A 130,065-nucleotide genomic window follows, 5' to 3' on the forward strand; every position below is an offset into this window, starting at 1 on the left:
GCAACAAGACTTTACGAAATATTCTCCTCACGTCATTTCTGTACTTGGCCCCTCCCGCCACACAGTAGAGGTAGAAGTTAATTGCGGTGTTCAAATGCCAGAGATTGGCCATGATCCAAGCTAGGGCGGTATAACGAAGATTCCAATATGGCGAACTCAAATCATAAAGTTCGCGAAGTTCAGGAATGCCATCAATTACAACAAAAGTTAACCTGTATGGCATTGACGAAATCACGTATGCAACGCAGACGATTATCAACATCCGGGTTATATATCTGGTATCTTTCTCGCGTGATTTAAGTCCGCCATTTTGATCCGCCATCTTGACCATGGAGCTATTTAGTGTGCTGATGATCCAGATATTGCAGACGACAATGATACTCAGTGGAAGCAGCGTCCCGATGAAAAGATGAAACGCAACGACCAGCGTTTCTAGATAAGTGTTGCCACGAATGAGCACACGAAGCAACAGACCTAAATTAAATCAGCAAATCATTGTTATATTATAGATTTAGTTTATTTGCATTCCTAGTGTTATCAACAATGGTATTGTGCAGACAACTATAGAATATTGCATGGAAAAACGACACACGATAAGCCAGACTCAACACACGAACTTTTCTCACCATCCTTTTTGTAAACAACGAAAATATGGAGGTTAACGGTCATGATGGCGGTGTATGTGATGACTACCGCCCTCTTGGCTCGACCTGTGGTGCACAACCTGGCAGCTCGAAGTGGAAAACGAACCGCGATCACACGATCTATGGACATCAAGGCCAGACACAGACCTGATATTGTGCCAAACGTGTAGGCGTTGTACCAAAATAATCTGGAGGAAGAAAGCAAATGTAGTTACTATGGTGTAGTTGGTCGGGCAAGTGGAAAAAGGTGCACGCAGATCCGATCGGTCGGCCCAAAGTCTTACGAGAGTGTTCACAGTGTAGCAAAAACTTCCATATAATTCCTAATCTAGTGTCCCTTGGAGCGCAAAAATCTCTGTCGGATCTCTTCATTGTGTGTCTCTTTCCGTGATTTCTGATGGGCTCAGGCGGATCAGATCTGCATTCTGACGGGCAACTACCATACCGACAATCTGCCCGAGCCACAATTTAAAAACATGGCAAACTATTAAAATCTTCTTGTACTACAAGAAATCATTGTATCCTGTAATATGAATGCTTGTATTCGGATCTAGGGAAGATTAGGAATGCATTCATTCCTTATTCATCCTATTTGAGAGGATAATTTGCTAAATTAGAGTCTTATCGATCTTTGAATGCGAGCATGCTTCTTGCCTAAATCTACCTTATTGCTGAATCAAATGTTATGTGTGAAATGTGAATCGTTTGGTTAATGTTCGTAGATATGAAAGGAGGTTTAATTTTTCGTGGTCAGGCGATTTCTTGAAGAAGAAAGGAATTTTCTGGTGCTCAATTGAAATATCATCGCTGGGCGTGCATATAAAATCAGGCATTGGCAACTTGACAGAATGGGATCCAGAATTGCCCGTCAGTTTGGAGGTCTGATCTTCCTGCAATGGTGTTGTTAGTGTTGTTGTTGCTGCTGTTTCCTTTGTTGTCGTCGTCATCGGTAGTGAAGCAGGGGAAGACAGAAAAGCAGTTTAGATGTATCGATAGAAATAAAGGTTACTAACAAACTAAACATTTCAAGAACAAACCAAGTAGTTCATTATCATAGAAGGAATCTTGGTCCACACATGGACCTTTGCCATAACAGTTTCGTCTACGGTTCGACTTACTGAAGTGGTATTTCTCCAATGTAACCCATGACGATCCAGAACATGGTCAACTGGCAAACAGCAAAATTGACAAGGACTAGAAAGTCTGCAGCAGCAATGGCGGCCATGTAAAGACACGCGGCACTCGTCCTGTTCGACTTCTGTAGAGATATCACCAAAGCAAGGATATTACCAGGGATGCCGAATGCGGCTAAGAACATTCCCATGTATTTCGTGCAAACCTCGATTACTAACAAATACACTGTGTCAGGTGCCGATGCTGCCGTAATGGCGCTCTCGTTGAGGGAGGTCGATGATGATTTAATCATGGCTACGGTCATTTGTATTTTGTATAATATTCATAAGAACTTCCCATTACATAAACTACTTCAGCACGGTCAAAGCTTAAAGTAAAAGCTGCAAACCATGCTAAAGGTGCGCAAACAGAATAAGTTTCACTTGTTTAATTGATGAATTACGTCACTTGGCCCCACACTGGTCTTCTCAGTCGCTGACAAAAAACGCGTCTGCGAAATGGCTAACACGCATAGATCTTTTGTGGAACTCTGTGAAACTCGCTGGAACCATCTCTCCATGTACCTGTTCCGCGCTCATTTACTTAAGATATTCTGGCACATTCTCGAGTGGCCAAAGACCAGACTATGGTCCTCTCCACACCATCGTCTATTTGACATGGACCCGTCGATTCTATTCTGTCCTGGCATATGCAAAGGTTTCGAGCGACAGATACCACCGGAACCTCACTACAAAACAGCTTCGAGCTCCGTTCAACAGTGTAAGTATATACTGCCAGCGTGATGATGGCAGCTTTCCGATGCAGAACACAGTTCGTGACATGAAGTAAGAATCCCACCAGAACGTGAGTCCTTGACTGTATTTGCCAATGGTCTCGACGATGGTTTGAAGGACCTAGCGATAGTAACAATTGACGCGCTAGTTTATATTTGATTCAAACCTTTTTCATGTATGATATGTGAGATACTGTAGCAGCGATAATAGCTAGTTTACACCAAAGTACAATTATATTTTCTTTTCGCAGGTCCTCGATCATTGGCTTGTTATTAACCAAGTGTATCATCACCATGATCATCATATGATACACATTTCTCTGACAGTCTATATAACATGTTCAGTGAATATGTTCTTTGTCGATATCTAAGCTATGTGACTTTGTCTAAGTATGACCTGCAGGCCTACCGAGGACTATCAAAATGAATTGTCCAAGTTAAAGGATATTTTCATAGGAGCAATACAATGCCCTTTTTCCTCAAGCACTGGTCACACTTTTGTTGTAGCGCGGTCAATGGAGAGGTTCACCTTGAACCAGCGAAACCAAAGCTGCACATGCAGCTTTCTCAACTTTTGATTGGACTGCGTCGTTGAATATCCACAACAAATTACGCCTAAAGAGTATTTGCCTTTTCTGGGAGAGAATTGAGAGAAAATTCGACTTTTCTTCAGCTTGTCAGTAATGAAAACGAAAGTCTCTTTTGGAGATACTTGTAGAGTCTCCCAGAGTTACCACATTTCTGGTGAAATTCCAGTTTATTGTCTTTGCCTATACATCAAGACTTTACGAAATATGCTCTTGACGTCGTTTCTGTACCTGGCCCCTCCCGCGAGACAGTAAAGGTAGAAGTTAATGGCAAAGTTCAAGTGCCAGAGAGTGGACATTATCCAACCTAGGGCGTAATAACGGAGATTCCAATATGTCGAATTCAAATCATAAAGTTCACGAAGTTCAGGAATGCCGTCAATTACAACGAAAGTTAACCTGTATGGCATTGACGTAATCACGTATGCAACGCAAACGATTATCAACATCCGGGTTATATATCTGGTATCTTTCTCACGAGATTTAAGTCCGTCATTTTGATCCGCCATCTTGACCATAGAACTATTTAGAGTGCTGATGATCCAGATATTGCAGACGACAATGATACTCAGTGGAAGCAGCGTCCCGATGAAAAGATGAAACGCAACGACCAGCGTTTCTAGATAAGAGTTGCCGCGAATGAGCACACGAAGCAGTAGAGGACCTAAATTGAATCAGTAAATCATTGTTTTTGTTATAGATTTAGTTTATTTACACTCATATTGTTATCAACAAAAGTATGGTGTAGACGACTATAGAATAGTGCAAGGAAAAACGACACACAATAAACAAGACTCAGCAAACCATCAGTTCTTACCATCCTTTTTGTAAACAACGAAAATATGGAGGTTTACGGTCATGATGGCGGTGTATGTGATGACCACAGCCCTCTTGGCTCGACCTGTGGTGCACAGCCTGGCAGCTCGAAGTGGAAAACGAACCGCGATCACACGATCTATGGACATCAAGGCGAGACACAGACCTGAGATTGGGCCGAACGTGTAGGCGCTGTACCAACAAAACCTGGAAAGAGAAAGCACTACTTTACGTGAAGGGGATAATGTCAGGATCGTGTACCAAAACACGTACACAGGATTTTACTTTGTGACAGATAATATGTTATCAATATGGTTAGGGAGTTGAATTAGTGAAGAAAACGCTCGCTTAGAGATCGAGCACGAGTTCTCAATTGTCCCCTGGCCTCACATGTTAGAGCAAAGGGTATCTCATCGGCATTCCACATCGGCATTCTTAATTTCGACAACTGATTTCTCATTGGCCTAGAGCCATCTTTCTCGTTGTTGTTGATGGTGTTGTTGTTGTCGGTAGTTTTTCAGGGCCGGAAGAGCAGTTCAGCTATAGCCAAGTTAGGTATAGGTACACTAACGTTTCTGCCAAACTATGTAGACCTTTCTGATGTTCAGTTTCCTTTACGGTTCGACTTACTGAAGTGGTATTTCTCCAATGTAACCTTTGACGATCCAGAGCATGGTCGACTGGCAAGCAGTATTATTAACAATGACCAGAAAGTCTGCACCAGCAATGGCGGCCATGTAAAGACACGCGGCACTCGTCCTATTCGACCTTTGCAAAGATATCACCAGAGCAAGGATATTACCAGGGATGCCGAATACGGCTAAGAACATTCCCATGTATTTCGTGCAAACCTCGATTACGAACATAAATATTGTGTCAGTTTCCCCTGCTGCCGTTACGACAGTGTCGCGGAGAGAGGTCGATGCAGATTGTTTCATTGTTCCTTGACTGCAGGCTGTATCGTGTTCATTAAATTTTCATTTTTCCAAAGCTGGCTAACATTCACACGGGAAGCTGAACCCACGCTGAATTGTGCAAACTCAGTGAATTGACAAGTCCCATCACTCGGCCAGCCCACAGATCGGTTTCAGCCGACACAATAAAACGTGTCTGCAAACTGGCCAAATTTTTGAGGACTCGTTGAAGTCTTCGTCCAGGCTTTTGCAAAGGTCAATGAGAGTCACCAACAATTCACGATAACACCGGCTTCGAACTCCGTCTGACATTGAACGTTGGACAAATATGAGCGCAGTGTTGTGATGGACATTGCTGTTGCAATATTCATCGACTACCGAAGCTGCAGAACACAGATCATCACTCCAAGCTAGAATTTCAACAGATAGTGCGAGTTCTTGAATGTATCCGCCATGGTCTCGACAGATCAATGAGTTTGAAGAAACAGGCGATCACTTAAGATAATTTGACTCGCCTGCTGACATTGGACCCCACGTTGTTTCGTGCGTGAAATATGAGAAGCTACAGCAGCTATGGTATCAAATCACTATGATACTTTTTTTGATTATCGATCTCAATGAAAAGGCGCTTTTCTTTAAGCATTTTATAAACACAGTGTTACAGAAATGGTATTAAGTACATTTCTCATACAGCAAATGTGTTTTGGCTTAAACTGAGCTGTATGATTTGAACTAGCTGGAAAGAGAAAGCACTACTTTACGTAAAGGGGATAATGTCAGGATCGTGTACCAAAAACACGTACACAGGACATTACTTTGTGACAGATAGTATGTTATCAATATGGTTGCCAGGGGACGAGGTGGTTATAACCCCTAATAATATAAGAGGGTCCTCAGACAAGTTTATCTGCATCAACTGATTCTACTGACAATGCTTGAGAGGAACTGCGACGTGTCTTGAGCAGTTTTATCATGCGTTTTTATGATGACAAAGCCGCCCACTTTATACTGCGAAGCAACTGAGTAACATTTTTGTTTCGTCGTTAGCGTGCAAGTAGATGGCGTATGATGTGTTTGGCAATGTGATCATGGCACTGGAGACATTTGAGAAGAGAAATGAACGATCGCATGGAACATCGAACTTCCACATTCCATCCCAGAGTTGGAAAAGCGAGGGTGACGTAAGTTCCGATTCTATTGGGGCCTTCCAGTCAGTGGGGATCTTCGAAAGAGTATGCCTGTAAAATATCCATATGAAACGACATGAGAGCGCTGTTTCATTAGACCTTATTCCTGATCTAAGTATTTCATTCATCAGCTATAGGTTTCAATTGGTGGTATGACTGTGCTACAGATAGACAACCGAAGTGCAAAGGCATTCGGAGAAATCTTCACGATCATCAATTGAGATCGCGTGGAATGCAACTTTGGCTTTCCAAAAGCTTCAATAAAGTCCCAAACCATTTTCTACTCATTTTGCTTTCGTCTAGGCAAATGGGAAAGACGGAAGACAACTTCGGCAAGGTTATCCAGGGTCAGGCGAAAGCATACGAGGTCGACAGGATGTTTGAGCATGACCCGCACAAGACAGCTGAGGTGCCTGAAGTAAGGAGGGGCCCATCCACCAGTTATGGTAAATAAAGAGAGATCGATGAGGTCGACCAAATGGTTTTCATCAGTTCTGGTCAATGAAGAATTCTATCTAAAAACATTTCAATTTCCTGTACATGTCCGGATTCCTTTCAATATGCTGTAAACCAGCGTCTCTCACCTTGCATCGACTGATAACGAACTGAAATAGTGGGATAACAACGGGGGACAACAGGTTGTGCAATCTCGATAACAGGCCTACACACGGCCACTGGTTTTGAATGCCGACCTGGAGGATTTTGCAGGTTACTTTAAAAAAGGACGAAAATTACTTTAAAAGGAAACAAAATTATTTTTGTGCTTCACAATTACTTCTTTTTTTAGGTGCAGAGCGGCTGGCAAGCATATGTCCAGGCTTTGCCCACTACATGCAAGAGGTCCAAGGTTACCATGGTTCCCTTCTGTAAGCCATCGCCATCTTGAATAAATTAGCTGTGGAAATCACGCGGATTCGCTACGAACGCATGTGATTCCGGATTCGTTTATGATATAAGGCGGGTGTCGCAACCCCTATGAGTAGATATGAACAACGAAGTACGAAGTGCATGTGTTAAGACATTTTATCCACGACGAGTTTTGTTGATTTTCCTGATCCCTCGCCCATCTGAGTAAGAAAACCGATTTACACATGCGTCCTTAGTCGTTCGTAGAACTTCGTGAGGCTTGCGTTTGAAAATGAAATTGACTTTTACGGCTTGTTGTATCGTATATTAGCCGTTGTAAACAAAAACTGTGTGAACATAGTGTCACGTTGACCAACTCATAACAATCCTGTTGATCGAGACTTTAGAACGAATTTTGATCACTTTCTCCTAAAACGTGCAAACAGGGAAATTTCCCAAAGAATCATCGACTTTTACGGCTTGTTGTATTGTATATTATAGGCGTTGTAAAAAAAATTCGTAAACATGGTGTCACGTGGACCAACTCATAACAATACTTTCATGTTATTTCCGCATCATTTTGCATGTTCCATGGTACAAACAATGTGAACGACAAGTGAGCGAAACATAGGTTCATTTGCGTGTGGCGCATCACAAGGGTACACTGATCATGAACAGAGACACATGCACAAGCGAACAGTCGGGCTCTATCGACCGCCGCAATTCAAAGCAGTTGGGACAGCGGTACGGGCGAGTGTCGCTGTTGGGCTCGAAATATGGGTGAGAGTTGCATTGATGCTGATCTTTACTTGGTGTCATCTCCTTCATCAATGAGTTAAATGACAACACTCTTAGAAATAAAGGTTGGTTTTACGGTCAACACAATATGCACCCCGCGGAGAGGTGGATTATTTTTTTCTACCTCAGAGGATTTCACGATCACAAAAACCATTTTGGGTTTCATTCCATCAAAAAAAACCTCTCCGGGGTACATTTTTGTGTTGGCCGGACAACCTTGGCTTTTCAGAAGCTCCAAAACCTTTACTTCTAAGAGTGTGTGACACACCCATGTGGCCAGGTGACTGTCTTATGAGGTAAGGATTGTACTTTTTGAGTAAAGATGCTTGTCGGTTATGGACACATGAAGTTGTATTGTCTATCATCCGCTGTCATCCCATCGTCTTGGAACCGGACTTAAAATGTGGTTTGGGTAGGTTGAACTCTTCCTAAGAGATCGGACTGACGATCTGTGTTTACTTTTTTAGGTTTTAGCTGCAAAGAAACCGCAACAATTTTACCATATCTTGTGCCTGAACCTCGGTATTGATTTCATGATCAATGTCCATCTTGGGATTCACCACCAAATGTGTGCTTTGACTTTACACTACATACATGTACATGCACAGAACATCTTGGAGATTGGCCATCAAGTACGTGCTTCCTATAATAGAACATTCAGAAATAAACGCACCAGGTCATACTCCGGGCAGGAATATTTTACAGTATATTATGACATGGAGTGACGGAGAAGCAATATTGTACTTATCTTTAACAAATCCAAGCAGAACGCCTCCGTCTTGGTCACCGGTCAAAGTAGGACTGGAGGGACTTAGCAATCGATGACCGGCGCTGGGAATTCGACATGCGACAAATCACGCTCTTCTGGTTTCGACGGATGGAACGATTCTGCGGTGCGGATTTTCCATTTCGAGGATTCTCCATGGTGAGCGGATGATGTGACGGATGACGGACAACAGGTGACGACGACAACGGACACCAGATAAGACGTGATGACATGAGCTCACCCATGTGCGCTAAAAAGTACATTCAACGATCTAAAATAAAGACGGACATGCAATTTCAAGAGAACTGATGTAATGCCCCAAAAACAGAAAACATTCAACAAAAGAGCGATCTGCGGATGAGACAAGACAAGACAACTTGTACAAGACGTGATGACATGAGCTCACCCAGAAAAAAGGACATTGCGGATCTGAAATAAAGACGACGCGGAACATGCAAATTCAAATGAATTGATGAAATATAAAAAAAAAGCTAAAACAAAAAAAGATTATTACTTACCAGTTCTTCGGTTGCTTTGACTTGATTCCATAAACGTAACTCCACAAAATTTGTTTTTGAAAGTTCTCCTTTGAATGATGTTCACTTCGTAGCACAGTATCCATTCTACATACGTTCCAGTGCGGTCCACTCCAATGAAAACACCAGTGCCCTATTCCACAACATTTAGAAATGAGGTTCATCCCGACTTTGAAAGATGTTCGGTCAATGTCACATAGAGTTAGGAATAAGGTTCATCCCGACTTTGAATGTCACACTGAGAAATGTATCGTTCAATGTATTGAGTCCACAAATTACTGTCAATTACAATTTTTATTTAATATCGGTGTCCAACAGAAATCACCAACAAGTGTTCTGCAAAGCGACAGCGATTTAAACAACGCCAGCGGTTCTGATGCGCCTCGCAAACCGCGAGCGATTTAAACTTTGCTGGCGGCGAAGATCGCTCCTTTGAGGTAGTCATTGCCGGTCGCAGATCGGAGCCAATATCAAATCTAACGATTACCTGTTTTACCAGCTGACGAGAAATAATTTTGTCGCACACTGCAGCGTTTTAAATCGATTATAAAAGCAGGTAGCTGCGATTTAAATCGCTCTTTTGCGTGGTGGTAAAAATCCGTGAGCCAAATCACACATCCTGCACGAGAAAAAAGATGTTTAGGTCAGAATCACCACCATGGTACCCGTGGTACCATATTTCGAACCAAAATGTTGCTTTTGGAGCATGCTGCATTTTGCCCCAATCTCCGGGGATACTCGTATATATGCAATACCTTTCGAAAGTAATATTTACGGATGCATTTGATTTAGCCCCAAAACATGTAATTATATGTAAACATTCTATGCCCATTACTAGAGATGCTCGAAGTATGGGCGTGTAAAGACATTGGAACAGGGTCAGGGAGAAATTATTTGCCGAAATCTAGCCAAGTGTCTGACATAAAAAAAACAAACTGGTACCATAAAGGGATCCTGAGATCAAGATATTTTACTCCAACGTCATATACAACTATACAAATTTACAAATGGTTACACAAAAGTTTCTACCAAAGAATCACCGATGGGCCGCGTGCATGCGTGTGCATGGGTCGGAGAATTATTAACCCCTGGTTTCCTCGGGATGACCCATGGTGGGATATATGATGAACATCACAAACCTACACTCCGGACGCGTTGGACCGGCTTCGTCCTGTCGCCCGGATATCCAATTAGGGTGACGCAATGGACTGCCCCGGGAGTCTACACAAACCACCCTTTACACTCGGGTCCCATCATGATGGGAAATCATACATTCTGTGATGGCCCATGGTATATCCACGGGAATTCCACCATAGATGACCACTGGAGACAGCAGATGTCGTCGACGGATGACTGGAGGTGACCACTGGAGATATTTGCATTGATATCGTCATTCCGGTGCGAGGTGACGGACACATTCGCATTCCCTGAATGATGGTATTAATGCAAACGTCACTCCTGTCTCCAGTGGTCATCTCCTCCCCTAAATGCAAATGTCTCCGTCACCTGGCCCCTGAATGAATATATCAACGCGAATGTCTTAAATGGTCTTCCCCAGTCACCCGTCTCGACGTCTGTCATCTCCCGTCTCTGTCATCTCCTGTCTCCGTCATCTCCTGTCTCTTTTGGTCATCTCCTCCCCTGAATGCGAATGTCTCCGTCACCTCGCCCCGGAATGAATACATGTACATCAATGCGAATGTATCCAGGGATCACCTCCAGTCATTGGTCGATGTCACCTCCTGTCTCCTTCATCTCCTGTCTCCAGTGGTCATCTCCTCCTCCTGAATGCGAATGCCTCCGTTCTATATCTTGTCAATGTCATGAGTGAATTTGAATAAAATTGATTTATTAGCATTTTCGTGAGACATGCTGCGGGGGCCGCGTTTACTGCCTGTGAGAGAATATCTTTCCGACCCCGTAAAATCGAGAAAGGGTCGAGTTTCATATAGACATGGGGAACAGTAAAACATTGTTACATGTACATCCCGTCATTATTTATGAAGTCGGACACACTTTCCTGTCTTCTTCTGCTGACGAACATCGGAGAAAAGTTTAAGAAGTTTTGATCGACAAACTATTGCTACACAAATAGGCTACTGTCAAAGTCTTGTTTATCACCTCCATTAATTGCAAATTGTCTACTTGTTGATATATATATTTCCAAATTACATGTTGACCGTGCGCCAACTACGTGAAAACATCTTCTTCACCTCTTCTCGATAAAAGGGTAGCGTAAGGCCATAGACGATAAAATTAAGGCAGTAATTAGACACACTGATTAGCGTGAAGAATTTAGCAATGAGCCAAAGGAAGACGAAACGTTCTTCATCGAGACTGTTTCTGCGGTATGTGACATAGGTAAAAAGCGCCGCAAACGGAAGGAGAAGGACGACGTACAGAGTGGAGACAGACATTAAAGAAACTAATAATTTACCATCCTGGGTTAATTTGGGTTGATTTCGTCCAAGCTGTTTGCGTTTAGAAAGAGATAGGGCAATGAGGATTGAAATATTTGCAACAAATATCAGCAGAAAAGGCAGATATGCGTATAAAACTATGTCTATTTGGTACAGAATCGCGGAAACAATTGGACTAGTTGTGTAGAAGCAGAGAACTGGCGCACCAGGTATTGTCTCCGTCATAGAGAGTCGCGGGATACCCGAAACAATACCACCGAGAATTATAGTTGAAAGAAGGATTTTTCTGAATCTTGGTGTAATGTTGCCTCGTTGCAATGGAAACCAAACAACATAGGCCCTTTCCATGGAAAACGATACAAAAATCCAAGCTGATATTACTTCCATGATGTGCCAAATACCGGCAACGAATTTACATGTAGCATCACTATATAACATTAGATTGAATGCGAAAACGCCATTTGTGATATGTTTCAAACCAAAGGCAACCCAGTCACTTATTCCAATAATAACAATCACTCCAGTATCGGACACGGCGAGACAACTTAGGTACTGGACGCAGGTGTCCGCCCGCTTCCTCACTCGGAAGAATATCACAAAGGACAACGTGTTACCGAAGATTCCGAGTAAAAGAACGACGATCATGACATAGGCCTGGGTAAAGTCGAAAAGCTGTTGAATGATGTACATCCTGGGGGCTGTATCTATTCCTCGGTCTTGGAAATCCGGGTTAGGACGAGTCGCAGACATGGCAAAGGGAAAGAAGGCAACTTTGAGCCCCTTCCCCGCGATTAACGCACAGGATCAAAATCACTTTGGAGTCTTGACAAGCCTTACATGTCCGACCAGCATCGGGTGTAGATACGGCTTCGTATTTATAGGCTTTACCGTATCTTGAATGAACTGATCTGCACCAGAGTCTTTCAAATAAATAGTTACATTTTGTAATTGCCCGAGAGAGCTGTAGGATCAAAGGAAACTTGCCGTGACCTGACTCTTTATTTGAAAGACTCTTTCTGCACTATTTAAGGCGTGTTGTTTTACTCAGTCCCCAATTCAGATTTCTGCTCGGACGGAAGTCAGTCTGCTACCAAGAATGGATTAGTAACAACTAAACTTTATATCTGTTTTTGCTGCCAACGACTTTTTCTCTATGGCGGGCCATGGTCAACATGACGTCTTCATCCCAACCTCTCTTTCGTGAGACAGTTTGAGATGGAGTGAAATCACAGCTGCAAACACTGACTGCCAATGTATTCATGCTTCGCCTATCCAAATGTGACGTATATCTCATAATATAGACCCAATAACTCCCCTGATGTGTCACATTTTTCAGTCTATTTTGCTTTCTGACATTATTGTCGTACATGTAGACTAGAATTGTCACTTTAAATATAGACGTATACTGGAGTTGTTTTGACAGGCACTTTCTATTCTTTAATCCACCGAGTGATTACAGAAATAAACTCTCGTTTCATGTTGAAGATGTTCATATTTAGAAAGTGATTCAACATTTTGTTGTAAATGTGAAATTCTACCAGAAAAGTAAATTACCTCTCTAGTATTCGCGCGCTTCGTAATAAAACATCGTCTTCAACTCCTGGTGATTAAAAGTGTAGTCTTGGGCCACATATACATTGCAGATGTTGAAAATAAAGCAGCAATTGGTCGCACTATCTAAAGTTAAAAGACAGACATCTTATGATGGGGAAGGTAACCACATAATCGGCCAGTGCATCTCAGTGCCCATCCCAGGCAAAAGCACCAAATCCAAAACTAAAAAAAAACAGATCAATTTATTTGAATGGAACTCGACTGAAATATTTTACGTGTTATGGTTGCATCCGTGTCGTGAAAACATCTTCCGTATTTCTTCACGATAAAATGGCAGCGTGCATCCGTAGATTATGAAATTAGAGCAGTAATTAATTACACTAATCAGTGTTAGCAATTTGACGAGATACCACAGGAAAAGTGCTCGGTCCTCACTTAGGGTATCGGTCGTCTCGGATAAATAAGCAAAGATGGTAGCTGCGGGTAAAACAAGAGCGATATAAAGAGTAGAAACGGACATCAGTGAAAGCAACAATTTACCTTCCTGGATGGTTTTACCTTTATTGTTTCCTAATTTTGTCTTTTTGGAAAAATTTATTGCGACTAAGATAAAAATATTTGCGAGAAATATGAGAAGGAAAGGCACATAAGCGTAAGAAGTGACGTCGAATTGCCAGAGAATTGCTGCTAAAACTGTGTCTGTTTTGTAGAAGCAAAGCACCGGGGTGCCAGGTATGTTCTCCATCAGCCAAATCCGGTGAACACTCAGGCAAACGGCACCCAGCAGGACTGTAAATAGCACGAGCTTTCTCGACTTTGATGTAATATCAGCACGTTGTAAAGGAAACCATACAACATAGGCCCGTTCTGCAGAAAAGGCAACAATTATCCAAGCTGATATCACCTCAAAGAAATGCCAAAAAAAGGCAACAAATTTGCAAGTTGCGTTGCTATATAGCATAAAGTTGAATTCGAAAGCGCCATTTGTAAGTTGTTTCAAACCAAAGGCAACCCAGTCAGTTATTCCAATCACAAGAATGACTCCAGTGTCGGACACGGCGAGACAACTAAGATACTGGACGCAGGCGTCCGCTCGTTTCCTCACTCGGAAGAATATCACAAAGGACAATGAATTACCAATAATTCCGAGTAAAAGAACAACCACCATTACATACGTTTGCGTAAGGTCGAGGAGCTGCTTGATGAACACGGTTGGGGTGTCATCTGCTTGCGGGTCCCGGGAAACATGATACTCCCCAGTCACATACATCGTCAGAAAGAGCCGTAACCAAATGCTTACGTATACCGAGCGACCGTGTACCCCCGCAAGGTCTTCCAACCGGCTACCGCGACGCAACTTTTCTTTGAAGCTCTTTTTCTCTGCTCCTTCTGCTGCCTTAAAACTTACAATCGGAAACTAAATTTATACACTAGGCCAATGAAGCCTTCGTTTTAGAGGCTTCATTTTAAATTTCGAACACGGTATAGAAAAGAAATGCAACATTCCATTCATGGTCCATAACGAACCCGAGGGGCAATTCTGATCTACAGGGCTTTGGTTTATAAAGTTGTTGCAGTCTACGAATAATTCCGTTCTTGATTCCTGAAGATAGTCGCCGTGTGTCGTCTCACGATATGTCTACGCAGCTCAGGCATGGACGGGTCCGCTGAGCTCCCTTGTCCCGACACCATTACTTCGGAAGCTAAATTCTTGTTAATCTGTGAAATTTTATTGAACAACACACTACAGGCCCTTCTGAAAACGACGGTTATACACGTGGCCAGCAAAAGTTCTTAAGTCTGCCAGTGGCAGGTGCACGGAGGGCAACTATTTGGGTGGGTATGAAATCTTTCGAGACTTCTCCTTCAGATCAAGGTTACACAGAAGGCAGAATCTCGATTTATATAAAACATTGACATTTTAACACTCCCTCATCATTTTGTCCGCGTCATATAAGCACCGAAGAAATTTGGTTAAGATTGCTCCGGTCATTATGGAGAAATATAGGACCATGTTTGTCTCAGTTGCACGTGCAGAATGCACGCACGAAGTCACAGCACTTCATGCAACCTCTGTCCGTCATGATCACGGCCTGTCATGTCCTCAGTTTACAGAAATTCGATTTCGCACATACACTGAAGACTGAGGTTGTTTTGAACAACCAGTTCGTTTGATCCGAAGCGTTAACAGAAATAGCATCATTTCATTTCTATCTGCAAGCATTTAAATCAAGAATGAGTGTTTCGAAAATTGTTGCATTATTGATATAACCGTAAACCCACCAAGAAAGCTACAGTTTATATGAATATTGCCCCTCACGGAGGTCAACATGCCGAATGTTACATTTGGCGGCATTGTATAACCGACGTTAGGACAATCTCGTCCAAAACGTCTCTTACTGTATGTAGGCCTACAGTTGAAACGGTTCACTGGTCGCTGGTCATTCAGTGGTGATACACAGCTTTTGTCGGGAAAAAACCTGCGTTTGGTGTTCTAACCATTCGAAATGTTCTAAAATGAGCACCCATCTTGTATCTATACATCTACATCTACATCTATTTAGCCCAATGACCTTAGCCTTTGACCTTTGCCAAAGGTGCATTTAACCGTATAGAGAGTATAGAGAATGTTCGTGTCAAGAACATCTCATCGTCAATGGCCTGTGGCCTTTGCCAAATTTGATCCAATGGCACTTTACCAAGATACACGTCCTTCTAACTCTGTCTGTTTCGTGAAAACATCCTCTTTACCTCTTCCCGATAAAATGGCAGCGTACATCCGTAGATTATAAAATTAAAGCAGTAATTATTCACACTAATGAGCGTAAGGAACTTGACCATAAACCACAGGAAAAGTGCTCGGTCTTCACCTAGGGTGCCCGCTGCCTGGGATAGATACGTGAAAATGGCGGCTGCGGGTAAAACAAGGGCGATATAAAGGGTAGAAACAGACATTAATGAAACCAACAATTTCCCCTCCTGGATGGTTTTACCTTTATTGCTTCCTAACTTATTGTTTTTGGAAAAATTTACCGCTACGAGGATGAAAACATTCGCTTGCACAATAAGAAAGAAAGGCACATACGCGTATGCGGATATGTCGACTTGCCATAGGACTGCAGATAACACAGGGTCTGTTTTATAAAAGCAAAGCGACGGGGTCCCTTGGGTATTTTCCATGAGCCAAAACCGTTGTATACACAGCAAAACAGCACCAAGAACGATTGTAAATAACACGATCTTTCTCAACTTTGGCGTGATGTTCGCGCGCTTTAACGGAAACCACACGACGTATGCTCTTTCTGCAGAAAAGGCGACAATAATCCATGCTGATATCACCTCGAAGAAATGCCAAACACCAGATACTGATTTACATGACGCATCGCTGTATGATATCAAGTTGAATCCATACTCTCCGTTTGTGATGTGTTTCAGTCCAAAGGCGAACCAATCTGTAACCCCAATGATAAGAATGACGCCAGTGTCGGACACGGCGAGACAACTGAGATACTGGACGCAGGCGTCCGCCCGCTTCCTCACTCGGAGAAATATCACAAAGGACAACGTGTTGCCAAAGATTCCGAGTAAGAGAACGACGATCATGACGTAGGCTTGGGTGAAGTCAAGAAGCTGCTGGATGAAGTACACCGGGGTACTACTACCTATTCTCGGGTTTGGAGAAAAAAGCTCCTGCCCAGTCACATCCATGGTGAAACAGTAAATCTACCAGCAGAGCGTCAGTGGGAAGCACACTAAACGAATTTCAAAATGCTTCATGATCAGGATGTGAGAGATATGAGTGTTCTATGTCATCAATTTGAAGATCACCGGTGACAACAGAATGACTCATAACACTTTTAATACCGGTGTTACAGTTTAAAATGTCCCAGGATAGAAGGTTCTGGCATGTCGATCCAAAGTCATTGTGCGTATATCCATCCTTGAGAGGAGAAATTAGGACTGGTGTTCACCGCCGAGTTGGCATGGGTTCTGGTAACAAATGATGCGCTTTCAGTCTCTTGATATCAACGTTCATGGTCTTGGTAGAACTGCATTTGGATACATGTATATCATAACACGACAGAATACATTTGGCCGGACGGACACTTTTTTCAGGAGAACAGTTTCGCATACGACATTGGTTCCCGTGGAGATCTTGAGATCTCAATTTTGGAACAAAACATTCGCTAGATACAACTGGCCTTTCCACTTTTGTCGTGTCATGGTAGTCTATGTATGTAAAGGCTTTGAAGGACGTGAAGTTGATTTCACACAGGTTTATATTCTATTGTTTATCCGAGCGCCAATCGCACTTTACCGCGGATTACGTTAACGGAGGTCCGACGGAGTGAAGGAAGGGCATTAGATGGTGGGCCGGTGGTTGAAAGTCCAGTCGTGTCCGTAGCCGCTCGATGGCCATCGAACAGAAGAACAACTGATATTTAGCGGACGAAACGCACAATGACCGCACAAGTACTGAACAATTAGTGGCCACTAATTAGCGACATAAGCTGAGAGTAACGGATAATATCCGGTCAAAACGAAAGCGGAAGGCTTAAGAAGCTGATCAAACGTTCTTCGAACGTATTTGTAAAAAGCGCGGGACGGACAAAACGTACAATGAAAAGTCCTTGGAAATGAACGTGGGCGCACTGCTATTTTAACATGCAGGCTCTAGTCGGTCTGACATCTGATGTGCAACATGACCAAGGGTAAATCGATGGGGGGGGGGAATCCGCGGGCAAAGGCAAGGCCAAGGCAAAAAGTAAGCATTATGCCTGGTCCCCCTCTCCACCCTCGGATATCGAGGCCGAACCAGATACCGCCTGGAGGCAGTCGCTGAGGAAGCCATGAGCAATCCCTCTTTGAGACTGAAGGGGTCACTGGAAGTTTCAGCCCAATCTTTCAAAATCAGCGTCAGCGAAACAGCCGAAGAGGTCTACACATCTACGAAGTGAGCAGGAAGAATGGCCAAGTTCTGGAATGCTTGAGGAGCACTCCTGTGATCGGAAAACAAAAGACAAAGACTTCAAAAATAGACAAGATACGATGTGACATGCGAGAAGCCGCATCCTGAAGTCGTTCGTTTTGTCCTGTGAACTTTCCACCGGGTGGGGCTGACCTCGCCCAACACTGCCTGACAAGGAACTCATTCGCCGAACGACAAACGTATAGGAAACGCATGTAAACGGACGAAAACGGATTGAACATTTAGCTCTCCGTTGGACGTCCGTTAACGCAATCCGGTAAGGTGTAACTGGCGCTTGAGACCGGTTGATAAGTCACTCCGAAATTGAAACAAACGTAAAGCCGGGACATGACCTCATGACCATGAGACAGCTTGGGGTCGTCAACAACTGCCTTACAAAATTAAACAAGTTGAAAGGTAGAACGATCATGTGCATATTATCTAGCTTCAATTGAATATATATTTAAAACCGGTCTTAGATCGATGAAACTAGAATAGTATTATATAGATAGACTAAGAGCAGTTTAGACAAACACATCACTTTGATCCGCCGAGTGCTTATGAAAATAACTCTTTCCATGTTGAAAATGTTGAAGGCGCTTTTATAGAGAGAGTGATTCCTCGATGATATTGTATATGTTCTTGTAAACGTTACATGGCAAACACCGCATAAACCGTGAGCTTCAGTTACATGAACACTGTTATTTTGCTTCGTATGGAACAATCATCCATTGAACACTTTTACATACAAGTACAAAAAAAGATCTTAAAAAATCTTGCGATTTTCATTTTTTGAATGTCTTGCAATTTTTCATAACAAAACAAATAATATTTTCCCGACTTTTATTTTCGCCGCAAATCGAGATCATTCGCTAATCCGCGAAAATAAAAAGGCTCGCGAAAATTGGGCAGTTTGCAGCATGAGAGTAGAAGGCTAGTGCATAAGCCAGTGCATACTCCTCTGGCGTAAGCCCAAACCCATAAACCCAAAAAACCCAGATGATTCTGTGGTGGAACTCAACTACATGTAATGTACATGAAGAAATGTTTTATATGTCCTTCATCCCCGAGAAGTAAAATCCCCGTGTTGGAGAGATTCGTTGGACAGCTGGGCCGGCCTTTCGATTTCGGAGCCATGCCGTGCAAGTACCAAGATGCAAGTCCCTCTACCGCTGTCTGCTTCGTGAAAACATTTTCTTAACCTCCTCACGATAAAATGGCAGCGTGCATCCGTAGATTACAAAATTAAAACAGTAATTATTGACGCTAATTATCGTAAGGAACTTGACTACGAAATAAAGGTAAAGTGCTTGTTGGGCAGGCAAAGTGTCCGTTGCCTCGGCCAAATAAGCGAATATGGCACATACGGGTAAAACCAGGGCGATATAAAGAGTAGAAACAGACATCAGTGAAACTAGTAATTTCCCCTCCTGGATGGATTTGATTTTATTGTTTCCAATTTTTTTGGTTTTGGCAAGATTTATTGCGGCGAGGATGAAAATATTAGCAAGGACTATGAGAAGGAAAGGCAAATAAGCGTATGCAGAGATGTCTATTTGCCATAGGATTGCAGCTATGATAGGGTCTGTTTTATAAAAGCAAAGCGACGGGGTACCTGGTATGTTTTCCATGAGCCAAAACCGTTGTACACACAGCAAAACAGCGCCAAGAACGATTGTAAATAGAACGACTTTTCTCAAATTTGGTGTGATGTTTGCGCGCTGTAACGGAAACCATACAACATATGCGCGTTCTGCAGAAAAAGCAACAATTATCCAAGCTGATATCACTTCGAAAAGATGCCAAAAACCAGCAATTATTTTACATGTTGCGTGACTATATGATATTAAGTTGAATCCATATTGACCATTTGTGATATGAGGCAGCCCAAATGATATCCAGTCTGTCACGCCAACTATCAGAATGACTCCAGTGTCGGACACGGCGAGACAACTGAGGTACTGGACGCAGGCGTCCGCCCGCTTCCTCACTCGGAAAAATATCACAAATGATAATAGGTTACCGGAGATTCCGAGTAGAAGAACGACCACCATGACGTACGCTTGAGTGAAGTCGATAAGCTGCTGGATGAAAAAAACCGGAGGGCCGTCTGCCAGCATGTGACCCGTCGGTGTCCATAGCTCTTCCGCAATAGAACGAAGATCGAGACCGTCTGGCATTACATGTATTGTGGTTCTCACACCGAACACGTTTCCAGATTATCAAATCCAACCTCCTTTTGATAGCGAGGTAAATTCGTCGTTGTCGTCGAAATGTATATCATCACGCGCCACATTATAAGGTAAGGTTCGGCAGGTTGTGTAACATGAGCACTCTTGAACTACATTGTATTGATAAGGATAAAAACATCACTTTTGTACGTTCATGAAAAATCCTATTCAGACTTTCCCGTGCTTTCTGGCGTGTCTGGATGGATAGTATTATGGTCGTCACGTACGTCTTCATCCGTTGGTTGACAGGTAGTAAGCTACACTGTCTGTCGAAACATCCATCGAAGTAAAGACTGGAGTTGTTATGGCAAACGTATTGCTTTGATCCGCGGCGTGATGAGACAGCGACTGAGACGGAAATAGCATTTTCTATCAGTTCAATGTATTTTTGATATCAGACTGAACGTTTTTCTGAAGGTATATGTAATATACACTCATGCATTCGGCTTTACACGTGTTTATGTACAGTAGATCGAACATAAACCGACAAATCTTCACGCAAGCCAGAGAAGTTAAAATGTGACTTATTCACACTTGTACTTGTGGTATTTCCTGCTGTGAAATGGTAAGGGGCCGTTGCGACTGCCAATGACTAATATTGTATGTTCCAGTCCTTGGCGTTGTGACGGCTCCTGATAGCTGAGTTTGCAGCATGTTTTTTGTTGTTTTTTTTTACGTTTATGCACAGTTTTTGACTCTGTAGCATGTTGGAAGTCAATAATATAATTTAAATAATTTGAATTCCATTTTTTTAGCATTTTAGGCGGGTAAACAGTAGAGAGTATACGCCACACCTCCGCTGGCATCTTTCCCCTCCGTACAGTAGCAAACCTCGTCCACAATATTTGCCTCCGTGTTCGGCTTAATGATCACTTTTGGGTCGAGTTTACTCTGACATCCTGAAAGGCAAAGACGGAAAGCGGTTAACTCAGCAAACAGGCCAATGGCTAGATTTTTTTTGGGGGGGGGGGGCAAATCGTTCTCGATGGGATCAAACTATTATAGTACTCATTCACTACTCGACTTTCTATAGGAGGCATGAAATAATTATCCATAAGTCTTTATCAATTATTGATATTAATGATGTAGTCTTATCCCGGCGGGGCTCTGGTTGTGACTTATTGCTTCTTTCTAGTTGGGGTATTTTGAAATAAAATGTATTATCGAACATCATGGAATACAAGTAACTCTCCTTGAACTCGGCATGGTAAGCCACATTGTGTAACCAGTGGTTTTCAATACTCCGCCTGTCGATATTTTATTTTGTTTATGACGAAGGAGTAAAAAAGCATGATCTCTGGATGGGTAAGCCATTGATTTTCTGTATGGTTTCCAACTGCTGGAGTGAAGTCTGTCATGTGTTTTTAACCTCTTCACGCACTGTGTGAAATCCGCCCGTTTCGGTCTCCTTGCGATCGAGGGGGAGCATGCATCTCTGACGCTCCATAGTATAGGGTATATGATGATGTAACCTACCTAAGTACTGGCATTTCTTTGCGGGGGGCCACATGACTCCACCAGTTGGAATTGCCGGCAGATCGTCGTTCCAGTACTCGCGCGGGGCGAGACAGGTACACTTCAGGACACCGCCCTCGTCCAGCCAGACATCACCAGGTGCGTGCTTCTCTCGATCTTCACCAATGCAACCTACGCGAATAATGAGAAACCGCGGCTGTTATAAACCGCGGATTCCGCGGATCCGCGCGTACTTGGTTCCACTGGCCACCGTCAGATGTAGTGGTAGTCAGATGTAGTGATAACTGTGTTTCGATCTATCGCTAGGCCGAGAGCTACAATAATCAATGCCAGCCAACTGTAATTATATCATGTGCTAATATGCTTTTTACTACATTGTTCTACAGAGATGGCTAGTGTAAATGTATGGTATACATGAAGTTTAAAGTAAAAACTTTTCCTCGTATTTTATGAATATTAGCCATTGGCGCCCTTCTGGAACATTCTTAGACTCTCGATGGTAGGTCTAGCTACTCGGACCGAAGATCGCCCAGCGTAGTGTGTGATTCAGTTTACGTTTAATCCGACATGAAATGATAACCAGGCTTATTTAAATGTCCTTGTCAATTAACCATTCGCATGGTGGTATTTTATTTAATGAATATACAAAAATGCGGTGGGGACTATAGGCAGCAGCAGTGGGGCTAATTTAGCCATCTTTAGCCATCTTCAGGCGACGATTCATCCTTGGTAAAAAAATATCAAAAACCCGTAGTACAATGTATATGTGATTAATAGAATAACAGTCCTGTCTGTATTTCAGTCCACAGTGTCTGTTTATAGTACTTACCTTCCCTCAAAATAATGTAATGAAATACAGTTATTACGGAACGATTTAGTTCTCTTAATTCATGCTGCGTGCAGTGACCGTGCAGAGAGCGTGTGAACGACTATCACTACATCTGACGGTAGCCAGTGGAACCAGGTACGCGCGGATTCCGCGGATTTCCGCGGAATCCGCGTTTTATAACAGCCGGAGAAACCGTGGTGCCCTATTACCAAACAGAGGGCTAGATCGACATTCTTTATGCTCAATGGCATACATGTATCAGCAGCACACGATGAGAAAATGGAATCACCGAGAACATCATACTATATAGTGGAGATTCAGTTTCCCCACTAACCCAGAATCGTATCTTTAATCTTGTGTTTCAAGGCAGGCCTTCCACTTTACCGAGTAGCCTACCCTGGATACAGTACCTGGGGAAATATTGTAGGCATTACAACATGAAAGTTATTTCTCTTATTGGTGAATTACATGTAAATAATTAGCCTGGCATGGGTAAATGGTAAAACCTGGACGTAGATTTTGGACGCTGGACGCTAAGTTTTGCATAATTGGATTGCATCACCTGCATCCAATAAAATGTGAACCGCAGTGGGCCTCGAATTGACGGCAGAATACAGGCCGGCATTTATTACCAGCTGGGCCGCGGGAATGTTCAACCTGGTGTTACATGTATGACCGATGTAGCCGGGTGATGATGCTGACCTTAGGGCATTTATCAAAGAGAAGAGCTGAAGAATCCAGCCGTGAAAAAATCTCCATTTCCCATCGCAGTTGACCTGAACGGGTCACATTGATGAACGCGTTGGTCACGATCACCCCACGTGTACGGTATAAAAAAATCCAACAGAACCGAACCAATAACCACAACAAAGCACTACACCACCACCATCAAAAATGGGTTTAACATTATCAAGCTCATCGACAAATAGATGTGTGAAAATCTATTATCAGTAAGTCGCGTTCGGATTACGGTAACATCATCAACCGTCCCGAAAGTTTGACGTCCCAGCCATTCCAGTTCAGTCCGTTCCGTGAATTCTATGAGGCCCCGTCGGGCAACCTGTGGCCCATTACACAATAATTGAGGAAGTTTACTTTTATTTCAACGGCATCTCTAGATCTTTCATCAAGGGAATGGTCGTCTCATGATTGAGGTCAACGCTATAAACCTTGGTTGATTCTGTGTGAGTGGAAGTTTGTTCTCATGATGAGGTTACCAAAGCAAAATAAACTATTCATCTGGAACTGGAGGCGAGGTTCAAGGAATCAAGGCAGTGCAATTCAATGATACAAAACACAGCGTCCAAAGTCTGCTTCCAGGGCCCGGTTATTCAAAATAAATGGTGTCGCTAACGCTGGCGTTATCTTAACTTGGCGTTATGTCCTTCAGGTAAGCTCTCAGTCTTAACGCCAGCGTTTGTGACAAAACTTGTTTTGAACAACCAGGCCCAAGTTTTACTAACTACGAATAAAATTATTATCAATTTAGGCCTCCGGCAGTGGCCGCTTTCGCACCACCACGTGGGACCTAATGATATTGGGCTAATTATTGTGTGAGTGGTAGTTTGGTCACGTGATGGAGTTACCAAATCAAATGAACTCTTCATCTTGAACTGAAGGCAAGGTTCATGGCGTCCAGGCAGTACAATGATACAAAAGCCAGCTTCCAGCGTCCAAAATCTGCGTCCAAGTTTACCAACTACCAATACAATTGTTATCAATTAGGCCCCGACAGTGCCAGGCCGCGCCCTTTTAGCGCCACCACGTGTGCCTAATGGTACTAATGGTATTAGGATAATTATGTGTGAATGGAAGTTTGGTCACGTGATGATGTTACTAAATCAAATACTGTAGTTTCATGAAAATAACGCCACTTCATTAACAGCCGGTGTCGCCGCCCCTGACTCATAGGGTGGCGAACAGAGCTATTGAGAAGGCCGATCATTGGCTGGGATTCCAGAGAGGGTTGTCCAGGCCTCATATCGAATATACATCAGTTTCGAGTCCAATCCTTATTGTTTGGGTTGTTGAAACCGATTCGTAGGTCTCCTATTAATTGGATAATGGGATCGGGCCTTCGGCCATTGTACTAGTGTGCCAGAACATTTTCAGCTAATCGTGATTGGTAGTGTACAGGGTGTTCATGAAAAAAGTCCAACTGACATATTGGCTTCTGCTGGTTTTAGGGACTGACCTGCCCTTTCAAAGTGAGGCATTGCTCAGGGAGGTAATGGAGCATGTCTTCGGGTCTTATCATCCCTTACCAGCTTCGGGCTTTGAAAGATACTTTGCAGTGCGAAATTGGTAAGAATGAGAAGTTGTCCGTCACATATCTGGAGACAAAACCGAACATCCCTCTGATGTACAGTCTTGTCCGAAGTGTTCAGTGAAGGAATAAAAAAGAACGATGCAAATCCCGATTCAATTTTTTTTCAAACCTAAAGATACACAATATTAGATTGTCCAGCGTTCAGAATCGTACACACAATCATTCACAACACCCACAGTCAATTCAAGTCGATCACAATGTCCTCCTCGAACAACATTCACGAACTCTGGTCCATCCACGGCAGTCTCCTCTTCTTCCTCCAAGATAGCATGTGGTCCAGCTTCGATTGGCCTTGGTCGAAACGATGTTTCAAATCAGTTGACGATAACGTCCTCATCAACACCATCCCAGGAATCTCTGATGATGTTGGTCACGTCTCTCAGGCCGATGTGAGGGCAGTCTCCTCGTTCGTCCGTGTGGTCCTTCCACGATTTCCATTGTCGCCGTACGTGACATTTGAAGGACTTCATGACTGCAACGTCTAACGGTTGTACGAGGCATGTGCAACCAGCAGGTACGTAATCCAGGCTGCCTCTCATGTCGCGGACTCTCGTCCGGAAGTTCTCTGTCCGGTGGACCCGATAATGATCGACGATTAACAGGAACTGGTCGGCCTCGTTGTCGATGACGTGGGGTGATAGGACTTCATCTTACCAGTGGTGCGCCGTTTCCTCTCTCATCCAACCAGTTTCCGACTAAGTAATCTTTACATCTACTGGTGGGTTGTCTTGGAGGGCTGCAAACACCCGGACGGCTGGGGAAGGTGATGTGCGCCGGCAACTTTGCTCCAGAGGCTGCGATGCAGAGGGTGACGGTGTCTCCCAGCTTGGTATTGGACCTAGATGATCGGACGTCTATGGCCTTCTCCCCCGTGGTGTTGGCCGTGTACATGGTTCTCATATCAAACAGGGCAAAGGTTTGGTCCATGTTAAAGAAGAACTGCATCTGTATATCAAGACGATCGATGCTCCCAGTAACCGCATCTCGGAAGGTCTGGATCCTTGCAGCAGCATCAGCGGGGACGGTCGTTGTATTCTTGGTCACCTTCCGTAGGGACACGTGGCGTCTCTTCATCAAGCACTCCACCCAGCCTATGGATGGGTTGAAATCCCATAGCTGAGGGCGACAATGCTGAATCCCTTCTCTGATATTTTGGGCTAACGCATTCCACCAGCTTTGCCACACTACCAACGCCTTATCTTGAATGTCGAGAACGGAGACTGCGAGGCGACGCTCTCTCATCTGCTGCAGCCATTGGTAAAGCTGGTCCTCAACCTGTGGCCATAACGGATCACGGGGCTCCATCACCGTCTTCTTCCGGCCATGCCATTGTTCTTGCTTCTGCTCGAGGATGAGCTCCTCGTTTTTCTTCGGAATTTCGTGACTATTATCATTGCCTGAATCTCACTTTGCTTTACTAATGCAAGCATTCGTAGATTTTCCTTCAGAGTTTCAATAAGGACTTTTTTGTTTTGGGGGGTTTGGATCAATCTAAAAGGTGCTTCAGTTTTATGAGACAACCTGTATAAACGGCCGGCGAGTGGCCTTACCATTTACGTCATTCCACATGCGCACTCATCGACCAGTAGGCCCACAACACTTCGAATCAATAGGGATGCGGTAATAAGTGGTTTAGCGTAACCGTGACAGCTCGGCTGAGCCATCACAAGGGCCAGCGAAGTCACTCATTGGTTAACTCTGGTGAATAGACTCGAGAGAAGAGGCCGGGCCTTGAATATCCCGAAGTGGTGTTATTTTCATGAAACTACAGTAGCTGACTGGAGGTGAGGTTCATGGAATCCAGGCAGTGCAATCCAATGATACAAAACCCAGCGTCCAGCGTCCAAAATCTGCGTCCAGGTTTTACCAACTATATACCAATAGTGTCCATCTGGGAACATCGACAAGATTACTCTGTCGTGCACGCACAAAATCAGTCCTGTAGGTGTCAATGACAGCGCAAATTTGCAACGATGTCGACATAATCAATTATAAACAGGTTCACCTACCATCGGGGCAAATAGGAGACTTGTAGCACCCAAGGAGATGTTCCTCGACGGCGCATCCGAGGGACTCGTATAGCTTGACCACCCGCTCGTTTAAGGTGTAGCAGCTGGGAAAATTAAGGCTGAAAGGGTGGATGTCGTCCTGGGTGCCGACAAATGGTACCCAGGTTCGAGATCGACTGGACAATAAGCACCCTGGGTGCCATTACACTAGACAAAAAGCACCCAGCTTCTTTTTGCCTGGCTTACGGATCTTAGGGACGAGGACGTTTCTTGCAATGTCGTTTTATCTCGCGCCGTGGTACTTGCGGCATTAGCAGTGCTCGAAATAAAAAGAACAGATAAACAGAAAAAACGCGTTTAGGCCTATAGGTCTTTGAAAGCACATTTCGGATATATCCCTCTTATATACCTTTTCTGAATAAATCATCCGAAATGTGCTTTCAAAGACATTTAGGCATAAACGCGTTTTTTTCTGTTTATCTGTTCTTTTTATTTCGCGCACTGCTAATGTCACAAGTATCACGGCGCGAGATAAAACGACATTGCAAGAAACGTCCTCGTCCCTAAGATCCGTAAGCCAGGCAAAAAGGAGCTGGGTGCTATTTGTCTAGTGTAATGGCACCCAGGGTGCTTATTGTCCAGTCGATCTCGAACCTGGGTACCATTTGTCGGCACCCAGGACGACATCCACCCTTTCAGCAAAATTAAGGAAAAAAGGAATCATAATAATATGTACCGGTACAAAATATTCAAATACATGTCATTGCGGAAATGTCAATAAGACACATATGTCTTAGAGATGCTTTGTACAGCACTATACCCTCCTCCCCCACGCGTCCATGCCCAAGTTAATAATTCAGTGGGTCTGACTTTCTGAGCACTTGTAAAACTTTTGGCGTCATGTTTTTGAAACGTCCAGTAGCCGAAAATACTCAAACCTTACTCAGTCCGTCTGATCCGTGTCCTGCCATCTAGTCCCAAAATTAGGGTTCCAAGAAAGAAAAATTGCAGTATCATTTTAACAATAACTTGTCACTGCTGTCCACTATACATGTACTATTAAAGTGAATTTTTGGTTTTAATAAACTGTCAACTTGATATCCTAATTCTTGTTATCAACATCGTGGAGATGTAGCCTACTTGAGATTTGCCCCTAGGCTATACACAAGAACAGTACATGATGTTCCCAATCTGTATAAAATGCCAATAAATCGATTAGATCAAACCAAAGAGTGAAGGGTCCACTTGACTTGGTACTTGACTCCATTGGCATTTACGATGTGAATGAATTTTAAAGTGATGTTTTCACGCCGCCCAAAAGCCAAAAGCATGTGGGCTGTGGAAGTCAGCGCAGCCCCCAATACGCGGCAACCTACACCTATTACACGTAACCACTATACATCCGTGACGTAACTTTCAATCATTCCCTATATTAAACTTTACATTCTCCCGTCAGCTCGGGAAGCTACATGTTGGAGAGGATGGGCGGATGGACCTTTGAGGACAAAAGACACAACCAGAAAGCTTGAATATATAACGTTGAAGTGAACTTATCCCTCTATTCTGGTTGTGACTTTGTCCTCAATAGGCTTAATTGGGACGAATGGGAATTGTTTTCAAGCAGTAGCAGTGATCATGTCACATGTAACTGTTAGGATTACATTTAATGACTTTCTATCAAAACAATCAATGGCCATCGTGCTCAGCTAAAAGATCTATTTATTGTTGAAGTACGTGTACATTGTAGAAAGTAGTTCGACAGAAATTTTCAGAGCCAAAAAATTGCCCTTTGATGGAATATTTTAATCGGAGGGGAGAATAACCGAGAGGATAACGACCTAGTATTTCGTTGTTCCAAGCGTTGATAAGAATTATATTCGATTAAGACAAATTAGTTTTGCGTTTAGGCTTCGAAAAGGATTTAAGTTCCATTTTTGATAAAAGCTAACATCACCTGTTGGTACAAGTACAACAAGAAGTTGTAATACATGTATATTCATCATTGGTAGAGATGGATAAGGCCGGGATAAGTCTATCTTGCCAATACAAGGCCTTTGTTTACTTGGGCCTCTATCCTTGCCATTGACCTGGTCACATTATAGAGCTTTGCTATCGAGCTCGTTCATTGGTCTGCTTTGAGATGGATTATCAGGTGTGGTGTGTCACTCGTTTGAATTGGCTCAAAAAAGGTGTGGGCGGCCAAGGCAAGAAAGCAGTGAAAAAGATATCACAATTTGGTATTCTCAAAAGGCCTCTCGTCATCTCAGTCGCTTTTGTTGCGGTGAAAGTCCACATGTGCGCAAAACCAAATACAGGAATATTTCAATCGCGCAAATGAAAGTATGATTTGAGCAGCGGTCAAAAAGATTCAATTTATTGTTATACTCATTCTGGCATTTTCTCGCCTGTTAGACATACAGAAGGCCTTGTTCGAGACGCTATTGTCTGACTCCCAACTTCCGCCGACCTGAGGTCTTCAAAGGGTTTCTTATTTGCCTGCGCAAATATATCATCGGAGGTTAGACGCACCCGAGATAAGACACGCTAATTACCCTAATTACCATCAGGTAATCACACGTAATCGGGACGGTCGACTTTGCTGCGGGGTGTATGGTGTACAATTCACAACAAAATAGAAATGATTCTTGATTTTTCGAGTCTTTTTTGGCAAAACAAGCTATATGTTTTGAGAATAAACGTATTGATATTAGACGGAGTGAGAATTTCCTTTGAAATTGATACACGTTTTGTTTTAAGCAAAGCTTTTATTCATGATTGTGTGAATGTCACACATCCCTTTAAACAATTGGTATCTCCTGCACCTGCTCTAGACCTTTGAAACCTTGGGCATTTGCCAGCCCTGATCATTGCCAAATTGAACCATAGTCCATCCCGGGATGAGAAGGACCTTGTAAAAATTCCGATTTAATTTTGATTCGTAAGAAAGTGTCTTTGGTAAGTAATATTTGCATTTGCCGTTTTGAATAATTTTTGATAATTTGGTTTCGCTGTGTATTTCGGCATGTTTATTGTATCTAAATTCATGTTTATTTATTTGTTGGATATTAGTTTTGTATTTTTATGTTTATGTTTATTCAAGGAAAATAGTGTTTTTGAATTCTTTCCAGCTAGAAATTGGTTTAACCCGACTAACCAACACCAAGTGCTTTCGCTGGCCAAGCAACAATTCAAAAATTCAGTGACGCATCATAATCAAACAAATTATTTTGCCTAACTCCTCAGTGTTGTTAAAGTTTAAAAAGTTAAAGTTTAGGGTTGTATCATCCAGTTTAACCCCGGTCTGTCCTGAAGCCTTTCAGTAGACCATGAGCTGCTCAGCCAGCGCTACAATCTGAACATTTCTGACCGGTACCCATTTATACACCTGGGTGCGGAGAGCCAAGTAAGACAAAGAGACCTGCCTACAGTCTCACGCCGACAGTGGGATCGAACCCGGGACCTCTTGACCGCTAGTCGAGAGTCCCAGCCCAGCGGGTCCTCCGCTGATAAGATGCAAAAAACCTTGGTGCGCATGCCCAAAACGTGTTTGTCCCTCAACTTCGCTGAGTCACAGTAAATCTCTAAGGCCACAGTGACAGTGCGCTCGTTGATTTAAACGATTTTAACCACCAATTTTTAGCACACGTGCAGGGGGAATGTGAAAATACTTTTTAGGAATATTGAAGAAATGAATAAAATATTACATGTATTGCGGCTTTTCAAAGGGTGGCAATTAGTCGCAATTGTGGCTGTTATAGGACCAACGAGGGGTTGCCTTGACTGATCTAAACATGTGATGAGAGTGATCCAAGATGATTTTTGAAAAGCCACCACGTTTATAAACTTTCACAAATTTCAGATTTAGTGAGAAATCTCACCCCGTCACTGGCCCCAGCCTAATTTCAGATGTTTTCAGAATAAGATTTGCAAATATTTAACAATCTTTTTTGAACCAATTCCAGGCCTATGGTTTAAACACACCAACATGTATATCCTTTTCACCATCACACTTGTATCCATTCTGTACTCAGTTTGTGATCCTTTTTCTTCCAGATAAACCAACCAGGCATGAAGACGACAAGCAGACCCCCAACTCCACCAACGAAACGTACTTTGCGGACGTTCCAGAGAAATGGCAAGATTATAACATCATCCTACACTCGCTATCCGAAGCCACCGTACTCCTATGCTGCCCTGACCATCGCGGCGATCATCCGGTCTCCGAAGCAACAGCTAACCCTAGCGGCCATCAAGGACTCAATCAAGGACATGTTCCCGTTCTTTCGAGGACCGTACGAGGGCTGGAAAGACTCGATACGTCACGGCCTCTCGCAGAATCCGTGCTTCTATATCGTCCCCAAAGATCCGACCAGACCAGGAGCGAACAAGAGAAACACGTGGCGGGTCGACGCGACGAAACTCAGCTCTGACGTATTCCAAATACAGAGGTCTAAGGCTATCCATTCGCATACATTCGCTGATGATTTACTTTCTGAGCTAAAAATGGCAAAGACTGTTGCAGCCAACGAACTCCTCCAGATCGTGAATATGCAACAGGTCGCAGACCACCGCAGAGACAATCAAGACTATTCTGCTCCAATTGTGACAAATGTGAACAATCAGGGTACGGCCTCGCGCCGCGACACTCTATGGGCTACCAACTTCCGCGAAGGCGAAACATCTCGAGGCATCTATGGTGACGATACGCTCGGAAATGCGAACACGAATTATAATGCGACATATGCTTCGCCTACAATCCATCTCAACTCATTCCCTTGTGTTAGCAACGAGGACACGTACAGTAAATATATTCATGAACCTGCCTTGCCACGACCGCTACATCACAAGACGACCGTGAAGACAGAAAATCCTACAATCGCCTCAAATCATAACGAAAACGCTGCGATGTCGTTCCGTGGATATGTCAATCAGGAAGAGAAGCCCGACTTGAAGTTTTCAATCGAGCGTATTTTAGAGGACAATTTCAGTCGCAGTCAGCAGGGTAGGAAGGAGACGAATGTCCCCACAAGTTACAACGCACCCGCGGACATTTTCGGTTGCTACAATCAACATGTTGCACAGCATCCCACATCTCGGGAGAGTCACATCTACAATTTCAGTCACAACCTGGAGAAGAAAGTTGTCCCTGCAAATTATAACGCACGGAATACGTTCCGTTGTTATGATCAAAACGTCGCCCAGCGCCTGGACCATCTTGGCAGTTACGGTACTGTGGGATATTCGACTCGACATCATCAAGACAATTTCGGAAGCTTACTCCTCCGTGACTTGGGCTCGCGCGAAAATGACGAAAGCCGCGACATGCAAGACTACAGACTGTATGGTTGTACCTATGACGATTTTGTCCCCACTGCGGATCAGAGTGAATTTGAAAACGACGACTATGCTGCGATGGATCCGGATGTTTGGGAATGTGAACCGTCGACCCGGAATCATGGTAGTGCTGCTGGTCCTGAAAGACGACACGATGTCACAACTCAGGCGATTGAAGACAATCCGTTGTTATTCTTGGCGTCTCATGCTGATTTTTATGCGCCTTTGTGAACAGTAGTGAAACATCATTATGTCATGTTTTAAAGGTCCGATTATCCAATAACTACTGTAAACTCGACTCTGTACCGTCACGTCAATCAAGTGGTCTGAAATATGTCAAGCGACAAAGACAGTTTACACGCACCCAATGCACCGCGGTAACACACATTCTCTGCGGTAACAAAGTCAAATGGGAATCATATTAACAATTATGTTGCATATAAAGTTACATGTACTGTGACAGCTTTCTCTAATCCCTCTCTCGGAAATACATGGTACAAGGAACGAAATTTGTTTGCATAATTATACAAGTTACGAACGGCACAATCATGTAAAGCTCACAATCGGGCAACCACTGAATAAAAATCGTTTTTGACTAAACTTCAGTTTTTTGTTCCTTTTTCTTTAGGTGATGGTTACCTTGCTGATATTTATGACATGATTTGATTAAGTTTAACGTGACAAAATTATTTAATAGAGTTGCCTCCAAACTCTTTGATTGTGACATTTCCTGGAGTGTCGTCCTCGTCTGGTTAACATTCATGGGCTCGGTCTGTGGACTGGGCTGAGCGTCCTTGACATACTGTGATTAAGACTTAGAAAGGTGGATAATGATACACAGACCTTACACAATGAAATGCGTGTGGTGTTATTGAGAGTGTGGTCTTTCTAAACTGGCGTACTTCTGAGACTGTCTGTTATGTGGTGCTTGTCACCTGTTCTTTTGTTATTCTCGATATGCTTTCATGGCCAGGCTGACATCGTCTCATCCAAAAACAAGCGCCCTCTGTCAATGCGTTTTGGGTCACATGCATGGCTCTGGTGCACATCCTTGGGAGACATCCAAGCCTGGCGATCGCAAGGAGGAGACTAATTCTGCCTGAGGGATTGCCTTCACGACCTCCTGGCTTCCGATGAATGCCTGGCGCATTATCAAAATGAAACCATAAATATTTGACCAGTCAGCAAGCCTCTGTGTCCTTAATTGGGCGTGCCGCCCAAATTGCTCATTGTATTAAACACAAGAGTCAACTTTGACTCAACTTGTTGTGCTACTCCAGATGTTGTCGCTTGACCCATCTTGAAATGTATATCTGCTGTTCCCTGACTGATTGATCGAGATGTTTGTGACTTATTTTAGCAAACTGTAAAATCGACTCTACTGCACCTTGACTTGTTGTTGGTGCCGATTAGCGGCAAAGTTACGAAATAGTAGAAATATTCACTTTAGTTTGTTACCACCCCAGTTGGTAGCCGCGCTGGTCAGTTTCGATATAGCAACTCAACCTAATTGCCATATTGCGTGGGTTTTTCCCCCGGCAACTAGGTCATCGCCTACGTCATCCGAGAGTTTGGTATGCGAGGAATGTTGTATGACGTCAATTCAATTATTGTTTATGCATTCTTGGCGTTGGTCTGGGGGTATATAACGTGGGTCCTCTGAGCATTTGGCAGGAACCAACCAAGGGAGCTTTCCTGATTGTTGAAGGAAGCAACAAAGTTAAATAGCAAGCCAGCTAGCTAGCAAGCGTCGTACTAACAGTAACCGGTGAAACTTCTGCCCGAAGTTCAGAGCCCGAGTATATTCTAACTGACCAAGCCAAGTCCAAGTCCTCAAACCTATTGTCCCCATTGAAACCCTGGTTCTGGAGATTTCTGGCGAGATAGATCCTCTGTAGACTAAGATTGGTGTATGTCCGTGCTGTTTGCAGTTTGAATATACAAGTTTAAAGACGTCAAAGGTTATCTTACTTTCTTGCAAAGATTATTCTCAGTAGCAGCATCAGGGAGCTGACCCAGGCGTCAATTTTAAGATTGGCACCGCAACACTTGTTTTGACTTTCTCTTCGTCTCTCGGCTCGATGGTACATGGTTGCTGTTGTGACTTGACTGGTTGTGACATCCAGAGTGTTGTCTCTCGGCTCGATGGTACACGGTGGCCGTTGTTACTTGACTGGTTGTGACACTCAGGGTGTTGTCGGTCGGCTAGATGTAACACGGAGGCCGTTGTTACTTGACTGGTTGTGACACTCAGGGTGTTGTCGGTCGGCTAGATGTAACACGGTGGCCGTTGTAACTTGACTGGTTGTGACACTCAGGGTGTTGTCGGTCGGCTGGATGTAACACGGTGGCCGTTGTAACTTGACTGGTTGTGACACTCAGGGTGTTGTGGGTCGGCTAGATGTAACACGGAGGCCGTTGTTACTTGACTGGTTGTGACACTCAGGGTGTTGTCGGTCGGCTAGATGTAACACGGAGGCCGTTGTTACTTGACTGGTTGTGACACTCGGGGTGTTGTCTGTCGGCTTGATGTAACACGGAGGTCAGTGAAACTTGACTGGTTGTGACACTGTGTCTTTCGTCTCCATGTGACAGAAGGTCGTTTTTGTCGTCTTTCGGCTCGGTGTAACTGAGAGGCCGTTGTAACTACTGATATTATAGGTGTCGTTTCTCGCCTCGGTGTATCATCTAGTCTGCTGTGACTTGACCGGTTGAGACACTCAGGGTCTTGTCTCTTGGCTCATTTTCGCTGACTGCACATGGTTGTGACAGTTTCTCACATGCGCTTAGTGTAACATGCAGCAGCCTCTTGTGACTTCACTGGGTGTGACGGTTATCTCTGCATGCAATGCCCGTCCAAACCAGTCTTATTTGATTTTAAAGGTAATGACCATCGTCTCTGCACTCATGTTAACATTTAGTCTCCTGTAACTTGGATGGTTGTGACTGTTGTCTCTGCATTCATGTCATCTAGCCTCCTGCGACTTCAGTAGTTGTGACAGTTGTCCCTGCACTTCAGTCTTCTGAAACTTAACTAGTTGTGACTATTGTCTCTGCACTCAATGTGCCATCCAGTCTCCTGTGACTTAAACTGGCTGTGACTCTTTGTTTCTGCATGCATTGAAGTAACTTCCAGTCTCTTGTAACTTGACTGGTGTCAACATTCCTTCCGATCTCCAGACATACAGTGGAACCTCCTTTAACGGATACCTCTCTATTAAGAACAACCTCTCTTTTATGACGGACACTAGTTTTGGTCCCAAATTGGTTGTTTCCATTCAATTTGACCTCTCTTATCAGGACACCTCTCTATTAAGGGCAGCACTTGTCAGTCCCGAGGGTATCCCTAATAGAGAGGTTCTGCTGTAGTTGTGATCATTGGTAATATGTAAAGAGCAATCTCTAGTGAACTCACACAACTGTTTGACATGGGGGAGCCCCCCAAACCCCCGTCCTTCCGACATATATAGGGATGAGTCCCCCAAACCCCCTCCCCCGTTCTCTGAAAGTGACAGGTTTTAGTCAGTACATTGGGGGGAAGGCCCCCCCAACCCCCCCCCCCCCAATGGACTCTAAAAATAGAATTCCTTGGAGACGCTGAACAATAAGGCCCCGTAAAGAAATAGTCCCCGCCCCGGTAGCTGTCTCATATCTGCTGGAAGAAGCAGCTATTTGTGGTGAAATAATAATTGAATGCATGTCATGACACCCAGGAGCTTTTTCTCATTTCTGAAACAGTTGCATGGTTGGAATGAATTTCCAAATCAGTCCGTCAAATCTCTATGCAATGAAAATTGAAATGTCACAACTGTCTCCACCGACGTTGTCCTGTATGTCCTAGCAGACGATTTTTAAATAAATGATGTGATTGATATACTTGTAGATTGGACTGAATTATTTCTTCAATGATATGAAAATTGAAAACCCTCTGACATGCCCGAGTACAAAAATGCAGAGGCAAGACACACCATCCATGTCATGACACCCAGGAGCTTTTTCTCATTTCTGAAACAGTTGCATGGTTGGAATGAATTTCCAAATCAGTCTGTCAAATCTCTATCCAAATGGAACATTATGACCACTCTATATTTGTGCAGTAGTGTTAAAACTGACTTTTTTGAAGTAAAGTACGTAAATCGAGAAGAAGAGGACGTTTACTTCGTCTGCAATGAAATGTCACAACTGTCTCCGCCGACGTTTGTGGTTGTCCTGTATGTTCTAGCAGACGATTTTTAGATACATGATGTCCCACACCCGCACTTCAGGACAGTGGCGCCGGTGTGAATAAATCTACTTGCGTGAATGGTCAATGGCTCATGACGTCATGAAATAATTGCGTCACAAGGAAGGAAACAATGGGAATCATGGTAACTGTGGTTGCGGTGCGTCGTGAAAGCAGGATCGGCAAGCGCGGCCCGTATGGAATGCAACAAACTGTACCGGAACCAGAATTGTCATGGGTCTGCACAAATTTTTTCAGATTCGATGGACATGATGGATATATGAATTTTGTTTACACTTTATACACATACGTAACCATTACACTCACTACGTTGTGTGAGTTATCATTCATGATGAAGAAATGGAAAAAAATACAAATAGTAAAATTAGTTAATTATTCATTCAGTTCACAATTGCAGACGGATTGACACATACAATAATATCATACAGAAATCGAATTGGTTAGATAGTCCAGTGCCATGCAGGTGCAGTAAACTGTACTGCATTTTCATTGAGGCAGGAATCCAGCAAAGTATAATCTATCTACTAAAGTTCATAAAAAAATGGACGGTACGCACATGATTTATAGTGATCCTTTCACTATTAAAAGACACAACCTGAAAAACTATTCAAAATCAACACCGACATAGAACAGCCCATAAAGCAGGCTTCAATAGCATTCGGTCATTCCTCAGACTGACAACTGCACAAACAGGCCCAAATTTTGACAAATGATCCTATACTAATGGCTATAAAAGGTCAATGGTCTTACAATAAACAAGTGTCTCATAAGGGCCAGAATCAAATGAAGGATTCATTGCATATTGACACCTTTAAATACAAAGTGAAAAAATACCCCCATATTAGATACTCGGACCACCTGTTGGTACAGTCGTTGAACCATCCCAAAGTTACGACATAGTCCCTTTAACATCTCTCTCATCAGAATGTACAAAGATGACAACAAAATCAGTTTCTGTTTGGGATATCAATTAAGACCAGCAAATACTGTTACATTAGTTATGTACATACCCCTTAGTAGGGAAAATGTGTCTCATTTTCACCGTGGTAAATCCATAATTCACTGTGGTAAACTGACAACATTTCACCATGGTGAGCATGGTAAAATCTACATTCACAATGGCGAGCATGGTAAACGCTGATTTAACCATGGTGAATGCTTTATCAGGAGCAATGAATTCACCATGGTGAAATGAATTCACCGTGAGGAATTCAGATTTTACCACGGTGAATCCGAGATCTTTTTCGTAAGGGAAAGAGAAAGAGTTTAAATGTACATGAATCCTTCAAAGCATTCACAAGCTCTGATGTTTTGACAAAGTCGGGCAAAATGAAATAAATACACAGTGACATACTGCCAGTACTACATGTACCATTAGATACTGTACCGGGCCTAACATTACTTTAATCTCCTAAATACAATAGGAGAACTACCCCAAACTTTGCAGTGCCCCTGACATTATCCTTTATAAAAAAAATCCGATTGGTGTGGTGTAGGCCGAGTGCTGTCTTCTGGAGAATTGGCCCTGAGTTTTATATTTTGACTGGCTCCCACCGACAAACTGTTTGCTACATGTAAGTGTTCTACAGGACATAATGTCAGTACTACAGCCTCCCCCCCCCCCCGCATCCTTGCTGCTGTTATCCAACAAGTCTATCAACACCAACTTTGTTTAAACACAATTACAAAGAGAATCTCAACTCGGTGCACAAGTTTATAAAAGCATACGGAATTGCTTAGAAACAATTCTGACACAGATAGAAAAACAAATCTAAACCCCTTAGTCCTGCAAAAGTCTTTTTGACGGGTTAAAAATAGGTGGGGGCATTTGTGCAAAATGGTGCATACTTTGACAAGATCAAAAAACAATCACACGAATCCTCCCTCAAGCACACAAGCTTTGATCGAGAATTGTCTTGGTCTGAATTTCCCAAGCCCACTAGAGGCACCCCAATGATGCCCAGAATCGCCTCTTTCCAGGTGAGCGCTTCTTGCCAAGAAGTAGCGGAACTGCTTCAAGTTACGAGATCAGCCTCTGTTGATTGCAACGCCTGGCATCACTGATGTTGGAGCATGAAAGGCTGACCCCATTAGTTGGCCATTTGGCCTTCCCTCAACAGAAATCCACCACTAGAGGCGCTGATCAGGAAAGAGACGTATTGAAATATAAAAATTGTTGAACCACACACCACAGTCAACTGCTGTATTCCATTTCATGGAATCCGATTGGCTCGAACAATGCAACTTAGACCAAAGGGAAAATTATTTCCCACATGTATCTTAAAACTTAGTTCAATACCATCCTGGCACCAGTTTTTTTCAATATATAATTTCAGTATTTCTGTATAGGATGTAGGAGTATCAAAAAGCCTGATATCAGGATGGTTCAATACAGTTTTAACGATTAAAGGGAACTGGAACCGCCGAGCGATTTATTCAACTTTTCGACTTTCACTGCCCGAGAAAGTCAAACTTCCAACTTCCTATTCGAGTTCAGATTTGTAGCTCCGCCCCCAGTGCCCGAGCATGCGCAGTTCAATTTGTTATTATTGAGAATCGTTTGAGAATCGCGTGAGTCATGCGATCTTTCATTCATGAGTTTTCGTAGTAAATTCCATAGTAGTGACGTCACTCAATGATTGACAGCTAGGCGCCATGTTTCATTCTTGCCTCGTTCTGATCACCCGATATGCGGGAAATGAAAACGAGGTCATACGAACTGGCTTGGCGGTTTCAGTTCCCTTTAAAACTATCTTAGCCAGAGAAAGTATCTTCTATTTACAAACAATGTTGTAAAACACTTGTTGAAATTAGAAGATTTATATACTGATTTATGTCTTTAATTGTAAAATAAGCGATGTAGGTCACTGTGACCTGTGATTATAATCGCTGGTATCTGTAACAAATCGGTCCTCATCAACGGGTAAAACCGATAATCATTGGGTTTGATTTTGAATACAGGTCGATGCAATCACCAATCAAAATGAGCGATAATCATTGCATGCAATGAAAATTGCAGGTAGCAGAGCTTTAAATCATTTTTTGCTTCAGACAGAAACAGCCCATGTCAATTTTACCCCATTTTCATCCAAAATTCACTCTATTTTTGGTGTTGTCAGTATTTTAAATGTTCTCACACGCTGGAATGCATAATCACTTCAGTCGACAGACGTCCTCCAAGACATCCCGACCGAGCTACCCCAAGCTCAGGTTCCTAGGCTAGTCTGCTCCTCAAGGAATAATAACTGATCAACGTAGAAACAGTCATAGGGATTTTTCACCAAGGACTTTAACGTCTTATGGATCGTTCCTTCGTCGGCGGGTTTTTTCTTATCCCCTCGTGCCTTCTTCAAGTAGTTGTACGCCTTCTGGAAGTCTGCTTTTCCCATCTTCTTCTCACACTCACTGTGAAATAGGTTAAGGAAAACAAAATCGCCATACAATCATAAATGAATATACATAAAGGCCTCACCCAGAATTACGTAGCATGCACTTTTTTTTCAAAAAGTGTCAAGCAATGTGCCAAATCAAATTTGAAGAAAAGACAAGATACATATTAAAGCATGATGCAAACACGCTTCTGTCGTACTGACGTTTAGAAAACGCCATCAACTTGCTGACATCACCACACAGTGCATTATACAGAAGGTGATCAGAGATAAGAGACTGCTTCAAAACACATCAGACAGCACACATCAACATGAGACTACGTCCTTCCCCAGAAAAGGGAAGCTTTGGAACCAGCTGCTACATGTACACCATTTTACACCAAATGACAACCTTAGCAAGAGGCAGGTACATGTATGCACAGACATGACGTAAATAAAAAAGGATACGCTCTAAGGTTTTTGATTTTGATGTCTCTTGCTGCTGGTCCAAAAGCCCCAGACACCGTATCATCAGCAAAAGTCTGGGTGCGACCTGCAAAAAAAGAAAATTACAATAACATCAATGTCAACAATGTGTCACGGTGGAAGAAGAATAGGGCATGCACTAGGGTTACATTTTTCATATCGTGATGATAAAGATGTGATCTTATCATGGATAAGGAGGCTTCAAATAGAGATCACTGGCCTGAAGACTTGGTCTTTGGCCAGGAAAGTGGAGTCAATCACAAGCTTCCCTACATGGGATCTTATGCTTGCACGACAGGCATGACAGGGGATGTCACAATCAGAGCAAAATGACCTGCCCAAGGTCACAAGTGTCTCACTTTATGCACCCCAAGCATCTGACTAGATGTACTCAACAATGATTTTCAAATAAAAACAATTAACCTGCTAAACCACTGGACTAAAGCGACTCAATTTCTTATCCAAATGGAAAGAATGTTATCTCCTTTCAACCACATGGAAATGAAAACTTGGATGAGCACATCTACACTCTCCTTTTGAGAAGTCCATTCTCAACAAAGTTCAACTGAAACCGGATTAAAAGTGAAAAGGCAGGATTTATGTCTTGTCTCAGCAATTACCTGCATCATCGGAAGCAAGTGCGTTCTCCATATAATTGATAAGCTGTAGTTCGTCGTCATCACCCAATGTTCCCTCACCAAATCCGTCATCATCTCCATCGGGGTTCTCTTCAAAGTCGTCATACTGCTCATAAAATGTCTCAGCAAGTTTGGGGTCATCTGGAATTCCTGAAAAAAAAGTGCATAAACTGATAAGTTCTTCTTAAAATTCATCTATAACTAGAAAGTAGAATCATCAATTCTTGTTTCGCCACCAGATAAAGGTAGAATGGGGTAATTGTAGCCTCGGTTTATTTGTAGCCCCTGCATTGTTTGATGCATGGGGATATCAATCAATATCAAAGGCAGGGGCTACAATTAAACCGGTGCTACAATTACCCCATTCTACCTTATAGCTGATGGCGAAACAAGAATTCATCAAAGGCAACAAAGGCAATGCTTCTGATGCCCCCACCCCACCGTAGCCTTGATGCCCTGCTTCAAACTAGATTGACAGCAGCTTTTCATTTTCATATTAAAGGGACAACTTGGGCATGGGATTTACCTGGCCAGGAGGATAATGTGCCAACTTGACACCATGCGCCGCCACTTGTAGTATTACACTGATGCCGTTTTTTCTAATAACGATTTCCGACAGTGTTGGAAGGCAGTTTTGGGCATGGCTTGCGAATTTCAGGCAGGCCTAAGGTAACACCCCTTTCAAGTGCATCGTTTATTGCAGTTCAAAGAGTTTTCATTAATCCTGTTTGGAGAAGCTGTTTTTGTACAAAAAACCAGCATATATTATAAGTGTATGTACCCATTTTTTCAAAACAAGCAAAAATCACTTTTCAAAACAAAAATTGGGATGCTCTTATGAGCCCTGCAAAACCAACATATGCTGCTACTGTGATTTAAGGGAGTTGTGAACACCAGGGAAACACCGAGAATAAGGTTGCCTTTAAATTACTGCTGAACTGAATGTATAACATGCTTTCGTATCCAAATCCAACAAACACAGAATCCGAATTAGCACCACAAACTGCAGTGGCATGCATCGTCAAGAACGCTTACCATCTCTGAAATCAAGTGAGGAATGCGCCACATCATAAATCATCTTATCCTTCAGTGGCGTGATCGGCCGATCGTCTCCGCCGCCGACATTTAGCGTGTGATGCAATGGTGGGCGCGCCACCAGGGTACGCTCCACTAGAGTATGTTCATTTTCATCCGGGTATTCCGGCTCGCCATAACCGGGCTTGCTGTACACGATGTCGTCATCGTCTTGATGTACGATGGTGTGCTCGTGGTAATCATCCGAGTATGGGTCGCTATTTCTTTCATAGCCAAGCGAATGACTCAAATGATGGTCGTCGTAGTCCTCATGTGCTGCATACTCGGGCACTCTACGGGAATCTGTCGGAGGAACAATAAAGGGGGACTATAGGCAGGAGGAGAGGGGCTAATTTGGCCATCTTCAGATGACTAGTATACACAGTAAGGGCCCTTGGTCATGTCAGACTCAGCACTAAATATATCCCTCGTACAAGCGTGAATCATTTCGACCTACTGTGAGATGTGAGAGACCCCTATTGGCGGCTTTGTGTAACTTTATCTTGCCTGTCTAGCTTCTGCCTATATTGTCCCTTTAATTTCAATAATATCGTACTATTGACTGGCATATCAAGACAACAAGTTGCAGAAATGTTTTAATGTCAAAAGTGGTACTACCAACATAAATTATTTCAAGGTTCCCATATTTTTTCCTTTCAGTTGTAAACCACACAGTGCCAACATGTTAAAGTTAAAGTTGGGAGTTTTAGTCTACTGTCAACAAAAGTAGAGCTTTTCATCCAACTTTAGACTTGAACATTAAACTCGTTAGGGAACTGCGTTACCGCACTTAAGTAATGCCAATCAAAAATTCTAGGGAGTCACTTATCGTGGCACACAACCCAGGGCTCGAGCTAAACCCTCATACTCGGGAGTCAAACTAAAGTCTTGACAAAATCTGAGGAGTCCTGTATCAGTTTTCTAAGTAAACAGTTTCAAACATGAGGGTACTGGGCCAAGTTTCATGCTTCAAAAGACACTTTTCAGGGGTTATCACAAGCCCTGAAACCAATTTGACGAGGTTTATCCAAAGACATAACTGTTTTCATGCGGCCCATTTGTTATATTCAACTTTAAACTTACATTCTGTGGTTTTTGGACGGATATCCTGCTGCATCATCGTTGACTTGGGCCCCAAACTTTGACTGGCAGCACCTTGCCCCCGGCCTCTTCCTTGTGCCTGCGCCCATGGAACCTGGCAGAGCAAAGTCAAAGAAATGACAAAGATTAGAGTTTTGACTAATCCATGTAGATTGTGCAGAGAGGCATGTGCCTTCTCAGTGCAAACAGCTTGTGATGTATCAACTCTGTCAGCCCACAAGCCGTATATACACGGTCCGCCACGTTTGATTTCACAGCCACAGACCGTATGTATACACACGGTTTTTCAAATTCAAATTTCCCGCACTGTCACATGATGCCTTCGCCTTAAATACACTTGCGGTGACTCAAGCAACATATGACAATGCGTTGGCGATCTTTTCAATTGATTATAGGTAGATTGGTAATTATCAGATGGCACTGCAATCTGTGCTATTGTCTGTCGATTTTGAAAGTCTCGGTTTTCAAATCAAACTGCATGAAACGAGTGACAGGCTGAAAGAGCTGAAATGACATCACACAAAGTCAGGCAGGATGAGCATTAGAGCAAGCTAACAGAGTCAGCAAGGGACGGCAAAAGAATAGAATGGATCTTGCAAGACGTGATTGGTTTTGCAGTCATTGTTTCAATTCCTTTGTCTTTCCGTTGAAGAGATTCATCCGTCATGTAGTAATCAAGTCAGAATAGAGATTCTTCAACACTAGCCTCGTTCCCAGAACGAGACTAGGTCACTCCGTGATCAAGATGGACAGTTGACATCGAAAATTTGGAGGTTAGTTCTCCAACACTCAAAATCTTCGTCATTGATTGAAGAATCTCTATTCTGATCTTTGTCTTTCCGGTATAAAACGGACCTTCACATGTGCCCTGATAAGGTACATGGAAAGGTACATTGAAATACGTGCCCGAACATGCCCAAGCACATAACTACACCAATGTAACTGATCTCAAAATCATGACGGTGATCTCCTGTACATGAAAAGCTCTATTGAGTGTTTTTTTTAACTCTTACCTTCTGCCTTGCCTGTGTGATTTCTAATCTGGTCTGTTTACGGGTCTGATTGGCAAGAAAATTGGCCGAGGCAACTTCACTGAAAAGCAGGAGGAATTTCATTATTGAAAGCAGTTGTTTCACCATGGGTGGCCAGGTTTTAGACACGAACGCATATACTATCAAAATCTAGAGACTGACATAGACGACATGGAATGAAATCCTTCGCAGTTTGATAATCTTCGAAAGAACAATAACTAATGTATCCAGTGTCACCTCGGAAAGTATAAAAACACATATATCTGAAGAGTCAACAAAAATCACACGTTTTTTATTGGCAAACACCTTTCCTGAGGCGCAATGCCCTTATCAAAGGCCTACACCGTTCGTTAAAAATTTTGAATTAGTATTTGAATTAAAGAAAAAAAAATTTTAAATTGCGAAAATACATACTAAATACAAATTTCAACATTGCAGTTGTGTAGACTGATATACAAATACTATGAATTTGTATTTACGATAACTGCACTACAGCATTGTGTATTAGTGGATTTCTGTTCAACTGGACCCCAAGTAATTACGAACAGCGTACTCCTTTAAGGGCATCGTATTGTTTGAAAAAGAATTACTTGTATCGCCAAGAAATACAATAGTTTTTAAATTCTATACCGGATCTTCTTGGCTTTGGCGTCAGCTTCCTGCATCTTGCGTAAACGCATACGTTCACGAGGCGACATATTCTTATACTTAATCTCCTCTTCCTCCTGTTGTAAGGTTTTAAGGCAGGACTTCTCTCGCCTGAAAGAACGGAGCGTTAAATTAACCAAGTCCACAAACACAGCCACGATTCCGCAACTCAGCGAAAAATATGTCAGTGTCCAAAAAGGACCAAATATTTTTATTGGTTTGTAAACATAACAGTACAACCTCTCTATTAAGGACCCCCTTGAGACTGACAAGTGCTGTCCTTAATAGAGAGGTGTCCTGATTAGAGAGGCCAACTTGAATGGAAGCAACCAATATGGCACCAAAACTACTGTCCTTAGTAGAGAAGGTGTCCCTAATAGAGAGTCTGTTAAGGGAGGTTCTACTGTACATGTATGCACTATTTCATATCCATTGCTCTTTTTCAAATTGTTTGCTTCCGACAGAAATGAACGAGGGGGTGGCATGGCCTAATCGGTAATGGTTAAGGTTATAAGCATAAGGTAGAAACGGCCCTGATCCATATTGATTTGGGATCAAATTCTCCCATCTCTTCACTTCATGCATTTCACTTTCACTAGTGTTCTCTGGGAAATCAGTGGCTGAGTGGTTAGAGTGCCGGGCTTATAACCAGGAGGTCGTAGGTCCGACACTCCGATGGTTTAGCACCGTTTCATCTTTGTGTCCTTGGGCAAGACACTTAAATCCTACCTGCTCCTCTCCACCCAGGAATAAATGGCTACCAGGCTTGCCTGAAACGTCAACCTGCGATAGACCAGCATCCTATCCAGGGGGAGTAATACTCCTAATCACTTAATGCTACGGAATTCGGGATAAGCCCCGGCTAGATGAGCCATTCGCAGTGCGATAGCCCTGCTATTTTAACTTTTAAGTATTCTCCACATTTGAAGAAATCCTTTCAACAGAGTCCCACAGAAGTGGCCAGTATCTTCTCATAGATTCCTTCCCCCAGTAGCGGACAGAGCCATCAAACATGGAGACAAAATTAGCGCGCCCAGACTCAATAGGACCTTTGCCAGTGAGCCAGTACCACCTGGGGTCAGCAAAAGAAACCACCCTTGCAATAGATCTTCACGGTAAAAGACGCCAGACAATGGCTCGAGATTTGTCTGGCGCCATTGACTGTAAAAACCTATTGTAAAGATAGTTCCTTTTGCCGACCCTAGGTGGCAAAGGGCCAATGAAGAACAAGGAAGAAGAGACAGCTGAACTTACAGGAGTGTGGCAATTTCCTGGGCCTCTTTCTTACACACAATGGTCTCCTCTTTGATATTTCTCTTGCCGAGATACGAGTCCTTCATTTTCTGAAAATAGTAAGGATAGTTATCAAGTAAGTTACAGATCAAATACAGCTATTTATGAATTCACCTCAGATTAAAAAGTCAAAGGGAAAGTCAGCTGGGCTATTGCCTGAGCCGAGAATGGCTCATCCGGCCGGAACTTATACCGGTTTCTGAAGTGACTCGAAATATTACTCCCCCTTGATAGGATGCTGATCTATCGCAGGTTAACTTCCCAGGCAAGCCTGGTACCCATTTACTCCAGGGTAGAGAGAAGCTAGTAAGTTTAAAAGCCTTGCCCAAGGACACAAAGATGAAACAGTGCTGATCCTTTGGCGGCCAGTCCGAGTGTCGAACCTATGACCGACTGGATATAAGCACGGGGCTCTAACTGCTCTGCCACCGACCCAACTCTATTGCAGATGGCCACTTCAAAATTCAATAGTCTAACTCAGCAATATACCAACCCCCAAATGTCTAGACATAAAAGGTATCTGTAGCATATCGTGAGCAGATGGTCGTTTTTCTGGATCTTTGGTGAGCAGTCTGAAAATAAGAGAATTGTGGAGAAATGTCAACATTTGACTTCAGAAGACCACTCTGACACCAGGGAGAAAAACATGTCGAAAGTAGTAGAAAAGCCTGCACAGGCTGTGGACCAAATACAAATAACAGCTTAGTTAAAATCTGAATTTTTTGTGACAAAATTGTTTTTGGGGAGGGGGCAAATTAAAAATGATTTTATCATGATAATACAGTTAGTGAGGACAAAGTCACAACAGACGACTGGGGTGAGACCACTTTACATTGTTTTCTTTGCTTACTTTTTCAATACTTCTCCCAACTGTTTTGAATATCGGTCAGGCAATTCTGGACAATCTCCTTCTACGATCTTGTACATGACGCCCATCAGACTCTGACCTTCAAAAGCATGCTGGAGGGTACACAGTTCATAGAGAATACAACCAACCGACCTGAAACAGGTGGAAACATTATCAACAACAACAACTGATTGACTTGCGATCATTGGCAATCAATCGCAAGAATCGTTTCTACTGCCTTTCTATCTTCTATTTACCTTCCGGCAGGACACCATGCCATCAATTCTGGTCTAGCCCAACTCATTGCCTCATTAATGACACTTCCCGGGCAAGTCAAGTTTTTTGCAATCTTTTCATTCTTCATTTTGAACCACCCAGCCCCAGCCCAACAAATCATGTTTTGTATAAAATAAGAAAACCAAACGAATGTGTTTTTTGAGTGGAAATATCACATGAGTGGTTTCCGGGGGCCAAGACAACCACGAGTGTGTCGTCACAGAGACTGTCCACCACGTCACAGCGTTCATCCGTGTAATCCATCCATGTAAGCCGGGAAAATATCACACGGCTGGGTGGCAGGCAGGCTTGACAACACACAGAAACAATCGAATGATGTTGTTTTGCCAAGTCTGAAGTCGGATTTAATGGTGTTCAACCGAAAGATCATCAAAAGATCTAGGGTTTGATATGATTTTCTGCCACAATTTATATCAAATTTGATTTCGAGACGGGTTTTTGCAAAACCTCGATGACGTCGTGGCACGTGATAAAATTTTTGATCGAATAGAGTTATTGCACTTCACTGCAATCACTTACCATATGTCAGACTTAGAGTTGTAGCCTTCATGTTTCAGCACTTCCGGACTCATGTAGTATGGCGTCCCCGTAAATGTTGAAGCCATGTCCACTGTCCCCATTAGAATCCTCGAGATTCCAAAGTCACCTATTTTTATCATATTATTCTTCAAAAATATATTTCTGGAAATAGAGAATAAGAGTCAAGACAGACTTTCATTTGGACGACGAAAAATCAACCTGATACCGACAACTGTAGGTGATTGCCAGAAGCAACACACAGCTCTAGAGTTCATCCGCAAATGTTTTCTCAACACAGTTTTGGGCTCAGAGGCCAAACCTACAGATTGGATTTCTTTCAAATTTGGTTTTTATCAATATCAGCTTTTTTAAACCAGGAGCAAGGAGCACGTAAAACCCGTTCCCAATTCCTGGATATTTCTCATTGCTTTTTTGCATGAGCAGACAGACACAAAAAAATAATAACCTGAACACTTCATCCACATTGGACAAGAAAAAAACTGTCGCAGCCACTAAAGTGCATACACTTAACCATCAGAACTCTAACATGGAAATGGCAGTGGTTCAGAGAACAACTAACAGCTACCATGCTTCCTTAAAGGGACACTATAGGCAGCTGCTAGGTAGGCAAGATAAAGTTACGCAACATCAGCAATAGGGGTCTCTCCCATCTCACATTACGTCAAAACTATTCACACTTGTACAACGAATATATTAAGAGCTGAATCTAACATGACCCAGTGCCCTTACTGTGTATATTAGTCACCCGCAGATGGCCAATTTAACCCCACTGCTCCTGCCTATACTCCCCCTTTAAGAATGAGCATCTCACAGGTTTATTAGAAATCTAAATTCTGCATCTTACCTAGCTTTTAAATCTCTGTGTAGAACCCGCCTTGAATGCATATGATTGACGGCAAGAAGAAACTGTAGAATCCATTCAATCACTTGAATCTCTTCAAAATGTTTGCCTTCCTTCTTATATTTTGTAATCTTCTGATCCAAGTCTCCTCCCTAGAGCAACAAAGAATAAGAAATCAAGATCAAATTGCAGAAAAAACATGCTTTACAGTGTTTCAGTAGCTTTTGATTTGAATGCGTTGGACCTTCTTACACTTTATCACGTTGTTCACATGGACACTAGTTCTGTAGTTTTATTTTTACCTTTTAGAAAGTCATGTTTTGACACTGCAATGGACAACACACTTTGAAGGGTTTTTGAGTTTTCTGGGTATAAATTGTATGGTGTTTGAAAGTCACTGTTTGTTTAAATGACTCAGGAGGTCTTAATTAGTATTTCTGAAGATTATTTCAAAAATCATTTTTTTCTCGTGACGCCTCTTAGGTGGCGATGTTTTTAGCTTGTCAGCTCGATCTCTGGCCTAAACTCACCTCACAATATTCACACACTATACAGCAGTACTCCCCATCCAGAAAACTGTCGTGGAATTTGACGATGCCAGGATGGTCCAATTTGGACAACAACCTGGCCTCGGACATAGCATCTACAGTCTCATCTGGCTGGAGGTCACCAACTGGAATCTCCTTTAGAACTTTCCTGAAGACAAGCACACAATAATCAGGTGATTGATATGCAAATATACATGTAAGCTCAAGTTAAAGGGACAATATAGGCAGCAGCAAGGCAGGCAAGATAAAGTTACAAAAAGCCAACAATAGGGGTCTCTCCCATCTCACAGTATTCAAAATGATCCACGCTTGTGCGAGGAATATATTTAGGGGTGTCTACAAAACCAAGACCCAAGACCCAAGACCCAAGACCTACAAAACCAAGATCCAAGACCCAAGATGTTGATGGGTCTTGGTTTTGTAGGTCTTGGGTCTTGGGTCTTGGTTTTGTAGACACCCACACAGGTGTCTACAAAACCAAGACCTACAAAACCAAGACCCAAGACCCAAGACCTACAAAACCAAGACCCCCCACCTACAAAACCAAGATCTACAAAACCAAGATCCATCAACAAACCTACTCCAAACTAGTACCTAGTACCATAGTACCTGCCCAAGAAGTAATTACATTGTTCTTTTTTTTTTTTCATTCACCCTAACCCTTTAGAAAGCTAGGCTATATTATCACGAATACCCTCGAGAGGACTATTTAAGGTATTTTAGCTTTTGTATTATATCCTTACCCCGAGATCCTTATTTTCTTGGAAAAGCTTAACCAGTGTTAAATGTTCTGAACAGAATCTGAGTACAAAGCATCAAAGAGCTTGTTTATATAGGAGCTTCTGTTTTATTGATAAATTGCAACTTCCTGCTGAAAAAAGGAGAGATGTATATGGGGTCTTGGTTTTGTAGGTCTTGGTTTTGTAGATGGGGGTCTTGGTTTTGTAGGTCTTGGGTCTTGGTTTTGTAGGTCTCGGTTTTGTAGACACCTGTGTGGGTGTCTACAAAACCAAGACCCAAGACCCAAGACCTACAAAACCAAGACCCATCAACATCTTGGGTCTTGGGTCTTGGTTTTGTAGGTCTTGGGTCTTGGGTCTTGGGTCTTGGTTTTGTAGATATACCCATATATTTAGTACTGAATCGGACATGACCCAGGGCCCTTTCTGCGTATATTAGTCACCTGAAGATGGCCAAATTAGCCCCTCTCTGCTCCTGCCTATAGTCCCACTTTAGGAAAGAATTGGTAATGATGTTGGACAACTTAGACATGGACATTGGCTGGCATTCCAGCTCATTTCAGCTTATAGTATGAATGATATTGATCACTTTGTTATTTGGTTCAGAATTGGATTCGTCTTGTTTGTAAATAAAAGAGGATTCGGGCAGTTTCTACCCTGTGTATTGTAGTGTATGCTGAATGTGTTCTTCAGTTCTAATAAGGATTTTAGACAGTTCAGACATATCTACGTTCGCTCAAGATTTCCACTAAATACGGGAAATATCAGTATACCATCCTGACTCTCATTTGGCACAACACCAGTGACACCTACATCGGTATGGGCGACAAAAAGTTGACCCTGGGATGGCGTGGGTTAATACCAAGGTAATCAAGAAAAATATTGATTTGAATTATAGACTACTAGTATTCAATCTTTCAAAAAATATTGATTTCAGTTCTATGGTTCCCCGGGTATTTTCAGGAGGGCCGCACCAGTAAGGGCTTCATTTCTGGAGACAAGCCGCTTGGAAAGTGAGAATATGAGAACTGTTTTACAAAAATAGGATTTTCTCTAGATTTTCGTGGTGAACCCTATACGCCATTGCAGTGAGGGATGTCCCAGACCTTGGATATTAACCCCTTGTGGCGGTTTGTTAAAAAACACGGTTTCCTATTTTTGGCAGATTTTTAAGTTTAATAGAAAATGCATTGCAAATAATCACCGGTGTTGTCCCATTTAGCGATCTCAAAACATTGCGGGTCAAGATGTCAGTATACCATCTCAAAGGAAACAAGGATTGACCTTATGATAAGATTGTTGACATTTGACAATGAAATGAGAGGCAGCCAAAAAAGGACTTTCCCATAATTGTCTCAAGTCAAAGGTTGACACTCACAACCATTATATTTGGTAGTGTTCCAGGTCTTACATACATGTAGGTTCAATCCAAAGTATGGTAAAGACTCAAGTGATGAACTCTCATTAATGCCATTGATGGTGCCCATATGGATAGTTTTTTGGAATGAGTTTACAATCCCCGATCATGGCCCTAAAAAAGGTCATCAATTGATGAAATAAGTGCCATTTTATAGATGAATACGATCAAACTACGTCCTTTCTGATCGGGGATGGTAACCACATTTTTCATCATGGATAGGCAACACTTTGAACAGTGTCAGAAGTTTGTGTAGCAAAATGTTGGTTATTGTTTGAAATAACTCTGCTTACAATTCTCCACCCTTCTTCAGATCCTTGACCAAGAAAGCTGTTCCAAAGTTGCCACTACCAAGCTTCTTCTCTTTCTGGTAGCGGTTGGCCAGCACTTCCTTCTTATCACCCTCCTTGGTTTTTCTTCCAGGAGGCATCTTGATGTTTGCGTGAAGACGTAACCATAAAACTTGTCCAAGATGTTCTTCCTTTTTTTCGTGGTTCTTTCTGCAAAAAAAATGATGCTACATGTACAGTAATATCAATAAAAGGAAGAAATTCTTTTGATTTACAATCGTTTAGCTGTGATCACTAATGGTTTTTGATTGGATTTAAGCTAACTAACTTACTTATGGCCAGAGTCCTCTATTAAAACATGTGTACATTACGTGTACATTGTTGTGCATAGGTTTTGGTAAAAAAAATACTCATTGGACCAATCAATCTGCACAAAATTTTATATGTGTCAAGAAGAACCCTTTGCCAATAGCATAATAAAGTTTTAAAAAATTCGAATACCGATTGCCTGAGAAAAAAAGATTTCCGTACACCATATCCATCAAAACGTCACTGGCGCATTGATATGGCCCTGTCAAAGTACAAGTTCTAAACTGACCAGTGAGACCACATTTTCTCAAATATATTATCAAAAAGCATATTTCTGTGATGGCCTGACTCTGTAGATTAAGAATCAACCACAGATTGAGAATTAATTCCACTTTGGTCCATCCCAGCCATGTATTTACCACAACTTGACATTTTGATAAGCTCTATGTGACTGTGCCACACTTCCGGTCGTGGATGAATACAGGTCTCTGCCCTAGTAGAGAGCCAGTGTTGGCCCCAGGTCAAATGTTCTGCTGTTTTCAGATTCCCCTAGATGTCCACATTACTGTGCAAAAGGAATTTTTGAATTATATTGAATTGTAAAATTTTTATTCGAGTTCATCTTCTTGCTATGTCCGGCCTCAAATTCTATGTTGAAGTTATGTGGGCGTGGCAAATTCTTAAATACCCAACGTGCAATATTTCTGTTAAAAATTATCAAATCCTACTTAGCACTGTTAGTTTGAAATAAAGGATATATACATTATTAGAAATAAGAGTTTTTGAGTTCATATGGTCATTGCTGGATGTCCCAGGGCCAGGTTTCTAAGTTTTGGCAGTTACCATGACAACGGATTATAGAAATTGTAGAATCTCTACAACACTGAGTCTGAATTTTCAAAAAGTCACAATTCCAGATTACTTCAGATTCACACTTGCCTACCTATCAAGTTTAAACTTCATATGGCCAGCAAAGAGCATGTGTGGCCAATTCAAAGTGAACCCCTTTGACCCTGAGAAACCTCCTTTTCTCACATTCTCAACTTGAAAGATCGGAGGACAAATGTGTAGGCCTACCACATGTTCGTTTTTCATTAGGATATGACTTTTGTTATGGCTAAGGTATTTGTTTATCTAAGCAGCTCATCAGTACAGAGAAGCACAATGATGAACCATCCCAATATCCTCAAGCTTCAACTAGGTATGCCCTGGGCCTGGGGGTCACTTTACATGTGGACTTAGTAAACTTCAACTCAAGATGCCTATAACTAAGCAAAAAGCCAAGCCGTGGATTTCAAGTTGGTCACTCTTACCACTCGCCCTACAGCAGGACAATGCCTCCAGAGAAAACCGATGGTAGCTGGTCTCGTTTCACTTCAGTAATGAGGATTACAACAATGTTGTGCGTGAGCGATCGGATGGCATCATCTTTGCACCGACGGTCGAGAACACAGTCAGCCCACTGAGAATACTTCGCCGGAGGGGACAGGATGCTGCAAAGGACAATACGGATGTTATACTAACTGAGGATACTAACATTGTTGACTATACCCAGTCCATAATATACAGTTTACACTACTCGACTTCAGATCAGGTTCGCTGGTCTGGTTTATTTTGAGTTTTAAGGTCTGAATCCATGATTGCGTCTGAAAAGGGTTAATATGTACAATAATGCCATAAGTATTGGTTCAACTACAAGAAAAAGGGATGAAAAGGATGTGCAGAATAGAGAAAATAAGATAAAATGTGTGTGCAAGTGTCAAATTTTTCATACTTGGTCAACCATTTTGACTACTAGGCCAGAGTCCTCTATTAAAACATGTGTACATTACGTGTACATTGTTGTGCATAGGTTTTGGTAAAAAAAATACTCATTGCATGGACCAATCAATCTGCACAAAATTTTATATGTGTCAAGAAGAACCCTTTGCCAATAGCATAATAAAGTTTAAAAAAATTCCAATACCGATTGCCTGAGAAAAAAAGATTTCCGTACACCATATCCATCAAAACGTCACTGGCGCATTGATATGGCCCTGTCAAAGTACAAGTTCTAAACTGACCAGTGAGACCACATTTTCTTAAAAATATTATCAAAAAGCATATTTCTGTGAAGGCCTGACTCTGTAGATTAAGAATCAACCACAGATTGAGAATTAATTCCACTTTGGTCCATCCCAGCCATGTATTTACCACAACTTGACATTTTGATAAGCTCTATGTGACTGTGCCACACTTCCGGTCGTGGATGAATAGGTCTCTGCCCTTATAGTTAATGTTTATCTTGGCATAACCAGTAGTTTTCAATATACTCCACCTATTGAATTGACACATTTCAAACCCCTCTCTATACTCTAGTCTAGGGGCCTAGCCCTAGGCCTAAAGTATAGTCAAGTAGTGTAAAGTGCACTGTAGGAAAATGGCCACGGAATCAAGTGTCAGTAAGACTATAGTAGAAGGGATCAAATCAGGAACGAGTTTACAATCCCCGATCACACCCCAAAAAAAGGTCATCGGTTAATAAACGAAGCACCACTGTTCAATGGATTTATACTATAGTTGAATGCGATCAAACTACGTCATTTCCGATCGGCATCGGGGATTGTAAATTTTAACCTCAAATCATTGACTTCGTAAAAATGGATCAGGTTGATATGAAGAGATAGGCATAGCATAGCAAGCAAGACAAAGCAAGAAATCCAAGAGGTGAAGAGGGAGCAAGTCAGTGCATGGCACTTGGCAGTGCCCTGCATGCACCGCAGGCGCAGTGGCCAAAAAAACGATTTTGACCCACACTGAAGTAGTGCTCTTTCTAAATTCTCAGTTTTCGACCAATTAAATATGGTCTATTTTTTGTGTGTCATAATTAAATTCTATTTTTGACAGAAGAAAACAATATTTACGAGTCTACAGGTGGCAAATGTGAAATAAATCAACACAAAATTCCAGGAAGTAACTTTTTGGCAAAAGCGTCCTGGGAAACCAAGCGCATGCGTAATTGAATCAATCAAACTTCCTCTGTTGGTGTAACAGGATATTTAGTCCTTATCACCTTTGTCAATAAAGTGATGTATATACTTCATCAATTACACAGGAGCTATCAATGACGGACCCGTACTTTATGTTTGCAGAGCCCTTTATTTGAGTCATAAAAATGGGAAAACTATCTCGCAGGCCGGCGCTCAACCTCGCCGTTCCTGCTGAAACCCGGGTATCACGGAATTCGTCAAATCGAAATAAACGACTGAGAAAAAAGTGTGAGCAAATTTCAATTTTCTCTTCTAAATATCGCTCTTAAACTGTTTTGATATCTCAATAATCGTCAGCCATAAACATCCGGTGGCTTCTGGTCTGATTTTTCTCATTAGCTGATATTGTAAGACTTTACTGGCCGTATATACACCGATTGTTGTATTCATTTATTTCTACAGGTCTATACACTATACAGGGTGGGCCAAAAATAAGTTGCATTTAATTGTGGCTCTTAGATTTTTATCATTCCTTCTCCCAAATCGTAACCCTATTTGATTTTTGCCGGAGTGATGGAGTCTACAGCAGGCTATTGTTGTAACACTAATCGTAAATAGCTATTTTTGTGTTATTTCAGAATCTGACTCTATCAAAATGATGTTGGCAACTAGTAACATGACGTCATTATTGACTAACGACTGTGCAGGAAATACACATTTGAAATACAGATGTGCGAATGAAGAGTGCTTTTTTATGTCTTCTCTTTGCCCTAGTAAGTTCAAGATTTAGGGAATTTAATCCGAGGTGGCTACTACTTATACTTTATAGTATCCCTTGAGGGTGGAGACGGAGTCAAAATGAAGTCGAGTTCCTGAACTATCGGTGGGGGTTCGATGGAATTTCATCAACAGCCTTGAGGGTTTTGGTATCTTTTTACATACATGTAGACCTCTTTACATACATGTAGACCTCTTTACATACATGTAGACCTCTTTACATACATGTAGACCTCTTTACATACATGTGGACCAGATGCTGAGGGTTCAGTTTTCAATGCATCCATGAAGAACATATCTAATGAAAGACATGGAGTCTTATTAAATCTTGATAACATTAATTAACCTTGAACTTGGAGCATGTGAAGGTTCTTAGTGGATCCTTTGCTCTCAGATTCAGATTGATGTGGCAAATGGATTTTTCTTTTGCGGAGAGATACCACGGTGTTTTAGATCAAAGTATCATACATATGTCATATAGACCGAGGGTTTTGTAATCCTGGGGTCAGTCACAGTAGCCCTTAATCTTTTGCTGGTGTTCTAGGTTTCTCCCTATCTGACATGCTAATAGAGATAATATTAAGGGCTAGGTCATTGGAAAGCTGAGATGTGAGAGACCCCTATTGGCAGTTTTGTGTAACTTTATCTTGCCTGCCCAGCTGCTGCCTATATTGGTCCTTTAACAATTTTAAAAATTTTCCGATAACCTGTTTTTAAAAGACTGCAGCTTGAAACAAAGTAGAGCTATATTCCTCGAAACTGCCATAGAAGTGATATACTACCTGCACGCCATCTATCAGAAGGCGGAAAACTCAGGAGCACACAACCTTTCAATGTAACTCAATAAATAACGCACAAGCGCTCGTCGCTATTCAGCGACGGTGGCAGTAAAAGGGTTAATAGTATACTGGCAGCACACAAATTTTATGTCGCCTTAAACAAGTGCAATTTAGTGCCATGTACTTGATGGTTGAGATGGATGCCCAATGCCATGCTGCTTGGGTTTGACTAGTATTAATCTGGCTCCAGCCTAACTCAAGGTTTCTTTAAAGACCTTTGTCTGATCACCTCAGGACTCGGGTCATCCTAAACAGCGTCCACCAGGTTAATAGAGCAAGTTCAAAGTCATCAAAATAAAATCAAAGAAGCAGGACATTTTCCACATTTCCTGAACGTTTCATGACATTTTTGTGCTAGATTAGCGAGTTGTTGTCTAAAATGTACCAGCATCCACCACCCAGTCGGCGGCCATGTTGGATTTGACTTGGAGGAAATGATAAGGCTTCTTGATACTGCGGGAGTCTTGCGATGTTAGACAACAATTCCCTTATCTTACAACCAAATGACGAAATGTCATGAAATTTTCAGGAAATGTGTTTTATGGAGTACTTTTATGGAGTAATTTTATTTTGATAACTTTATACCCGACTTTAAACTTGGTGGACGCTGTTTGGAATGACGGCGTGAAGATGTAAGATAATGTTATCTGCGAGCTTTATTTTGTTTTCTCTTCATGTACTATAGCCTCAAGCAAATGTCCGTGGTCATTGCCGGACAGAAGATACATGTACTTCTGTCCTCTTACTGGATGGTGTGAAAGAATGGATACCTATTGCCGTAAGTCCTAAAATCTAACAAACAACTGCATCACTGCGTCACCCAAACAATGTTGGCTGATGTCATCATGTTATGCCACTTATGTCTTAACTGACCAAGCAATTGCCATATGTGACCCGCCATGACAAAACAAGTCGCATGTCGCTCCGAGCTTGCAGGTTGAGACGGACTGGTCGTTCATTTCACTGTTGTCTGCCTTGTGACATCTGAGTACATCAATTTCTTCTATTATGTCCTGGTGTCATTTTAGGCTCATCTTCTGTGTGATATGCGAGTCATTTTGTCGTGGTGGGTCGCATATTTCCTTGCTATACTGTAGCAACTTCCAGGACATATTTAATGTTAGGGCGAGTGTGGCAAAATAGCAAGAGTACTGTATGTGCTACTACAATATGTACAAGAACGCATTGGGGTATGGCTGGCGCCGGTGGACAGAATTCAGAATTATGCCACGGCATAAATCGAAATTGTGGTGCACCATAAATCGACCAATCAAAACATTGCATCTCGTGAATTATACCGCGGCATAAATAGGAATTGTGGACGGGAGGGCGAGTTATGCCGCACCATAAATAAACAATTGCCACTTTCTGATTGGTCTAATTATGCCACACCACAATTCCTATTTATGCCGTGGCATAATTCACGCGATCTGATGTTTTGATTGGTTGATTTATGGTGCACCACAATTCCTATCGATGCCGTGGCATAATTCTGAATTTTGTCCACTCGCGCCAGCCATATTGGGGAATGGACAATCTATCCTAAACCATGAATTGTTTCAAAAATTGGGAATTAAGACATAATTTTCTTTGGGCATTACTGAGAATTATACCCGATCTTCCCATACCTTACGTCAAAGATTTATAAAGACTTTATGTGTTCTTGCTTGCGTCTATAACTTTAAAAAGGAATAGAAATGGTGTTTTCATATCGACTGTGTCTCACTACTCTTGACACATCATTGTGAGTTTCTCTTCTTTGCAGTTCGGCCTTGTGGGTTCAAATATGGCATCTACCATTATGACGCACAGTGCACTGGTTATCCAGGATTATGTGGATTAATATCATTCAATTGTCGTGAGTTTTTTACTCTTTGTTTTCATAGTACATGTACTCATTTTGCAGTTCAGCTTTGTGAGGTCAAAAGTGGCTTGAGTTGCAAATGTGATTTATCTCATTGATAGAATTGAGTATCAACGCACCAGGCCTAATATTGAGTAATCTTTCACAATTATGATTGTGAATTTATGTCATTATCATATCAGCGTGCAGATTATGGCATAATATTGGAAGTAATGCAAGTGCCTGGGGTAAAAATATTGTGAAGCAAAGCAAAATGCTGCATGTCGATTTTTCCTCCATGTCATACAGATAGCGAAGTGATCTGTTCTGTGTTCATTGCATCATCCAAATAGAGGTTTCTATAATTTCTCTTCAGTGTTGTATTTTCTCATCATTCCAGCACCTGTGTGTTCAAAATTAAAACCATACAAATGCCTGAAGGAGAGGAAATGTGTTAAAGGACCAAATTGGTGTGGTGAGCATGTACAATTCAATATTCATCATATCATATCAAAGATATCAATACCGACGGCGTAACCCTATTGGGATTTTTGTTTTGCTGGAGGTGTGGAGTCCATTATAGTACAGGCTACTGCCCACCTAGATGTCACATCTTTTACAAGGCATAGATACTCGGGTACTAGGGACCACGGTTTTTAATCTCATCCAACAGACTTGAATATTTCACACGCTTTGGGTGTTGTGAAGTGCCAGGAATCTTCCTTGCAGGACCATTGGTGGCCGTTGTTCTGGGGGGGGGGGGGGCAAAGCACCTCTTATGGCCTTAAGAATATTTTAAAAGTGTGGGTGAGAAACACATAATTCTGTGACTTTCTAGTTTCTGGGGGCATTTTTCTTCAACCTCACTCCCTCGCTCTCCTCCACCAAATGTGGGACCATCCCTATGTTCACCAGGGTATGTGTTCCTCCTTAGAGCTTTTCAGAAAGATATGTCATGTAGATGCTATGGAAAATGATGGGGATGATGTTAATAGCTATTGCATGTCTTGGTTACAGACATTATCTTTATCAATTTTGGGTTCTTATAGCTACATATATAGGGCCGGTCGAGCAGAGACAGATAAAATTTGAAACACCTATTAAATCCACTTTATATTTGGGAAGACAGATACCAGTGAACATAGGTACACTCCATAAACTACTGTATGGCGAGGATATTTTCAGTTACTTTTTGCTTCAGGTGATTGCAGTGGATTTCGATGCAAATCAGACAGAACGTGTATCAGTTCTTATAAAAAATGTGATGGTCTTTCGGACTGCAGCGATGGCTCAGATGAGATTTCTTGTTACACGGCACCTGCTGACCCAGGAGATGGTACTAGTAATGAAATTGCACTGGGTAAGTGGGCAAACATTGGTGAGGTTTCGCATACAATTGTCAGTTTTGTCTTCTTAAAAAACGCTTTATCATACTTTTGATGACTTGACGGCCGCTGCCATCACCACATTCTCGAGGTCAGATGGTTCCACATGTGAGGAACACTGATAGTAGAAGAAGAACAAGTCAACTGATAGGTCATCTTAAAAGTGAGATGTCTTTGATGGTACGGACGTGTTGTCTGTATAGACTCTGACTCCCAAAAAGCCGGGCGAACTGGTGCCCGGCATGCCGATCTACCGTCGTTGTGCATATATCCATCCTTCACCGCCGATAAGCCCCCCTCCCCCCGATCGGCCTTCAGAACGGCTGTTACTACATTATTGGTAGTCTCCATGCATTCCCTTCCTTTCCCACATGTCCATGTCGCGACAACACTAACATTACACTCGTGGCTGTCGCACGAGACTTCGATGAAAACCATTGTTGTTGAACACCAGGGGTTCCATGAGTAACGGTTCCAGAGATGCTTACATCACACAAATGCACTTTGCGTGTTTTGTATAGTAGAAAGGTAACCTGATCATCAAGCAAGGTTGGCAATATCAATTCTGGCCGTCATTCAATTACTTTTTGTCGAGCAATTTCATTGGCCACCCGTTAATGAGTGTACGTCTGACAGATTTCCCGCTCTGCTGGGTCGGCGGTGAAAGGAGGAGACTTGAGGATTGACATTCACTGCCGGTAAGTCGGCATGGTGCCCGGATCAAGTTGGTGGCAAAAGGAGATGAGGCAGTAAAGAACTTCTAGGTTGCCATGATCGATGAGCAGGCTGATTACTACATCTGTACATAAAACATCAGGGGAAGCTTCGTAAAGGTCAAAATTGCTGCGCGTCGTGTAGTTCTGCATTTGTGTAGATCAGCATTAGTGTAATACTACAAGTGGCGGTGCATGGTGGCAAGCAGTGTCATTATCCTCCTGGCCAGGTAAATACTATGCCCAAGTTGTCCCTTTAAAATACAGCTCGTAACCCAGTGAAATCTGCACCACCTTCTAGGATGCCGACAGCCTACTGCTGTGCGACATGATACACGTACGTGCTGTAAAAGTCCAAATTTGCCATGTGTATAGTACCCCCAGGTATATGGCACGGCGTAACCCGCCGGCCATGAGGGAATTCCTTTATGGCCCAGTGGTTGGCGCGTTGGCCCCAGAGTGGAAGTTAAGAAACGTTGTGCACAGTCAACCTTTGGATCGGTGACCGGCATGTACAATACACCATGTTAGTTGTGACCTTTCTATTTGCCTTTTCAGAGAGTTGGCAAATTTTGGCAATCTGTGGAGTTGTTCTGCTTGTGCTTCTCTTGTGCACTTACTGGTGCTGTAAAAATAAAAGAGACAGTAATGGTGAGTTGTTTGTGCTTGACTGGATGTCAGTTTCAAAACAAATCGTTACTATTGAAACGAGCACGTTGAAGGGATAATTCACCTCGTCCTTTAAAGGTGTACACCGTTCATAATTAATTGTGGTCCAGTTGGATAGAAATCCATTAATACACAATGCCGCAGTGCATTTGTTGTGAATACAAATTTGTTTAAACTTGGTATTCATAGTATTTGTATATAAGTCTACACAATGGCAATGGTGAAATTTATATTTAGTGTGTATTCATGCAATTAACATTTTTCAAATTCAATTACAAATTCAAACTTTTTAACGGACGACGTAGGCCTTTAAAGGAGTAGGTCATTTGTGTTCACTGTTTTTACTGGTGGCACAGGAAAATAGAAATTCCCAATGCTGTAATGCAGTCATTATGGTTGAATATTCCCTGGAAGTTGGTATTTATACTACAGGGTGGCCGATAATTATTTTCCCTCACACAATGGATACACAATAGAATTCTATTGTGCAGGGGGAAATAATTCTGGGCCACCCTGTAGTATTCGTGTACCCGTCTACACAACAGCATTGTTGAAATCCATATGCTGTGTATATTTACACAATTAGAAATTTTCCAAATTCAAGTTCAACAGCATTGTTGAAATCCATATGCTGTGTATATTTACACAATTAGAAATTTTCCAAATTCAAGTTCAATTTTTAAAGTTTTTGACGAACAGAGTTGGCCCTTATAGCCCTTCATCATGTAATCTTCAGGTGAACAATCCAGGACTGTCGGTGTCACCAGCCGAGAACGCCAGACGACCACTTCCTCTGGACCAAGACTGACTGGTGCGACCATGCCATCTGCTACAACTTCATCGCCTCCGTACAGGCCGCATCAAAGCCATACCCCCGTAACCCGAGGACAATCCGAGGTAAATAAGATATTCACCGTGGGGTTCACCAATGGGGTTCTAATTACTGACCAAACTGGCCCTTCCTCGATGTTTCCGACCAGTCAGTTTTTTTCTGAAAACAACTTCAAAAGGTCAAAGCCCTGATTAGCAATTTATATATTACTATACTCAAAACTTTATAAAGGCGAGCATATTTTGCTATAATCTTTATGAGGTTTTCCATGATATCTTTAAATGTTTTCTTATTTACATGTTCCCAATATTGTTCTCCAGGCTGGCTATCACCCGTTGTCAACAAACAATACTCAACACAGTTATCCACGCGTGGCCAGAAGCTATCCAGTGGATCAACCAGTAGACAGTGCTCCCAGCAGGTATCCGCGGGCAGCAAGCAACCATCCATTACATCCACCATCTACCAGTGTGCATATACCTAATGAGAATTCGACAGCTGCACCACCACCTTCATATTCAGAGGTGATAGAAAATGACGATCAGTACAAATTGAAAGATCCAGCGGTAAGTTTGTTTGTGTAGTTTGAATTCTTCCCTTTCTTGTTCAGCGCCTCCAGGAGTGGAGCTCTGTTGTGAGGCAACCAAATGACCGACTTTTAGGGTCGGCCTGAGATGTTTCCAACATCGCGTCGGATATGACGTCAAAATCAATAGAGCCTGACCCCATAGCTTGCTGAAGATTGGCCACTCCATCGTAAGAGATGCTCTTTAGGAAAGATACCTGTATGGACAAGATTATTGCCATATACAGTAAGTGCACATCTTGACCCGCAATGTTTTGAGATCGCTATGTGGTGCTCAATAGTGGTGACACAAACGCATTAGAGTCAGGATGGCATGTGCAATGAAAGACTGTGTCATTTCATAAGCTAAGTCACCTCAAAAATAGGTTTACATATCAATCCATCGAGACAGAAATTATTTTGTGTGCAGAGGAATTTTGTGGCGCGATGGAGTCTTGCAATAAGGAAAACTGGCGTGCTGTAATAACTGGTTTACATGTACACCAACTCCACAAAATGAAAGGTTTTCCAATAATAGGTTCTTAAAAATTGCCCCAAAATATTTTTGAGTTACCATGGTTACAGTGGTAACTAGTTCTCTGGTGAGGAGATTTATTCGCATGCTGTCGCAGATGTTGCATCTTAGTTAAAATAACCTTTATGTCAATAACTGCGATCTATCCATTCATATACCTTTACGCCATTGTGACACTCATGCGTTTGCGTCACTACCATCGAGCTCCACAAACGTGAGTGATTTAGCGATCTAGTCAAAACATTGCGGGTCAAGATGCCTGTATGTGTACACTGGTCAATAGTAAGGAGAATAGCAGTGCAAAAGCAGCATGTTCGAGGTGACCATGCAATCGTTCTTTAACCTGAATTTGATTTGATGTCATTGACTGCAAAGATACAGCACTTTACCATGTGAAGTTACATTTGAAACTCTATCAATGATAAACATTTCTTGTTGACACTTTTGATCAATTCTCTTCCAGTTGCCCACCTATGAAGAATACACGGAATCACCTTCGGCTAAAGAGACGTTCATGTGACGAACTCTTGCTGCTTTCTTCTGTTTGTAAAAACATGCACTTCATAAATGTGAGCAGGTTTTAGGCATATAGGGTAGAACGGGGTAATTGTAGCCCCCGTTTATTTGTAGCCCCTGCATTGTTTGATGCATGGGGATATCAATCAATATCATAGGCAGAGGCTACAATGACCACATTCTACCTTACTTGAAAGCCCAGGTACACACACACTGGCAATCTTGAGTTTACCATGCTGTCATGCACTGGCCCCTGCATTCATCGGGAATGCATAGTTCATCACGATCCGATCATCATACTCGGTAGCGTGAGAGCTGATATCAACTCAAAGAGCGAAGTTGGAAATTTGAATGTTTATTTCTCTAGAAATGCCACAGTGGAAATGTTTTGTTTGTGTTCTACACATATGCATACATGTACATGTACTTAGAGCAAAGCAGCTGCCTCCATTATTAAGTTGCCAGGTTACAAGATAACTTGATTTGTGGGAAAAAAACTCATAAAGGGGGACTATAGGCAGGAGCAGCGGGGTTAAAGTGACCATTTTCGGTGACTTATATGCACGGTAATGGCACTGGGTCGTGTTTGATTTTGCACTAAATATATTTTTCGTATATGTGTGAATTGTTTTGTGTATCATGGGATTGGAGAGACCCCTATTGGCAATTTTGTGTAACTTTAACTTTCCTACCTAGCTGCTGCCTATAGTGTCCCTTTAAGCACGCATGTATAGTATTCTAGTTCCTAAACTGTGCCAACCATTTCAGAGGTTTTACTCAGGTTCTCAAGTATGGGCCTAAACGATAGATTCGTGCACTTGATTGGGAACAACGTTTACGAACCGTTGCGTCATGTCACGGTAGTGTAAAACCGTCAGAGCTGCAATGCATCGTGACTTGACGACGGCCAACACTATGTAAACGTTGTTCCCAATCAAGTGCATGAGTCGATAGTGATAGAGGCAAAATTTCGAACATGGTGTGATGATTATTGATTTATTAGTATTACAGCAGTTTAAGCTCTAAATCGTAGACGTGCATACATCAAATTTATGTATGCAATTGTACAATATATTCTCTACAGCATATTAATGAATCTCGCAGTGTTAAAGCTAGTGTTGTTTTGAACAAGCCAGCCATGATGTTTATATCTATAATATAAAATGTTATTTACCAAAAGTCATTTCACATGGAAAGCATACTGTAGACTCCTCTTGTTTTGCCTATACTGGTCATTTCTAGTTACTCGAGCTCATGTATGGTCATCCTTTTGAGGCCAACTGCTTTTATTTGTTTATATATCGAGGCAAGGCATGATCTATATTATTTTATACATGTACAAATCAGGTAACATGGAGGTTGAGATCAGGAACCTACATATCGATATGTGATCCGTCACAGCAAAACCAGGTGCTTGTTGCTCTGAGCTTGGCTGAGGTTGAGACGGACTGTTTGTTCATTTCTCTATTGTCTGCCTTTTGTGAAATATGAGCACATCAATTTCTTCCATTATCTTCTGGTGTCATTTAGGCTCATCTTCTGTGCGACATGCACCTGGTTTTGCTGTGACGGGTCACATATACGTATACAGATAGTAATGTACACAAATGTCTCCTCTTTCGACAGAGGTTTATCCGTATATATTATAAGGATCCTTAAAGGGACAACTTGGGCATGGTAGTTTATACCTGGCCAGAGGATAATGACACTGCTTGCCACCATGCGCCGCCACCAGCAATATCACACAGTTGTGAGTTCAAATAGTGATTTTGGACGGTGTTGCGAGGCAGTTTTGGACATGTCCAGTGAATTTCAGGCCGGCCTATGGTTACACCCCGTTCTAGTGCATTGTTTATTGCAGTTCAATAACTTTTTTCCTGTTTGGAGAAGTAACGCCCCTGCTGGAAGTCTTTTTTGTATGAAAAAACAACATCTCGTACCATGTTGTCCCTTTAATAAGTGGCTGTTCTCAATCCCCCTCATGTCCTACATGTATAAAACCCATGACCAAATTAAGAGAAAAAAAGATTTGTTTTTCTTGTGAAGTTTTGACCAACTTGCATAGAGTTCCAGTTTTCAGCCACAATCTGATCATTTGTTACATTGGCATGGACAAATGCCTGGAATAATTGGGACCTGCACACAGTGACAAAAGTAGGCCGTTGTTGCATATGGATCGGGGAAGGAAGAAAGAGGGGCAGGGCGGGGAGTGTTAAAAAAGGTGATACGAATAATTTGATTATTGAGTAACTAATCTTCCAAAATAAAAACTTGGAACAAATAAAGTCAAGTGGTGCGTGCAAGAATCTTGCAAGTGCGACATCTGGCAAAATTTTGTTATTGGTATCATCTTGATTGTTGGACTGCCCCCTATTGACTGAAATCAAAACATTGATGCAGGTTGTCGTGAAATATTGACAGCCCTTTCAAAATGACATATAGTCAAAAACAGCAGGGTCACTTGGAGCATGCACTTGATGGCTCATGCAGGCATGACTCTATAAGTTTCTCAAAATCACCACAATGGCACTTGCTGGGTTCTTTGCATGCACCCCTACGAATGATGTGTTCTGAAGTTCATATCTCAATCAGTTCGCGAGTGATTGACAAGTAATTTTCTTCCTTCTCAATCAGCACATGTCAATAACTCAATATTTTTCACCCAATTTTAGTGCCGACTTTGCCAGAGGAGTCTGTTAATATGGTCAATACTATAAATGTCTTCGAATAAAATATATATTTGTTTATGTAAATTAGCATTTTATTCATGACTTCCTGTGTCAGTCAAAGTCTTTTCATTCATTCATGTCTTGATATAGTCCCTTCATCCTAACTTATCAGGCCATTTTATTCAACATGTACCGACTCCCTTTTGGAAACAGGTCATTGGTCAAAGTGAAAGGTAACCGGAAAAACGCCGACCGACCGACCGACCGACTGACCGACTGATCTGCGAACCAACCGTCATATGCAGTATCCCTTTCGCTTTCTATAGCACATGTATCTGTGTAGTGCCCAGCGCAATGGACGTGATGGAGTCCGACGTGTCTGACAGCAGCATCTCCAGTCAATTATACCGGGAAAATGAGCCCACGCGGTAAGGATAACTGATAACGATACTCTAAAGATATGCTTTGTCTACATGGTTGGTGGATATAAAAACATGATTTGGGCCTAATCTATGCACTGTAGTTTTTCTACTCGAGTGTCTCGACCGATGCAATGCATGAACTGCAACGCGCAATATGCATTTGTTGTCATTTGAACAGCGCACGTGCGCTTGTTTACAATTTCATTTCACATGACCTGCTGCTGTCCGACACGTCGGACTCCATCATGTCCATTGCGCTGGGCACTACACAGATACATGTGCTATAGAGAAGCGAAAGGGATACTGCATATGATGGTAGGTTGGCAGGTCAGTCGGTCGGTCGGTCGGTCGGTCGGTCGGCGTTTTTCCGGTTACCAAAGTGAAAGGTGGAATCGTGTTGTAAGACCCTGTTGGCAAGAGTCGGTGTAAAGACATAAACCACACAAAATCCATATGATGAGCTGGTTCTGATCCAAAGCAGTTTCCTTGGAAGTAGATGCGGAGAGAATACCTATCTTTATAGCTTCAGGAGTCATTATATTTGGCACTTTCCAAGCTTATGTGTGCAAGAGGAGGTAGCATCAACTGCCCCCTGGTATTCAAGGATGAAAGGATCCTGATTGTTCCTGCTTGAACTTTACATATAACAACAGGGGATTGCCTTCTCCGAGAGAATCTTTTCAGTGGTACTGTTGTCTCAACACCACATATCGGTTCGCCCAAAAGCCCAAGACGATTTCTCCCAAGCGGGGCCAATGTCAAGTTTTTATTGAGGAGGATGATCGACTGGGAGGGGGAGGTGATAGGGAGAGGAGCCTCTCAGATTTAGGTGCGGGGAGGGTTTACCCACCTTGGCATTCCGAAGACCGTCCAGAAAGACAGCCGCTGGTCTTCACTGAGACTTCCTCGGGCATCGGAGGGCACAGCCACGGCTGATGGGGAATTAGTCCGTACAAGTTGTATCGAAAATGAAGAAAAGGGTGTGAGATAATTTCCGCACATTTCGCATCTAAATATCGCTCTTAACGTGTTCAGAAATTTGCTATGTCAGTAATCATTAGCTAGAAACATAACACTGTTGCTTCCGATCTAATGTAACCAATCTGAATAGAATAGATTGAAAAGACGTAGCCGTATACAGTGATTGTAGGGTAAGTGCAACTCTGCTGCATATTCGCAGGTGACGGGGTGTCGCCAAAAAAATACATTGCTTGATTTTGAAGGTGAAGTTCGAAGAAGTTTGTTGGGGCGCTGATCAGTCGTGCATTCTAGAAGGGTCACCGTGGCTTACACATATAGCATAGTCAAAATTAATTACACCAGTCATCTACATCTACATCTTTATATTGTACTGGTTTGGGCTAAAGCATTAACCGGTATCCAGTCAGAACGGCCCCTGGTCAAAACGGCCCCGCTTTAAATAGAGTCAAAACGGCCCCGAGTCAAAACGGCCCTGGGTCAAAACGGCCCTGGGTCAAAACGGCCCTTGGTAGTTTAGTGGTAGTAACCTATCTGAACTAGATAACTTTTTACTGCGTGCGTGTAACCAGTGGTAACGAGATAAGAAAGAAGATGTTATGCACTTTTAAAACTTAGAAGTTGCGTTATCTGGTTTTTGGCCTGTTCGCCCATATTATTGTTATTATTATTAATCTTCTCTACATTATTCTCTATATGTAGGGCTAATGTAGGTCTACACCATCGAACTTTATTCAGGTCCGTGATCACACAGAAAAATATAAGATCATTAATTAAGCAAGGGGAATTAATCAAGGCTACTTTTCGTGATATTTGCTGAGGTTCCTTTTACCTTTAACTTCTAGACATCTATTTTGTTCAATAATTTTACATCTGACCAAATACATATAGAGTGGAGAGGGGTCGCACTGTCTCTTTAATCTTGTGACTGAGCTCATTGTGAACAGTGATCACATGCCAAAGGTGATGCGAATTCACTGTCTCTTTGATATTGCGGCTAATTAGAGCTAATTGCGAACACTAATCACATGCCAAAGGTGATGCGAATTCACTGTCTCTTTGATCTTGCGGCTAATTAGAGCTGATTGCGAACACTAATCACATGCCAAAGGTGATGCGAATTCACTGTCTCTTTGATATTTCGATTAACAATAAAGGAACGATTACTAATTACAGACGGAACCTAATTCAAGAATGAGTACTGTTCATTTTATCATCTCGTCACGATGACTATATAAACCCCCAGAATTCTCAAGATCTTCATCAGTTTATTCCAAGACTTCATTGCTGCTACAACTCGACGCTACTTTCATCAACACCTTACTATGACAGAAGAGGATCCCTGCATCTCCTGCCGCAAGCAAGTGAAGAGACGACAACATGGCCTCCAGTGCGAAGGATGTGACCAGTGGCAACACCGAATCTGCAACACGGGTATCAGCCAGAAAGAGTACCGTGCCGCTGTCAAGCTGGGGAATGCGATCAGCTGGAGGTGCCAACGGTGTCAGGCAAGAAGTTACAGCCGCCTTAGTGTTGGGGAGCCCCAGGGCGAGAGCACACGATTGTCACTGCAAAACACTTCCACGTTACGGGTCATCATGAACGAATGGGCTGAAGATCATCAAGAAGTACTGGAAGACGACGAGCCACCACCAGACGTAGACGTAGACCACGGCATGCCAAGTGAAGCAGAGCTGCAGATGGTGGTCGACGAGTATATTGCCGAGCAGCACCAGGAAGAACAGAGCACCAGCAGTGACCCCACCCTCGGCGAATTTGATATCCCATCCGTCCTTCAAGAGTCTTCAATGCGAGAACCAGACCCATTGCCGTACGACAGAGCTGCAGCACCTGCACTGTACGAAATAATCTACAATGGCTCACAGAAAGGAAAAGAAAAGCTTGCCGACAGTCATGGTTACCTATACACAGTGAAGGCCACGAAGAGACAGAACGGGAACCGGACCTGGAGATGTAGCGTGCGTAACAAGAATGTCTGGTGCAAGGCCACGGTGCTCCAGAAAGGTTCCAACTTTATACGAGGCAGTCTACCCCACGTCCATCCCGGCAAGCTAGGGGCTGCCATTGCAACGAATGTGGCAATAGAGATCAAGAAGTCAGCAGCCAAAGAGATCTTCACGCCTGCTGCAGAAATTGTAAACCAGGTGTTCCTGAACAAAGACATACAGACGAGAACAGCGCCATTGGAAGCGCTTCAAAACCCCGTCAACTTGGCAAGAGCGGCGAATCGTTTCCGGCAGAAAATGCGCCCAGCTGAACCGAAAGACCTCGAATTCGATCTTGACGAAACGCACATTCCCGAAGACTTTTTGCGTAAAGACATTCGAGTAGACGGAAAGCGGCACATCATTTTCGCAACAACGCAGATGATCCAGTTGCTGACGGAGTCGAAAACTTGGTACATTGATGGTACATTCAAGGTCGTCAAGGAGCCCTTCACTCAACTGCTCAGCGTCCATGCTTTCGTTCGACAAGGTGACGACATGAAACAAGTCCCGCTTATGTTCGTCTTGATGTCAGGAAAACGAAAGAAGGACTACCGAAAAGTGTTGAAGTCAATCAAGCGCCTGACACCAGATCATTCCCTCAAGAAAATCGTCATTGACTTCGAGAGCGCGATGTGGAGAGCCATACCAACAGTGCTACCCGAGGTCAAGATACGAGGTTGTTCGTTCCACTGGGCCCAATGCATCTGGCGCAAGATTCAAGAGATCGGTCTGGCACCCGCATACCTCCACGATGACGTCACGCACCAACTCTGCAAAGAACTACTCGCTTTGCCTTACCTCCCCCACGAACACATTCGCCCACTCTTTGAAAAGCTGGCAAAACGTGCAACAACAGAAACCCTGGCGACGCTCGTGGACTACATTCGTAGAAACTGGATTGAGACGACACAATGGACCCCTAAAACGTGGAGTGTCTTCAACCAACCCGTTCGCACTAACAACGACTGCGAGGGTTGGCACGGTGCCCTGAATCGACACGCACGTCGGGGAAATATCACGTTCTACGTTTTGGTTAAGCTTCTCCACGAACAAGCAAGTCTCGTCGGGATCCAAGTCCGTCTTGTGCGTGCCGCCAAACTGAAACGTAGGCAACGAGCCCAATACCGCCAAATCGAGGGAAAACTCTTCGCAGTTTGGGAGGATTACATTAAAGGAAAGAAGAACGCCCGACAACTGCTCCGTACGTGTTCACATCTCGTTGCCCCAAGTACGTAAAACGGTCAAATGGAATGTGCTTTGAACTTTTTCATGCGCTTGCTCTAGACTCTGTCGTCTAAGTCATGGAATGATGGTTACATTTTGGTAATAAAAACATATTGTTTTAAGATAACAAGTGCATATGAACAAGTGTGATATGGTTTTATTCTCTGGCTGTATTTTATATGTTTTGATTTGATTTGATGAACTGTAACAGTGACGACTGAATGTAAATGTTATCATTACCGGTATAATTGATAATAAACTACTAAGTATGAGTTAAAACGAAACAGGTATTCCGTATTGATTTGTCTTCAATTTGACTATGAATGATGATGCAATTCATGACTGCATGCCGACTAACCGGCGGTTCATATAGATCCTAAAGTCTTCTCATTTCTTTCTCATTTAGAAGTATGGATATACGACGGTTGATCGGCATGCATGACTGTGGCCCAGACAAATTAAAAGCCCCTCGATCTACTAAGTACTTCTGAATAAACATTGCCAAGCATGCAAACAGTACTAAGAATGAATAAAGACTACAAATTCTTGAGGTCTAGATCACAGGATCGAAGTTCCCACCCCTAAAAATACTTATCCCTAAACCGCCTCAACTATACACTCAACTATACCCGCCCACTTCACACGATACCCTACACTCCGCCGCTATAGGTGCCCATTTGACCCAGGGCCGTTTCGACCCGGGGCCGTTTTGACTCGGGGCCGTTTTGACTCTATTAAAGCGGGGGCCGTTTTGACCAGGGGCCGTTCTGACTGGTAAGCCATTAACCAGTACCAGGGTCCCGGTTTGGCGGGTTCGGTTCCTCATCGAACTTAAACTTGTAAACTTGAAACTTGTAATCTTGTAAACTTGTAAACTTGTATGTCCAGTCTGTGGGCGCCAGAGCCAGCCCAACAATCGACTTAATAAATTCTTCTCACCAGGCCCAGGGGATAAGGCATAAACTTTCACACTATCTTGGTCATTGAGATTGGTAGAGCTGAAAAAATTCTTCACTCCATAAAATTTTCAGCAGGCTTTATCATACCGATCTCGCCAATAACCATCTTAATTCACAACAACAGCAACAGCGAAAAATCGTGATGTCGTTGCCGAAACGTTGATGAGATTCCTAGAATTGGATGCTGGCAATGTTCTAAGGCTGTTCAATCCTGATTGCTGCAAGTGCAATGTGTCTGAAGGTTGTCCTTTTCACAAGAGGTTGGAAATGTCGTGTGGCAGGGCGTATTGAACACCCCTGTTATTGAAGGATTTGTGTGCAGGAGAAGAATGTTTATTGTATTGTATCAAAAATTTATAACTGATAATCAGGTCACAAGGGGACAGTGAATTCGAGGTATACTGTGTGTACGCAGTAAGACATCCCACAATGCACCTACTGCACATGAGCAGTAGGCATTACAGAAATCCCGGGAAAAAATAGAAGACTGTCGAAAAAGTTACCAAGATCTAATATATCCCCTAATACCGGTAAAAGCATAATTCCACATATAGAAACTGACATACCTTATCTTGTGTGTCACAGTTTTATTGGTAAAAGCAATATTATACATTAGTATGTTTTGAAAAAGATCAAATTCGGAGGAAAATGCGATATTTGGGCCAGTTTTCTAAGGCCATTTAAAGAAAATTCCACGGTGAAAATAAATATTCAACAGTGGAAAGGTCAATGACATAGTCTTCTATGCAAAAAAGTAGTTAAACCAAACATGCAAATCGGCTGAACGGTTTTACCAAACATTTACTACTGTAAAAACACAGTATGTCGGTACCAACTGAGCATGCTTGTTCCTGATATATGCAGTACGTCAAGGTACTTCCTGCTTACTGCAAATGCACTGCCACTGTCCCTTCTGACCTGATAATGGTTTTTATATCATTTCTTGTAATCTTTCAGATTTCAATCAAAATGATGTCGGCAAAAAATGATTGTGCTTCAAACAATGATGGCGCATTTAAATATAAGAGTTACAAATGTGCATCTGGACAATGTGTGTTTTCGTCTGCAAGCTGTACTAGTAAGTACCTACCGTCTCAGTGTGTCATATACAGAGGGGAGAAGTCTAAAGTCTAGTGGCATTTTCAGATACTAAGAAGCAGATTAGCATTAAGCATATTCAGGTGCAAAAAGCTTTAATAGGAGGGGTCCTTTTTCGGGAAAAAGAATTAAACATTTGTCTCCCCATGAAAAAAATCCTGGTGGAAACCCAACTTACCTCCAGTTGGGTATCAATTCCTTAAACCCGCCGTTCCCCTATGGCATGCCAAAGTGGAATTTATTCAGGACAAAATTTTTACATCTGGACTGAATCTTATGCCAAAATCACGCTACGAATTGCGAAACTGTACAAAAATTTATCTCGGGACAAAATTTTTACCATAACTGATTCCTAACCGTTTAATTTTTAGCTCACCTCTGGGGAGCTTATACAATATTGTGGCGTTCGTCGTCCGTTAGCGGAGCACGTTTCGCCACCGCTAGGGCTAGATGGCTAAAACTTGGTGTGATGGTAACTTTGGGCAATATCCCCAGGCTCGTTTTTCTTTTTCGCGATATGACGTACTTTCTGGCCTCCAGGCGGCCATCTTGGAAATTGGTTTTCTTCCTTTTTGAAGCTAATGATTGTATGTAGACTGGTAGAGTGACAAAATTTTTATAGTTGGTGTATCTAATATAAGGTTAAATGACATATTACCCGGGTTTTTGATTTGACCTACTTTTCAAGGTCACAGAGGTCAAAGTTCACTAAATCACCGATTGGTGGCACGTTTCCTTTCTATTTGAGCTAGAAGGTTCTAAACTTGTGAGGACATATATCTAGGGACCCTCTATTCTACCCCAAAAATTTGTCCTGCTCGGACTTCAAATTTGGTCGCCAGGCAACCATCTTGAAAATTAAACAAAGTCGGATTGCAACCAAATTTCATGTGATTGTGTATACTCTCTACAACGTCCCTGATTTTCAGTCAAATCCATTGACCAATATATGGCCATCTTGAAATATAATCAAAGTCCTTTTACTCCGAAACTAATGATCGGATTGCAACCAAACTGCATGTGATTATGTATGTAATTTTCAGTCAAACTCCATGACAATTATGGCCGCCAGGCCGCCATCTTGAAAATTCAACGAAGTGCTATTACTCCTAAACTGTTGAACAGAGGTCAACGAATTTCCATGTGACATGTACACTCTTCAATAACCCTGAAATTCAGTCAACTTTATAACCAAAATGCTAAACTTAGATGGTACCGGTAATTTTCTTTTGTGCCATTGAGCCAAGAAGAAGAATATTATTCAATGGAATCAAAACTGGTGAAACTAGCCTGAAACGGTTCTCCCCATATTCACTACAAATGACATGCATTACATTACCCGAGGTGAGCACATGGACCATTTCATTTTAATCTGTGGAGTAAATTTCCAATTCATTCTGCTGTGAAAAGGGTCCTGAACAATGTTTTTTGAATTTCTACAAGAAAACGGCTTCCTGCATTGATTTGAAAACTAATTTCCTAAATAAATTCTGCTTGGGCATGCCATACTCCCCATATCCTCGTTGACCACCAAGTCAAGTCAAGTCTGGGCATCACAATCAGCACGTGCCACATTGCAAGGGACAACAAACATCTCTCAACAAGGGTGGGATGTCGGGATGCGAGGGGCACTCCAACCAATGGTGCTTCTTTGGATCTGACACAACATCAGTAATAATTACTGATATCATCAATCAGACTGCCAGTGCAATAATCTCTTTCCAAAAATATCTCTTGACTTGGGGAGATTTTATGAAATATTGTCTGACTACATCACTACAGTGCATGCACCCACAATGATATTGTGTTCTCTCTTTCAGCCTCAAGTAACTGTACCATGAAAAGTTCATATAGAAGACACTACTGTCCTAGTAGTGGATGGTGTGAAATGAGAGATGCTAGTTGTAGTAAGTAAACACACCATGTAACCACATTACAGTAGAACCTCTCTATCAAGGACACCCTCGGGACTGACAAGGGTTGTCCTTAATAGAGAGGTGTCCTGATTAGAGTGGTCAAATTGAATGGATACAGCCAATTTGGGACCAAACCTAGTGTCCTTAATTGAGAGGTTGTCCTTAATAGAGAGGTGTCCGCTAAGGGAGGTTCCACTGTATTGGGATTGACTTCCCAGTGTCCCCAACATCATTGTCTTGACGTCATTACTTAGACACCCAGTAACTGCTGTTTGCCCACACTTGGCCGCATGCAGCTTTGTGACAGAGGCGGCTTTGGTGATTGGGCATACCAAGGGCAAGGGTACTACACCTACAGTCTGTACAAGAAGTGGGGGAATGGAGGCACACTGCTATTTAAGGTCTTTAGTCATAATGATAAAAAAAACGTACTTTACTTGAATGATATTTTCCTGTGTTGGGCTTAACCTGGTCACGTGGTTGCGAAATTGGGTCTGTTTTCACGATCTATAGCGCCCGCTTACAACCGCCAAAGTCCGGTACCGAGGCGCCATCTACCTAGGCATGCTCTAACTGACCCTACTGTACATCAAACACGCTAAAACAAGCAATAAACTAGCGTCCCAGCTCAAGGGAATAAAAATATCACTGAGACCGACCTGTCGGTCGTTGGGGAAAAAGCGTTATTTCAAAATGACCGACTGGTCGGTCACCGGGATTCAAGAGGTTAAGTTAATAGCAGTGTTTGTTTTATGAACTTCAGTAATCAGTAAGAAATAGTCATGTGGTGTTCAGACCACTTGTTTCACTCTTGTCACATTTTTGCAAGTTACTCTTCTTTGCAGTTCGGCCTTGTGGGTTCAAAAATAGCTATCACAAATACAACAGCCAGTGCACTGGTTATCCAGGATTGTGTGCAAAAACTTCGTACAGTTGCCGTGAGTACAATTTTCCCTCTACCAACTTTCCCAGCTTCGTACAGATATCTTTATCATTCTTCTCTGCAATTTGGCCTTGTCTGATAAAAAAAAACAACTGAGTTGACAAATGTGACCATCACAAAACATTTAATCGGGTATAGTCACCAGGCCAAGTATTGAGTAATCGCTGACAATTGTATTGTATCTTCTTCTTAGCATTCGATTTACTATTTATGGATACAACCAGGCCTGTGTCTCTTATAAACCTAGCTGTCTTATCCTCCCTTGATCCCCAGAGCTTAGTCTCCAATGATGCACCGTATGGCCAAGTGGCTAGTCTCTCGGTTTCCAAGAGTGGGCAGTTCTGGAGTACATGCGCTGGTGTCTGATCAGATATGTCGCACTGGCACCTTCTAAACTCAGCCATGTTCATCCAGCCATGTATTGTACGAAATTATGTGAATATTGGTCCACTTTCTGATAACTTAATGATTTAAATTTGATCCTAAAACATATTATTTGCTCAATCTGTCAATTTGGCAAAGATTTATTCAAAAAGACATATCTAAGTACCGGGTAACTTTTCCGAATTCGATTTTCTCAGTAGATATGTACATTATCTTGAAAGCTTGATGTTATATTCCCAGAGCACCTTTATCATGAATGTCTCCAGCACCGTACTGTTCAGAAGCTTACACCTTCAGCCATGTCAGCTATATCGAATATGTGTGTCTCTGTGTGACAGAAAGTGCAACTTGATACCCATTTTCTAATAATTTGATTGGTGATGAATATGATCTGAAACGTATTTGAGACACAACAAGTAAGGTACCATCTACCAGGACGTGTTGTCCATGATGTTAAGACCAAGAGGAGCTGTGGTGCGCAATCTATGGATCCAGTTTGACTCTTTTCGGAGTCGGAGGTCTCTTGTTGTGTAGGTGTAGGCTGTGCCAGTTTCCAGTAGCGTATCTTCAACATGATCTAAAACGTTTGCATCATTGTTAGGCAAAGGAAAATGCGACATATCTTTTTTCTTCCTGACTTGAATTGTGAAGTGAAATGGCTATAATATTGATTGATCACACCATCCAAATTTCACTTCAGTGTTTTATTTCCTTGTCATTCCAGCACCTGTGTGTTCATTTACTCAGCCATACAAATGCCTGAAGGAGAGGAAATGCGCAAAAGGACCAAATTGGTGTGGTGAGTATGTACAACCAATGTTCAATGAAACTATGTTCTGGGGGCGGCGGGGGCAAAGACCTCCCTTGGCAAAACAAGTACATTTATCTAATTCTAATGACATATATTTTTTCAGTGGCCCTTTTGGGGCAATGGCCTCCCGCCTAACCGAAAATGAAAGGAATGATGTTGGAGCCTTAGGGTCTTTGCTCCTTCTTTATTACAACACACCAAACTGATGCTTTTTTAGGGAGATACTTGCTATGGAAAATGACAGGAATGAGGTTGAGCCTTAGTTTCAGGCATAGCCTATATCAAATTTGGATTGCTAAGTAAGGGTAAAGGTTACATTTTTAAGGCTGGTCAGGGTTAGTAGCAAAAATGAAACAGTTGGTTCGGGTAAGTGGAAGGGCGACTGTCGGGGTTGGGATTTTTCCCACAATGTTTTTGCTCCTGAACAGTCAGTGCATGTAATGTTGGTTGAAAAAGGTTTTGCAGACACCTTGCAGATTGGACCAAGGAGACAGAACCCTGGTGCATCGAACTCAGGAATTGTAGGCACCTCTTTATAACGGTATATAGGGAACATAGCACACAGCTACGCTCAATTCTCAAGTATGGTGTAGCTATATTTTTGGTCACTTTTCTTTCAGTTTATTGCAGTGGACATCGATGCAGGTCAGATGGAAAATGTATCCGTTCTTATAAGAAATGTGATGGGAATGCAGACTGCAGTGATGGCTCAGATGAGCTTTCTTGTTACACGGCACCTGGCCCAGAAGTAAATGGTAATGAAAGTGGAATGGGTAAGTTCATGGTGAGGTTTTGCATACAGGTGTCAGTTACGTTATTCTTTATCAGTGAGCTTTAGCACTCTTATATTGAAGGCTGCATACAATGTCGAGCATACCCGTTGTAACACTTTGACGCAATGAATCAGTGTTGTAGTTTGAGCCCATCCCATTCCCTTATGCATTGTAACTCCAGAAATACCTGAAAAAGGTTATTTCTGATCACAATACGTTCCATTTCTGTCACTATTTCCTCTCAAAAAATGTCCATAGTAAATCATCCGAACAAAACTCCACATAAAATGTCACAAATCGAAATTTTGGTTAAAATTGTCGAATATTTGGCCTCAGAGTTGAATGTAAATCATAATGATTTCTGATATTTTCCATAGTTGTGATAAAAATTGGTACTTAATGAGGTGTTCGTGTCATAAACTGAAATGTTGTGAAACAGAAAACCTGCATAAATTTGGTCTCATGGAAGATCTATTAAACTCGAGCTCATGTGTTTTAGACTTGTTCTTCAGTTGATATGAAGAACAGGGGAGGAATACTGGGCTAAGCCCACCACTGTGGCCAAAACACTCTGGGACTACATCTACGGCAGTATTTTTAGCTCAGCTGACAAAGTCAGCTGAGCTTGTCAAACAAGCTGCTCAGTGGCGTCCGTCTGTCAGTCCGTCCGTCCGTCCGTCCGTCCGTCCGTCCGTTAAACCCATGGTGCACATTTTGTAACCGTAAGACCTAGAGACTTCAATTTTGCATTTCTGGGTACTTCTGGTCAAACTCTACTTTCAAAACAAAATTTGTCGCCATTCGACCTACTTCCTGCGAGCGAGAGCGCATGAAGGAAACTGGCCTATATCGGCCTAGGAGCAGCAGAATTAGTCGAAATATGCTTTAATATTAAGATAAAATTCTTGAAAAACTATTTTATTGAGAAAAAGTTCAAAATTTTAACAGGAGAGGGCGCTACCTGCCTTTTAATTATTTCTGCTGATTCAAATTCCCGCCCGATGACGTCAGCCATCAATGAAGTCTCCTATTTGCCAGTTCTCAAAACATGGCAGCTACACAAAAAAGCAGCAGTAGCTCCAGGAATAAATCACTGTTCACTTCAGCTTCGTAATCGATTGTACCCCCACTTTATTGTGTTTTGTGTGGTGTTCCTATTCAATCAACGATGTGAGGCCTTATTATGTTGGTTTTAATTGAGAAGGTGCATTTTAGCGGCCTACGAAATACCGAAGCGGAGACAAAATGGCGGCATGTTGTTTACTCGATCCATGTGCAATAATCTTGGAGCTCAATGACACTCAGCTCGATGACGATGGCCCGCTACCGATCAGGGTTCGGAGAGCGCGATCGCTGCTGGGAACCTTTTGGTCGCTCGTGGGACCCGCTTTGATGATCGCCGCCCAGACCCTCACGTGACCAATTCTCCATTTAAGATGCTGCTACTGCGCATGCGTTATCTATGTGTGGAGCATGGTCAGGCGGTGCATCAACATGACGGCAATCTTATTTGAATATTCTATTAATAGATAAATTTAACCCTTTCGTGGTATTTACGCGCTCAACATGGCCAGGGTGAGATCGGGTGAGATGGATCGAGTTGCGCGACTGGGTCTTCGTCAGTGGGCGGGGGGCGCCGGGATCTGTGGTTTCTTGTGATCTTGAGCTGTTATTATTATGAACTAACATGTAGACTACTATCTTCACTGTACTGCTGACACCAGGTTACTAGTATTATCGTGCTTGCCCTCTTGTAGTAGGCCTAAGGACTTTTCATTTAAGCACTAAAATTATTGAATTTTTCTCTGAAATCTACGTTGGCTGGGAAAGGACATCGAAAAAAAAAAATTCTCGGCGGGACGACTTATTAAGTCGGGGGGGACGACTTATTATCTCGGGGGACGACTTAGTAAGTCGGGGGGACGACTTAGTAAGTCGGGAGGACGACTTAGTAAGTCGGGGGGGACGACTTATTAAGTCGGGGGGGACGACTTATTAAGTCGGGGGGGACGACTTATTATGTCGGGGGGGACGACTTATTATCTCGGGGGGGACGACTTAGTAAGTCGGGGGGACGACTTATTATCTCGGGGGGGGGGGACGACTTATTAAGTCGGGGGGGGGGGACGACTTATTAAGTCGGGGGGGACGACGAATTATGACAGCGAGGGCGATGCCTGGCTGTGACTGTCTCATCTCTCTCGCCATATCAATAACTAGGCAGTGCGGCGAAGACTGATGCGGCCTAGCTGTGACTGTCTCATCACTCTCATCATGTTGTCAACACGGTGGAGCAGCCAGGACTGATTCGGCCTAGCTGTGACTTCCTAATCTCTCTCATCATGTTGTCAACACGGTGGAGCAGCCAGGACTGATTCGGCCTAGCTGTGACTTCCTAATCTCTCTCATCATGTTGTCAACACGGTGGAGCAGCCAGGACTGATTCGGCCTGGCTGTGACTTCCTCATCTCTCCCACCATGTTGACAACTTGGCAGAGCAGCCAAGACTGATTTGGCCTGGCTGTGACTGTCTCATCTCTCTCACTATAATTATTGTCAACTACGTTGTAAACATAATGCTCAAAATTAATTCATGAAAAAGGCAGTAGGGCAATATTATTATTAAGTTGTCAAATGGTGAGAGAGATGAGGAAGTCACAGCCAGGCCAAATCAGTCCTGGCTGCTCTGCCAAGTTGTCTACATGGTGAGAGAGATGAGACAGTCACAGCCAGGCCAAATCAGTCTTGGCTGCTCTGCCAAGTTGTCTACATGGTGAGAGAGATGATACAGTCACAGCCAGTGTGTCTTCTTAAGGATAACAGTGATTACTGCCAATTATCTATCAAGACTATCCAGATAACCAAGTTGATCGCTGCTGGGGACCCTCAGTGTGTCTCCTTAAGGATAACAGTGATTACTGCCAATTATCTATCAAGACTATCCAGATAACCAAGTTGATCGCTGCTGGGGACCCTCAGTGTGTCTCCTTAAGGATAACAACGATTACTGCCAATTATCTATCAAGACTATTCAGATAACCAAGTTGATCGCTGCTGGGGACCCTCAGTGTGTCTCCTTAAGGATAACAACGATTACTGCCAATTATCTATCAAGACTATTCAGATAACCAAGTTGATCGCTGCTGGGGACCCTCAGTGTGTCTCCTTAAGGATAACAGTGATTACTGCCAATTATCTATCAAGACTACTCCGATAACCAAGTTGATCGCTGCTGGGGACCCTCAGTGTGTCTCCTTAAGGATAGCAGTGATTACTGCCAATTATCTATCAAGACTACTCCGATAACCAAGTTGATCGCTGCTGGGGACCCTCAGTGTGTCTCCTTAAGGATAGCAGTGATTACTGCCAATTATCTATCAAGACTACTCCGATAACCAAGTTGATCGCTGCAGGGGACCCTCATTGTGTCTCCTTAAGGATAGCAGTGATTACTGCCAATTATCTATCAAGACTATCCAGATAACCAAGTTGATCGCTGCTGGGGACCCTCAGTGTGTCTCCTTAAGGATAACAACGATTACTGCCAATTATCTATCAAGACTATCCAGATAACCAAGTTGATCGCTGCTGGGGACCCTCAGTGTGTCTCCTTAAGGATAACAGTGATTACTGCCAATTATCTATCAAGACTACTCCGATAACCAAGTTGATCGCTGCTGGGGACCCTCAGTGTGTCTCCTTAAGGATAGCAGTGATTACTGCCAATTATCTATCAAGACTACTCCGATAACCAAGTTGATCGCTGCTGGGGACCCTCAGTGTGTCTCCTTAAGGATAGCAGTGATTACTGCCAATTATCTATCAAGACTACTCCGATAACCAAGTTGATCGCTGCAGGGGACCCTCATTGTGTCTCCTTAAGGATAGCAGTGATTACTGCCAATTATCTATCAAGACTATCCAGATAACCAAGTTGATCGCTGCTGGGGACCCTCAGTGTGTCTCCTTAAGGATAACAACGATTACTGCCAATTATCTATCAAGACTATCCAGATAACCAAGTTGATCGCTGCTGGGGACCCTCAGTGTGTCTCCTTAAGGATAACAACGATTACTGCCAATTATCTATCAAGACTATTCAGATAACCAAGTTGATCGCTGCTGGGGACCCTCAGTGTGTCTCCTTAAGGATAACAACGATTACTGCCAATTATCTATCAAGACTATCCAGATAACCAAGTTGATCGCTGCTGGGGACCCTCAGTGTGTCTCCTTAAGGATAACAGTGATTACTGCCAATTATCTATCAAGACTACTCCGATAACCAAGTTGATCGCTGCTGGGGACCCTCAGTGTGTCTCCTTAAGGATAGCAGTGATTACTGCCAATTATCTATCAAGACTACTCCGATAACCAAGTTGATCGCTGCTGGGGACCCTCAGTGTGTCTCCTTAAGGATAGCAGTGGTTACTGCCAATTATCTATCAAGACTACTCCGATAACCAAGTTGATCGCTGCTGGGGACCCTCAGTGTGTCTCCTTAAGGATAGCAGTGATTACTGCCAATTATCTATCAAGACTACTCCGATAACCAAGTTGATCGCTGCTGGGGACCCTCATTGTGTCTCCTTAAGGATAGCAGTGATTACTGCCAATTATCTATCAAGACTATCCAGATAACCAAGTTGATCGCTGCTGGGGACCCTCAGTGTGTCTCCTCTCTCATAACAGTTTTATTGCCATGAATAAATCACTACTGCTCACATGACCAAGTTGATCGCTGCTGGGGACCCTCGGTGTGTCTCCTTAAGGATAACAGTGATTACTGCCAATTATCTATCAAGACTATCCAGATAACCAAGTTGATCGCTGCTGGGGACCCTCAGTGTGTCTCCTTAAGGACAACAGTGATTGCTTTCAGAGCCGTAGAAGATCTGCCACTCGTACGGTTTTCTTATTGGAACCCTCAGCGTGTATCCGCTAAGATAGCAGTGATTACCGGTACAGTGAAATACGTCATCCGAACAGCAAAGACGAAGCAAAAACTCTAGGTACTGTCAAATGTGAAAAAAATTTATTGTACAAGAAAAGTTACATAATTAATAGCACAGTACAAGAAACTTTACATACACGGACATGTAATATGCGTAAAGTACCGACATGATAGTTGATTGTGATTGTGACGACTACAGATACATCAATGCGGGGGGAAAAGCCCATAATTCGTTATAAACCCTCAAAGAAGCCTTGGCAAACCCATACCATAGATAAAAATCCTCTGGTTGTGACATTGTCCTCAACCGCTCAAGGTGAGACCTTTCCCAAACACACCAAACCCCTCACCTGCAGTGCCATCTGTACGAAAGGTGATGAACTAAGTATTTACTTGCAGTTGCACAGCTATCACAAGAGTGTCTACAAAACCAAGACCCAAGACCCAAGACCTACAAAACCAAGACCAAAGACCCAAGATGTTGATGGGTCTTGGTTTTGTAGGTCTTGGTTTTGTAGGTGGGGGTCTTGGTTTTGTAGGTCTTGGGTCTTGTAGACACCCACACGGGTGTCTACAAAACCAAGACCTACAAAACCAAGACCCATCAACATCTTGGGTCTTGGGTCTTGGTTTTGTAGGTCTTGGGTCTTGGGTCTTGGTTTTGTAGACACCCCTATCACAAAAGTACAGACAGTACATCATAATACAGTGTACATAGTTACATGAATATTACAAGATAAACGACATAATCAATCAATCCTAGGCCTATACGCTTCGGATAACAAAGTTGATCTCAACATTTTTCCTCGAACTTATCAATGAACAGTGATTGTTGCCAATAATCAATCAATAGTAACAAGGTTGATCACTATTAGTATTAGGCCTAAATATGACCTGTCAAATCACATTAATATATAATTTGCCGGGATAAATCACATTAAAATATAATTTGCCGGGATAAAATTTGCTAAATAGTAAAATCACGACATGGGTATTGATCTTATTAGGGCCTACAGTGTGATGCCTATGTCTGTAGATTAAACAGTTCCGAGCGGACAAAAACATATTTATTATATGATATTAGTATCCACAATTACGGATCACAAACGCTTATCATTTATCGTATAAATCTATACTCAAATATATCTATAGCCCCCATATTCCCTGGTCCTCCCCCACTGCTTTTCGGTCAACGGCCATGATACCATCATCCTAACTATAACCCCCACCCCACCCTGGCTATAGACCTCCACGGCGCCTTCCCCCATATTACGATATTAGTATCCATCAACCACGGATCACGCACGCTTATCATTTATCGTACAAGTTTATACTCAAATACACAGGGAAAGCATTAAATATGCAGGTCGACCGCCGCCTGGAACAACACCGTCGCCATCTATTAACACGCGGGTCACGTGAGGGTCTGGGCGGCGATCATCAAAGTGGGTCCCACGACGACCAAAAGGTTCCCAGTAGCGATCGCGCTCTCCGAATGCATATGCCGCTACCTGGCTACGGGCTAGTACTACGGTAGTCTGGTAGGCGATATTATCACCAGTTCGTTTCAGTGGTAGTCGTAAGGTCTTTAGGGACTACTTTCAGAAATTAGTTCTTGAAAATTTGGCCACATTTCTGTGAAAACGATATCGGAAGTGCATGCTCTGTTATTCGCGATGACATCGCCGATGTATTTTGAAGTGGAGAATTCCCACAGTATGTGCAGTGAATCGGCATGATTCTGTTCGCCTATTAAGTTTTAGTTCTACGATTCTTTCATGAGTAAAAAGTAGACATTCTAAGCAATACAATAATGTCACTCCCATAAAAATTGATTGGAAATTGAGGGAGCTACGGCACTCTTTTCGGCAACTGACAGCGCTGAAAAAATACATTGCATACTGTATACAATACCAAATAGCGTAGGGAATCACCAGAAATGACGTCATCGCTGGTCTAAATAGAAAACTACGGTGGCGCAGTAGAGCACAAGAAAAGGTTTAGCATTAACTTCGTCATGCAAGCTTCAGCAACAAAACGATTTCTCATGAATGATTTACTTGATCATCATCAGCTTGTTTCCCCTGATAGATAAAAAAAATGATTTACAATTTCCACCAAAGTTTTCTATTTTGTGTATAGTCACATGTTATTTAACTGGCAAGGGGCCAAGCAGACAATCAAAACTTACTATTGTTCAATAAAACATAATTTTCTTAACTCTGTCATATTTTTCACTTTCATACTAAACAACGCAGGTTTCCCTTCATGACCCAAGAATAATTCTTTAGACATTTTTAATGACTCGGAATCCATGCACTCTGATTCTCCATAAATGGATGTATGGTTTGACCAATTCTTGCATAACATGTCCACCAAACAAAATGTGAATGCAGTCCGGCAAAGAGGAACAACCAACCATTCACTTCGACTTTTAAAGGCTACATGGTTCCAAGAAAATACATTTATACTACCAAGTAAAAGGTTCATCCTACATTTTCGTTCATATGTAGTCTAGCATTTACTTGTTTTGGTAGCAAATACTGATTTCTAAAAATCCTTTGCTTTCACAAGAACTAAACTATTCCAATTTTTGAAGCATACTAAATACTTCAAAATCTGGAGTAAAAGCTTATGCTAGTTTTTAGCTCACCTCTTAGCAGAGGTGAGCTTATCCCATACCGTGGCGTCTGTCGTCCGTCGTCGTCGTCGTCGTCGTCGTCGTCCGTCGTCGTCCGTCGTCGTCCGTCGTCCGTTAGCAGGGCACGTTTCGTAACTGTTAAAGCTATTGAGTTGAAACTTGGTACACATGTACCCTTATGTAATGACACCTTGGAGACCAAGTTTCGGTCCGATTCGTTTCATGGTTTGGCCACCAGGGGGCCAAACGTTAAAAGTGAAAATATGCAATATCTCCCTTAATAGTAGTCGGGAAATTTTGAAAAAAATATGGTAGGTACTTCTAGCAAAGGTGCATCATATATCCTCCGGGTTTTTGATTTGACCTCCTTTTCAAGGTCACAGAGGTCAAATGGTGTAAATTGGCCGTTAGGATGTAACGATGGCACGTTTCTAAACTGCAATGACTATTCATACCAAATTTGGTACACATTTACCTCTTAGTCAGGTGATCTCAGGGACTGAAGTTTGGTCCAATATGATTCACCACTTGACCACCAGGGGGCAAAATCCAAAAACCTTAAAAATGTGATTATTCCTTAACTTCTTGCCCGATTGCCACCAATTTGATATCATGGGTACATCTAACCACCATACAGTATATGTCACACAGGTTTTTAATTTGACCTTCTTGTCAAGGTCACAGAGGTCAAATGGCGTAAATTCGCCGTCAGGCCGTAACTATGGCACGTTTCTTAACTGCAATGACTATTGATCACAAATTAAGTACACATGTACCCCTTGGTCAGGTGATCTCAGGTATCGAAGTTTGGTGCGATCTGATTTGCCGTTTGGCCTCCAGGGAGGGGGCCAAATCCTAAATTCTTCAAAATGCCATTATTCCTAGTAATGACTTGCCCGATTGGCACCAATTTTATATCATAGGTACATCTAATTCTAACAACCATTCGATGTGTCACCCGGGTCTTCTTTGATTTGACCTACTTTGCAAGGTCACAGAGGTCGAATGTACTGTAAATTGGCCATTTTGGGGAAATTGTAATTGCTTGGACCTACATCAAACCTAACACTACATGACACAATACAATGCTCTTTATCCATCTTTCCTCCACATGAGGTGAGCACAATGGCCCTGGCCATTTCATTATTCATATGGCCCATCAACAGGTGCATACCATAAACCATGAGAATGTTCCAACAGTGGCATAATTATGTCAACCAAAAACATTGGTACCGTAGTGAACGCAAAAGGATATCAAATACCATGGAGCATGCCATTTTCATGCATAATGAACTAAACACCGGGAAGATATTTTATGATATTAACTCAGCTGAGCGCCAGGCCCTTGGGCCTCTTGTTAGTGATGGCAAAATTCATTACCAAACCTCACAAGGACAGCCAATGTCATTACCATAAACAGCCACTAAGCCTCAGTTGAATATGCTTCTATTGTAATGTTACATGATGGTTGCAGTAAAACTTCTGGAGTGCGTTATGACCCTTTGATTTGTCTTTTCAGAAGCATGGCAAATAGCGGCAATCGCTGGGGCTATTCTGGTCGTGCTTCTATTCTGCTGCTGCTGGTGTTGTAGAAAAAGCAAGGACGGTGATGGTGAGTTGTTTTCGCTTGACTTTGATAATGTTGTGTAATGTTATGTTATGTTATGATGATGTTGGCTATTGTTGAAGCTCTTTTCAAAAGTGCATTGTGGTGAATCGGTCAGAGTGTTTGATTCTAAGTCACAGTCAGAATTCGTTTTGATTGCCACTTTGAAATTCCAGTTCCAACCATCTTCAGGTGACTAAGAAACACAGGGCACTGAATCTTGCTGGTTTTTATAATGCACAATGCGACATTTATTCAGGAAATTAGTTTTCAATGCACTAAATATAACTCGCATGAGCGTGAATTGGAGAATGAGAGAGACCCCTATTGGCGACTTTGTGTTACTTTATCTTGCCAACTTGGCTGCTGCCTATTGAGTCCCCACCTGTTAGTTTAAACTAACAAGTTACACCAATGAGCACTGAGCCAAGACAAACCAGTCTGGAGTCTTACCAAAAAAAAACAAACTGAGGGATATTGGTGTGTCATGTCACTTTCAATAGTTTTATAAGCAGCTCCAGCTCTGCTCTCTGAGCAACTCGTTATAAAGCATATTGCGTATTGTGTCACGATGCACTACCTCACCAATGAGAACAAGTGCATGATGTGCGCAAATAGTACATTTGTATTTGCTTTTATGCTGTATATGCGGCCTCCTTTTATAGTGGAGGCCCAGCTTAAGCCTAATCCGTCAACACCAAACAATAGGGATGCACTGCCGTGGCTTTCATCAAAGGAAGGAAAACAGCCGAGATAAAAAACAAACATGCCTTACTATTATAGCTCTAAAATCATTATTTTTCAGTCAATTGAAAAATTTAAAGGAGCTATTTGTGATAGAGATACATTTGTTGGCGAACTGTCTTGTTCCCAAAAGCGACACACCACATCATTTTACCTTTTATTTCTATAGTGGCTAGGAAATATTCCCGAGATACAAAAACTCAACGGCTAATCCTAGGGTCATCAGGTCAATCTTGATAACAAGCACCCCTAGAAAGACTTCAAATCGGGGGGGGGGGGGAACTTATGGAAAAATCATCAAGGGCAAAAAACGTAATGTTGTTTTCCAGGGAACAGCCTCCCAGGTTTTGAATCGGCATTCGTTTCTTTTGAATGAGCTCTAATTGCTTGATGATTTCAAGTTCTAAGCAAAACGGTGGTGCCTATGGTCAACCTTTAAGTCATTTCATTGGGTTATCTTCAGGTGAACAAGCAACCTCTGCCACCAATCAAACAGGCCAGACAACCACTTCCACAGGACCGCGACTGACTGGAACGACTGTGGCGTCTGCAACACCGCCATCAGTCCCTTATCACAGTGTCTACACGCCACACCCAAGCTACAGCCCACCAGCCCCAGGACAATCGGAGGTAAATAGGATAAACGTATCCTCATGGTCGTACAATTGTTGTATTATGAATTTGCTAAACCTCTCTAATGTGTTTTATGATACCAGTTTGCACTCGGGTTATTTCCCGCCATTCTAAACTATTCCTGGCTCCTCTGTCATTGAGATCATTGAGGTCGTTTCCATGGCAACGCACCAGCCCCATCTCGGTAGATTATCAAATCAATTAAGAGTCAGTCTTGTGATTGGCTAGGTACTACTTTCTTTTCAAAGTGACCAATCACGAATGAGCTTGGTCACGTGGTGATGCGCAACAAATGTAGCGTGATTCTGCACTTGGGGAAAGTCAAGCAAGCCAGTAACATCTATTGCCCGTCTCTCTCTCTGAGGCCCCAAGTCGGGATTCTCTAAGGATTCAGTATGGAGTTGTAACGTAGTTATTAAGTGATGGAACGGCAGATTACATGTCAGCTGACATGTAACCCTTTATTCTGCGGAATTCAGATGGAGGAATAAATATTTAAAAGAGATATCTCTGTTTCTCATCATCTGATCATGTTTCTCAGCTGAGACTTCATTCACTATCGTTCTCGGAGACGGATTCAGCACGACAGGGTATTCCAGTTACAACACGGCAACCACCCAATATAACACAATGATTGTAATTACTTACGGTTGGGTACACTTTTGGTCGACCACCAAAAGTACGTGTATGAAAAGTGAACAGAGCAATACACACATAAGAATGTTGAAAAAATTGTGATGGTTGCATGCCATATATGCCTGAGGGGTCTACTACGACATGCATCAAGTTTTGAGCTCATCTATTAGACTCTTTCACCAGTCTCCTCCATTCACTCATTACAGAGACTGGTACTTGACGGCAATTCACTCGTCATGAACTCAATTTGGGGGCGTAAGCGTCCGGTGTCCAGTCACGTTTTTTCTGTAGGATGGGTAACCTCGATCCAAGTGAATAATTTGGAATACCAAAGCGCTCGGTAAGACAGTGCATCAACTGTCTGCTCTGAAAATAATGGCTCGCATCGGGTAAATCAACAAGGCCTCTTTGACTCTCCGCTGCGCTGTTGATAGGGTTGAGGTTACCTGGACTACTCATCTGAATAGTGATGTCAAGAGTTCCAATGCTTCGTATCTTCTTCTCCAGCTTGGTTTCCTGCCGATGGTGGCTGTGCCAACAAATAATACTCCAAGCAGTCATTCACCGGCGATGGCCAGTGCACCTGCGCCCAATGAGAATCCAACAGCCGCACCACCACCTTCGTATTTAGAGGTGATCGAAAACGAGGATCAGTACAAAGCAAAAGATCCGGCGGTAAGTTTGTATTTTGGAGAGATGAATCCTAAATTTATGAATTGAGCCGTTGGACCACTGCCACAGGGGCACTGCAGCATGCTGACTTGTCGGCAGTGAATGTCAATCCTAAAGTCTCCTCCTTTCACCGCCGACCCAATTGGGCGGGAAATCTGTCAGACGCACACTCATAAACAGGTGGCCAATGAAATTGCACAGCACAAGGTAATTGGAGTAAGTGTGGGAAAGGAAGGGAATGCACAGAGACATCCAGTAATGTAGCAACAGCCGTTCTGAAGGCCGATCAGGGGGGAGTTTTATCGGCGGTGAGGATGGATATATGCACACCGACTAGAGATCGGCATGCACTGCAGTTGCTAATTCCTTTTTGATAGGCAGCAACCCTAGTCGACAGTTCTGTAGAAACCCCAAGAGAGCTGGACTTTTCACTTGTGCCAGGTGCAAAATAGCAAGATATGCAGCCTACGAACTTACCTTTTGCAACATCATCAGCCAGGTAGCTTCCCATTAAAAACCAAATTTCAACTGCAGTGCCTCTTTGGCTGAAGTTGTTCAACGAAGATCTGCCCATATCCTGCAAATGTTATTCTCGCAGTCTATATCTACATGTATGGCTATGATGACATACTGTGTCTGTGCCAAAACATTCACATGTCCTAACAAAGGGACGACGTCATGCGACTTGGCATTGATTGACCTTATGTCAATGTAATGGCGATGTTTCTACCTGTTATTCATCTGCCTTGGCGTTAACACTCATCCACGCCAAGGACATTGTGTTACATGTATCATTCTTCACTCCGAGTCTGAATTTGATTTGTCTCAGCAACGCAGCACATCTTTACCTCGAATGATGGCTGCTGCTAGCCTGATACCTTGTCCCAGTGCACTGGTTTGCAAGTTCTGATGACCCTGGAAGCTCTACTCGAAGTTCCAGTCTAAATTTGACCACTGGCCAAAGACAGAGGACACCAGGCTTACGATGAGGCACCCAGTCAGATGTCTTCGCAATGATACAATTTCTTTGGCAATGCAATGTCACATGTGAAACTTCTGATCATTTACCACATTTGTTCCATTCTCTTCCAGTTGCCTACCTATGAAGAGTACACTGATTCACCTTCGGCTAGAGAGACGTTCATGTGACCGACTCTTGCTGCTTCCATTTGTTTGTAAATACTGCATGTTAACTGTAGAAGAGAAAATTTTGGTAGCATTGAATTTTTGCCAAAGTATGAACGAATTTGCAGCAGGGCATTTTTGCAAGTGGATGTGACTGTGGTGCTTTTCAAAAATAAACTCTGTTATCAAACAGAAACCCCACACAAAATGGACCTCTTACTGATGTTTGCAAACAAATTGACACGGTGGCTAAAGGTATCGGTTTGCCCAAGAAAACTATGTGCTTACCTGGAGAGGAAATGACGACACAAAAGAAACATACAAAATATTAGTTCATTTTGAGGGGCGTAAGGCCCGCACTCATTATTTTCATCCGACTGTCGTCCTCCAACATTGTAATAGGAGGGCCTTGTTTCTATTGTGTTGCAAAGGTAAACCAATACCTATACCACCTGTGATTAATATGAGTTTCACACTGATTAGTTAATACGACCAACTGCTAATCATCTTAGCATCGCCTGTTGTTATTGGTGTTGTTGTTATGTAGACATCAGAATAGTGGAGGCTCTGGATATCTCACTGGCCATTCTCCCTCCAACAAGTCCATCAGCGCCACCACTAGTCCCCTCAGTGTCATGGCTCCTGTCTTCAGTTGTGTGGCCAAATGTCTACAGGTCCCTTGCAGGTGACACTTGGCACCGTCTCCTCTCTCTGTCCCCCTCTCCAGCAACCTGTCTAGAGAACATGTACATGTAGACCTTGAGTCTAGCTCCACCTGGTGTCTTAAAAAGTTTCTGCACTCAGTATTGTCGTGTTCTATTGTATGTTTAACCCCTTGCCTCCCTAGAGGGGACGATATATCGTCCCTATATTTTGTCTGGCATATATCGATGTATCGTCCCTGTACTAATGCATCAGCACTATTGTACAGTGTATTCGTATCCCTGGTGATCTGCAGAAGACTATATTTAGTTTCTTTCATAGTTTGCAGATGGCACTACAGTTTGATTGGCGCTTGTACAGCGTCACAGTACACGAACTGATTAGCATATAAATCAATATTATGTTGTATTATTCGATCAATCAGTAATAGACAATAGCCAAAGGTTATCAATATAGTTACATTGATCATTTACAGGTTGTAACTGCATCAATTACAGTTCAATAAACTTGTTCAAATTAGAAAAATCAATCAATTAGAGCAAAATCAATCAAAAAATATTGATTATTATTGATTATTGATTACCTCTTACCCATTCAATGCCCAGAAACAATGGCAATTGATAGCCAAGGTAATCAGCTTTACAAAAATGAATGGTTTTATGAATCAAGGATGCATAATGAAGGAGCTACAATATTTTAAAGTATTTTTACGTTATTTTGCATAAAACTGGTAAAAAATCTCAGTACATAGCATTACATTGGCCTCGGGAGCCAAAGGGTTAAAAGGTGTGACTTTTAATATGATCTGATTGTTGTTTAAAATACCAATGTACATTATTTACTGCAGTTTTAGACCTGTGCGTTGTGGAAATTATGTATGTATAGTGATCTTCGATACATGTAATATTGCATACTGGATGTGAGAAGGGCCTTTTTAAATGGAATCAATTTTGACTTTTTGGCTTCACTTCAGGGTTTAGTGTGGAATTTACAAAGAGGCACTACACCAGCTAACTAAGAGAACTGCACGTTGCATCAGATCTTTTTGGAGATACTAGTGGTGTGAATGGACATGCTCAAACCGAATTTTGAATTGTATTGGGAACTCTGGTTTGAAATTGTGTTTGGTGTGAACATGAGAGACATTGACTTTATCAGTAAAGGATAAGGAGCGTGAGTTGTTGACAGGCAATATACAGTAGAACCTCTCGATTAAGGACACCCTCAGGACTGACAAGTGCTGTCCTTAATAATTAGAGGTCGGAGTTGAATAGAAACACCCGATTTGGGACCAAAACTAGTGTCTTTAATGGAGTGGGTGTACTTAATAGAGCGGTGTCCGCCGAGAAGGTTCTACTGTAGTGTATTTCAGAGTTCATTTATGGTGTGCTGTTCTTGACTTGAGTGCACCAGGAGACAGAAAACAACCTACTAACTGTCCGCACTAATATTGAGCTCTGTAATTGTCTCCACTCTGGAACAATCATGATGATCTGAGAGAACCTCCCAGTACTCTTTTTAAAAGATTGTGAATTAGGCCAGTTGTCATTATAGATAAAGAGACTACATTCGAAAGTCAGTCGGCGGCCTAACGTAACATTGGCCTCTTGTTTTAAGCAACGAGGATCCCCAAGTGACAATCACCTCATTTTAGTGGTGTGTTACATGTAGTTGTTTAATGTCTTTCAATTTTCATGCGCTGGGTCAAATGTTGAGTTGACATATGGGTGGCAAGCTGGGTGATGCCTGTCTATGTTACAATACATAATGACTAATGTATGTAAGATTTAAAGTTTTTGTTAATAGAATAAGGATACATTTGGAGTGACTTTCTCATAGATGTACTTGCTTGTGTATTTTGTACAATTTTCATGTACTCTGTCAAAAGTCAGGAGTTGACATAAGGGGGTGGCATGCTGGGTGACAGCTGTCTATGTTACAAATACATGTATATGTATATAACATTTCAAGTTTGTTAGAATAAGGATGCATTTGGAGTGATTTTCTCATAGATGTACTTGTTTGTGTATTTTGTACTGTTACATTGTGTGTTGTTATTATAGGCATGTTTTGTATCAAATTATAGGTATATTCTATATTGTTTACCTTAAATAGCCTTCCCATTTATCCATTTAGTTAAGAACTTTCAGTCCTTTAAGAAAGAAAGCATACTGCAACCTACTCTATTTTTGCCTGTGGCAGCCTGTGCTAGTCATTTTAATATGTTTGGTCATCCTTTTGAGGCCAAGTGCTTTTATTTGTTTATGTCGAGACAAGGCATGATGTGTTTTAATACAAACCAGGTAATGTGCAAACCCATGGCTGAATGAACAAAAAAGAGATTTGTTTAATAGTTCTTGTCAAATTTAAACTGACCTGTTCATGTGCATGTGTATATTAATGAAAGTCTTATTATTATCTATCATGCTAGTTTGTAATAAGTGTTCTGGCTATTCAGCCAACCTGATCATGCGTTTCAGTTACCCATGGTTAGATACCTGTCTAGATGATTTGAGAACTAGATTGATATGTAATGAATGCTGTGAATATCTCAAGTAATAAAAAATATTTGTTATGAATTTACAACCTTGATTTGTGACTTTCTGTGCCAGTACAGTTCTCTCTATTGAATGTCATGTGTCTATATTATGTATTGTAAACTCCTAAAGGCAATGACGTAATCTTAGATATCTTAAAGGGTTGGCCTATAACCGTATATAATTGTTGGTCAGGAAAATAGAAATGCAGTTTTACACAATGCCGTCATGCAGTTGTCCTGCATGCAACTCTGCTGAAACTTAGTACCGTATACATTGTTGTTGAATATCTTTCCAAGCATTATGGCACAATGAACATGAATGGCGAAGAAAGCCTAGAGCAAGCCCCTGATTTGGAACTCTGACAAGAACTCCTGGACTCGCACTCGAACACTTTTGCTGGGCAAATCCTAACTCAACGCCCACAATTGCCCTCAAATCTAGCTCTTCCCCACTGTAAGGCTGTGAATTGAAGCTGCCCACTGCCAAGCACCTGCATGCAGTAAGGAGCGTTAGAAAATCTTCATGGGCACAGTGCGTACCTATTCTTTGGAAGTGAACCCTTTCTGGCTGCATGCCCCCACTCCAAGAAGCAAGCAAGCAAGCCTAGAGCAAGCCCCAAGTCTAGAGCAAGCCCCTAATTTGGAACTCTGACAAGAACTCCTGGACTCACACTCGAACACTTTTGCTGGGCAAATCCTAACTCAACGCCCACAATTGCCCTCAAATCTGGCTTTTCCCCACTGGAAGGCTGTGAATTGAAGCTGCCCACTGCCAAGCACCTGCATGCAGCAAGGAGCGTTAGAAAATCTTCATGGGCACAGTGCGTACCTATTCTTTGGAAGTGAACCCTTTCTGGCTGCATGCCCCCACTCCAAGATACACGCTGCATGAAGATCTCACTAAAACTCCTACACAGATCCTCACTAGCTGTGGTACCTTTCTACAATGGACGTTTCTTGGAGGGACACTTAAATATCTAAAGCAGACAAATAGCCTTGCAGTAGCAAACTTTAATTCACCACCAGCCCCTTATAAAGCAACAGAGCTGTACTTATTTGATTATGGTGAAACGTGAATTAATTTCCCAGCACTTTGTCTTTGACTAATTTAAGTTGTTATTTATTACATCTTCCTGCTGAGACGGACACCCGACTAGGTCCATAGATGCTGTTTCCCCGCTGCACAAAGCACTACACTGGAATTCTTAAGTTGTGAAAATGACACAGCGCACAACGACGTGATGCAAAATATGGGTTAATATGGTTAAGTCGGCGTCCAGCTAGGTGGGCAGAGAACACATCCGGGGCCTAGGAAAAAAATCCTGGCCCTATCCATATTTTGCGTCAGGTCCCTGTGAGTGTGACACAGTCGTCCACACTTGAAAGGATGTCTCAGAAGTAGGGTTGTGCTGACTCCCTCCATATTCTACATGCTAATCACTCCTATCCCGGAGAGGATCTTGTTATATTTACAAACATGAGGTATGCCCCTTTTCAGCGGTCGGTCTCTTCCAGCAGAGACAGCCTTAAAACGCCGTGCTGTCTTCACGGCTGACCTGGAATTGATGAACGACGACGACTACAAAAAAAAAAATTCATTAAAAAAAAATTTTGCGAAATTTTCTCTTTGAGCGTATGTAATGTATGAAAGCTTCGCATTTTCGAAATCTTGTTTCCCTGTCAAGGTGCAGAAACATAGTTCAGCCCATGGTTAATCATCATCTTGTTCTATAGTGGCGAACTGACCGCTAGAAATAAGCAATTTGACGGGAATATAGGAGATTCTCCAAGTAAATTTTAGCCTAGTTAAAGGGTGTCCCAAAAAATCACTGCCAATCACGAATCAAGGTGCAGAAACATAGTTCAGCCCATGGTTCATCATCATCTTGTTCTATAGTGGCGAACTGACCGCTAGAAATAAGCAATTTGACGGGAATATAGGAGATTCTCCAATCACGAATCACTCTGGACCCCCCCCCCCGTGCTATCGTGAGTCATGACTCGCCACACGGTCCACCTTTCTTTTGATTTTTCAATATCCCAATCGTAACCCGGCCTACACTAGGGCTAGGCTAATTAATAGTCGTACGACACTTCGGTCCAAGATAAGACGATGGAACGGTTTGAGAAAACTTGCGCGTGATGGATATGACCTCATGTCCACCTGATATGCATGTTTTGCAGCTGAGCAGTGTCTTCTTTGAAGGAGATTCATTTATAAGCGTGAGTTTTCTAAAACCGTATACCATCGTCTTATTCGGGACCGAAGTTCTGAAGCGTTGCATAAAAGCCATCTATGTCATGTGTCGATATGTCATCGCATATTCCTTTTGGGGAAATTCATGCAATTTTAAGGTGCTTTATACCTATTGTCAGCTTTTCAGTAAGGATTACCAGAACAATAGTGAGGCCAAGTTTTGACTTCGTTTGGACAAATTTTCCTGCAGTTTGAAGATGACGTCATTGATGGAAAAAGACTGCAACAAGAGCCCTAACGGAATAAGTGACTACAAATGTGCCTCTGGGAAATGTGTCATGACTTCTGGGATGTGCCCAAGTGAGTAAAGAAAAAAATATGCCGATACTTTATGAAACTTGCTGTAGGCTTAGGACAGGCCTATTGATTGCTTGTTCCTGGGAAATAGCAGCTTTTGTAAGGTACCATAGCCTGTGAAAAACATGAAAACTTGATTACCTTGGGTGCCCTCAATGTAAGTCTTTGTTTCAATTGAAAGGTGGGTTCTTGGGAAATCTAATAATGCGATTAAGGCAGTTATCTCTAATGAAGTTAAATTTTGGAGAGTGGTACTGGTAGATAGAGTCACTGCAGAGGATATTTAGTCCGATCACCTGGGACCCTCATTGTAGAAAAGTCTCAATTTATTTGAGGCCATGCTAATGAACCCGGAACCTTTACTAATTCAGGGTCGTCTAAGTGTCCAAGCTATAGCAGAGATTACTATTGCCCAGATACTGGGTGGTGTGAAAGTGCTGATTATCGTTGCCGTAAGTATTGTCATAGAACATTTTTCATGTAACAGACTGCTGGAGGCAGATTCTCAGTGAGGAAGGCCGTGTCTAATTGTAAATTTTATTGCAAAGTGACCAACACAAGAATGCAAACTCCTATACCCCCCCCCCCCCCCCCCTCCAAAGAAGGATAATCAAAGGGGATGGTCACTTATCTACTCGGTTTTCGCACGCCTAACGTCCACTACAGTGGTAAGCCAGTGTGTGTTCATTTTGGTAGGCCAACGACAGAAGTAAGTTTCTTGATTGATTGACCAGCAGCATGAATGGCAATAGTGGCTTGAATAGAAGGCCTAAAATTTCCCTAATTTCTAGAAATGTGCACTATGTAAAGATCTGACTGGACGTTAGAAGTGAGAAACTAGAGTATTTGGATCACATACATTTTACCAACTCAGTTTTCATATACATGGAGTTAGAATTTATTTACGAAGCAAAAATTCCATAAGTACGGTAGATTATAGCTCCTAGTAGTATAGTATGGGCATTTAAATTCATTTGACTTTGGCGATTTTAATTTTGTGTGATTCGTATAAAATTTCACAACCCCTCGCCATCAGAGCAAAAATGGTGATGCTTTTCTGCTCTTTGAGCAGAGGGTACAGGATATGGGCTGATACGTCTTCCTGCATTAAAGGGACAATATAGGCAACAGCTAGGCAGGCAAGATAAAGTTACACAAAGCCGCCAATAGGGGTCTCTCACATCCCACAGCAGAACGAAATGATTTGCACTTGTACAAGGGATATATTTAGTGCTAAGTCTGACATGACCAAGGGCCCTTACTGTGTATACTAGTCACTTGAAGATGGCCAAATTAGCCCCTCTCCTCCTGCCTATAGTCCCCCTTTAAGGTCTTGTGCCGCTTTACTTGCAGTCCGCATTTGTGGGTTCAATCAGTCGGTCTTCAATTACAAGTACACCTGCCCTGGGTATCCTGGACTGTGTGCAAGCAGATCTTATTATTGCCGTAAGTATTTTTCAATGCAACGAAGATTGGAGTATGTCTCAGCAGAGTCAGTTCCTTTTTTTACCAGTATAACTGGGGTAAGAGATAATTTCTTGCACTACGTACTCAGGTAAAATACATTGATATTGTAGTCTGTCAAATTTTACCAGTATAGAGTCTACGATCCAGACCAGGAATATGTAATTGATATCAGTTCCCGCGTAATCTGATGGCCTCGGTTTGGTTTACGCCGAGTGGCATATCTGCTTACAAGCAGGCCAGACTCTAATTAGGACACGCTCAATATAGCCATTCCGGGATAGAGAGGCATCCGTGATGACTGGATAGCAATCCAAAAGAAACAACCCCAAGCATGTTGTCTGTTGGACAACTAACTCATGCTGACCACATGGGCTCCATCCACCCATGGGTGAAAGATAAAAAAATTCATGAATATTATAAACCTATGGGGCTATGCTAACTATTATAAGTGGACATTTGGGATATATTATTAATTAGGTATATGTACTAGTTACTTCAAACTCTACAATGAACTAACTTAACTAATGGTGAAAATGCCCTAGCCATAGCAACCACTACACCAACGCCTAACTGACACATGCATACTCGTGCAGGGTATACAGAATGTGCATCAAGGAAGTAGGCCATGTCCTGGATTTTTAACTCTGATTTGCAAAATGAGCACCAACAAAGTACTGATTTTACATCATGTGTTGTATATTTCAGTTTAAGATTACTATATTTTGGTACCTTAGGACATTATGCACCCATGGATATCATACATCAACTGTCTTGAACTCTAAGCCTCACAGAACATGGCACCCAACATGTGTCTCTCAGCATGTTTGACCCCATCTATCAAGCCACTGTTTACAGTAGAACCTCCCTCTGCGGACACCTCTGCCAGGCGGACACCTCTACATAACGGACACGTCCGGCCAGTCCCGATTTTTTCTAAGTCATTTCCAATAACAAAAACCTCTGTACGGCGGACACCTCTCTATTCCGAATTGCGGACAGGGCGATAGCCAATTTTTGGTCCAATTCCCTCCCAATTACGGACAGTAGGCAAAAACAATGGCTTCCCGCTTGCGCTTGGAGAGTCAAGTAGGCCCGACAGGTGTGATATTCGCGCAATTAATCAACGTAATTACCCCATGGCATTGTGTTTTTGTATCCTAATTAAGCCGCGGCATTGGCATTGTGTTTTTGTATCCTAATTAAGCCGTGGCATTTGTTTACTCATCTTTTCAACTAATCACATAGGCCTTTTGTGTCTACGGACACTCATAAATCCACGCGGTTTTGTCAGTGTTGCGGCGAATATGCGTTAGTAGAGAAATTAGAAAAAAATAATTATTTATCAAAGGTGGCTGATGGACAGAAATTATGGTGTTTTTTGACACATTATCACATGTCGAGGAGATTTTGCAATAAAAGGGGCACCTTTTACTAGAGAGATTATTCACGCTCTGAGTTCCAAAGTAGCTCACGTCATTCAACGCAACATCACAAGCAAATACCGATCAGCCAACAGGTTTAAAGTTTCTACGCTAGATGTCGACACAGAGAAAACCAAGACCTGCAAGGCGGGAACTTCAAATCCACCTAGCGGACGATTTGGCATAACCTCTCTATTGCGGACACCTCTCTATTGCGGACACCTGGGCCCAGTCCCATGGGTGTCCGCAATAGAGAGGTTGTACTGTATTTCAAGATTTCTCAGAACTATTTTAATTTCAAGCCATCAGACCGCTTGCATCTGAAAGAAGTCATCATTATGTGCCAAAATGTGCATAGATACTGAGCTAATTGGCTGAGACCACGCCAAGACAACAGCTTTTTTCTGTTGATTGGCATTTTAGAACCCTGCCCCTCATGACTATAACCAATAATATAGCAGAGACCAGTTGAGATATGAAATCAACATTTTGCATACCATTAGTCAAGATATCAAGAGAGAGGCCTAGTGGATTTTTCACCCTCAAGGCTCTTTAAGCCTCCCAGAACACGCCCAAAAAGGGCAGCCACACCCTTCAGGATTATTAATCTGTCTACTGGAGCTAAATAGGATAATATGTTCGAGGATAAATATCAGAAACAGTCAGTGAGTAACCAATTCTCCAATATCAGCAAGATTGAAACAGATGTGGGTAACTGTATGGTCACAGGGGACACTTTTAGTGGCACATAATCATTTGGCTACTCTCTATCAGACAGGTAGTACATTGCAGTACCAATGCACTATCATGCATTGGTACCAAAACGAGGCTGAGTTTTAGCAACGAGGCTGAGTTTTAGCAGATAAGGATATGATATGGCCTAGATTGCAGACTGAAGGAAAAACAAATAGCTTTTTGTGCATGGGCCCTGCCAGTGGACTGTTTTAATGCATATTTTGATATGCCACACCTATTTAATTGTTTGTTTAACGGATTTCCCTTATGCATAAAAATCTGAAAACCAGTATTAAAGATCCTTTCTTTTACCAGTATTACTAGGGTAAGAGATTATTTCTTGCCCTCCGAACGCAGGTAACATACATTGATATTGTAGTCTGGCAAACTTTACCGGTATATATGTTTGCTGCATAGAGAGAAGATGAAAAACTGAAGGAAAAACCGATAGCTTTTTGTGCATGGGCCCTGCCAGTAGACTGTTCTAATGCGTATTGTAATACGCAACAACAATTTAATTGTTTGTTTAACGGATTTCCCTCATGCATAAAAATATGAAAACCCAAAGTGTGCATTCTTCAAATAAAGTTATTTTTGCATGTTGTGATCCATCAGAATATAAAAAGAAAATGCTGATTTGGACAAAAAAGACAGACTGACATGTAAGAATTTTACACCAAAATAGAAGCAAATGCAATTGGAGAAAAATGAGGTCTTAATTCTGCTTTCAAAACCATAATAATTCCTAATATGGTGTTTTCAAGAGGAATGTTGAATGTACACCAGCAAAACAGCAACAGAAAAAGGTTAGTTTTTTTTTCCTATTTTGCGCTTATCATCCACCTTTTCATGACAAAACCTCCCTTAAACTAACAATTAAATTGGTGTGGCCTAATGCGCCACACTAAAAATTTCAATGCGAATGGGTTAGCGCAACTTCGTTAAAGCGCATTCAGTTCGATTTAGGAGCCGTTTTGGTTAAAGCGGTTTAAAAAAAACAGCATGAACCGGATTGAGTGTGGCACCCAAATATGTATTAAAGTTCTCATGTGCATTCAATACTTTATAACACCAGTGTAACCACAGCGTCAGTTTCACGTTATTTTTGTAGCACCAGCTTGTTCCAGTGAAGAAACTTACAAGTGCTTGAAAAAAAGACAATGTGCCAAAGGAAAGAACTGGTGTGGTAGGTAGTTTCAGAGATTTTATAACTCTTTTATACATCAAAATATGAAAATTGGGCAGAAATTCATAATTCAGAATATTTCTTGCGTTGCCATTATTATTTTACTATGTGAAGACAAATATTGGGTTTTAAAGAACTAAACAACATGTTCAAGTTTATCCAGAAATACCCTACTGTTTCCGCTATCATCCAATGCCCCCAGATGACTCAAAAACCCATTAAAATGCATTTTAATGGATTTTTGAGTCCATAAACCAACTGGTGTGAACATTTGAATTTTCATTGGTATCAAACAAAAAGTGCACCCACCGCCACATAAAAACTTGATAAAACACTGGTGGGTCAAATAACTTCAAATCAAAGCCAGTGAAAATACTAGTCACTTGTCAACTGGCTCCTTTCATCTCGCCATCTCCTCTGTGACCCTCTTCTTCCAGTCCCTCACCATTGATTGTCTCTTGGTTTCCTTTGGTCCGCCCCACAAACATAATCCTTGCAGTAATGATATTTGAACTACTTGATTTTTCAGAAGGCTGCTTTGGCAAATATCGATGTCAGTTTGATGGAAAATGCATCTCATATTTTAGAAAATGCGACAAATTCAGTGACTGTAGTGATGGTGAGGATGAAGTATCTTGTAGTTACCATGACTATGACAATCTGGCCTTGGGTAAGTTCTGGGTAGCACACAAGTGGTTAATTCTCAAGACGATACATTTGCTGTAGACTTAGGCTTCGGAAGTTCACTCTACAGGGTGTTTCAAAAAAAGTATACCCACCTCGAATTATTGATTATATGTAAACTACTAAATTTTATTTTAAGTGTAGTATGTCATTAGAACGAGCTGGATTTGCTCTTTTAAATAATACCCTAAACTTGCATTTAATTCTCACAGGTAAGTCAGTAACAAAAACAATTTTTCAATGGCACCCATATCCTTGCTGGTACACGTGTTCTGTTCTTCGTAACTGTGGGAAAGTGAAATTACAAACAAAAAAACTGATGAAGATTATAAATACTCATTGATTTAAATGTTACACAGTGAGAATTTATGGCACTGGTCCCTCCACAAGACCCCCTCCCTATCAATGCACAGGTGGCATCGTCTGACCATGTCTCTTGTTGATTTGTCACAGTGTGGAATTAAACTGCTGGCAATCATTGCATTGTTACTGACCCGCCCGTGAAAATAAATGCATGTTTAGGGTATCATAATATAAAGAGTAAATCTAGCTCTTTCTAATGACATACTAAACTTAAAATAAAATAAAATAGTTTACATAGAAGCGATGATTCAAGGCGGGTATACCTTTTTTGAGACACCCTGTAGAACGCTGAACTTCCTGGAGGTGGGGAATCCCTCACCCTGGCGCTTTTTAAAAACTAAACAAATCTATAAAGGGTACGAGGTAAACTGTCTCCCTGTATCCTACTGCTTTCAGAAAGAAAATGGCCGGCGTTATTTCTACAGCATGCTGTAGACCCAGTACAGGAAAAGCGGTATTATCTGGCTTCGGTCTACAGCAGCTGTAGACCGAAGACAATGCGAGTGTTGTATCTACAGCAAGAAAATAAATATTCATAAGCCTAATTAATAATTGCTCCACCCCTTTTTGCTGTAGAAATAAGGCTGGATTACTAGCTGTAGACGGAGGGAGGGAGAAGTACCGAGTTCTTAACAATGAGGTAGGCTACCTCCATGGTCTCAACTGGGTCAGTAATTTTAATGAATCCCGAAAGCCAACTCGGGCCTACTGGGGGGGGGGGGCAATTTCAATTATAACATAACTAAGGCGATACTCGGGAAGTGACATCAGCTTAGTCCAACTTTTTCTCATATAATCCTAGCTCTGATATATGCTTTTAGATGGTGGTGCCACCTATGGTATTTATGGTAATACTAGTTTGATCCTATTAGCAGGCAACAGCTCCTATAAGCCATCCATCCAGAGGGCAGAAAGTAACCTGTATTCAGGACAGGCTTGAGACATTGGCCACCTACATATAATTATGTCTACTCTGTGAATTTGGGGTCACTGTGTTTATACTGAGAAAAGGGGACTTTCTCAGTATATATGGCGACCCCAAACGGGAGTGCCGAATGTAGAATACAACATTCTTGAATTTTTGGTACTGCACCAGAGCATCATTAAATGTCTTAAAATCAAGGAATAGGGCACCAATACGAAAACTTTCGGAATGCACATGATCGCGCGCTTCGGCTTGGTCGTCCGCCATTGTTCTGCTTTGTTTCAATCCCGCGCGGCGTGTGCTAATTAGCAATTAATATAACTGTGTAAAGCAATCTGATTGGATGGAATATTAATTATTTGCTGTAGCCGCAAGGCGGGAGAAGGGAAAACGACCCTCTGCGTCTACAGCTACTTGCTGTAGAAATAACCACTTCCAAAGAAAATAGCTTGATATACTGAATTTTAGCTCAATGAGCCATTACAATAGATGAATAACGTTATGTACCGTTTGGCCCACATTTCACCGCTACATATAAGACTATCAACCTAAAACTTTTTTCATGTGTACCTGAGATTAGATAACCAAAAAGTCTATATTCCACTGTTCCAGTCAGATATGATTCTTGGCTTTTGAATTTGAGTTGAGTTCTAACTTTTTGTTGTCTTTTTCAGATGAGTGGCAATTGGCTGGGATTGTTTTAGGCATTTTTATCATATTTTTCATGTGCTTTTACTGTTGTTGGAAAAGTGCAAAAACCCGTGCAAGTGAGTAGTGTTTTTCTTTCGTTCCTCGTGTTCCTTTCATGTACTGGGGTTCAAAAAAAGCTCAAGGTGTTAACTTGAAGTGTAGTACTTGCTTGAAATGAATTCCAGAGCCTAACAAAACGAACTATCCACTCAAACATCACGTCAGTTTTATGTTCGCTATTGTATGCACACTGAGAAACGCCTTTTCTCAGACACCTTTAACTTGCCAAAGTTCCACTTCATTGCACAAACTACTCCCCCTGACAAGAATGTTTGTCAGTCAATGAACTAGAAATTAAAATTAAAATTAAAGGAACTCTACAGGCAGCGGCTAGGTAGGCAAGATAAAGTTACGCGAAGTTGCCAATAGGGGTCTCTTACAATACATCTCACAATACAGTAAAACTTTTTACGCTTGTACAAGGAATATACTTAGTGATGACCCAGTGCCCTTACACGTGTTTACTGTGAGTATTAGTCTCCTGAAGATGTCCAATTTTACCTCCATGCTCCTGCCTATTATCCTCCTTCAAAATATCCATCCATGAAGAAATCGAACAAATCCCACCATTGACACTGAAATCCTGTCATCTTGTCGCTTGCACCACCCAGGCTTGTAAGAAGTAATTGTAGATGGGACAAAGCAGTACATCCTTGGCCTTGAGGTTAATGTGATGTGTATTCGAGTTCACCCAGCAGACTGAAATGGATCAAGAGTCTATTACAGTGTACAATATGTAAAAATCAATGACTAGATATTTCTAACATGATCACCATTTGGATTCCTTCACCACTTATCAAATGCCTGTTGGGCTGTCAGGCTGTATGTTCCAAGTGCAACACCATTTTGGTCCATTGACTCCAACCAATTTCATCTGTATATCCTTCTGATTTACTTTCTGAGGTGAGGAAGGGGCATCTGCAGGAGCTGCAAGCACATCGCGAAATCAACAAAACAGGCCAGGTGGACCTCGAGTGACCGGAACAACACCAGCTGCTGTAATAAGGCCACCAGCAGTTAGGGTCAGGAATGCTTACGTGCCGCATCTAAGCACCACTGCCAGGTCAATTCCACCATCTGAGGCAAGTTTCAAGTCTGTTTCTCGGAAACGAAAGAAATGGGGTATCTGAGTCTGACCTGTTCCCCAGGCCAGATCCTAAAGGCAATTTCAGACAAGTAATTGCAATCTACTGCCTGTCACGTAACCAAGCATTAAATCTGTTTGCTTTTCTTGAACGCTGGCAGTGATTTTGGACTTGTCGAAAAAAAGACCATTCCTTTCTCTTCGAGGGTAAAACTACAGATATTTGAGACATAAAGTCAGTTAATTCTCTTGTAACACATAATTGGCAGCTTCTGGTGAGCTCCTCAGGGTACTGGCTGCAGCTGCCTGGGGTACCCGAAACCTCTGGTAATAATCGAGGACTATAAAAACCTATACTGCGTGTTAAGAGGATTAATTGACTTTTAATGAGCTATTACGTGCTATGTGCCTCAAAATTTCAAAAACCCGTGCCAGTATAATGCTTGACCTGTAACAATATGACCCCCCCCCCCCCCTCATAGAAACAAGGGGTTTTTCCTTCGAAACTCTTGTACAATATGTAGCGTTTGCCAAAATATACACTTTGTTTCCTCAGAGGCGGCAAGAGTACACTCATCGTCCGAGTGACACTTCTCGGTCAGCTGCACCATCGGAGGTAAGTTTTGTATCAATTTTAGTATAGAAATGGAAACCAGATCCCGTTAGTTAGAAAGCATTTTTGCTCATAACATCATGTTGACATGTGCATTCATATACATGAAACGACATGTCAACATTATGTTAAGAGCTAACATGCTTTCTAACATCTGGGCCCTGGATGTCACTATGTATCGTGGTTTTTTAACCTCGTAACTTTTTCATCGACAATGCACCTGCTACAATGGAGGTCGCTATGATGTAATTGACCATCTTGTGATGTCACATAATGTAAATTGCAACCACAAGGGTGGTGTTCTTTGGTGGATTGGCCCACCACGGAGAAGTGTGGTGTTCTTTGGTGGAATGGCCCGCCACAAATAGATGGGCTCATAGTATCTCAATGTTTGTGTGACCTAAAATCTCGCCTTGGCTGAAGTCAAAGGAGTTAAAATACTCATTGGATGATCCACTTAGGAAGTGCCACTGAGAGTAATAAGTGCAATACTCCACCTGCCTAAAAATTAACCAAAGCCCTGCGATTATCCATTCCAAAGACTGCGGCCTGTGGGTCATTAAAAATGGTGTACTTCTTTCTTCTTTATAAGTTGTTTCAAGTAACGTCTTGCTCTTCAGAGTGGTTTTTATAGTCCTCGATTATTACCCGAGGTATCTGGTACCCCAGGTGCCTATCCAATGGCAGCCAGTGCCCCTAGGAGCTACCCAGAAGCTGCCAATGCTATTTCCCCTGAGGAGAATCAAACCTTTGGACCACCGCCGTCTTACTTTGATGCAATACAAAATGATGAGCTGCACGACCCAAATGATCCGAAGGTTGGTTCATTACCTTTTATTCCTTTCGGCGCCCAAAAATATGACGTTGTTTTTTTATCTAACATTCTTTATTGCTTTCTCTGTTCGCCCTCTTTTCTCTTAGACTCGGCCAGAGCCTCCCCTGCCCTTTCTTTGCTTGACTGTAATGGTCAAGGAGGATACCAGCAGGTGGAGTTCATATGGCGAATGAAGAGTTTAAAACATCAGAATTCGTCGTAACCTCTTTCTCGGCCAATGAAATGGTGTCATTTTGCTGGTCGTGAATTTTTTTCTGAAGTGGCTATGTACACAGCATACTGAGCATACTGCTGTGTACGCAGGAACAAGTTGGTTGCATGCACAGCAGAGGCGAATTAACATAACCGCGTCATCAATGACGTCAGCTGGAGAAAAAATGGCGGTGGCGGTGGCGGTGGAACAACTCCCCACCTCCCTTCAAGTTGCGGCCAAATTCCAGCCAGCGAAGTCTGCTGTGTACTCTAGACAATGCGCGTGCCTGTACATTGTACACACAGCATGTTGTTTATTCAAGAGAAAATGTTGCTAGGATTCACAGCAGGCAGCATAAAATCGGAGGCGGGGCTTTATAATGAGCCTAATGAATATTAATATAAAACGCTTTGAACATATGATACGAAGATATTCGATCATTAACCATTCAATAATTAACGTTTTGGACTTTCAGTCATTTAGAATATAGCAAAGAGTTAAACTGATAAAGTAAGTTCATGCTGAACCCAAAATGTACTCCTATGGTGGTGATTCAAGGCCGGATCTTTGTTCCTAATCTTTTCCTGTTTGTGTTTACACATCTGACTTTGATTGATGACATTGCTAATACGCCAAGCGCTGGTTCCTCGAAGTCGATCCAAAACACCCGGCTTTGCGCGGTGTCTCAACTGGTCAAGTTCCTAGAAGTACTAGGTTCATGATGATGCATCATATTATTAGCCTCGCTGTTGCATGTATTTTAATTGTAGTTATGTTTAGAGCAAGGGTTCAAAGCTAGTATCTTCAAAGAATTACTCTGATGACAACATTTATGTTTAGATCTTTCGCCAACTCAATTCCTTGAATTGAGTTCTGTTTTGGTCATTGGTTCCCTGAATCGGAACCCTGAAATTGTATTTAATGCCAGCTTTATCCCTTGTTCTAAGAGTTCAACCATAGCCATTGTAGCCTTCACGTTAGCTGCCAGATCCATAGAATTAGATGTTGGACTCTGCATTATTTAATCAATAAAAACTGGATCTGGAATACTTTGTGCCTCTTACGTGAATTGCTACGACCTGTTACATTGAAACGACGATCCCGTTATCACATAAAACTACTGTCTGTTGGATAAACAGCATACACAGCATGCTGTGTACATATCCTCTTCCCCTTATATTTCACACACTATATCAGGCAGTAAGAACCAGAGTCAACTGAGTGACATTCAATTTTTGAGAAAAATTGGTCGGTTCTGGATCCTCGGCTTCTAATTTTTCATGGAAAAGGAAACTGGAGTGCTGTCATCTGCGAGTAAACAGATCGAGCCGCATCAATTAGCCTATAATATATAATAATATTCAGGTCGAAGTTGTTACATGTACTTAACTAATTTCCGGCCAAATTGTCACTCAGTACACAGTAAGTAGAACATTTCCATTTAGGACACCCTCCAGACTGACAAGTGCTCTCCTTAATAGAGAGGTGTCCTGATTAGAGAGGTCAAATTGAATGGAAACAACCAATTTTGGACAAAACCTAGTATCCTTAATTGAGAGGTTGTCCTTATTGGAGAGGTGTCCGCTAAGGGAGGTTCCACTGTATATAGACTCTGGTTCTCACCACCTCATATTTAGGAGTTTTCTCAAAGGTCACCAGTTGTGTGAAAAAAACAATCACCTGTAGCGAGCTAAAAGTTATCTTCAAAATGAAAGAATTTAGCAGGAATTTTCTAGTAATGTAAGCAAAAAAAACCTTTGTTGCATCATAGTTCACCAATACATTATGAAAAAGAACGAAAAAAAAATAAAATAAAAAAGTGACTTTTTGAACATTTTAAAAATTGCGTGTTATATAATGAAGAGACAGGATTAGCTGGGTCCAAAAACATCAGATACATGACCAACTAGATATACCATTCTCTGCTGAAAACCGCATTCAATTATCTTATTCTATCTCTGTGATATCAAAAAAAACCCTGTGGACATTTACTTTCTGGAAGGACTGTACATGTATAAATATCAATGAGGCAAGACTCATAGTTTTCTCCTAGCATGCTGGGCCTATTTTGTGACCCTGTTCACACTTTGTCGGAGCAATTTTACACGTTTGACTCGAGGAAAAATGCTAAAATCATCATATAACCAAATTTTCTTTGACTGATTTCAGCTATTTTGCTACTGTACAGGTTTTGCCCATTGTTTGACTTGGGGGTGCACTGCTCTGTAATAAATACCACTTTCTATCTTTTCTGCTTCAGCTTCCTACATATGAGGAAGTCATAGGTGGTACGCCTGCTGACAAACAATCGTTCACATGATGAAAATGACAACCTCCAGAGACACCTTGTACATGTGCACATTCATGTCATCACTGTTTCAACATGGCCGCTGTGGCAGCCATCTTGGATTTCCTATCCAGACATCATGAACAAGAACTGAGGAACACTTTGGTTAATCGATACCATCATGTGTTGCAGTCATTGGGAATGCTTGGGGATGATTGCAGGAACATTTCTGTGTATGTTTTAGTCAATATTTATTCATCTAGGCTTGTCTACTCTTCATATTTAGAAAGCCTTGCAAACCTGCGATTTTTATTGCAGCAACCTCCAACAATTATTTCTGTAATTGCCCAGTTACCAATAAAAACTGGTAATGCCTTGGTTTGACTATTGCAGGTTGCAATGATTACGGATATTTTTTCATTGCTGCTGCCGGCAATGACATGGGGACAATGTCCTTTGCAAATAACAGAAATTTTTATCTCGTATGATAATTATTGCAGGTTGCTACAAGAAAAATGTCTTGTTAAAATTTTTTTGAGTTAAGATCTGAGCTTCAACTAGGACATTATATTCTCCTGTTGGCAGGGTACCAATATGGCAATTAGAAGCCAAAATTGAAATTGAATTAGGCTTAGTACAGGATCGTACTTATTTTGCTCCTCTATATTTTCATGTTTCAAAATTTTACTCAGAGCAGGTTGTCTGAAAGTTTTGCTAGTCATTATTCTCCACAATATCGTCTATCCTTTTGAGGCCAATATTGTTTTACGTTATATATCCACCCATGTAAGATCCATTTCAAACAAGGTACAGTCCAAATCACTGTTGACATCCATCCTGCTTCGCGTCAGTGACGTGCAATGTACGCACGAGTTGCGAGTCGAGTTGCTCGTCAGTGACGCGCTTATCTCTCCGTTTCACGTAAATTACATGTGACCTACACGCTGGGTAGCGCGACCCAGCGTGTCAAGGGCGCCAATGACGCGTATTTAGGGATGACAATTGTGATTTGGACTGTTAGCTTAACTATAATAAATCGTGTGTTTGATGTACTGTACCCCCAGTTATATGGCACGGCTTAACCCGCCGGCCATGGAGGAATTCCTTTACGGCCGAATGGTTGGCCTGTTGTCTCCCGTACAAGAAGTCAACCAACGTTGAGCGTGGTCATATTAACTAGGATGGGGTGACCAGCGCATATAATATGATACAGTGTTCTAAAACCATGACAAAATGAACAGGGTGAACATTTTGATAGTTTTGTGAATATTTTACGTACTTATGTACCTGTTGTGATACGAAAACCTCAAATAATTTAGGTTGAACTTGGGCTGAAATGGTGGATGTCGTCCTGGGTGCCGACAAATGGTACCCAGGTTCGAGATCGACTGGACAATAAGCACCCTGGGTGCCATTACACTAGACAAACAGCACCCAGCTTCTTTTTGCCTGGCTTACGGATCTTAGGGACGAGGACGTTTCTTGCAATCTCGTTTTATCTCGCGCCGTGGTAATTGCGGCATTAGCAGTGCGCGAAATAAAAAGAACAGATAAACAGAAAAAAACGAGTTTAGGCCTATGGGTTCTTTATCTCTCTCCCCTTAGAGACGAATACCCCGTTTGAATGAGATGGAATTGATGAAAGAAAGGTTTTTAGAGCGCGGTATCGTGACACGTGACCTCCGTGAGCGTGGGGCCAACCTCGTTGTAGGTATAGAAAAGTGTAGAAGAAGAAGCTGGGTGCTGTTTGTCTAGTGTAATGGCACCCAGGGTGCTTATTGTCCAGTCGATCTCGAACCTGCGTACCATTTGTCGGCACCCAGGACGACATCCACCCTTTCAGCTGAACTTGGGTGTCCTGGCCTCAGCTTAGTGATAATATATGGCAAAGTCCTCGTGAGTAGAAACAAAGAGTATGTGAATCAAATATATACGTGCACTATACAAAAGCTGAACAATTTTATTTTTGTTATTATTTCATTGTTATGTTTGAATTTTGTCTCTAACTTTGTATTTAGTTCCCTCTACTGTGAACTGTGAACATTTTACATGTACATGTATAATATAGTATAGAAATCCTATGTAATGACATATTCTTGTGATGGTATAAATCTTACGCTATTTACATGGCAACTTCTGGAGAGTTAAACTTACTATTATTACCAATAGTGAAGGGTTTGTTTACAGTGTATGCTAGTATGTATTAAGACAATGTACCATTGTTAGCACATGAACAGTGATCAGTTTTGTGATTCAAATTTTGTTTTACTGTTGATGGGTAGCTGGAAATTTGCAATAGACCAGCTGTAATCTGTCGTGGCCAGTTGAAATAGAGGGCCAGGGGCTTAAAGAGTGCATTTCGGCCCTTGAAAATTCTTCCGCCCCTCAATTTTGACCAACCATGAACGATTCCGGAGACTATTGTCAATTTCTTGCAGCCCATAACTGGTATATTAGTTACTTAAACTACCACACTGGTATTATGAGTAATAACACTACAACTCCTGTCGAAATCTGTATGAGTGTTTCATGTTGATGCATGCAAGATAATGTTAGAATTTATTATAAAGGAGTACACATGTATATCTAAATAAAAGACATGTTTGTTATGTAAAATGAAGCTTTTTTTATTTAACACAGTCCCTGATGCCAACTGACCACATTCATAATTCGGCTCAATACATATCCGGCCTGTATGAATTATCCTGTATTTTTGACGTGGCAATGTGATGAGATGCGACCAGCTTAATTGGCTTGTGTGACCGTTGTGAAGGCTCAAAAGTCTTCGCTTGATCTCTTAAACCGTGTGGGGTGTTGGAACTGACGTCAAGACGCAGTGGTTGATGCTGGGCCCCTGTATGAATTATCCTGTGTATTGAGCATTTACATGTACAGTGGCACCTCCCTTAGCGGACGCCTCTTTATTAAGGACAACGTCTCTATAAAGGACACTAGTTTTGGTCCCAAATTGGTTGTTTCCATTCAATTTGACCTCTCTAGGACACCTCTCTATTAAGGACAGCACTTGTCAGACTCGAGGGTGTCTTTAATAGTGAGGTTCTACTGTATTGCCCACTGGCCGACTTTTGAATGTGGTCTATGCTGACCAGATACAACGCCTCTTTCCAAATGAACACCCAGCCCTCGTGGCAGAGGAAGAAGAAATGACAAGCAAACCATGCATTACCTACAGATCTAGGTCATAAAGAGTTTCCCCTACCCCAACTTTTTCCGGCCTCTTTGACATCCTGCATTTAAAACAAAAATATGATTTTCTCACCTGTGCCAAGGTTTGAGGATGCTACGCTGGCTAAAATGTCTGACTGTGCCCATGTCATGAAGAGTCATTTTGGGAGCAAGATTTGCATGCACAACCCCCTCGGCCCCAGCACTACCCTTGGAGATTTTGAAAAATAGATAAATACGCTGATGTCATCATCGTTGCCCTATTGGATTTTTTACCTGTAATGTTGAGTCCACCATTAGCTACTGTCCACCTATGTGTGAGGTCCCGTCTCGTCTTTGTCGCGTGGTACAAGGAAGGATAAAACGTTCAGGACAACAAATGGCCTGCATGGGGGCCCCTTATTTTCTGCCAACTTGATCTAGTGAGGGAAGTGCTTGAAAACGGTGCTCTTAAGTATTCGTGCTGTGCCATTAGATCATGCGCCCCCCCCCCCTCTTCCTTGATGCTGAATCTTTCCCTGGAGTCTATGGCCGGCAAAGACACTCAGATAAAATGGACTCAGTTTCACCCAACCTTAGAGTAACCAGACTAGATCCAACAGACCCTTGACTTGAGTCAATACGTGCAATCTCTTTTTAGAAATACGTCCATTCTTGTATGGTATGGTTCTGTTGAGACCAAACAACCCAATACTTTGAGATTAAAAAGAACCTTCCCTCCACTAGACCATTGAATCAAGGACCAGTAAAAACCCACAAGTGGTGAAGACTGAAGGTAGGCGAAAAAATCTACCAATGTTCTGCAAGGGACACTTACAGAACATTTGTGGGTTCCTTTTCTACCTTACCCCCCCCCCCCGGACATTTCACTATTTTTGAGCCCCTTGGCGAGCAGCGCGCAGAGACGGACGACCGAAGACTTGAACGGCGCGGGCACGGCCAATGTGGAATTTTTCGCAGCGGTTTATCAGATAAAAGTATTGAAAATGTTAAATTTTGTCTTCCAAATATGCTGTGAAAGCTTCTTATCTTTGATATCTTGCGGTACGAATGTGACACAGAAACAAATCTCCCCATCGTAATTTTCAGTAGCTGCCCCGTGGAGAGCAGAAATAAGCAGATATGACTAGAAATGGAAAAGAAGGGCCGCCTATAGTTTGTCTAAAAATATAAAAATAATAAAAATAAAATAAGGGGTGTCCCCAAAAAGCAAGGAACCCAAGGCCATATACTGGCTATAGTAAATGGCCATGCACGTCCACTTATCATTAGAGAGGTTGCGCACCATCATTTAGTTTACAATCCCGATAGTGGCTCATAAAATGGTCATATAGGCCTATGACACTTCTAATTGTAAGCAAAGGCCTTCAACATAGTACATGCACGGTGTAATATAAATTAATCAAGGTGGGGAAACATTGTCGCCTTGAGTCTCGAATTGTGAATTTTGAGCGACTTCAACAGCAGACAGTACATGCAAAAACTATAGGCCCTTTGCCAGTCGGTACCAGCTAAGGTCAGAATAACAAACCGTCTTTACAATAGATCTTCACGGTAAAAGACACCAGACAATGGCTCGAGCCTAGGTGGTAGCGGTGTATCTGGAAAATGGCCTATTCTATACCAAGCTAATTACTCTCAAGTTACTCCTCATCCATTGTTCTCCAAATCGAATCACAAATAGTCATTATTCAGCAGATTTCCTCTTCAATGATTAATGCAATATAAAGTTTTTTGTCTTTATCCTTTCAGTCTAACAATACACTGTCACATGTAGAGCAGCACCTCACCACAGCGGTCAAGATGTTGGTGACTTCAAGCTTGAATATGACCTCATTGATGAATCAAGACTGCATTTCATCTGGGAAACACATGTACCTATGTGCAAATGGGCAATGTGTCAGTGGGGGGCCTGGGAGATGCCCACGTGAGTAAACTATACACTGGTCCACTGCGTCCGGAGTGTACTCTTGACATGAAGAACGAACTATTCACTTCCAAAATATCACTCGGGCTATTCACATGTCACTTTTCAATGTTGTGTCATGTGATGGGACATTTTCAAGTCTTGAACGAGCATATCCGTGACGAGTGACACTCAACATTGTAAGTCCGACTGATAGTCCCGGAAAAATGACATGGTTTATGGTACATGAACTAATGATGACCGACACTTACTATAATTTATCTGCGTATATATAGGTCAAATGTAACAGAGGGGCAGAAAAGATTGGCGGGACAGATTAGGGAATTATTATGTGGCCGGGATAAAGGGATGTGTATACTTACGAGGGGGGAAATTGATAACATATTATTTGTACTGTGCGTTTCTTAATTGCTTATACCTTTAAACGTAGTTTTTGCATGTCTTACATGATGTCGGTTTCTCTTCCTCTTTAATTTCCATTTGTTATATCGCGTTGTAATGCACTAGTATTTGTAATGCACCCCTTGCACTGTATTGTACCTACGAGTACGAAATAAACATTATAATGCTAATGGTCACATTCACTGTTTCAGGGTCTAATAAGTGTGATAGGTACGCTCTTAAACGATCGTACTGCCCAGTCACCGGCTGGTGTGAAGCGTCTGATTGGCAGTGCCGTAAGTATCTCACGAACTTTGGTCGTTTCGCTCCATAGTTGTTTCGCCCCCCAGTCACTAAGCCCCTAATGAAAACGTTCAGCCCCCTATGAGAAAATAGGATAAAAAGTAGGGTACGACTTTTTCTCTCTCAAGAGAGAGAGTTGGTCATCAAAATGTATCAATAGAAAAGGTATTTTAAGATTTGCTGACGGCCATTCCTTTATGTTCCTCATCTCCATAGAGTATAATATTGCATGCCGACTTATTGGTAGTTTGCGGCAATCCTAAAGTCTCTTTTGGTTCTGTCGCACTACACTGGTAGATTGGTGTGATAATGGTGATGCATACGAAGCAAACATTTTACTAAATAATTGTCAAGATTTTCATTTTTATGGAGGCCATCCCAACAGGCAATGCTCATTTTCCCTAGGGTATATGTGAAAATAATGTCAACAGTTGGACAACATTGTCGTCAACATTGACTTGGGTATGTGTCAAAATAATGTCAACAGTTGGACAACATTGTCGTCAACATTGACCGGGGTATGTGTCAAAATAATGTCAAAACTTGGACAACAGCGCTGAGTTGTTCAAAACATCATTAGTTTCAACGGAGACTTTAAGCCTTACGTGAAAATTTCAGTGGGTTAAACTGAAAGAGATAACATCCTTGAGGATACTTAACGTAACTGTTAGGGATAACGTGACTTTTGTACCTTTGAACAACCGGGCCCAGGACAACATTGATGCCCCACATCTCTGTCACAACAACGCAGGTTCCCAGTGAGTCAGTACCACGTAGTTTCGCCAGTATCCCACTTCCAGCACTCCTGTTAGGACAAGTGCCACTTTACTTTCAGTTCGTCCTTGTGGGTATCGTCAGTTGCGCTTCCATTACAAGTACAAGTGTTCTGGTTTTCCAGGACTGTGTAGAGCCGTGTCATCTTCTTGTCGTGAGTATTTCCCATCCTTCAGATGCTGCAACTATTTTCCCGGTCTAGGGTCAATTTTCATTAACCCTTTTAAAAAGAAATACACAAGTCTTTGACTGGCATAACCGATTTAGCAAGTTCGGGGCACAGGCCACTGAATCAAGGCTCAGTTTACTTGTACTTGTATATACTTGTGCTTGTATTTACTTGTACTTGTGTAGTGGTGGCATCATTCCTACTAGCCCAGGCTAGAGGGAAAGTGTCTGTGGATAATGAATTAACCCTTTGTATCACGGAAGAACCCAGTTGTGAGGACACAACTTTCCCAAACAGGGGGAGTATGTAGTGGTGGCATCATTCCTACTAGCCCAGGCTACAGGGAAATTCCCTTTAGCTCAGTCGGTAGAGTGATGGCCTTATAAGCGAGAGGTCCCGGGTTCAATCCCCGGTTGGACTTTGATGTTTTTCCTCTGTTACATTTGGCGTCCAACGTATTTACTTTTACTCGTATTTACTTTTGCTCGTATATACTTGTGCTCATATTTACTTGTGCTCGTATTTACTTGTGCTCATATTTACTTGTGCTCGTATTTACTTGTGCTCGTATTTACTAGTGCTCGTATTTACTTGTGCTCGTATTTACTTGTACTCGTATTTACTTGTACTCGTATACTTGTAGTTGTACGCGTATTTACTTGTACGCGTATTTACTTGTATTCGTATTTACTTGTGTTCGTATTTACTTGTGCTCGTATTTACTTGTCTCGTATACTTGTACTCATATTTACTTGTACTTGTATTTATATGTACATGTAGTTGTGTTTACATTTGTGTGGTATATTTTCATTTGCAGCACCAGTCTGTGACCTTGAAAAGCCTTATAAATGCCATGATGATATATTACCGGGGGTATGTGCCAAGGGAAAGAACTGGTGTGGTAGGTTATTTGCTAACTTAGCATTCATTTATTTCTCCCCCAGAAAAAGATTGCGCAGTAAAGAGCTTGATATTGAGTTCCCTGGCATCAGGGAATGAGAATCAAGGTCTCTCCAGGCTGTTCAAATAATTCTTGAAGAAGCGAATCCGATCCGAAAGCAAAGTTGTGAAAAATGTCTTTGTATTTCAGAATACTGCTTTGGATATCGTTGTCAAATAGATGGAGAATGTATAATGTCCTCGAAGAAATGTAATGGTTTCAGCGACTGCAGCGATGGTGCTGATGAGGTGTCATGTGACATTAGCAACAACAGTTTCAGCGACCATCCACGCTTAAGTAAGTAAGGTGAACTGGGACTTAGTTCCATATCTGGCCAGCATTGACCGAATTGCCACAGTCACCAGCCCATTCCCTATGTAATGTCACCCCACCTTGAATTCCCTCTGTATTGTCGATGGCGTAGCACCAAATGTCATTACATCACTGGCGAGTCATGTGTGTTGTCGTGAGACTGAAGAGGAGAACCTTGAAGTTGAAAGCAAACTACGGGTTTTGATCAATACAAGAGAAATAACTGGTTGAACGATTTAACCATTCATTGATTAAAGGCATACGCCGTTCGTTAAAATGTTTGATATTGTAACTGAATTTGAAAATTTCCAATTGTGGAAATACGTACTAAATTAAATCTTCAGCAATGCCGTTGTGTAGACTGATATACAAATACTATGAATACCAAGTTTCAGCAAATTCTTATTCATAGTAACTTCACTACGGCATTGTGTATTAGTTGGATTTCTATTTAACTGGACCACGATTAATTATGAACAGCGTATGCATAGGAATCAATTAAAAAATTGGAGGTAATGGTTGTCTCACCAAACACAGTAAGGATGGAGCTATTAAAATGTAGGCAAAAACTGAGGGGACGGCCAAGATTTGAGAGAAATTACTTTTTTTGCCGTCCTCTACCTTCCCAATTATCTGTAGATCAGTTCTGGACGAGTCTTTATCATGTTTATTCAGCAATGTTTCTTTATTCTGACACTCGGAGAGTCCATATCAGGACTCCCGAGTCTGAATTAAGACGCCCCAAAGGGTATCCGAATTCGGAATCCCTAAACACACAAATCGGGTAGTGAAAACATTGGATCGGGAGGTACCTCAAGTTATTGATAGATGGCAGTGCATATCAATTTCAATATGACCGCGTAGCTTTTCAATCTCTGGCGTAATTTTCGAGAAATTAATATTTTTTAAAATTTTGCAGTGCATTTTGCTGTACATTCATTTTTTTATGGGAAGAAAATGAAGGAGTCTTAATTCATACTTGGAGTCCAAATTCAGACACCCTTGGAGAGTCTTAATTCATACTTGGAGTCCAAATTCAGACACCCTTGGAGAGTCTTTATTCAGACTTGGAGTCCAAATTCAGACACCCTTGGAGAGTCTTTATTCAGACTCGGGAGTCCAAATTCAGACACCCTTGGAAAGTCTTAATTCAGACTCGGAGTCCAAATTCAGACACCCTTGGGGAGTCTTAATTCAGACTTGGAGTTCGAATTTGGACACCCTTGAGGAGTCTCATTCGGACTTAGAGTTGGAATAAAGAAACGATTCCGAATAAATACTTGTCCAGAAGTGAGATGTGAAAAATGCAAAGATAAATGGCACCCAAATATTTCCGGGTACACAGTACATTTAAAACCATTTCCTCCAATGTTTAATCCAGTGAAATGTAGGCAGTAATTACACGAGGATAAGATAAATGCAGCGAATATTTTCATAAATTATCTTCAAACACTAGATGCAGTTCGATTGATCCCTTTTACTCTTGATACTTTGGAGTTTTACCTTCACTGCAAATGTAGCATTGTATGATATTTCTAAGAAACAAAAAACTAAGAGTAATAGTCTTTTTCAGGTGAGTGGCAAGTAGCTGGACTTATTGCTGGTGTTTTTCTTATAATTCTCTTTTGCTTTTACTGGTGTTTAAAGGCCACAAGAAGTGAGTACCAGTACTTTATAACGTTCTAAATCAACTTTGGTATAGGGGGATGCTTCTATTGGTTACTCAAATGTCGGCTGTATCAAGTGATAATTCTAAGCCATTCTAGAACAGATAGCTGTGTCGCTTTCTCCATTTGAAAGTTGAGGGCAAAACTGAGAGCGAATTTTCCTCTTAGAGTGGATGTACAGTACAACCTCTTTATTCCGGCCACCCATGGGACGTGGCATTGGTGTCCCAATGGAGAGGTGTCCTTAAAAGAGAGATTATGTCATGATCGTCCATTAGATGCAATCCTGTGTATTATGTTGAGCATGGTGGTCATGAATCTAAGATATTCTATTGAGGAGGGGGCGGTTTGGTAACTTAAAAAATCTCTTGACTTGTATGTTTAGGCTATTTTCATGCCCAGATAGTTCATTATGATAAGACCGTATTGCCATTTCAAGTGAGGCAGTTTGAATTTGCCAACTTTGTTGTTGCGTGTGTTTGTCCTTATTTGGCCTAACTTCGATCTTTTCTGCATTCTTGTTGAGCAGCAGGATTTGTTACTGCCAAGCCCGTTGTCATATTGGCCTGGCAACAATGACTCGTATATCCATCTGATTTCTTTTCTAAGGTGCAGGAGAAGGGGCACCTGCAGGAGCTGCAAGCACATCGCAAAATCAACAAAACAGGTCAGGTGGACCTCGCGTGGCCGGTACAACACCAGCTGCTGTGATAAGGCCACCAGCGGTTAGGGTCAGAGATGTTTATACTCAGCGTCCAAGCAACACTGCCAGATCAAATCCACTATCTGAGGCGAGTTTCAAGTCTTTATTTCAAAGCGGGGGGTGCCTGACCTGTTGTACCAGCCCAATCCCAAAAATCCATCTCGGATGAAAAGTCGCAATCCACTGCTTGTCACCAAACCCAGGATAAAATGTGGTTGCCTACATGTATCTTGAATGCTTTCAGTGATTTTGGGCTTGTCACAGAAAAGACCAATCCTTCCTCTTTTAGGGTGAAGATACACAGGGATTTAAGGCATATAGTCAGGTAATTGGCTGATTGAAGAAAATTGTTAATCATCATAACACACAGAGGACTGTATCATGTATGATATGTAATCGTTGCCTTAATAGGAATTCTGTTTCTTCAGAGTGGCTTTTATGTCCCCGTGGCATCAGTGCCATCAGATATTAGTCCAAGGGGCCTCACTGTGGTATCTAATGCTACAAGAGGACATGGAGCAGCAGCAAGTTCACTATCTGAGGCAAGTATCAAGAGAAAGAAATGGGGTATCTGACCTGTTGTACCCGGCTAAACCCTAAAACTAAAAGCAATTTCAGTCAAGTTTTCTTAATCCACTTCTTGTCACCAAACCCATCATAATATTCTGCTTGGCATGATAGCCGACATTGATTTTTGCCTTTTCACAGAAAATACCATTCCTGCCTCTTTTAGGGTACAAATAATAACCTGTGTAATGCTGGACTTGCAACAAAACATTACTCCCAAAGAAATCAAGTGATTTTTCATTCCAAACTCTTGCAGAATATGTAATCTTTGCCTGAATAGATATTTTGTTTCTTCAGAGCGGTTTTTATGTACCCGCGGCATCCGAACCATCAGGTGCTAGTTTAAGGTGCCACACTGTGGTGTCCAATGCTCCAAGAGGCTATGGAGCTGCAGCAAGCTCCCCCAGGAGCTACCCAGATGCGGCCAATGACGATACATCGGGGGAGAATCCAACCATCGGACCGCCACCGTCATATGAGGATGCGATGCGGAATGATAACCAGAACCACGCGAAAGATCCAATGGTGGGTTAAAATACCTTACCCTTAGATACCTTTTCTTTTGTATGTCATATCTTGATGCTTGATTGCCCAGTGGCCCTCTTTTTGAAACTCATCAAAAGTTCTTTTGAAATAACACGATTATCACTTTGGGAGATTATGAGCTTTCTTAAAGGGGTATGCCGTTCATAATTACTTGTGGTCCAGTTGAATAGAAATCCACTTATACACAATGTCGTAGTGCAGTTATTATGTATACAAATTTGTTTAAACTTATTATTCATAGTAGGGAGCATCCATTAAGTACATACACACGAAAACACCATTTTTAGACCCCCTCCCCCTTAATATGTATTTCGCAATTGGACGTTTTTCAATTCAATTACAAATTCAAAATTTTTAACGATCGGCGTGTAGGCCTTTAAAGTCTTACCAATTAAAAAACTATTTTCGGACTTTATATCTCCACAAATCAATATCATTTGCAAATGTGCAGTATGGCTAAAATTTACAATCCCCGATCGGAAATGACGCATTCAACTATGAATACATTGAATATGGCGCTTCTTTAGTCAACCGATCACCTTTGTTTGGGCCGTGAATGGGGATTGTAAACTCGTTCCATTGGTGGTTTGCAGTACCCAGGTTCGATTATGATTTTCTCTTTTGTTCTGCTCCAGCTTCCTACTTACGAAGAAGTCACAGACGGAACGCCAGCTGATAAACAAACATTTCTGTGACAATGTGTGATGAAAATAAGGACCACCGGAGACTCCATGTTAGTGCATGTTCAGGTAGTTGGCTGTGGTTGGCAGGTATTGCTATGTTTGCTGTTGGACATGTTGGATGGAGAAGTTTGGAAAAACATTGAATTAGATCTGTTATCATTCAAACGGCGACTGTAGGCAGGCACAGAGTGTCCTGTTGGTCATCTTCAGCTGCCAAATATGCACAGGTACAAGACTGGGTCATGTTTGATTCAGTATCAGATATCCTCATACAAACGTGAATTGTACTGTTAATAGGGGAGACTGTATTAGTGAATTTGTGTAACTTAATCTGACCTACCAGGGTCCAGTTGTTAGAAAGCATGTTAACTTATAACATGATGTTGACATCTTGTTTCATGTACATCAATGCACATGTTACAACATATCAGCATGATGTTATGTGCTAACATGCTTTCTAACAACCGGACCCAAGCCTTTGCCTATTGACTCCGTTTTAATGGGAACTGTAGGAAGGGGTCACTTCGTGGTCTCCTGGTGACTGCACAGTCAGCTAGGGGCTGGGTCTGGTCTGACTTTGAGATAAAAATGTCCCTGGCACAACCACAAATACCGTAATGGACTGTGAGATGGTAGATACACCTATTGGTGACTCTACTAACCTAATCTGGCCACCCAACTCCAGACTACAGTCTCCCTCTATTATTGAGCATGTTATAGTCTGCCATAGCAGATTAGTATATTGCGTATTAGGAGAGCATTTATAAACTTACATGACATATGTATGAATCTTACCATTGACTTGGAGTATGTAATCAAACAATCAAATCATGAGAGATATTAAACAACTCACAGGTAATATTTTTGTGCATGATTTTTGTGGTGACCAGGTTGAATGTGATAGTGCTATCATCATCATTTATATTGTTTATACATGTACTTCAATCTGATTAATTTTTTACTTGATAATCCAGGTTAAAGGAAATTCGTGAAACAGTGACTGTGAAATTAGACGGTTATTGAACTTGCCTCCAAATTTTCGATGATGTACTTGTCTTGTTTACGGATTGGCCTTGATCTCAAGATGGATGCAAGGTAAAGGTCCGATGATTTAATCTATCTAGGTCACTCGGTTAAAGGACTTAAGAACACCAAAAATCTATTGACTTTGATGTCTGTAAATCGGCACTGATTGAACACTAAGACTTTACAATTCACTGCCATTTCCAAGAAAATGTCATATGTCTCAGTTTAAGTGACGAAATAAAGGGCATTTCTCATCAGAGCAAAGAGTTGCAGTGAATGCTTCAGTCAGGCCGAATTGTGTTACGTGGAACTAAAACGATGGATGGGGCTCCCACGTCTACCCGACACTGCTCCGTAACAAAACAAGGTGACTGGCCAGACTTAAACCTTGGACCTTGGCCTTGTTTCCATCTCGAGAGCGTGGTCATTCCATGAACAAGGTGGACGGTGTGTCGTCGCAAATTTGGGGGTTGGTTCAAAAATCACCGTTACTGTTCGACAAATTTTCTATATCTGTTGTTTGTAATGGGTTGTTTTGTATTTTATACATTGTTTCTGTTCTTAATTATGTGCTGTAAGTGACAACATGTAACTCAAAGCATTTCAGGATTATTCGGAGCCAGTTAGGCCAACCTTCTGGTGTTTTTAGAACAGCCCCCTAAATTCAATTACATTGGCAAAATAGAAAAAAAACTAGGTGTTCTCTGGCTGATTATTTTAATGGAAGGTTTAATTTTTTCAGTTTAGTTAAGTTTTCCTTTAAATGAGAAGTGTCTCAAAAAATGCAGGGCTGGCGCGATTATACTCTATCACCAGAACTATGACACCAGATAACTCCACCCCGAACCAGTCAATTATTTCTGGTTTGTTTGATGCATGAAATAGGCTATTGCTAGTGTCATCAATATTCACCATGAAGGTGGGCCTGGTGACTTTTCTTTGTCTGGTGTTAAGAGTATTTTACATACCATCTGTAGAGATGGTTCTTCTAAGATATATTGGTTTTCAAATTCCATTTTGTAGAATGAACAGACCCATCAAAGGAGATTAAGCTTTGTTTTACTGCCAAATTTTATGCTATTGCGTATAGCTATTGCATGTAATTGACCTAGAAAGATATTTATACTGACTTGTGTGCAATAAATGTATGTTTTTTTCATCATCATCATCTTACCGGCGTCGTAAATCCTATTGGATTTTGGCCGGAGGTATGGAGTCCACTCATAGGCTACTGTCCACCTATGTGGGATCTTTTACTTGCCCTGGTATAGACACTCAGGTACAAGGGACCACAGCTTTTAGTCTCAACCAACAGCCCTTCAAGTATTTCATACGTTGAATGTGTTGTGAAGAGCCAGGAATTTGAGTTCCTTGAAAGTCACGTCGGATCATCCACAGATACAATCCTGGGTTCTCCCCGGATTGAAACCCGGGCCCTATTGTGTGGTAGCCAGCAGTGTTAACCACTAGGATATGAGGCTCCCCTTCCCCTGCCCAGATAAAGGATTAGTACACGTAGTTTCTTTCCATGTAGTCCGATGAAGGTATAGTGTGTCTGACGATTTAGGAGATGCCTATTGTTGGATATTCTCAATTGTCAGATTCTATTGATGTCAAATTTCCGATCTTAGGCGGATTTCAGACTTTTTCCTCTTGCTGAATGTCAAATTTAATAGCAGGAATGGAAAGACCCCTCTCTCAACTCTCTGTAAAACTTTGAATTTTCAAAATTGGACCAAAGATGAGCATTTTTGAGGCATTTTTGTGCAAGTGAGTGCAGTTCAAAGGACAAGTGTTTACAAGAAAAAGATGTTAGATTTTTGCTGTAGTTTATTGGCATCCCTGAGATTCTGAAAAACTCCACTTGGACATTTGCATGTCCATGCAGTGTTCTGAATCTTAATCTTTAGATTTCTCAGATAAAAATTGGAATAAATAATAGATGAGTAAAAAATAATTGATAACCTTTTGTTCATGCACTGGAGTGTTAAAATTGCAAGTCTTACTTTACAATGGCACCATATAGGGAGGCTTTCCAACTGTTATTATCCTGATCCTCTTGGTTTCGTACTTCCTTGAAAGGCCAACCATGTTCACCAAAAGAAATTGATGAAAAAATAAAAATCTGGGAAGTTTTAAAGATTTTGAAAGCAGCGCTACAGTATTTGTGAGGATTACCTGTATACCTAATGCTTTATTGTTTGTATGCATATTGATTACATGTATACATACGCTCCTTTATTGTTTGTTTGCATATTTATTACCTGAATACATGTACTCCTTTATTGTTTGTATGCATATTTATTACCTGAATACATACATGTACGTACCCCTTTATTGTTTGTATGCATATTTATTACCTGAATATATGTACCCCTTTATTGTTTGTATGCATATTTATTACCTGAATATATGTACCCCTTTATTGTTTGTATGCATATTTATTACCTGAATACATGTACTCCTTTATTGTTTGTATGCATATTGATTACATGTATACATGTACTCCTTTATTGTTTGTATGCATATTGATTGCCTGAATACATGTACTCCTTTATTGTTTGTATGCATATTGATTGCCTGAATACATGTAATCCTTTATTGTTTGTATGCATATTGATTACATGTATACATGTAATCCTTTATTGTTTGTATGCATATTGATTACATGTATACATGTACTCCTTTATTGTTTGTATGCATATTTATTACCTGCATGTATACCTATGTATTTATTGTTTGTATGCATATTTATTACCTGTATATATGTACTACTTTATTGTTTGTATGCGTATTTATTACCTGTATATATGTACTACTTTATTGTTTGTATGTATATTTATTACCTGTTTACTTTACCTCTTTGTTTGTATACATATTTATGTTTATTTTTAATACATGTAAGCTCCTCTGTGTTAATTTCAAAATATGCTACTTATTTGCCATCTAACTAATAAGTCAAGTGCCATTTTCCTCAGGCAATGACACTGCGCATGGAACTATTTTGCTAATGAAAGTGATTTTTCAACCAAAAAATTGCTGAATAAATGACATTCTGATTTTGGGTGATTGCACAGAGAAAACGAACTACATGTATTTGAGAAAATATATATTCTATACTTCAGCGTCCAAGTTTGCCAGATTCAGAAAAACCATGACCAATTTCCCCAGCCATCTTAGGCTTGTTTTGCATGCAGTCCCATTTTTCCTGGAGTGGAGTTTCATGCCAAGTTGCTCAATCAGCATTAGAATACCAGCGTTAGTTCAACTAAGCGTTACCCTTCAGTTCAATTACAATGTTAACATTAGATTTAACCCCAAAGTCACCGGTACTGCATCCTCGAAAATCCAAAGTCAGTCGTATCCTCCTCCCCTCGCACACCGGTCGATATTACCGAGTGTTGGCCCGAGCTTCAGGATGCCGGTACTGCTAACGTGGATTGTACATCTAGGCCCAAGCTCACCTTCAGGATGTGTGATATATGCGGCGGTCAGCCATCCAAGTTATGACCGTGCTCGGTGTTCACTTACGGTGTTCGGCTTACCTTCCATGCTCCGTGACTACGCGCCAACCTCCAAGGCCATAAAGGTATTCCTCTACGACCGGCAGGTTTAACGGTGCCATATAACTCGAGAGTACAGTGCAGGATGATAGTGTATATAATAAAAGTTTCCCATCGGAAATTTATTTAAAGGGACAACTTAGGCAGGAGTTATTTTGTTTTTTTCATACAAAAATGGCTTCCAGCAGGATCGTGACTTCTCCAAACAGGATAATTGAAAAGTTATTGACCTGCAATAAACAATGCACTAGAACGGGGTGTAACCATAGGCCGGCCTGAAATTCACTGGCCATGTCCAAAACTGCCTCGCAACACCATCTATAATCATTATTTGAACACGGCAACCGTGATACTACTGGTGGCGGCGCATGGTGTCAAGCAGGGTCATCATCCTCCTGGTCAGGTAACTACCACGCCCAAGTTGTCCCTTTAAGTCTTGCTGTCACTCTGAAACCGTGCAATATATTTGTATGAAAAGGACCGTGTAGTGTTATTTCTGAAACAAAAGAAATATAGCATCTGCTGTTGTCTTTTCTCTTTCTTGGTGTTATCAACTATGGGTACTTTTTGAAGATATGAATAAATGTTTAATACAAACGCCAGTTAGTTGCAATGACCCTTGGAGGCAATTGTTCCTGCTGCACATTGATACAATAACCCTGAGGGACATTTGATCCTGTTACACCGCCCACAGTCTGGCCCAATGACCCTTGTTCCACTGGCCACAGTTGAGCACAATGACCCTAAGGACTCCCTGTTACGCCTACCACAGTTTAGCACAATAACCCTGAGGAACATCAATTGATCCCATTACGTCGGGCTCATTTGGGCACAATAACCCTGGGAGATATTTGCTCCTGTTACACCGGCCACATTGACACTATGACCCTAAGGTACTTCTTCTTCCTGTCACACCGGCCACAGTTGGTTGCAATTACCCTGGAGACATTTGTTCCTATTACATTGGCCGTAGTTGAGCACAATGATAGTTGGTCTGCGTGACATTTTCCCTGTTACACCCACCACAATTAGGTACAATGACCCTTGGTGACATTTGTTACTGTTACACCCGCCACACTGTTAACCGATAAAAACTCGAGGGAGCATTATTTCGAATGTACTCATGACAATTGTTACTGTTCACACCGGCCCCCCTCTCCGGCACAACAATCCTGGGAGACATTTGTTCCTAATACACAGGCCACAATTTTAAAGCACAATGACCCTGAGGGAGATTTCTTCCTGTTGCACCTCCCGCAGTTATCCTGTTACACCGGCCACTTGGTACCCTGAGGTACATTTCCTGTCACACCGGCCACAGTTTGGCGCAATTACCCTGAGAGACGTATTCCTATTAAACTGGCCATCCTGGGAGACATTTTCCCCTGTTACACCCGCCACAATTAGGTATAGTGACCCTTGGTGACATTTCTTACTATTACACTCGCCACAATTAACCCATAAGGTCTCGAGGTATTATCATTTCGAATGTACTAATTACCCACAGAGACATCACAGCCGTCACCACAACCCTGGGCGACATTTTTTCCTAGCCTTGGAGGCATTTCTCCCTGTTAGGCTACACTGGCCACAGTTCGGCACAAATTATTATTATTATTATGTATCTTTATTCATGTAATAATCGATTACATTGTGGTGTGCGTGTAACAAAAGAACGGAAGGTGACAAAAAGATTCACAAATACCGTACATAACATAATTTGTATGTTTACAATAGTGTACATCAAGCCTAAAAAAACCGGCGGAGGACGGCCGCAGAAATCAGAGCCATCCCCCAGTCACCATAAGATAGTGCTTATGAGATCTATTGTGTGCACAGGAAGTCTATAGAATGGCATTTACCATTGCTTTATCATCAGTGTCCATACTGTCCCTTAGTCCCAGGAGGTCCCTGATCGCTGCGGCTCTCCTCAAAATTTCATCTCGTGGTTTGACAAGCTCTGGTTTACTTACCTCTAGCCACAAAATCCTGCCAAGGAATGTTGTATGATTCTGCCATTAAACTGAGAGATTTGGAAACATCCGAGTTAATTACTCCCGCCCTTCAATTTGTAAGATAATTTTACATAGATGTTACTGAGAGTAAAGCTCGCATTAGGAAATTATACAGCCTGATATGGAGCATAAAATCAATCGGATCGGAGTTGATTAAGGTAGAGACAAGAGCACAGTGTGTTCTGAGGTTAAGACCAATCAGCGTCCTACTTGCCTTCCTCCAAGCAGTGTAAATCTTCTCTGTGGACTTCTCTGATAGATTCCACAGCGTGCACCCATACAATGACATACAAAGTGTGGTAAATACTTTAATTCCTTGCGAATAAGAACCGATCCTGGCCACCAGTGAGGCCTAACTTGTCCCGCCCACGACATGTGAGTAGGCGTGCTTGATTTGACTACATGAATAGGCTTCGGGAATTGACATAAAGGGGAATTCTTTATCGATGTCGTTGACTTGTGGTCAAATCCCACCATGTTAACCCTTAGTATACCATAATGGGAAAGATGGTTACACACTGTTTCAATTTTATGCTCGGCAGGGTGACGTCGGTGAAGGAATTTTGAATGCATTTTAACCTCTAAGAAAAAAGCAAGTTTTGCGGATGCCTGCAAGAAACAAACTTTGATGTGGTCATTTAATGGCAAAATGAACACTTCTACAGGGTAGCCCAAAAAAGGTAATGGCATGAGACGGCTTCAAGAAGCCTGCAGGTCCTGTTATTCATCAGGGTCCTCGACAAGGTCTTCCTCTGGCAGGTTAAAAAATTCTAGTCCCTCATCGACGTCCCCAGCAGGTTGTTCGAGATCTTCTGCCCCAACCAGTGGAACCCCACGCCCAATACCAGCAGCATGAAATGAATTTTGCACCACCTGTTCGGGTACTTCCTGCCATGCGTCTCGGACAAGGCGTGTCACTTCTAAAATTGAAATCCTTGGACAATTTCCATCCGGCGTCGTGTGTTCCTGTTTCCACAATCTCCATAGCAGACGAAGACGGACTTTGAAGCTGTGGATGACAGAAACATCCAAGGGCTGCGCAATGGGGGTACAACCTGGTGGAATAATCTCAATAACACCGCCATTCTCAATGATGAGAAGGGCAACTTCTTCTGTAAGATGCACACGGCAGCGATCCCATATGAGAAGGAAAGGTAGATACCCGTCTTCCTGGTCGTCCTGGTCCTGATGCATGAAGGGGATGAACACCTCTCCGAGGTAATCTAACATAACATTTGCTCTCATCCACCCCGTTGGTGATTGTGCCACGACTACATCTTCAGGCAGATTGTCTTGAAGCTCTTGCCATGCGGCTGCAGTTGGACGTCTGAAGGTGATGTGCGGGGGTAATTTTCCCCCTGCCATTGTGACTGCTAAAGTGACGGTACATCCCAGCCTAGGATTGCCCCACGAAGATTTGATATCAATCTGCGTTGCCCCTGTTCGGTTGTAGGTATAACTGCCATGGTTGTCAAAAAGGGTGAAAACCTCGTCTACATTTGCCACTTGATAATCTTCATAATGTTCATGCTGTTCATGCACGCTTTCCCTAAATGCAGCTACTAGGGCGTCAGCATTATCTGGCACCTGTCGGCTGTCCTTGGTCTTCCTTCTAAGGGAGATGCTGTACCTTTTCTTAAACCCTGATAACCAGCCATTTGATGCTGTAAAGTGAGATTTCCGTGGGTAATCGTTAAATATACGGGTCTGTTCTGCAATAGCCAATCCAACCCACCACTGTTGATACAGTTCCCTCGATGCATCTTTGATGTTGTGATGTGATATCGCCATTCCCAGGGCACGCCTCTCATCGAGCCAATCAGCTAGGTCTGCCTCCATCTCTTCGTATAGGCCTAAAAGATAACAGTTCATTTTACTCTGTCAGCAAATCACTAAATTTGTTCTTTGCCACATTCCATGCAAAAATGCATCCTTCAGTTTCCCTTCACTTTAGCTGTACCCTTAATGTTCAGGGGGCTTTGCCATGGTTCCCTAGACTTACCAGTGCCACGTTCTCTCCACGCTAATTCTGAACCCTTGGCTTTTGACGATGCTCTATGATGATGAATGTCATCCTCACTCATTAACCATTTCATCATTGTAGATTTTGGCAAACGGTTTGTGATGGCAAACGCTCCCACGGTTTCATTACCGGCATGGAAGTCAGCGAGAAGCTTTACTTTTTCGCGCAGAGTGTAGCGCCTGCGTCTTCTAGGATGTTCAGCCATAGTGCAGACAGACAATCCCAGAATTACCCTTCCTTTTATTCTCATCCTGGTCCACATAACCATTTCAGCATTTC

The 130,065-nt window shown here is 42.0% G+C and overlaps 6 protein-coding genes across 12 annotated transcripts; 4 read left to right on the forward strand and 2 right to left on the reverse strand.

The window, feature by feature from the left end:
* Nucleotides 1-15,228: 15,228 nt before the first annotated feature.
* LOC135496322 (FMRFamide peptide receptor frpr-18-like) lies at nt 15,229-27,876 on the reverse strand. 3 transcript variants are annotated; one of them, XM_064785582.1, is made up of 4 exons: nt 27,761-27,876; nt 26,818-26,921; nt 21,651-21,821; nt 15,229-21,073 (listed from the first exon to the last, which is right to left on the reverse strand). In XM_064785582.1, exon 4 carries the CDS (start codon nt 16,680-16,682, stop codon nt 15,690-15,692), a length of 993 nt encoding a protein of 330 aa, XP_064641652.1. In that variant the 5' UTR covers nt 16,683-21,073; nt 21,651-21,821; nt 26,818-26,921; nt 27,761-27,876; the 3' UTR covers nt 15,229-15,689. The 3 variants fall into 3 exon arrangements, with proteins under 3 accessions (XP_064641652.1, XP_064641654.1, XP_064641655.1); XM_064785584.1 differs by having other exon boundaries at nt 15,233-21,073; nt 26,818-26,936; XM_064785585.1 differs by having other exon boundaries at nt 15,234-21,073.
* An 8,886-nt stretch (nt 27,877-36,762) lies between these two features.
* On the reverse strand, nt 36,763-54,840 carry LOC135495598 (serine/threonine-protein kinase Nek11-like). Of its 2 annotated transcripts, XM_064784403.1 has the most exons (16): nt 54,766-54,840; nt 53,176-53,355; nt 51,557-51,763; nt 49,089-49,254; nt 48,562-48,710; nt 47,697-47,858; nt 46,884-47,033; nt 46,527-46,605; nt 45,995-46,083; nt 44,723-44,851; nt 44,075-44,153; nt 43,044-43,155; nt 41,922-42,263; nt 40,869-41,036; nt 40,231-40,315; nt 36,763-39,799 (listed from the first exon to the last, which is right to left on the reverse strand). In XM_064784403.1, exons 3-16 carry the CDS (start codon nt 51,691-51,693, stop codon nt 39,601-39,603), a joined length of 2,046 nt encoding a protein of 681 aa, XP_064640473.1. In that variant the 5' UTR covers nt 51,694-51,763; nt 53,176-53,355; nt 54,766-54,840; the 3' UTR covers nt 36,763-39,600. The 2 variants fall into 2 exon arrangements, with proteins under 2 accessions (XP_064640473.1, XP_064640474.1); XM_064784404.1 differs by lacking the exon at nt 53,176-53,355 and having other exon boundaries at nt 54,766-54,833.
* Nucleotides 54,841-55,100: 260 nt separating this feature from the next.
* On the forward strand, nt 55,101-66,228 carry LOC135496257 (prolow-density lipoprotein receptor-related protein 1-like). The gene is made up of 10 exons (XM_064785490.1): nt 55,101-55,119; nt 55,470-55,604; nt 57,133-57,225; nt 58,213-58,305; nt 58,691-58,765; nt 59,492-59,650; nt 60,947-61,039; nt 61,794-61,954; nt 62,210-62,455; nt 63,453-66,228. The coding sequence occupies exons 2-10, from the start codon at nt 55,487-55,489 to the stop codon at nt 63,507-63,509; spliced, it is 1,095 nt and encodes a 364-aa protein (XP_064641560.1). The 5' UTR covers nt 55,101-55,119; nt 55,470-55,486; the 3' UTR covers nt 63,510-66,228.
* Nucleotides 66,229-67,543: 1,315 nt separating this feature from the next.
* Nucleotides 67,544-93,951, forward strand: LOC135495738 (vitellogenin receptor Yl-like). 2 transcript variants are annotated; one of them, XM_064784618.1, is made up of 10 exons: nt 67,544-67,747; nt 72,724-72,844; nt 74,685-74,771; nt 75,626-75,718; nt 76,832-76,906; nt 77,539-77,691; nt 86,806-86,898; nt 88,100-88,266; nt 89,413-89,580; nt 90,670-93,951. In XM_064784618.1, exons 2-10 carry the CDS (start codon nt 72,736-72,738, stop codon nt 90,724-90,726), a joined length of 1,002 nt encoding a protein of 333 aa, XP_064640688.1. In that variant the 5' UTR covers nt 67,544-67,747; nt 72,724-72,735; the 3' UTR covers nt 90,727-93,951. The 2 variants fall into 2 exon arrangements, with proteins under 2 accessions (XP_064640688.1, XP_064640689.1); XM_064784619.1 differs by having other exon boundaries at nt 67,570-67,642.
* A 1,550-nt stretch (nt 93,952-95,501) lies between these two features.
* LOC135495694 (low-density lipoprotein receptor-related protein 6-like) lies at nt 95,502-111,617 on the forward strand. 3 transcript variants are annotated; one of them, XM_064784546.1, is made up of 11 exons: nt 95,502-95,537; nt 96,281-96,461; nt 96,830-96,910; nt 97,812-97,904; nt 101,193-101,267; nt 101,797-101,937; nt 103,914-104,006; nt 104,893-105,071; nt 105,627-105,689; nt 106,307-106,504; nt 108,975-111,617. In XM_064784546.1, the coding sequence occupies exons 2-11, from the start codon at nt 96,359-96,361 to the stop codon at nt 109,032-109,034; spliced, it is 1,086 nt and encodes a 361-aa protein (XP_064640616.1). In that variant the 5' UTR covers nt 95,502-95,537; nt 96,281-96,358; the 3' UTR covers nt 109,035-111,617. The 3 variants fall into 3 exon arrangements, with proteins under 3 accessions (XP_064640616.1, XP_064640618.1, XP_064640617.1); XM_064784548.1 differs by having other exon boundaries at nt 105,630-105,689; XM_064784547.1 differs by lacking the exon at nt 95,502-95,537 and having other exon boundaries at nt 95,555-96,461.
* A 1,536-nt stretch (nt 111,618-113,153) lies between these two features.
* LOC135496097 (uncharacterized) lies at nt 113,154-121,558 on the forward strand. Its single transcript, XM_064785232.1, has 11 exons — nt 113,154-113,231; nt 113,940-114,114; nt 114,708-114,791; nt 115,634-115,726; nt 116,559-116,642; nt 116,832-116,978; nt 118,567-118,650; nt 119,270-119,451; nt 119,792-119,905; nt 120,228-120,455; nt 121,112-121,558. The coding sequence occupies exons 2-11, from the start codon at nt 113,991-113,993 to the stop codon at nt 121,169-121,171; spliced, it is 1,200 nt and encodes a 399-aa protein (XP_064641302.1). The 5' UTR covers nt 113,154-113,231; nt 113,940-113,990; the 3' UTR covers nt 121,172-121,558.
* Nucleotides 121,559-130,065: the final 8,507 nt, after the last annotated feature.

Source organism: Lineus longissimus, chromosome 11 (assembly GCF_910592395.1).
Source record: "Lineus longissimus chromosome 11, tnLinLong1.2, whole genome shotgun sequence".
In the NCBI taxonomy this organism is placed as follows: Eukaryota; Metazoa; Nemertea; class Pilidiophora; order Heteronemertea; family Lineidae; genus Lineus; species Lineus longissimus.

What these genes read in the sequence shown, in the direction of transcription:
- LOC135495738 (XM_064784618.1), top strand. Translation starts at nt 72,736, where the DNA reads ATGATGTCGGCAAAAAATGATTGTGCTTCAAACAATGATGGCGCATTT. An exon ending in TGGTAATGAAAGTGGAATGG is followed by an intron (nt 77,692 to 86,805) that starts GTAAGTTCATGG and finishes TTGTCTTTTCAG; the next exon opens with AAGCATGGCAAATAGCGGCA. An exon ending in CAGCCCCAGGACAATCGGAG is followed by an intron (nt 88,267 to 89,412) that starts GTAAATAGGATA and finishes CTTCTTCTCCAG; the next exon opens with CTTGGTTTCCTGCCGATGGT.
- LOC135495598 (XM_064784403.1), bottom strand. Translation starts at nt 51,693, where the DNA reads ATGCCTCCTGGAAGAAAAACCAAGGAGGGTGATAAGAAGGAAGTGCTG. An exon ending in TCACACAGGCAAGGCAGAAG is followed by an intron (nt 43,156 to 44,074) that starts GTAAGAGTTAAA and finishes TTGCTCTGCCAG; the next exon opens with GTTCCATGGGCGCAGGCACA. An exon ending in CTCACTTGATTTCAGAGATG is followed by an intron (nt 41,037 to 41,921) that starts GTAAGCGTTCTT and finishes CTTTTTTTTCAG; the next exon opens with GAATTCCAGATGACCCCAAA.
- LOC135496322 (XM_064785582.1), bottom strand. Translation starts at nt 16,682, where the DNA reads ATGGATGTGACTGGGCAGGAGCTTTTTTCTCCAAACCCGAGAATAGGT.
- LOC135496257 (XM_064785490.1), top strand. Translation starts at nt 55,487, where the DNA reads ATGATGTTGGCAACTAGTAACATGACGTCATTATTGACTAACGACTGT. An exon ending in TAACCCGAGGACAATCCGAG is followed by an intron (nt 61,955 to 62,209) that starts GTAAATAAGATA and finishes ATTGTTCTCCAG; the next exon opens with GCTGGCTATCACCCGTTGTC. An exon ending in ACAAATTGAAAGATCCAGCG is followed by an intron (nt 62,456 to 63,452) that starts GTAAGTTTGTTT and finishes ATTCTCTTCCAG; the next exon opens with TTGCCCACCTATGAAGAATA.
- LOC135495694 (XM_064784546.1), top strand. Translation starts at nt 96,359, where the DNA reads ATGACGTCATTGATGGAAAAAGACTGCAACAAGAGCCCTAACGGAATA. An exon ending in AAGTGCTGATTATCGTTGCC is followed by an intron (nt 96,911 to 97,811) that starts GTAAGTATTGTC and finishes CTTTACTTGCAG; the next exon opens with TCCGCATTTGTGGGTTCAAT. An exon ending in AAGCAGATCTTATTATTGCC is followed by an intron (nt 97,905 to 101,192) that starts GTAAGTATTTTT and finishes TTATTTTTGTAG; the next exon opens with CACCAGCTTGTTCCAGTGAA.
- LOC135496097 (XM_064785232.1), top strand. Translation starts at nt 113,991, where the DNA reads ATGTTGGTGACTTCAAGCTTGAATATGACCTCATTGATGAATCAAGAC. An exon ending in CAAGGGAAAGAACTGGTGTG is followed by an intron (nt 116,643 to 116,831) that starts GTAGGTTATTTG and finishes TTTGTATTTCAG; the next exon opens with AATACTGCTTTGGATATCGT. An exon ending in ACCACGCGAAAGATCCAATG is followed by an intron (nt 120,456 to 121,111) that starts GTGGGTTAAAAT and finishes GTTCTGCTCCAG; the next exon opens with CTTCCTACTTACGAAGAAGT.